This window comes from Protomyctophum parallelum (genome assembly GCF_964188405.1).
Source record: "Protomyctophum parallelum genome assembly, chromosome: 7".
Taxonomy (NCBI): Eukaryota; Metazoa; Chordata; class Actinopteri; order Myctophiformes; family Myctophidae; genus Protomyctophum; species Protomyctophum parallelum.
This window is the reverse complement of record NC_139705.1, coordinates 20,654,260-20,776,155: the sequence shown is the minus strand read 5'-3', so window position 1 is coordinate 20,776,155 and position 121,896 is coordinate 20,654,260. Positions and strand designations below refer to the sequence as shown.

Genomic DNA, 121,896 nt, shown 5'->3' with positions numbered 1-121,896 from the left:
TTATACATTTCAACAATGTGTCAATTGCAAGCAGGTTTAATGTTTATGTTTAATGTGTTAAACTGCATCTAAATAGCTCAGAGATAGACCTGTCATGTTTTTTCTTACATAAGCAACAAATCCTGCTGACACTGGCAATTCCATTTGCTTGGTTAGCAAATCTTTAATAATTGGGTCCACAACATAATGAGGCAGTGAGGCACATATAGCCTGGAGAAATACAATTTGCTGCCTAAAATGTCAGGCAAATTGTAAGATTTTTTCCCAGTAGGCCTATAGATATTCATCTATTATGTGCAGTGTATTAAGACTGACAGGCGCTACACAGTTTATAAGATCCATGCATGGCACCATTATTTGAAATTCAAAAATAGAAGAACTATATAGCCCACATGATCCCATTGAAATCCTCCCTGAGTCCTGACTATATGAAAAGTGTAGGTCTTGCATTATTTATTAACAAAGGGGTAATCCATCCTGGTATCTGTGTGCATGGCTTTGTGTACTAATCATTGATCATGTCATGAAACAAGAAACAAGACATTAGCTTAGTTGCAGCGGTTTCATCATACAAATAGCTATGCCTTGCCTCAGTTGCCTGGCTAAGCTTCAGATCTCTCCTATTCTGAAAATGTTTCGAGGAAGAGAGGTGCGCTGGCCATAGTTTGTGTCATCAAACTGTGGGTCCTTTTATCGAAGTTGGGCCAAGGTGACCGAGATTTCTGTAAATTACGGATGTCCCAAACGAATTCAAGCGTCTTTCTGCTTAACGAGGTTGGTGGTTCATTCTTGTTGTTTTTTGTTTGGGTGTTTGGGACGGCATGTGATGTTTTGATTGTGGCAACAGCCAACAGCACATTATGATTTATAGCCTAAAGACACAAAATAGAGCGGCGATACTCGTGGAGGTCCGTCGCTCGAGTCCTATAATTAATTTAGACAGGCTTTCACTTCGGCACACAGAAGCCTCGGAAGGCAGTGTAGTCTGCCAGCACACATTTCGGATAAATTAGGAGCCTGCCACAATGTCGCAACAGATGAAAAATCATGTAGGCTACGTCATTCGGTCTGATATGTCTGTTGCTTTATTGCTGCCCGCTCATCTTTTCTATTGGGCACTCCACACCTTACCCGCATGTGGTTACAGCATAGAAGCAGAAGAACCAATGACAAATAGCCCAAATAAAGGTGTAGCTACTTTATATCTAGGCTAGTTAATAATATTTTCTATCATACATGGATGATGGTCGGACACTCACTGCAAAACCAATAGGACACACCATAACCATAACTAAATGGAATATTACTCGATTTGAGATTTAATTACTTTTAGCCTGCTGATCAATCAGCAGAATGCAAAATCCAGAATAGATAGCCAGATACAGGTCTATCCTGCATGCAATTACTGTCTGGAACTGTTGCATTGATTAATTGATAATGTGACATCATGACACCTACCTTTTACATTCACATTTGTCTTTTATAGCAGCCTATAGCCTAATAGTATTGTTGTTAATAATAATAATAATAAAATCATTATAAACAGTAGAGAACCACATACATATAACAAAATATGATAGCTCAGAAATAGCTTTGTGGAAATAATTACACAAAACTCAACTCATCTGAACTGAATAATGCAACTAGAAATACATGGAAAAACACATCACTTACCTCTGTGAGAGGTATTTTTCATCCAGTTGTATGTAACCTATTTTGACTGGGTGGCGGTGGCTCAGGGGTAGAGTGGCTGGATGGTAACCACAAGGTTGCCAGTTCGAACCCAGGCTCCCCCAGAGTTAGTGGCAAAGTGTCCTTGAGCAAGACACTGAACGCCTAATTGCTGGTTGGTGCCTTGCATGGTTTCCTCTGCCATCGGTGTATGAATGTGTGGGTGAATGTAATGCACAATCTATGTAAAGCGCCTTGGATAAAGGTGCTATATAAATGCACCATTTACTATTTTGGCCATGCCCTTGAACATTTTCAGAAATGTTCATACATTTGTCCAAAATGTGACTCATTGTGAGCTTGTCATACAACAAAGTAGACTAGTATGTAGGACTTAAGTGGTTAATTATCTGAGGCAGTGCCAAGCAGATCCCTCCTTCCCTCCACTCCTCTCTCCATGTGCTCAGGCATTTGGGAGGGGGGGGGGCTGTGCAGGTAGGCCTACAACACAGGTTGCACCCACACACGCCTTGAAATTTGTTTGGCATCAGCAGCAACCAGGTGTCATCTCTCTCCCCTCATAAAATGTAAAGCTTTAATAGCTGATGGCTTAAAAAAATCCATAGTGCATCAACAGCAGCTCAGCCCACAGGGCCACTTCATATGGGACGGACGGACGGACGGACGGACGGACGGACGGACGGACGGACGGACGGACGGACAGACAGACAGACAGACAGACAGACAGACAGACAGACAGACAGACAGACAGACAGACAGACAGACAGACAGACAGACAGACAGACAGACAGACAGACAGACAGACAGACAGACAGACAGACAGACAGACAGACAGACAGACAGACAGACAGACAGACAGACAGACAGACAGACAGACAGGCAATGCTTGGGTACCATTCATAAGACGGTCAACTCATAGGTGGTAAACTGCAGGTTGAGCTCACAATCTCCATGTCTGTGTATTTCTCAACATCTTTCTCGATCTGCATCTCTGCGTGTCTCCATAATTATCTCTCCACTCAAGGAGTTCAGTTTTTAAGCCTTCTTTCATTCATGTTTTATTCACATCTACTGCTGCTCATACAGAATTCGAATTGATACTCACCCTCTCTCTCTTGCTCTCATTCTCTTACACTTGTGCTCTCCCTCCACCCCCCTATATTCTCTCTTTGTCCTCTTTCCCTGCAACCTTTACTATAAATTATGAATTTCAACCTTACTGGAAGAAGCTATAGTCATTGTTTTCTGATCGCAAACTGGACAATATGCATACTTCAGTTTCAGTACATTGTATATTGCTGCGTTCACTCTAATACAATGCACTGTATGCATACATTGCATGCATACACTGTACAAGTTGAAACACATACCTCTATGTCTTTGTGTCTTGTTTTATGACTTATTGAATGTATTTTTATTAGTGTGAAAGATCAGAAGGTGATCTCAGCTTGTAAATGTAAAACGTAAAAGTGCTACAGTATAAGGAGACACACAGGTCCCCTCACATGCTGCAAATGCATACATATGCGCATGCACACAATCATGCACACACTCATGCACACACACACACACACACACACACACACACACACACACACACACACACACACACACACACACACACACACACACACACACACACACACACACACACACACACACACACACACACACACACACACACACACACACACACACTCACACAGACAGAAGCTACGCAGCTGTCAGAGTACAGCCAGCCATGACAAACAGAGAACGCACTCCATGAACAGTGTCACACTTGGGACCAACATGTCGAACAGCGAGACACCTAACATGGCATCCGTATCCCATCACCATTTCAATATCCTCCTCTGTCTGCAAACTTTCAGCTTATTCTGACATGTTGAAATCCACAGTGGCTGATAAAGCTATGTGATCGGACTGACAACGGAGATTGTTTTTTGTTGGGGTTTTAGTGGCTATGTTTGTGAGTTATCTAGATATTAAAAGCATTTATTTTCTAACTCTCTTACAAACTAGCTGTTTAATGTATTGCCCTCATTATGGCCTCAAACAAGTAGGCCAGCAGCTGGATCCATCAAACTGGACAGCAAGTGTAAGTTTACTTTTTGAGTTGATTTTAACCACACATCCCTATTCTGGCGGCGAACATTTGGTGAAAATGGCAGAACTATATGCTATTATGCTTACAATATGTCGCAACGTGTTCTTCTCCAGCGAAGATGGAAACAGGAGGAAGCCTAGTATAGAGCCCTGTGGGACTCTGGTCAACTAAGCATAAATAGGAAGGAATTGTGTTATAGCCACCCAACACAACAACATTATGGTGATGACACCATCAGCATATAGACTTGAGCAAACTTAACATGCAGTTGTGGTACGGACTACGGACTAGTCCTGGTGGATTGTTGAGGTAAGGATGAGGGGAAGAGAGCGTGGAGGGTGGGGAGGATGAGATGAGTGCAGGGTAGAGACAGCCTCACTGACGTGGCAAAGGGTTTTGTGCTGGGAAGAGAGAGAGAGAGAGAGAGAGAGAGAGCGGAGGGGGTCGAGAGAGAGAGAGAGAGAGAGAGAGAGAGAGGGATAGACTGCTTACAAGCATGCTACAGTACACTTCAGTGTTACCCCAGAGAGAGAGCACATCATGACTGACTAGCCAAGAGAACAAGCGAGAGAGAGGGAGTGTACTCTCCTGCCTCCGACTGAGTGAGTATGCTACCATCCCTTTCTCTTCATAGCTAGCTCGCCGCATCTATTCTCCTTGCACCAACTGCAAATTGCATTTGTATTCACTTTAAACCACAAGAGCTCTTGAGTGCTATGGGTTGATTTAGCAAAAAGAGAGAAATCTCATCAACTTTCCCCCACAGCAGCTTGTGAAAGATCAAACTGCTGCTGTGATCATTTCAAGTTGAAGTTTTAACTGAGTCGATGTTATTTTTAGTTTTTACATTATAGAATGTACATGCACTGCCAAAAACATAATGTATGTCCCTATGATCAACATGATAATCTCCCTACTGATGACTGTTGACTGTTGACAATAATTGTGCTGAAATGTATTATTGTATTATAGCATAATATGACATTTAGAGCAATTGCGTGGCTATGGAGTAGTGGGGGGCTGTGGGCATATATGCAGGCATTCATGCCCTCTCTGTTCGTGGGGGGAAGGAGTACATTTGGGACCGCTAGGCTTCCTGTGTGGGGTCAATTAAATACTGCATGAGACAGAGCACTAAAAGCTTGTCCCGTGAGGAGCGAAGTGCTCTGTGTGTGTGTGTGTGTGTGTGTGTGTGTGTGTGTGTGTGTGTGTGTGTGTGTGTGTGTGTGTGTGTGTGTATGCGTGCGTGCTTGTGGCTGTGTGTATTAGTGCATCAGTGTGCAATGCTTTGATTAAATTTGATGAACCAGCACAGTTTGAGAAGGATAAAGACTCCAGTTCTAGCCTTTCTTTGAGCTTCCTTCTAGAAACATTGTTGATGTATGTTTTGAAAACATGCCTCAAACATTTTGCCTTCAACCATACAGTATAATATTGAAAACAGAAAAGAAAAAAAAAGGAAAAAAATCGATTAGCGTGTGTAAACCTCATATGTCGAATACTTTTCAGGATTCAAATAAAAAAAACAGCAAATGTAGCAGATCTACAAGCTCAAAAGGGAAGATCTTCTACTTTCAAACTTTTGTGCACGCTAGTATGATCAACTAGGGCGTTAATTTTCAAAAAACAAAAAGTAAAAATATGGAGGGTTTCTGCCCGACAGCGACAATATTGATAAGTGTGACATTCCCTCAGTTAGCTCAGCTCAGTAGCCTATAGAGCCTAGAACCTAGAGCCTAAAATCAGGTCATCTCTTAACAAACACGTCTTATTTAATGAAGGATGCAGCAGTGTGCCATTCTCTGCTGTTCTAGGTACATACAGCATTATGTGGGTTAGCTCCAGCCTCTCTGCACTTTGAAGCAGTTTGGTGAAGTCAGGTTGAGGGATCCCTGGGGGGATAAAAGCCTAAGTATGCACAGCGCAGCCGGCAAGGCCAAGTCGACAGCGTGGATGAAAGATAGAGATTCCTGGCCGAGCTCGGCGCGTGCCCTCCGCTCCCTCCATCTCTCCTGCTGCAGTCGTATGCCAATGTCAGTGCCAGTGCATCCTTGATGATTCATATCGCTACACTGTCCCCGTCACATCGGCAGCATTTGCTCCTCGCAGTAATGCAAGATGTCTCCCTATTTTTAAAACCGTGTATAAATGGGCGTCATTGGGAGAACTTGGTGTCCTTGCTTTGCGAGGAAGCGGTTTTCTGAAGGTATCGTTGTTGTGTGACGTGTGGTGGAATGACTCGGAAGGGCTTATTTTTAGGCTGCGGGGTCTGCCGAGGGCTCATTACAGCCAGCGAGTACGCATCCTGAGGAAACATTAGAGGAGGAGGAGGAAGGAGGAGTTGCTCAGGGCAGGAAGGAGTATCAATCTGTGTGGCTCTCCTATTGATCCACTCTGCCCTGCTCTGGTTGCACTGTCAGGGGACCATCTCTGGCTCTGATTGAACTATCTATGCTTGTAAAGTACATTTTGATAGCCTAAAGGTTAGAGATGGGGTCTTGCGACCAAAAGGTGTCCGATTGAAATGCTTGGACTGCCTGGAGAGGAGAGTCTGAGTGAGGAGAAGTGAATGAATACTGTACTTATACTGCACTTACTTTCCTCCCAAGTCTTGTTCATGTGACCCTTGTGCAAGGCACGAAAACTCTCACTTGCTTTGCTAGCTTCTAGTGTCCGACAACGTCAAACGCAGTCGTACTGAGTAGCTCTCAAGTGTTAATGTGTGTAACTGTGTGAATGTGAAGCAGGGCGTGCTGCTGAGAAGCCTGCATGCTCAGCAAAACTCTTCCTTGCACAAATAGAGGGTGTAAAAGAACATGATACTAAAAAGTGTCAGGCATATGTATTAGAGGTAGTCAGCATGTCTCTGGTACAGGAATGGGATGACACATAAATACACCTGAACTTCTCAGCAAGTTTGAAATTGAAATGGCCCTTGATCCAAAATGATTCCTTTACGTAAGAATGAAGGCCTAGAAGTAAAGGCATTTACAGACTGCTGACTCGAATTTCGGGTCTGTTGCTTTTTCCCGCCGTTTTTCCGAAAGAACGCATCAGTCTGCATGGCCTGCAGCGAAAAACGCAGCAGTGTGCAAACACCTTTAGTGTCAGTTTTAAAAGTGAAACGTGTGTCACTGTCACTACAGACAACAGATTCATGTCCTCCATTAATAATTTAAGCCCTATTTACTTTGTTTGTACAACTAACATAGTATATCATGTGCTCATCTGCTGCTATGCTCATGCACCTTTTTATCTCAGGTACTATGTGTAAATATAAATATGTAGCCTACTGTAGATCATTTGTTTTCTTTGATTGATAGCTCTTACCCCTTGCCCCCCCCCCCTTCTTCTTCTTCTTCCCTTTCTTCTTTCTATGGAAATAACAAAACTATAGAACTTGTACAAAAATGAAATTTGACTACGTATTTTTTTACTGTAAATCTGTGATGTGACAATAAAGCTGATTCTGATAATAGACAATTTACAAGCTCACTTGTTAAAATGTAAGGATGCTAGGTCGAGAGTAGTTTTTACAACAAAACAAAGTCTTGAATCTGCTTAATTCTTTCTGGTCGGAATCCGTCTAAACTCAGGGAACTTTGCCATATGGCCATTGACAGTAAACGGCCTGAGGCCTGTCACTGGTCCTCACTCAGATGTGTGGTGCGCAGCCTGATCACCAAGCAGAGCAGGAGAAGACAGAAGTGGAAGGGAGGGGCTGAGAATGGAGTGAGGGCTATATTTAGACCAACTCACAGCATGAAGAAAAAAATAGGAAAAAAAACATTTCGTTTTCAATCTCTCTATACTCCTAGAGCTGAGAAGTATTCTCTCTCTCTCTCTCTCTCTCTCTCTCCCCCTCTCCCCATCTCCCTCTCTTTCCTCTGCCTATCTCAATGTATCACTATCCCCCCTTCGATCTCTCTCTGTCTCAGCATTTAAATCAATACAGCTTTTAAATTTAACATTGGCAAAGCAGATGCACAAACAGGTTACAATAGCAAGGATTAACAATAACACAAATAAGTTAATAACTGAGGAGGAGCTATAATAGATAAACATTCAACAGAAATATGCTGTACCGCTTTTCACATCTTTGTGTCTTCAGAGACAGTACTGCTACAGTACATGTGTGTGTACATTGCAGGTATCCATCACAATCCTTCATTCGTGTAGTGCTTCTTTCCCCGTCTGTCTTCCTATCCCACTGTTTTGCAAGGGCGTGTGACTCAATAACTGGTACAGCTGAGCACAACACTAATGATGGAAACAGTTGCCCCATCTTCTCTGTTACAAAGAGCAGACATTTGAAAGAGCTAACTACAAGAATATTGTTTGTGTGTGTGTGTGTGTGTGTGTGTGTGTGTGTGTGTGTGTGTGTGCGTGCGTGCATGCACTCACATGCATTTGTGCATGCGTTTGTCTGCTTGCTTGCTTGCCTTTCATTAAAAAAAAATGAAATATAGCCCTAAGACATTTTTTGCTAAAAGTGCTGGTGGAGTGCACTTAATTCTGAAGCAGACAAAGTTGAATGAGGGAGTGAGAGGGAGAGAGAGGGCGCATGCTGCCAGCATAATGGACTCCAAAGTAGGGTCCTCAGTGCCTGGGGCAGCCGAGAGAGAAGAAGCATATAGCCCTGGCCTGCCTCTAATAGAGCCTAAGTCATGCCAGGAACAATGAAGATGTCTCCCACAATAGGAATGTCTCTACTGGCCTATTGAGACATAAGATGGACTAGAGATGGCTGCTTGCTGACTCACCCCTCCATTTCTATAGGCTCATACATCACCTATCTGTCAGGAAGATGGTGCAGGGCAGGCAGGCGGGCAGCAGGCACAGCCATACTCTCCTCGGTTCCTCAGTTCTCTTTCTATCCACCTCTCACGTCTTCATTCTTCTCCTCTTTCTCCATGTCCTCCTCTCTGACCCTATACAGTGTGTAATGTATCCCAGGGATTCGCTTTACAAACTATACAAAACAGTCACCAAGTTGGCACTGAGGCAGAATCGCCCATTCGGCACCATCTCCCATAGAGAAATCGTAACCCATGTCACTAATTGGCAGAGAAATGGCAATTACAGACACCCTCGTCTCTCAGCCTTCCCCAGCTTAGTTATTGTTATTATCACTTAGCATGGCTTACTTACATAACCACTCACTCTTTGTTCTGTCATATTTATAGAAATTCTATCTGCACCCAATGAATAATGATACTTTACAGTGTACAGCACATGGTTAAACGGTAACACCAGACCAACCAGCCACTATCAGCCCACTGGATCAGGTGGGTTTATAAGTCGCTTCTCAGACAGAAGACAGAACCGAATGTAAGATGGTGTTGGGATTTGTGGTTAAATACTATCGTCTTCTGTTATTGTAGCAGAGCAGAGGGATACGTAGCTGAAGCAAGAGAAGCGAGATGTCTCGTGTTGGGGGGAAGGAGAGAAGAGCAGAGGAGAGGGACTATCTTGTGTAACTGAAGGAGGGAGGGTTGCATGATGACAAAAAACAGAGGTGTTCTTCTTCTGCTTCCATAAAGGGAGAGGAGAGAGCTTGTTGTCTGAAGCTGGAGAAGAACATCGGACCAGTAGGAGGGCGTGTGCACACCAGTGCTGCAGTCAGGGCATCAATTTTGTATAGGAAATGGCTGTTGAGGCAGCGCGGCAACGTCAGCTGTGTGGAGCACTTAGGCCGAGCGCACTTCTCTCTCTCCCCCTTCTGTAACCACGGTCTGAGGGGAGGAGGGTTCTGCCTTCTCTGTGTGATGGGGGGGAAGAGAGTGCTGGCAGTAGAAGCATGTCTGCCTCCGACTCGAGCGCTACAGGACTCATCTGTAACAAGGTAGGCTGATGCGCCCCTTTTTTCTCGCCTCCCTCTGTGACTAAGCCTGTGGGTCTGTCTGTCTCTCCCCCCATCCGTCTGTCCATCCATCCTTCTATCCATCCTTCCACTCACTGTGCCTATTCTCCATCTGTTCTGAACTGGCTTCCCCTCTCTTTCTCGCCTTATTTCCTCAGCACCCTTCCACTTTCCCTCTCTTTCTCTCTCTCTCTCTCTGCCCTCTCCCTCTCTCTGTACTCCCTCTTTCTCTACCATATCATGTTTTCAAGCCCCCAGTCTTAAGATAAGTCTATTTGGGGTAATTTACTTTGTGCACATCGCACGGCACCACTCCCCTTTCCTCTTAATTTTCTTCGGACAGTTGGGGTCAGTTTGTTAAACCGTCGCTTGTTTTCTTAAACGTTTTAGCCTCATTGGGAGGCACATCTGTTGAATTCTCAATGAAGTTTGAGTTCAAAAGAATCTGGAAGACACAAGAAGGGTAGAAACACGGATACTATAACTTGCATGTTTGATTGTATAAGCTTCATCAGTTGAGTTCATGCCAGAGTTTTGATTTGCTTTGTAATATCCATTCAAAGCATCCATTCAAACAGGGAAAAGGATCAAATTGACAAGTGCTCAATAGTGATGAAAAACCTGACCCTAGATATAGTAATGGATGTTCAGGATCTTAAGCAGTTACATGCATGTTCTTAAGTGCAGTTACATGCCTTTAATAATCTTGCATAGTAAAGTTGTGTCAACCTTACTGGGATTTCCTTTGTCAAAAAAGCACAGGAAAGCATACTGTATTTGGGGGAAAATAAATAGATACACAGCTGTACACAAACAATACACATGATGGTTTGAAGACCATCATGTAAGAACGTCTTGTTTACTTTTGTATGGCTTACACAACAACATCAATCTCACACAGGGCTGTTACAGGGATGTAAATAAGGGGGGGGGGGGGGGGGGCAGAGAATGGAAACTAGATGTAGATCCAGGCCACCAATCACTGTGAATCATTCTTTGTGGAAGTGGGAAGTGTTGTTATTATCTAATGTGCTGGCAGTTGGAAAGGCAAGTTGACTCTAATGTGCATGCGCTTCCCCCTGCTGGTGAAAATCTGCAATCACTGACTCATGCTGCTCATGCTTGTGTAAACCTGATTGATTGATTGATTGATTGATTGATTGATTGATTGAAAGATGTATTAACAGATTGGAGAATTACAGTACATTTCAAGCACAACTCAATACAAAACTGTTAACTGTGGACGACACCATAACATAAAGCATTACACTTGTTTACAATAGGGTCCACCATGTTCAATTCATCATAACATTTAGAGACGTACAACAACGTACTGTATACACTTCTATATTGCCAAAAATAGGAAATCATCATTGTAAACCTCTTTGCAAAAAAAGTAAAACATTTGATTAATTCATCAATTACTGTACTTATCTTATCCTTAGTCTTAGTTACGACGTATGCGCTTGGGGAGTTCAGAGTTTGTTACGGACTTATCAACCAAATGCTGCATCAAGTAGAGTGCGTGTCTCTCTTATGATATTACTCTGTAGTCTGTGCTGATCTCAGTGAAGTGTGGTTAGCAATCGTGCATGGTTTTAGTTATTCCCCATGAGGCCCGTGTTGAAAGCTAATTCTTGTAGGGGATTGTGAAGCGAGATTTCTCCAATCTGGTGCTGTAAAATGTTACCATACAGCATGTTTACCATTAATAGAAGATGACCTTATCACATGTTTTGAAAAGAAGAAATTATACTGACCTACTGAGGTATTTGTTTGGTGAAAGGTCAAAGTTCAGGGAAATGTGTATGTGTTGATAATATTTTTTATCATAACACCAACACCACCAGATCACACTATCAATGTCACGCATGCATCCCATATAGAGGTCGAGAAGATTGCGTTTCCAAGGGGTAGGCCTGGAATCATTTATATAATCGTCTAATTGCAGTTATTTGAGATAATTGCTAATTCTTTTGCATAATCGTCATTCGTTGTTGATGGCATCAAAAATCTAAATAATACTTAAAGTACCAAAAGTAGAAGGTATGCAGAATGTCCAATTTCAAATATATAAAATGCATAAAAATCTTGTAGATCTGTTTTGGTCGAAATGTATACAATACCTCAAAATTGTACTTAAGTACAGTACTTGATTAAATGTACTTAGTTACTTTCCACCACTGCCTATAGCCCACTAGAGTCCCCAGGTGATGGTGACGCCGTTGACACAATGAGGGCGTAGCAGCTCCTTCTCCTGTATTATAGAGACATGAGCTGAGGTAGGACGTGATACACTGAACCACTGTACACTGTACAGTATCCTGAGTATTAATGTAGAAGAGTGTACAAAAGGTAGGATATGACAGCACACAGAGGGGTGCTCCTGTGTGTGGAGCAATCAATTGGACTAAATTGTGGAGAAAAATCACTTACGTGTGAAGTGTGTGGTGCAACTCCGTGTGGGGGTCCCCGGGGGGTCCGCGGAACTTCCAGACCCACAGGAACGCGGCCAGGGTGCTGGCCCGGTTCCGGCGAGCCACCCTGTGTCCGAAACGGTCGAGAAATGACAGTTACCGTGTGGGGGTCCCTGGGGGGTCCCTGGAACATCCAGATCCCCAGTAATGTGCCCAGGGGGCCGGGCCGGGCCTGGCTGTTTCTGGCAAGCCGCCCCACGTCCGAAACGGACTGAGCAGTGCGTAGTACTGTACTCTTACTGTATACTGACTTACTGTACCATACGCGTACTGTGCAGTACTACGATACTGTACACTCACACACAAAGTCTTACTGGTACTGTGCTACTTTACTCTGCTATATATACTAGACTGGCCACTGTAGGTGTTAAACTGTCCGTGCTCGGATAGGTCTTTGGGATATCTTTGGGACAAATGGACCCTGATGGGGTTAGTGTTAAATTAACGACTTTACAGTGTGATAGAGTTGCTGATCTCAAATGACTGTGAGTGTGAAGTTGACTCCACACACACTGGCTTTGTTACAAAGGAACAGGTTCTGTAATCTGTGCCCAAGTTTTTCCCTTATCTTTGTTTAATCTATAATTATTGTTATAATATTATGTCTTCATTACGCTTATAGGGTTGTACAACACATGTAAGACTCAGCCCTTACATCAGCATGGAATACACAGTACAGTATGTGCAGATTATATGAGGATATTACACTGTAAACATAACCCGATATTTCAGAGCATCAGCTCCTCTATCCATCTGCAGCACCCAGAGAAATGTGCTTTAATTATGCTTTATTACATCCTGTCTTTGGTTTTTTTTAGACTCCAGCCCCCCTCTGGCAGGCTTTGATATTTAAATGATAGCCACATACTGCACTGGATAAAGCAAACCCATTTTGTCAGTGTGAAAAAAAGATGGTGTAGAAGAGATTGAGGGAGAAAGGGAGAGAAAGAAAATAGACAAGGAGAAGGAGAGAGGTGCAAAAGAAGCAAAAGAAGGCTGCCGTTATGGAGTTATATTTTGCAGTTTTGTGTGGGTGTGTCCATCCAGCAAGTGTCAGCTTCACAGTCCAGTTGGGACAGAGCAGGGTCACAAGGGAAATTGAGGCTTCAGTGAGGGGGTTATAAGCCCATGCATGTACATATTATTACATGCTGTAACTCTCCAAAGTTGGGGGGCCTAGCTCCAAAGGTGAGCAGCCAAACTCCAAAGAGCAGATCGGAAGGGTTTCTGTAATATCATTGGCTGAAAGAAGGGCTTCGGAAATTGCACTGGCTGGCAGTTTAGTTCACGAGGACCAATGAAGGCTAGCATCTCTTTTTCATATCAAAACAGAGTAGCCTCTGTTCCACTTCAAATGGTTTAACAACACAACTGCACACAGAAACATGCTTGAGGTGCGCCCGAGTAAGGCGGTAGCCGAGAAAGTGCCCGTGCGAGTGTTAGCCACAATGTCCACTCAGCACTAACCGAGTTGTATACCGATAGATTGGGCTGCAGTTCATCTATTTTGAAAATGCTCATATAACTTGAGTTGACAATGTTACAAAGTAAATGAGAATATAAGTTGCATACCAATAGGGTGGGGATCAGTTAATACATGGAATTACATTTGGAATTGCACATAGTATACTTGACAATGAAGTTAAATGTAAGTTCTGTATAGAAATGGTAAAACATATTTCTGCTCCCAAATATTGTTAACAAACATTATCTATCTGTTGTAAAGAATCAATATTGAGCAACTGCATGGTGTATATCTCGCCTAAAAATGTATCAGAAACCATTTCGATTGTATTATATACTGTAGGTGTAATAGTAATTGAGATCAATAGACAACAAAGAACTGCCGATCTTTGGTTATCATCTTTTGGTTTATACTTTGCACTAAGCTAAAGCTACACCATTTGGAGCTAGGTCCCTCTCATTTGGACTGAGGCCCCTCCAATTTCAAGGTTCCCCATGCTGCCGTAATACCTTTAGAAACTTGGATTTAGGGGTGTGGTGAGCTCCAGGGATGAGGGATGTGCAGGTGGATTAAGTCGGAATGAGAAAAACGTCCAAAGAGTACCTTTAGCCTATATCTTCTGATATAAATCGACCATAAACATAATCACATTTTCCTTTTGGGGGGTGCCCAGTTAAAATATGATTATTTTGGGGTGTCCCCAGTTAAAATATGATTATTTTGGGGGGTCCCCAGTTAACCCTTCCTAATCTGAGGGATTACTATTATGTGTCTCAATTAAGACCTTTAATATGTTGGTGTGATGATGAATGCGAGGCAAAATGGAAAGCTTTGGAAATTAAATCAATCAACATCCCTATTTAGACTTTAATTGGGAATAAAGAACAGGCTAAGTCCTACTATGATATTTTAGACCCATTCACAATATTTACTTTAAATATCTGGTTCAAAGTCGAGAAACAGTTCAGAATGGAGAGGACAATCAGGGTGTTGAGGTGGCCTGCTTACGATCCTTAAGCCTGGTGTGTATGATCAAACTTTTAGGCGATGGGCTCGGTATGGCTTTTCCTCTTTCAGTACTGCCATGTTTTTATTTTTCTCCTTTTTCTTTTTTCGTATTGTCTTTTTTTGTTGCTGTCTGTCTTTTCATCAATAAAAATGAAGTGAATTTTTTTTACTATTAATACCGGTATATTAGGATTATTTTGAGGGGGGACAATGAGTTCATATAAGATTACTAGCATGCGACATGACAGGGTCCATCATTTTCAGGTGATGTTCTCTCTTCATTTTTGTCTCCACCAGGCCGAAGGCATGGGGGGAGAGTATGTTTTGCACTCCGTCCGTCCGTCCGTCCGTCCGTCCGTCCGTCCGTCCGTCCGTCCGTCCGTGTGTGTGTGTGTGTGTGTCCGTCCGTGTGTCCGTGAGCAGCTAATCTCGGCCACCGTTAACCCGGTCAATGCCAAATTTTGCACACACACTCCCTGGATGCCAACGATGAACCTCTGCCCCAAACTTTCCAGAACGGCCTGTTATAGCGCCACCAGGAGGCCGCTTTGTGCAAAACAAGTTTTTGCACAGTACACCTACAGATTTTGTCCAAACATCACGCAAATTGGTACACAGTCTCTCTAGAGCCATTCAACGAAACCAGTCTTTCAGATTTCTCACACTCCATCCTGATTGGTTAAGATTGGCTTCCAAAGTTCACAGGAGTGCTCAGTTTCAAACAAAATGCTGCAAATCATGAACACATCGCGTGATTTCCGTGAAATTGTGCACCCACATTCCCACTAGGCCGAGGACGAAATGCCACATGAACAATTTCAACTCAGCCTCAAGGTGGCGCTATAACTGGCCGAAAACTGTTTTTACCTCTAACTGCACGGATCTGTGGATAACTTTGTATGCCAACTCCCTAGAGGCCAAGGAAAAACCTTTGCCTGGAATTTATTTCCGTGAAATTGTGCACCCACATTCCCACTAGGCCGAGGACGAAATGCCACATGAACAATTTCAACTCAGCCTCAAGGTGGCGCTATAACTGGCCGAAAACTGTTTTTACCTCTAACTGCACGGATCTGTGGATAACTTTGTATGCCAACTCCCTAGAGGCCAAGGAAAAACCTTTGCCTGGAATTTTTCACATCTGCTCTTTATAGCGCCACCAGGAGGCCGACATACCTCTGCCCCAAACTTTCCAGAACGGCCTGTTATAGCGCCACCAGGAGGCCGCTTTGTGCAAAACAAGTTTTTGCACAGTACACCTACAGATTTTGTCCAAACATCACGCAAATTGGTACACAGTCTCTCTAGAGCCATTCAACGAAACCGGTCTTTCAGATTTCTCACACTCCATCCTGATTGGTTAAGATTGGCTTCCAAAGTTCACAGGAGTGCTCAGTTTCAAACAAAATGCTGCAAATCATGAACACATCGCGTGATTTCCGTGAAATTGTGCACCCACATTCCCACTAGGCCGAGGACGAAATGCCACATGAACAATTTCAACTCAGCCTCAAGGTGGCACTATAACTGGCCAAAAAGTGTTTTCACCTCTAACTGCACGGATCTGTGGATAACTTTGTATGCCAACTCCCTAGAGGCCAAGGAAAAACCTTTGCCTGGAATTCTTCACATCTGCTCATCCTGGTGGAGACCTGTGCCCAGAAGGGCACTTTTTCTAGTTGGGTGCTCTTCTCATTGCAGTTCCTTACCCAGTTTACCCTAATTTTCTCCAATCTACATGCTCTAGATGTCTAGCAGCTATTTTCGCTACATCATTTCTTTGTAAGCCATTTGGGGCTATGGCTATGTGGGGCTCCTTGGCATGGTAACATTTGGGAACCCCTGCACTATAACATGAATGCAACAGTACAGGGTGTGATTTCATTTCCTTTTCTGATCAATGTGTTGTCACCACTTGCGGCTGGCATTCTCAGGAGACCACCTGAACAATAATAAATAAAGACAACTGGGATGTGGTGATGCTGCCTGGTACTTGGTGTTGTTGCTGCACATGCTCCCCAGAGAGAAGGCTGCTTTGGAAAGGTTACAGAAACTATAGTAAAATACGCACATCACTTCGTGGAGGTGCTGGGTTCAAAAAGTAACATATGAAAAGAGAAGGGAACCGGCACACTCATATGCTCCAAAAGATAAATTTATTGACAACGTTTCGAGCCAAGGCTCTTCATCTGGTCACACTCAAGATGTCAGTGATCCACCCACTTAAATAGACACCCACGGGTCACGTTACTAGTCAGTGGGTGGAACCAACACAACATGGTCATTGTCTCCACCAGGCCGAAGGCATGGGGGGAGAGTATGTTTTGCACTCCGTCCGTCTGTCTGTGTGTCCGTCCGTCCGTGTGTGTGTCCGTGAGCAGCTAATCTCCGGCACCATTAACCCGGTCGATGCCAAATTTTGCACACACACTCCCTGGATGCAAACGATGAACCTCTGCCTCAAAATTTCCAGAACGGCCTGTTATAGCGCCACCAGGAGGCCTTTGTCCAAACATCACGCAAATTGGTACACAGTCTCTCTAGAGCCATTCAACGAAACCGGTCTTTCAGATTTCTCAGACTCCATCCTGATTGGTTAAGATTGGCTTCCAAAGTTCACAGGAGTGCTCAGTTTCAAACAAAATGCTGCAAATCATGAACACATCGCGTGATTTCCGTGAAATTGTGCACCCACATTCCCACTAGGCCGAGGACGAAATGCCACATGAACAATTTCAACTCAGCCTCAAGGTGGCGCTATAACTGGCCGAAAAGTGTTTTTACCTCTAACTGCACGGATCTGTGGATAACTTTGTATGCCAACTCCCTAGAGGCCAAGGAAAAACCTTTGCCTGGAATTTTTCACATCTGCTCTTTATAGCGCCACCAGGAGGCCGACATATGTAAAACACATTTTCTATTATTTACTTTTGTTGCCCTTTTATCCAACCACCAGATGAAGGCAAGCTGCAATGTCCTACATTCCTATCCTGGTGGAGACCTGTGCCCAGAAGGGCACTTTTTCTAGTTAGATCAATGCTTTGGAAAGGTTTACATGGTTATTAGCCCATTTTTAACTAAGCATTATGTTATACTTTAGCTATTGAAAAATAGCAGATCTACAAGCTCGTAGTGCGCCACTCGGTGGCACGCTATGAGCTTGTAGGTCTGCAATTTTTGAAAAATCGTGAAAATGTGGCACAAATCTTTGAATATAATATTCTTTCAGAAGACTTTTAATTTATTTCGACGTCAGGCCTAAATGGGTTAGTTGGCAGGTTTACATGGCTCCATTAAACCACTAACTACGCAGCAATATGATCTTCCATCAAGGCGGGTCATATTACAAGACAAATGCCATGGGTGGGTGACACCGAGGTCGGGCCCTCAATCCTGGATATTGACGCAATTTGTTTAGATCAACACAGCCACATTGTGAAGCCACTTTTCCCGACGATAAGCCAGTGTCAGTGCACTTTCCTTTTTTTATAAGGTGGTGGGCGGATACTCCATTATGGTTGATTGACTTTAATTTCTCCAGACGATAACAGATTTCCGTCTCCTCTGACCTCACCTCCTCGGCTGTCTCCTCTCGTTCTCTCGTCAGGGTTCAGCCGATTCCTACACTAGTCGACCCTCGGATTCCGACCTGTCCCTGGAGGAGGACCCAGAGGCGTCTCGGCGTGAAGCCGAGCGCCAGGCTCAACTGCAGCTGGAGAGAGCCAAGGTGAGAGGCCTGACACACTGTCCTTTACAGCAGTGGTTCTGAAACTGTGGACTGAGGCCCACTGCTGGGCCTTGAAGCAGTGGTGGAAAAAGTATCAAATATAAATACTCTGTTACAAGTAAAAGTCTGGAATTCAAAATATACTTGTACAAAATGTACAAAAGTATTGTCATAAAAAGTACTCAGTGTGCAGAATGTCCCATTTCATGTTTTCAAATGGCTTTTAGACTGCAGATCCTAGGCCAATCGTATATTAATAAAAAAAAGCCATCATTAGCCGTTAGCCTATAACGTAGCAGACATAGAAGACTTACAAGATTAGCCTCAGTGATTATGGCTTTTGCTCTTACGTTCCTTAGTTTAATAAAGAAAGAAAATACAGGTGCGCTTCCTCTGGAAACTGCCCTTTGTTTAAGGCAGTGGGTGCTCAGCTTTGAAAATAACTTAACTCATAAACCAACTAAATGGAAAAAGCGGCACTCCAAAATAAAAGATGCTGAGACTGGCTCAGATGCAATTTCTCATGTTTATTTGAGAACGCTGACGGAAAAAATACTTTTTTCAGTCTGCTCTGAAGAAGGCTAGGTTCTCAAATAAACAGAAATTTCATCTGAGCTAGTCTTGCATCTTTTATTTTGGAGTGCCGCTTGTTTCTTAGTTTGTGCTTTTTTCCTGTATCTTTCACCAGTCTAAAGCGGTAGCATTTGCAGTGAAAACCAATGTAAGTTACTGTGGGGCCCTTGATGAAGACTGTCCTGTCCAAGGGGCTGCAATCAACTTTGAAACCAAAGACTTTCTACACATCAAAGAGGTGAGCAGGGCTGCTTGTGATAACTGGCATGTCATTATAGGTACGTTTTGTGCATGACACCATTGTATGACGAAGTATAAAAGAGGGGTTAAGTAAGTGGCTAAACACAACAACTATACACAACCTTGAGTGCCTCCAAGTCAGTTAAGGGGCCTTACAGTATAGGCAACTACTCATACCTCTTACATTAAGAAATGACCCTGGTGGTGAGGGCGAGGTATTGTCTGAGATTAACAAGAACCTCACCACCACTTACATATAAACGTTTAGTATAGTGATACTAGTATAGTAGTATCTGTTCTATCAAATCAGTCAAGTCAGTCCACATAACTTCTTCTTTGGGGAAGCATCACAGCCAATGCAGGGGTTGCGTGGCACAGGCACCTGAAAGCCAGCTCTGACAGTTGGACGGGGGCATGTTAATGTGGCACCCCCAGGAGAGTGTGACCCAATTTAATGTGTTTTGAGTGTTTATTGTGTTTATGAAGGTTTACATGAAGGTTTACATTTAATTCTGTGATTTAAATGTACTGTAAGTGTAACATGCAATGAGGACGGAACGTTTGTTCTAGCCACGTTTCTCTGGGGTCTGAATATAAGGAGCGCAGCTTCCGGTTTTCCTCAGATACGTTCTGGAAAGAAAAGCAAACAGTCAAGACTTTTCATGGTTCCGTCTTTTCTCCTGTTTATTCAGGTCAGTACCATGTAAACAATGTAACGATCTACCTCATAAGAACAGACCTTATAAGTATTGTATTTTCGCTAAATATTATTGTGAAAAACGAATGTTTACGGTGACGTCTTTTGAGGAAGAAAAGATATAATGAGAAAGGAAACTGACGCCATTTTGTGCCAAAGCGTGGTGGGTCAGAACGGGGTTTTCAAGGGTCTGGGTGACGCCATTTGGTGCCTAAAACTCCCGCGGATTATGTTCTTTTGTCAACAGTGTGAAACACAAACATTACAAATTAACATGTCAATGCCTGTGAACAACACAGATATAATGTCACGTTTGGTAAACAGTAGCTTAAAGGAACAGTGCACCTTAAAAACTGCACTTTGATAATGCACTTTTATACAGTGTGTCAAACCAGTTATATACTGTGAGATTAAAGTATGCCTTTCTACTAAGGGGTCATTGTTGATTTAAGAGTCAAATAAGGTATTTACTGTGAATTAAGATGATTTGAATTTGTATTGAAGTGACTGGAATTCTTATTAATGTGGAAATGAGCCAAACTACTGTACCAAAGACTAAAACAGAAATGATGTGAATTGTATCGTGATTACATGATGGTTGATAATTTGGGGTTTAATAAAACCGACAGAGATACGTTCTGGAAAGAAAAGCAAACAGTCAAGACTTTTCATGGTTCCGTCTTTTCTCCTGTTTATTCAGGTTCAGTTTTGTACTGAGGTACTCAGCAGCCCTGGGACCCGTTACAAATCTTGGGGGCTCGTCCGGGATCGGCGCCACCTACTGGTCTGTCGCTGATCTTCAAATGACACCTGGAACCGACTGATGCAAGCAGAACACTGTCAGCTAAAGCAGAACACTGTCGGTTGAAACAGAGTTGTCGGTGAAGGCAGAACGTCGTCAGCTAGAGCAGAGAGCTGGTGAGTGAAGCAGAGTCACCGTCATCTGGAGCAGAGCCGTCAGCTAGAACAGAGCTGTCAGTGGAAGCAGAATCATCGTCAGTTGGAGTCGTTGTCGTCAGCTGGAGTCATTGCAGAACATTGGAGCTGTTGTCGTCAGCTGGAGTCGTTGCAGAACATTGGAGCTGTTGTCGTCAGCCGGAGTCGTTGCAGAACATTGGAGTCGTTGCAGTCAGCTGGAGCGGTTGTCGTCAGTTGGAGTCGTTGCAGAACATTGGTTGCTAGAGCAGAGCCTTGTCGGAGTCAGACCACAAGACGTTGTTGAATTGTGTGACACTCGGTGTGAAGGACAGGACTCAATACTCAATAACTGTAGCGTGAAATACAAGGAGCTACTGCCATGGCTGACAATGGAAGAAAGCGCCTTGTGTGGGACATTAGAAAAAAACTACTCACCCTGTCAGCAGAAGACCTCTTCGACATCGCCCAGGGCTTGGGTCCGGGGCTCGACCCGAAACTATCTGACCTTAAAGGAGACCATGAGGCCTGCTTCGACTATGTAAGTGCATTCCTGAACAGTAAGCACTTGACTGAATTAGAAGATAGTGGTATGACTGACTTGTTGATTTTGAATGATGGTATTGATAGAATGATCCAGACCTGCATTGTATTACGTTCATCAGATGACACAAGTGATTTACCGTTAGACAACACAGAGACAGTTATCCATACATCAGATAGTGCTCACAGTGCAGATGGCAGTGTCACCACACCACATCAAACTAGCCCTGCAGCCAACACAAACAATGCCATGAGCCAAATGTCCCAAGCCGCAGGCACAGTTACTGGTGCCACAAATATGGAGTTAATGAATATGCTCACTAGTTATGAAGAGCTTGGCAAGAGGCTTAGACAAAGCATTATGGTACCCACAATACAGTCCCCGTATTCTCCGCCCGTACCCTCACAGGGTAGCAAGTCTCATAGTGACTCATCGTCCCTCCACTCACCAAGCCCGTCTGCTGTCCAGCCTGTCCGTGACGGGATGATCTCTTTAAGAGAGCTCTCTTATCTTCAGAGGAGGGAGTTTAAAGTACAAGGGGGTCAGATTGGAGACCAGTCCTCAGACATAAGCTATAATACTGTCTGTAAGCAGATGGAGGAAGGGACCAGAGAAGGCTTCTCTGACACCGAGATTGTCCGTGGTGTGCTCAGAATGATAAAACCTGGAATGTTTAAAGACATGCTAATCAATAAAGATGACCTCACAGTGAGTGAACTCAGGGGGTTCCTTCAGGCCCATCTAAGAGAGAAAAACAGCACAGAGTTATTCCAAGAGTTAATGTGTGCCAAACAGGACGATAACGAGACACCACAACAGTTCCTCTACCGTGTGATAGGCTTGAAGCAGCGTGTCCTATTCACATCCAAACTGTCAGATGCAGGCATACAGTATAGTACAGCTACTGTTCAAGACGTCTTCCTACACACAGTCTATCAGGGGTTAGGTTACAAACACGGTGACATACGCAGAGAACTAAAGTCCCTCCTGTCAGATAATGATGTAAGTGATGAAACAATACTCCGTCATGTAATGAAAATCACTAGTGAGGAAAATGAGAGACAGAAGAGGATCGGTTCTTCCCGTCGGCAGACCACAAATGCACACAGTGCACAACTGGAGCTCAATGCTGTCCAAGAATCTAACACCAAACAAGAGAGCATAGCATTAGCAGTCAAAACGAAGCCAGACCAAATTAAAGAGCTTGCAGCTAAAGTGGATGAGCTCACAAGCATGATCGAGTCATTGAAACAACAGAGACAGCCACAACTCTCCGACCAGGGGAGTCGGTATTCTCAAAATAAGAAAGAGAGGCCTTACGGTTGTTCAAAATGTGTGGAGCAAAACCGACCAGACTGTAATCATTGCTTCTCTTGTGGGGAGGAAGGCCACAGGGCTGTGGGCTGTTTGAAGAAACAAAAGAACCAGGGAAACTGGAACCGGTCACTGGAGCGGGGCAACCAGTGATCGGATATGGACAAGAACCCAAAACTGAGCACCCTGGAGGGGTGAGAGTGAAAACCAAACGTAAGAGCAGAAACTCAGACCCTCCCTCACAGATTAACCTTAAAGCAGCTAGCACACAGGACAGTGACACCGGAAATAAATCCCCCACTCAATCGTCTCGTGAGCCACCATGTACTAAACGTGGAGCTATTGCCAACTTAATAGGAAAGAAAGCTCTGATACAGTGTAAGCTTAACGGCCTGGCAGTGACTGCATTACTTGATACAGGTGCACAAGTTAGTATGATAAGCAGTGCCTGGAAAGACAGCTATCTGCCGGATCTCCACGTTCGACCCATTTCTGAGATCATTGAGGAGATGGAAGAGCTAAAGGTTTATGCAGTTACTGGAGATCTTATCCCTTTTGAGGGCTGGGTGGCCATAATGATCAACCTACCAGGGAACGAGGACCCCAATTTGTCCATCAGTGTCCCATTCCTTATCAGTAAGCTGGCCATGGAGAAACCACTGATTGGCTTCAATGTCTTGGAGCAGATCATTGAAGAACAGCCAGAAAGATTGATACCCACTCTTGCGAAACTGCTTCATAATGCCATCTCTATTCCTAATGAGGAAGCAGAAGCAATTGTGAACTTTATTCAGACAGCAAGACAGAGCGTGCAGCACGGCCGCTTGAGAACAGGCGCATATGACATGGTCATTCCTGCTGGTCAAGTAGCCTGGGTGAGGTGCCGGGTTCCGCCAACCATAGATTCCTCTGACTGTCGGGTGTTGTTTGAGGCAGAGGAGGGCAGTCAGCCACTAGAACAGCTGGATGTAGGGGCAGGCCTGTTGGAGATACGTAACCCTACCAAACCGTACGTCGTGATTGCTGTTGGCAACAACACCAGGCATAATGTAACCCTACCACGAAAGACTGCCCTGGGCACCTTGCAGCACATTGAAAGGGTGGTGGATGCTAATCCTCCCAAAGAACTGACATCCACAGTAACAGTCAACGAGGTCACCGCTGCACCTACGGAACCAGCTCCACCCACGTGGCATCCACCCGTGAGCCTCAGCCACCTGGAGGAAGAACACCAAGAGATGGCCAAGAGGATGTTGTATGAAGAGTCAAAGGCCTTTGCAAGGGATGGGAACGACATTGGATGCAACCCTAGCCTGCAAATGGTAATTAACTTAAAAGACGACATTCCGGTGCAGAGGACATACACGTCCATTCCAAAACCGCTATTTAAAGAGGTCAAAGAGTATATCCAGGACCTTCTGGTGAAGGGATGGATAGTCAGATCTCAGTCCTCCTATTCTGCCCCGGTCGTATGCGTGCGAAAGAAGGACGGCACGCTACGTCTCTGCATAGACTACCGTCTCCTAAATCAGAAAACGATACCAGACAGACACCCGTTGCCTCGCATACGGGACCTGCTAGACACCTTGGGGGGGTACTCTTGGTTTAGCATCCTTGACCAAGGGAAAGCGTACCACCAGGGTTTTGTGGCTGAAGGTTCACGTCATCTTACTGCCTTCATCACACCCTGGGGGCTTTATGAGTGGATAAGGATCCCGTTTGGTCTGTCTAATGCACCTGCAGCCTTTCAGAGAAGCATGGAGGAGATGCTGTGTTCTCTGAGAGATGAGTGTTGCATACCATACCTTGATGACATTTTGTGCTACTCAAGATCTTTTGAAGACCACCTGGAAGTGGTCCGCAAGGTCCTCCAAGCTTTACAGCGCCGGGGAGTGAAACTCCGGCCTGAAAAGTGTGAACTGTTCAAGGGAGAAGTTCGTTATGTAGGGCGCCTGGTATCCGCTGAGGGTGTTCGAGTCGACCCCAAAGACCTAGAGGCTGTAATGGCTTTGAAAACCAAAACCCCACACACTGTAGGTGACATGAGAAGGATACTTGGTTTCTTAAGTTACTACCGTTCCTACATCCAAAACTTCTCAAAGATAGCAAAGCCACTGTATGAGTTACTGCAGATCAGATCCTCAACAATGCAAGCCCAAGCCCGTCAGGGTAAAACAAAGGGGCCACAACTGTCGTCAAAAGCGCCTATAGAGTGGACTGCTATGCACCAAAGTGTCCTTGAGGAACTGGTTGACATGTTAACTCACCCCCCCATCCTGGCGTATCCAGATTTCGACCTGCCTTTCGTCCTGCATACGGATGCCTCAGAACAAGGCCTCGGAGCCGTCCTATACCAGCAGCAGAACGGGAAGCTGCGTGTAATTGGATATGGGTCACGAACTCTAACTGCTGCAGAGAGAAACTATCATTTGCACAGTGGCAAATTAGAGTTTCTCGCGTTGAAGTGGGCAGTGTGTGAAAAGTTTAGGGACTATCTCTTTTACGCTCCACACTTCACCATATTTACGGACAACAACCCACTCACGTATGTCATGAACACATGCAAACTTAATGCAGTTGGTCACCGCTGGGTGGGAGAATTATCAGACTTCCGCTTTAACATCAGATACAGACCTGGGAGAGCTAACATTGATGCGGATACCCTGTCCCGAATCCCTCTTGATGTTGATGGCTACATGTCAGGGTGTACAGAGGAGTTGTCACAGGAGGTGGTGAATGCTACTTGGGAGGGAAGTCAAGTAGCTCAGAAAAAGGATGTCGCCTGGGTGGCTGCTCTCGTAGTCTCCTCTGGTGATGTGATTCCACAGCCCTGCACACCTCTAACTGGAATCCGTCATGATGAGTTGGGTCAAGCCCAGAAAGAAGACCCCACAATTGGGGAGATCTTAAGGCTCAAGGAGTCTAATGACAGAGTCACAGAGGATACTAGAAGGACCATAAAGGGAACTGCTCGCAAGCTACTCCACGAGTGGAACCGGCTGCACCTGGAGAACGGAGTCCTGTACCGGCGGACACCAGGGAGGAAACAGTTAGTTCTTCCGTCCAAGTACCAGTCCCTTGCACTGAGTCACCTGCACGATAACATGGGGCATGTGGGTACAGAGAGAGTGCTACACTTAGCCAGAGAAAGGTTCTATTGGCCGTACATGAAACGATGTATAGAAGATTATGTGACCAAGAAATGTTGTTGCATTGCACAGAAAAAACCCACGGTCCATGTGCGTGTCCCTATGAGCAGCCTGAAATCCAACTCACCTCTTGAACTAGTCTGCATCGATTACCTGCATCTCGAGAAGAGCAAAGGGGGTTATGAGTATATCCTAGTTGTAATCGACCACTTCACAAGGTTCGCACAGGCCTACCCAACCAAAAATAAATCAGGCCGGACGGCCGCAGAACGCATTTACAATGACTTTGTGCCTCGGTTCGGTTTTCCCAACAAACTGCATCATGACCAAGGACGCGAGTTCGAGAATGAACTATTCAGAACACTCGGACAGCTCTCTGGGGTAGGTCATTCCCGAACATCCCCTTACCACCCCCAGGGAAATCCAGCGGAGCGGTTCAACCGCACACTGTTACAAATGCTACGTACATTGACAGATAAAGAAAAGGAAAGATGGAAAGAACATCTGCCACAGGTTGTCCATGCCTATAATTGCACCCGGCATGAGTCCACGGGTCATTCCCCTCACTTCCTGCTCTACGGTCAACACCCTCGCCTCCCTGTTGACCTCCTGTTTGGTTTATCAGAGGAAATGGATCCAGTGACGCACAAAGAGTACGCCGAGAAATGGCGTAAGAGAATGACTGAAGCGTATTGCCAATAGTAATAGCCTGTCATCTAGTGCAAAGGGCAAGTCCTATTATGACCGGAAGGCCAGAGGAGTGGTCCTACAACAAGGGGACAGAGTGTTGGTAAGGAATCTGGGTGAGCGGGGTGGGCCTGGTAAATTGCGGAACTACTGGGAGAACAGGATCTATGTGGTGAAGGAACAGATTTCAGATAATCCAGTATATGTCGTCCACCCAGAGAGTGGTAACAAAGAGAGGACCAGAACCCTCCACAGAAACTTGCTCCTGCTTGTCAATGACTTGCCAGTGGAATTCCCACCACAGCCAAACAAACAAACTCATAGGCCACAACAAAGGCAAAGACACCATCAGACAAAAGTAAATGACGTGAGGGACCATGCCATAAGTGCTGAAACGTCTGACTCGGAAGAGGAGTCAGAAGGAGGATACTGGTTGAGGAGACCAGAAAGCTGGTCTGAGCCAAACGTCTCCCTGAGAGTACAAGCGCCAGCACTGGACACACGAGTATCACCCAAAAGAAAGACAGTTCAGACTCCTAGGAAACAGGTCGGAGTCCAACATGAACCTGCATTGCCAAAATCAGTCAGAGAAAATGATAATGTCCAGAGACAAATGGAGGTCCAAAGCTTACCTGAAACAGACTCAGAGTCATTGGAGGCTGAAATGGAGCTTGAAGAGGAACAGGTCATGCCTCATCAGACTGAACCAGAGGAGGATGGACAGGCAGGCTTTAATGTACCTCAGTCTGACGAGGAGCAGGAGTTGCCTCAAGATGTACAAGTCTCTGATTCAAACTCTTCTTCCCCTATCCCACTGAGACGGTCTGAAAGGGAAAGACGTCCAGGCCGTATGTTCACTTATTCATCCCTCGGCCACCCCACATACCAGCCCCACCCCTCAGTCAATGCTGTTGATACTTACCTCATGCCTTACACTCACCTGTTATACTCACAACCATACTTACCCTCAGCCCAATACGCCCCTCTTCTCCAGCTCCCTCTCCCCCAGTTCCCGTACAACTACCCAGTACATGATACCTACCCAATGCATGATTATTGAAAAGGTCCAGCACACACAGTCAGTTCTTAGGTACATACACTCAGGAACGGTGTGATGGTATTGTACTTTGATTTCTGTAAGAGTTGAAAGGTTTTTTTTATTTTAAGAAAGTGTCAGGAGCCACTTTTGTTGTCGGGAAGCGTGTGGCACCCCCAGGAGAGTGTGACCCAATTTAATGTGTTTTGAGTGTTTATTGTGTTTATGAAGGTTTACATGAAGGTTTACATTTAATTCTGTGATTTAAATGTACTGTAAGTGTAACATGCAATGAGGACGGAACGTTTGTTCTAGCCACGTTTCTCTGGGGTCTGAATATAAGGAGCGCAGCTTCCGGTTTTCCTCAGATACGTTCTGGAAAGAAAAGCAAACAGTCAAGACTTTTCATGGTTCCGTCTTTTCTCCTGTTTATTCAGGTCAGTACCATGTAAACAATGTAACGATCTACCTCATAAGAACAGACCTTATAAGTATTGTATTTTCGCTAAATATTATTGTGAAAAACGAATGTTTACGGTGACGTCTTTTGAGGAAGAAAAGATATAATGAGAAAGGAAACTGACGCCATTTTGTGCCAAAGCGTGGTGGGTCAGAACGGGGTTTTCAAGGGTCTGGGTGACGCCATTTGGTGCCTAAAACTCCCGCGGATTATGTTCTTTTGTCAACAGTGTGAAACACAAACATTACAAATTAACATGTCAATGCCTGTGAACAACACAGATATAATGTCACGTTTGGTAAACAGTAGCTTAAAGGAACAGTGCACCTTAAAAACTGCACTTTGATAATGCACTTTTATACAGTGTGTCAAACCAGTTATATACTGTGAGATTAAAGTATGCCTTTCTACTAAGGGGTCATTGTTGATTTAAGAGTCAAATAAGGTATTTACTGTGAATTAAGATGATTTGAATTTGTATTGAAGTGACTGGAATTCTTATTAATGTGGAAATGAGCCAAACTACTGTACCAAAGACTAAAACAGAAATGATGTGAATTGTATCGTGATTACATGATGGTTGATAATTTGGGGTTTAATAAAACCGACAGAGATACGTTCTGGAAAGAAAAGCAAACAGTCAAGACTTTTCATGGTTCCGTCTTTTCTCCTGTTTATTCAGGTTCAGTTTTGTACTGAGGTACTCAGCAGCCCTGGGACCCGTTACATTAACGTGACGTCGTGAACACACACGCTGTTCGAGACCACACAGTCCGCCCCCTCCTCTACCACCTCCTTCGCTGTGCCATACACATGGGCTACGTTACAGCCTACATGCACGCTGAAAGCCTGGACACTGAAAATGACAGGTTACAGCCCTGCGCGCACCCAGTGTGGCTGCGTGACCCACTGAACAGCAATATCACAACAGAATGCTTATTTGTCTTACTCAGGGTGGCCAAATGGAGACATTTTCTTAACCGCCTACCGTTAGCACGCAACAACAGGGTTTAAGTCCGCCCGGACGGGGATTTGCCGTGGCAACAAAAACACATACAGACAGATGGCTCAATAGCTCAGGAACGACACATTCCTAAATCACACAAAACATCTCATTCTTAACATGATAAAGAACAAACTACAACTTGCTTTGCAGCCCAAAAAGGCAACCTCTGCGTTCACCGTTTCTGCGTTTCATAGCTGTGAGCGGTTAGGGACCGTCTACAAAGTGCAACACCGAACGTGAAAATATAACTTCCATTTATAGGCAGAATATCACCACCAAATTTACATCACACATCAATGGTGTACTTATGATTGTACTACAGCATGTACTTGCACAAGAAACGTTTAATTAGCCTACTTTTGGGCCCAACCCAACTTCCCAAGACCATCTGTAAACAATTCCCCCCCGACCCCCGTATCAGTAATGTGATCTATTACATCACATTACCCACACTGAACATCATTTGCTGTTCATATATTCAGAACGGGTAAGGACTAGTGTAACCAAAAGGACTGGTCCATTTAGCACAACATCTGTGGTTTAGCATTAAGCCTTGAATCACGCTGATTTAATAGTGTTGTTTCCCGTGTTGTGCAGAAATTCAACAATGACTGGTGGATTGGGCGGCTGGTGAAGGAAGGCGCCGACATCACCTTCATTCCCAGCCCAGTCAAACTGGAGGCCATGAGGATAAAACAGGAACAGAAGCAAGCAGCACGGTCAGAGCTCAGACATACACAGTCAAATTCTCTGTACATTTTTTACCCAGAGAGTGTACGTACTGTATGTATGTATATGAAACCAAATGCATCCGTATTGGTCCTCTGGTTACGTGTAACGTGACCTTCTTCTTGCGTCACCATCACTGTAAAAAAAAACGGGAGAAGTTAAAGGGGCACATACAGTACAGTGTAAAATAGACAACTACCGGTACAGTATGTCACCCCCACACACTACACAGCATGCTCACACAGTCACACTCTGTCACTGTCCCATTGTCTCCGTACGGTACAGTATGTTGCTCAATCTCTCTTTCTCCACTCTGTCCCGATTCCACATAGTCTACTTGGAACACTTTCTGAAAAGACAAATGGGATATGGCTAGTTCTACTTCACGTGTTCCTTGCACCACTAAATTGCCCCCCCGTGGGGATTCCTGCATAATGAACCATTGTGCTGCCCTACAGGAAAGCAGGGAATGCTTCATCTGGAGGCTGGAGGTCAACTCCACCATCTGCAGGTACGTGGCTGCGGTGGAGAGTAGACCTGCATCTCTATCCATCCCATTTTTCCCCTACTGTATTAAAAGCCAGTCCTGGATTTTGAGCTGCAAGTATTGATTAATGTCTCTGCGATTATTCTATTGATTAATTTGACGATAAAATGAATAATCCAGAAACACGTTTTATTTTGTGTCAACTGTTTCAGTTGTTTGTTTTTCACGACAATTTAATCCCCCCCCCCCCCCATGTTTGACAGTCCCTGGCTGTCACTGCCAACCATAATACTAGAATTATTATTATATTCTAGAATGTATACAGTGCATGCTTATTCCATATACAGCCATAGAACACGCAATGCAATTTCATGGAGGGATTCAGGTTAAAATGTATTTCATATACATATATTAGCGCTAATCTTTATTGTACAGGTACATAGAAAGGCAGCCAATCAGAACTACAGAACTACGCGTCAGTATGACTAGCATGTCGATCTGTCGTGAACTTTTCATGGTTATTCATAGACCAGCGCTTTTCAAGCCGCTGGTAAAAAACATACTATCTTTGTTAGTCTCCTCACTCCTCAGACATTGTAGCAGCATTTTGTACTGCATTGATTACAATTAGCCTACCCCACACATAGCAGCTGTAATCAGTGGCGTGCACAGATAGACACTAGGGGGTGCTAGAGCACCTGCCCTTTTGAAGAAAATAAAATGTTTTTGTACAGTGCACACTGTAAAGTTCTCAACGGGCCTAAAGAATTATGGCCCGGCCCGACCCTACCCTAACTGGGTCGGCCCGAGGCTCGGCCCGACCCTAAAAATTACCATAATGTTAAGCCCGAAGCCCGACAAAAGCCCGAAAAAAAGCAGCACTAAATTGCGGCGCAGCGGCGCCGTGTTTCAGTGTGAAAGTGAGAACGGAGATCAACGGATTTATCGAAATAAAGGATGTATGTAACTCACGTTAGAATAGGCTATTAATGTTCCATAACTTCCATTTCCAATCATTCAAATGGATTCCATACAGTGGTGGTGGTGACTGGTGAGTAAACACGAATAGCTGCTGCAGCTCCCTCCCTTAGTTTCCTCTGAAGTGAAGTTGCTTTACGTGTAGAGTTTAAGTTATTTATTATATCATCATCATTTCATCGCAGCCAGCTGGGTTAACGAGACTCAGTGCAACATGACGAAAACCTGACGCTTCTTCAGCTGTGATAATCCGATTGATTTTATAAAATATTTAAGCATATGGCAACTTGGCAAGTTAACTGGTGGTTAGTAGCTCGTTTGGTGCGCAAACCAGAGGGAAACCAGCGGTAGCAAGGCAAGCAAGCAAATCTCACACCGTTCACTGTTCTCTCTACTGTACTGCCTGCGCGCAGTGCAGGACTGCGGGGCAGGCTGCATGGCTGTACAGTATGTGAACCATGGTGACATTGATCAATAAGGGCCTTTCTCTATAATCACTATTGTCAACAACAGAATATGGAGGGGTGTTGTCCATTTTTTTGACTGCTAGTTGTGTTTTGTTTGTTTGTTTTTTCTTGTCTTTTTCTTTTGTGTAAGTCATGTGAATTTTGTATGCTTTATTGTAAAATCATTAAAAAACGTTGATGACAAAAATAAACGTGTGTACACGTCCTAGCGCATCCTCAATGATATCAGGCGAGAGAAGAATATTCTGAATTTTTTCCTTTTTTAATTTTTGAGTCGGACAAGGTGCCCTATTTTCACTTGAGCACCTGCCCCTCTAAATGTCTGTGCACGCCACTGGCTGTAATGCACCCGGAATAAGTGCCCATTATGTATGCTCTCATTGAAGGAAGTTGTGTTTGGTGCTGCTGTGAATTCTGTCCCTATAAAGAGAATGTGGTCCATGTCAATCTCATGCTCATCTCAAGTGAATATATTTGACCAAATACACGTTTTCTGCCAGAACTACCAGATGACAAGAGCTGACCCCAAATAAATATTGGATGGGCGAGAGAGACTGTCACAGAGATTAATCCCACCATCAAAATGCATTGCATGTTCTATGGCCTTTAATATGGAAAGCATGCAAAGTATGCTACAGTATATCAGACTGCGTGTGTTTGTGGTGTGCGTGTGCGTGTGTGTGTGTGTGTGTGTGTGTGTGTATGTGTGTGTGTGTGTGTGTGCACGCGCGCGCGTGCAAGCGATGAGGCGGGAAAAAGTATTAAAATGTACTTTTTTTCTAGAGGACATTAATTGTGGGAATGGGTTCATCCTGAGAACATTGTGTAATTGGAACCAGTGATATAATATAAGTGCTTATCTCAGATGACTTTGCCATAGCAAATGCATGTTATGTGAGCTATAACCAGTGATTGAATATCATCAGTCCAATGCTTGTTATGCTGTGCATCACCTTTGTCTAAAATCAGCATGGCATGCATGCATTCTTTACTAATAATATCTTAAGGACTTAATCTAGATGCTCAAATTCTGTCTTCTGAATCTATGACTTCACCTAAATGCCATAGCTTTCCTGTTAGCTTTTTCTCCGCTTGTTAAATGATTGTCCTTCTTGTCTCTGAAAGCCAAACAGAAGCAGAAACAGGTATGTTTGTCACAGTGCCTCTTCTGCTGTGCATCAGAGCATTACAGTTTTACACTTTGCTCTAAACCACCATCAGATGTTCTTCACTTTTTATGACAAAAAAGAATATCAGAATGTTTTAACATTATGTTTTATTGTAATAGTTATTGTGCAAATGGTAATGTACATTGACACTGCAACTATCAATAATTAGATTAATTACTATTGTATAGTGTTTATTTTCTTTTTTTTGTGGGGTAGGGGAGGCTATGCAGGTTGAAGCCATAGAAATCATGTGAATGGGTATATGACTGTTGCTTCCTATTCTGAAGGAACATGATGTTTGAATGCCAAAATCCAAATAAATGTATCATATGATATGGCTAAAGTATATATACAAGTACAAGACGTCTTATTCTCCCTTACATTTACTTGTGTTTGCCTTTCCAGACGGAGCATGTTCCACCCTATGACGTGGTTCCCTCCATGAGGCCGGTGGTACTGGTGGGGCCCTCATTGAAAGGCTATGAGGTAAGAATCATTAAATGTCACGGTGTGGACACAGAGGTATAGGACTCAAATGTAGAACGACCAAGTGAATATTCATGAGGTTTTGTTCTCAAAACCCACACTGGGAAAATAACAAGGGACTTCAAATACTAGAAGACACAACTAGAACTGAGTAAACTGACCCAACGACGAACTGAGAAGGAACTGTCTACACTGGGACATATAGAGGTATATACACAAGGACTAACTAGACACAGGTGAACTGAAACAGACAACACTGGGATAGGCTAAAAGGCAAACAGAACACAGGTGACTGGGGCTACACTAATACAGGGAGGTGAGACAAGGCATGGAACGGCAGACAGGAAAGCACAGAACATTACTACAAAATAAGATGTACTTAGAAAACAAACGACCAGAATAAAAGACTGAAACAGAATACAAGAATACAAGTAAAAGTCCAAAAACTAAGTCTAATGGCAGAGGAGCGGAGAGTGACAATTACGCATCAGTGGTGGAAGAAGTACTGCAACTGCAGTTTTTCTCCTGCAGGTTTTCTCCCGTCAGATCAAGTGTGGGCAATCTGGAGTCATTTGTCCAGTTTAACCTGATCATGCGCTACCTTTTATTTTGTTCTCTGTTAGACTGGTTTCAGGCTGTCCTGTTTTTTTTTACTGGACTGGTCCGCTCTGGTTTGATCTAGAGGAGTCTGGTCTGATCGATAGGGAGAAAACTCCCTCTCTGTTATTCCATTAGCACTCTCATACCTAATGCCATATAACCTTTAGCCTGATGAAATTACAGCACATGCAATAGGACTCTCACACCCACTCTCAGAGATAAAGCACAGTACATAAACCTACAATACAGTATACAGGGCTGATGCCAGATGTTTGGGTCCAATGGCGATATTGGAGAGTCATAGACCACCAATGTTTTGAACGACTAGATTTTCAAGCCTTCAAATCCAGTCAGAGCAACGACAACGGACAACGAGTTATGGCCATTTTAAATGTTAGACACTGCTCTGCTGTAACACTGTGTGCAACTTTTGGGGGGTGTGACTCTTAAATGGTAAATGGTGCATTTACTGTATATAGCATATATATATTTATCCAAGGTGCTTTACATAGATTGTGCATCCATCCACACATTCATACACTGGAAACCATGCAAGGCACCAACCTGTTCATCAGGAGCAATTAGGAGTTCAGAGTTTTGTTCAAGGAGACTTCGACACTAACTCATGACTATTGTCATGGCAGACCCCTGAACAGCATGTGTTCCATGTTTGGGGAGGATGAGAGCAACGGTGTGCCTGAGGCTGCTGGGGGCCCCTGGCATGGCCCCTAGGGACCCCTGGGGGACACATGTGTCCCCAGGTGTGGCTATTCAGAATTTCTGATGGCAGACAAGTTTGGTGTGGATCAGAGCGATGCGCCTTGCAAGTCTGCATGTTCACCATCCACCCAAGGTCACTCAGTCGACCCTCTAGGCAATTTTAATTACATTTGAATAGCACAAGCTCTCATGATGCATTGCAACATGTAGATCCTGTAGATCTGCTATTTTAGAATTACAATTAAATGTTAAATTAAATGTTACATTTGTTAATATCATAACACATCGGCTTCATAATTGCTGATACTGATGATGAAAAGGCCTATGTGTCTTATATCAGTGGTTCCCAAACTTTTTCACATCAAGGACCCCCAAATTGACACTCATTAGCCCACGGACCCCCATTTGAAAAGATATGCCAAGGACGATTGGACGAAAAAGGAAGATTTTTACGTTTCTAGCAGTGATTTTCAACCATTTTCATTTCAAGAACCCCCGGTTTGACCTGAATTAAGCTACAGTCCCCCATTTCTATCTCTGGGACCCCAATGTAAATTGTAAAATCAAAGTTAATTTAACTCCTGAGAGTAAAGGGTCCATTTGGTTCAATTTGTACAGGGTGTGTGTGCGTGCGCTCGCCGCATTTTTTTTGTGTGAAATATTTATGCATTGCTATGGTGATGTGCTTTGAGGATGCTCCAGTGTTGTACACCAGCATCTCTCTCTCTCTCTCTCTGCCCTCCTCCCTCCCTCCTTTAGCTCTGTCTAGAAGGAGAAGAGGAGGCCCTGGTAGAGCAGAGGCACAACAGCTGGCACTATCCACCATTTCACAACACATCTATTTTTCAGGCCCGTTTGAATATAGATCTCATCTCACACAAGTACACACACATGCACGCACGCACGCACACACACACACGTGCACACACACACACGCGTGCGCGTGAGCGGATGTAGCTAAATGTAGTCTAGCGAAGGACTCTATCAACGGATTCGAGTGAAAATCAACCGATAATTCCCAGTAGGTTACTTATCAAGCCGATCTTATCGGTCTACTGCACATGCTGGGAGCCTACTGAAAATGACAAGCCTCCTCATACCCTAACCTAAACATAACCGCAAGCACGTAGCAGCGCGGTACCAACCTTAATCGTCCTTTTCGTTTTCATCAATGCCAATCGCAGCCAGTAGGCTCCCAGACTACTGCATGTAGGTCGATAAGATCGGCTTGATAAGTAACCTACTGGGAATTATTGGTTGATACCATTCGAAGCGGGTGCTGACTCTATCCATGTCATCCTCTGCCGTGCTCATTTCTATTTAGGTCCACTGTCAGATATAGTCATATCACCACATCATCACAATGAGGGGGAAGAGAGCACACACATCCTGCTGCTCCTGGAACAGAATTTCACACCAAATAACACCCTGCATTTCAGTGAAACTTAGACAATAAGATATAACGAAAGTATTTAAACTGTTCCTCATTTTGCTGGAGAGCCCCTGGAACTAGCTCAACTCAAATCACACTGTCGTGTTTGCCAACACTTTTCTTTTGCCAACGGCTGATTCGCATCTGGCTTATTAGCCAGGCTACCCTGGAACCTCCTCAAGGACCCCTCAGGAGTCCTCAACTGAGGGCCTACTGATATAAACGACACGAGGTGTGTGTGTGTGTGTGTGTGTGTGTGTGTGTGTGTGTGTGTGTGCGCGCGCATGCACGCTTATGTGCACATAGGTGTAGCCTGTGTGCACACACCTGTGATACCATTACTTGTCACTCGTAACGTGCTGTCATTCCTCCCATCTGTCTCCTAGGTAACAGACATGATGCAGAAAGCGCTCTTTGACTTCCTCAAGCACAGATTTGATGGCAGGTGGGTACTGCAGATTACCGGATACAGTGATCCTTCTCCAATGTATACGCCAATGTACTGCAGCCCGCACAATTGTTCCAGGAGGACACTCGTGTGCATTGTGTTCCGTATATATATCACATTTCATGGTCAAACAGGACACACATGACAGTGTATTTATAGACGCAAGAGAGCGTCCGTGAGTTCAGATCATCCTTTGAACTGGAGCAGTTGTGGAAGTGATGTGATAAGGCACCTCTTCTGCAGGATCTCCATCACACGGGTGACTGCCGATCTATCGCTGGCCAAGCGGTCTGTGCTCAACAAGAAGGCCATTATGGAGAGGTCCAACACACGGTCCAGTCTGGGTGAGTGAGTGGCGTGACATGTGTCCCAGCACGTCTGTCTTTGGGTGCCAAAGGTGAATATTTAGCATAGAGATATCCCTGATCATTTTGATTAAAGGTCTGGAATCAGATGAACACATAGGGACCTATAGCCCTTGTAAAAGCCCCCTAGAGTACATGCTTTTCCTTAGCCATAATTGTGTTACAGTTCCAATATTATTGTGATTTCCAATTCCAACTGATGAATTATGTATGTACTGTATATGTTACTGTCATTAGTTCTTTCGTCTTACACAAACATTAATTTCCCATTGACAATGAATGGAGAATTTACGTCATAAGTGTCTGAGCAAAATCGACATGTTACGTCATGATACTGATACGATGATAAGAGCGCCCCTCACTTCACACGGGTGTGATTTTTTGGGGGGAAATTTGTCTTTACTGTGTTATCTTCTGTGGGTTTATTGCATTTCAAACGAATCAAATCAATGTTATAAAATTAGAACCAACAAGTAAATTGTGACACATAGAAGTCTATTGTCAGCCATCAGCCATGACCATTCCTTGTAATCTGTCATTGTTGTATAGAAGCATGTTTCCTCATATGAGCATGAAGTAAAAGCAAAATGGACACTTTGTGATTAAGGTTTACCATATTCTTGCATACATAATATCACTAATCTACTGTATGCGTATGTTGTGTGTTTGCAGCTGAGGTCCAGAGTGAGATTGAGAGGATCTTTGAGCTGGCCAAGACCCTGCAGCTAGTAGTTCTGGATGCAGACACCATTAACCACCCAGCACAGCTTCTCAAGACCTCCCTGGCTCCCATCATTGTCTACGTCAAAGTCTCTTCACCAAAAGTAAAACTAGAACTTCATAATTAATAACCCAAAAAACTTTCACAAAGTCTGTTTAAAATCAGATTTATTTACTATACCCCATTTATTATGGTTGCTGTAGTTATTTGTCATGGAAGTACAGTGGAATTGCATACATTTTCATGCAGACTGGGTTTTAAAAGCCAAACTCATGATAGAAGTGTAAGTAGGTATTTATAATTTTTTGGGTATTTAGGGGCTTGCACGGGGAGGGGTTGTAAGAGTCTTCAAGATGTACCAACTTCACACAAGTAAAGGGCAATATCTTATGCAACACTTTTTGAGAAATGACGACGAACGCAATCTCCATTTTTATTTCATCATCATATGGCCTGATTTCTAAGGCTTGATTTATACGTGCATGCGAGTGTCACCGTCACGCACTAGAAATAGCATAGCTATAGATCAGCTTATTTTGGTGCGTGGCATTAAAGGGATATTTCACTTTCAAACATGTTTTTCAAACAGGTAATTTTAACATTTACTTGGGCGTTTGTGTGTGTTAACCACTCCCCCTTGAAAACAAAAGGTATGACACAAGCAACTTAAAAACATACCGTAATATCCCTTTAAGTATTATATAAGGCTACAGTGAAGGCTACAGTGAAGGTGTAACTGTATTGTAAGAGTGTTCTTTTTTTATCTCTGGCTAATCTCACAGGTTCTTCAGAGACTGATCAAATCTCGGGGGAAATCACAGAGCAAACACCTCAACGTCCAGATGATGGCGGGCGACAAGTTGTCACAGTGTCCACCTGTACGTCACTCTCTCCATAATCCAACCTGTATTTAATATTGACATTTGACAAGACCCAGAACAGAGCTGTATATTATAGGCTACATGCAAATCACATGGGAGCTAAGACTGCATGTGCTTACGTGCTTCTGTCTCCTTAATGCTAGGAGATGTTTGATGTCATACTGGATGAGAACCAACTGGAGGATGCGTGTGAACACCTGTCTGAGTATCTGGATATCTACTGGCGTGCCACACACCTTCCTGGAGCTGCTCCTCTCAACCCCTTATTGGACCAAAGTGTTGTCACCCCGCCCTCAGCCAACTCCAGCCAACAGGCAAGTTGAATACTTCATTGAACTCATTCCTATATAGAAAAGTGTATTCCCTATGCTGATACGCTGACTGCTTATGATTGTTATTAGGGGTCAAGCCCGAAGGGTCAGTTTTGGCAGTTCTGTCATGTCGTTTTCCACAAAATTCAGCAATTTCGGTCGTGAGATTTGCTCACAGTCACAGTCTCTGACCTTTAGATCTCCCAATGAATTATATGATCTGCTCTATCCACTTTTTTGGACGCCAAAAAAGCGACGTCAAAGATTTTTGTAGCCTGGTTGTGGTTAACCACTCCCCCTTGAAATCACATTTCTATTAATTTGTGTGGTGTGGAGTCTCTACCCTCCTAATGCATGGCTGCAGGACAGCAGGAGTACAGTGTTGACAGACAACCCCTGCAGCCAATCAGCATAACAAAAGAGGTTACGTCATCTCCAGTCTCCAACCAGTCTGTGAAGACAGGGGCTTTTATGGCTCGACCCCATCTTATCGCTGCAGCTATATTTACTATTATTATATGACTGTTGAACGAACAAAGACATTATTTTCTTTGATGACTGATTTCAAACTCCTGTGTTCATGTGTTTTGCAGTTCTCTGAGACTCAAGAGTTGATAGAATGATCACTACCACAGACAGACAGGTGAGACAGAAAACAATTCAACCTTAAATTCTCCCTCAATCACACAGCAGCGACGCCTCCTCCTGCTTGTGTTCCACTAAAATGTGTCCCCTGCTGCTCCCCCCTCAGCAGGAGCAGCCCGGGCTGGGGTCAGATTAGGAGGTCATAGTGCACAGGGACCAGGAGCCCACCAGGGGGCAGCAGCAGCACTACTTCCTCTCTGGATAGCCAGCCATCAACTCTGTTGTCCACACCCTCACCCCCATCTGGGGCTGAGAAGGAAACAGGGTGAGAGCATCCTCAAAGAGAAAGAACAGGAGGCTGATGTACTGGATGCAGAAGAGGGGGAAAATAGAAGAAGAGACAAAGAAAGAGCTGACCGCTACAGCTGCAGATGAAAGCCTCCCCCCACCCCCGCGCCCCACTGCTGCCCCCTCGGCGAGAGCTCCCTGTTTCCCGCCGCACACGCGACTCAGGGCCGCTTCCTCCCACTACACACATTATATTTATAGTAATCGGTGCAGAAACCTGCAGCCAGCCACACTGACCGACCACTAGCATGCCACCCTCTCTCAGCCTGACTCCACCCCTAAGCTTAACCCCCGGCGACCTCTCTGCCCTGAACATACTGTAGAAACCACACGCCCCAACTGCCGTCACATGTTTGCCCAGACACCACACCCAGGACTGGTCCAGCTCTCAAACACACACACGCACACACAAACGCACGCACACACCCACAACACTGTACTGTACTGTACTGTACTATGGCATAGCTTTCCTAATAGTAATGGGCCGATCAAAACACAAAGGTGAGTAACTCTCCCTTTGCAGAGCTCCCATAACTCCGTTCTCTCTCTGTCCCATCCCCCCCTCTCTAATATGAAACTGGCTTCTGTAAAGGGGACAGAAAATGACACATGTTCAGTACGTCTTCCATCACCGCACTTCTCTGTGAGCCGTCATTCCGGTCCAACAGAAATGTTCGCTGAAAGGCACACTAGGCTGTAGCAGAATCGACACCTGTGTCAGTTGTGTTGGGACACTCAAGGGAAATGTATGTTCTTTCACTTCCTTTATTGCTTGCTTTCTCTACTGCTTGTTGCACTAGCCTTTTATTTATTTTTAAAAACACATTCAACCTGGCGTCCCTATAGACGATCTACAAGCTTGTAGATCTGCTATTTTTGCCGTGCGACACCAATCGTACGACGAAGAATGAATCAGGTGAAAGTGTATAATTGTGATTTTGTTTTTTTTTATCGTACTGTATCTGTACTGAATTCATATCTAGGCTGTCAATTGCTATCCACATATCCATAGATATTGGTGATTCAAAACCCATGCATGAAAAGCACAAGCACATCAACAGCTATGGTTCATACTGTATGTACCTCAGTATCATAATTGTGAATGTATCAGTGCTTAGTCCGGTAGCTTAGAAAGCATATTAGTGATTATGTTCTGGGCACAACAACCCAGGACAAAACCCACAATCTGCTAATTGTTGCTCAGTACATGGTGGTTGATGGCAAGAATCCTATAATCCTAGCTATATTGAAGATTCAATATATTAACCAAATAATTTATTTTTTATAGTTTTGATTCCCTCAGACAAAATAGAATTTTTCAACAAATGACACCCAAAAGCAATACAATTAAATCATAGGCATATGTCACGTTTTGCCTCAAATAATAATGAAAGTTATGGGTTTGTTTGCATGGTTATAGAGTCATTCCACAGGTAAATACCCCCCACCCCATTTGTTTATCAGTGGGTGATTCATCTAGCTTTAGATGTTGTAGGTTGTGTAACCAGAACGTATCGAGATCTAGCACAATTAGGCTGATTATAAAATTTTATTTATGGCCAAAAAGAACAATTTATTATTACACATAACAATTAAATATTATTTATATATAAGTAGATTTCTAGAAGATGCCTAAAGTATATAACAAATAACATTATCATACCTTACACCATATCTTATCAGCACTGAACAAAACACTAAATACTACAGTCCAGAATGTATTGTTGCATGCCTTATCACCATATCAGCCTCCTGTCTGTGGAAATACACTTTACAATCAAGTACTGCTACAGCACTATAAACACTGGGGACTGTAAAGTCCCCAGTGTTCATTCATTTAACTATGAGTGTTGCAAATATTAATTTGTGTCAGGCAAGCACACAGTAAAATCCTCAGTTTAAAAATGCAACAATTGGTCGAACAAACTATTCTCAGTAAGATCAGACTGAGTCACAAAGGTACAAATGAGAAATGAACACTGAGGATTTTACTGTGTATTGTACACAATGTGCTACTCACATTTTTGTTTTTGTTATAACCCCAAATAAGCCTTGTTTATAGTTTCATAATAGATATTAGCAGAAGACTTAAAAGGTTTGAGCTGGTTTGAAGGGCAACGTTCCACTGCAAACTTAGAACTGTGAAGACGGCGACCTCTAGTGTTATATGAATGTCACCTTCAACTGAATTGAAATGAGATTCTCAGTTTCCTTCAGCCACAAGTCAACTGTTTCAATGTTCTCATTGTCTAGTCATTGTCAGGTCTTTCCACAGTTGTTGTTTTTTGCCTCCACCTTCTCAGCACATTGCAAAAAAGAAGGCATTAAGACACAATGAACAGAAATATATCAATTGAAAAGTTTCATTTAAAACTGTGCTCTAATTTCATGCCTTTGCATAAAAGCATACAACTAAATACATCTCAAACACTACAGAAAAAAGAGCCACTAATGTAACTAATTGTATTAATTCAGAAGTTAATACAGCACTTATAGATAACATTCGAGATCCAAGAGGGTTTATTTGTCACTTACTCTACAGGTAAAAGCAATGAAATGTTGTGGCATAAATAATGTGGTGATCTTATGTGCATAACATAGCCTAGTAGACAAACAGGAGAAGGGCGCACACCAGTGTTGGTGAGGTGCTGCTGGCATTGGAAAATAAATATAAAAGATAAAGAAAAAGGCTGCACACTCAAAAATCAAAAATTGTCTGTGAGTGTGCAGCATTTTCATGTGCATAACATGACATCATATTCATCTAACATCGGAAGGGCTTATCGGGACCATCCTCACATGAGCTTTTCACCTTTTATTTAATATTTATTTAACCAGGCAAGTCATTAAGAACAAAATTACTAGTTACAATGGTGGCCTGGCAAAAAGGCTAAGCCTCTTGGTTTGCTCATAAATAAATCAGAGTAAATCAGTATACTGTACGACTTGTATAGCCAATCACATGTATGCAGAGTTCAAACTTATTTGTATATATTGTATATTCAATTCTCAGTTCTTCCTTAGCAAGATCAAGTTGCACAAAAAAACAAATACTGGCAGTAAATTGAGAAGGTTTTGGCCACTGTACATGTTTCTGTCTTCAAAGAAAGCATGCGTTTGTACCTGTATGTATATGTAATTTTATCTGTTTTATTGGTATGATGCACTGCAATTATTTGGGACCATCATAAAGATTGCTTCCACTGACGCCGTCATGCAGCTCTGAAGGATATGGTTTAAGTTATAGTGAGCAAAGCACATCAGTGGGAACAGAATTTGCAAAGATAGCATAGCACACGCACACCGATTTATAGTTTTATAGACTTCTTTAGATCAAACAACAATTTGATCCATGGTGGATCTTTGTCTGTTCCGGAAGTCTTTAAACAATAGCTCTGTGTTCTAGCTTTGAGAATGAACACCATGAACCCCAGAGCATCCCTATTCTTGGGCATACATTCAGCGAAAGCAGCAGATCTACAAGCCCATGAGCATGTAGATGTGTTGTGTTTTGCTGGAGATTTGGTGTAGAGGTCAAAACTAGTGTCCCAGGTTTAAGTGGATACGTTACTTTAACTCACAACAACACAGTCAGCGTAGTAGGTCTATCTCATTAGTACCAAAGTCAGCTCCTATTTACAGATTAATTTCTCCTGCAGGAAATTTCTACAAGGGAATGGAAGTAACTTTGGACACCCAAAGCACAATTTTTTTAACATAATTTAACAATTGTTGATTTGGGTTCCACATGCCTACATTTTTATGTATGCAATATAAAGTCTAGCATCAATGGACACTAGCCGAGACTATCAAAGATATCTCCTCTGTTACGATGGGAGTACAATTGCACTACTTTAATTTGTATGTCTGCTTTGTAATGCAATAACTGCACTAAAAGTTATGCTGTACCCACCTCCTAGCCTGGCTAATAAGCCAGACTTAATATCACACTAAGCCAGACTAATATCACACTATCGTGTGGCAGGCTTTTTTTTTGCCAACGGCTGATTCATGTCTGGCTTATTAGCCAGGCTACCCACCTCCAACACTGATTATGGTGTCTGGTCTCATGGCAAAGATGATGTCCATAAATTCCATGGTTTCAGAAAGTCAGAAATTATATCCAAAAATGTCTAATAATGTTGTGTACAGGGTGCATCTGGTGTCTATAGCACATTTGAAAGGGGCAGTGGGTGAATAAATTGATAAACTATACATTTTACTAATGTTGTTCTGTGTTGTTTTTATTTTGTTGAGTGGATAAGCATCTCTCAATGACCACTCCAGGGCTCCAATGACCACTCCAGGGCTCCATATGATATTGATTGATTGATTGAAGTATTTATTAACAGATTGAAGAATTACAGTACATTTCAAGCACAACTCAATACAAAACTGTTAACTGTGGACGACACCATAAAGCATTACACTTGTTTACAATAGGGTCCACCATGTTCAATTCATCATAACATTTACAGAATACACCAAGAAGACAGTTTATGAATAGATTATGGGATTCTGGTTTCTTAAGCCCCATTTACATGGAAAGTATTATGATAATGTGGGGAGTGGGGACATCAGGTTATTTAGAAATTAGCCTCCGATGTCTGTGATTCTTGTGGCACATTCGCATTTACTTGAAATTCTAATTACAGACATTAAAGGTATAGCCGCGTAGTGAATAGGTAGTACCCCCCCAGAGAGGACGTATAGGGCCTTAGTCCTACTCCCAGCCCAAATCACACCTTGGAAAGCATGAGTGTCTATTTCAAACAAAGTGTTTTTTGACTGGGGGGTCATATTTTGACAGCAGGAATAGCCTGTCATTCATCAGCCAACACTCCCCACTCACAGGTAGTGCCCCCCACCCCTCCCAGAGAGGACGTATAGAGCGTCGCAGTCCCGCCCCCTTTCAGAACGACGAGTGGCCCAGGAAATTATTCTCCATTCATTTTCTCCATAGGCTTTTGAAAAAGTATTTATATAAAGACAGTTACGCCACGGACAAAGCCAACTCGGATCGTGACAAATCATGACAACAAACACAATATTTTGTGCTGTTCAAATAATTTGAAAGAAGAAAATAAAGGCAGGATAGGATTTGTTTTGTTTTTATTCTTACTAATTATCACAAACACATCTTGAGTCTGCTTGGGTCCATGCATTGAAGGACTATGCAATAGCCCACATAGCCCAGACCTAATTTGTATTTTTATTCACACATAAGTAAAACAGAAATAGAATTTGGCTTCTATCTCAACACCTCATCCTCAACAGATATGGCATTAGTATAAATCTGGTATAGGGCAACTCCGGCCTAGGCCTCGCCCTCTACAGTGCTATGCTTACTGATCTTCTACATAGTGTAACTTATTCTAAACTTAGCTATGACCGGCTCAATTGTAGGAAAGATCAAGGTTTTTTTTTTTTTTTAAGATTTTTTTTTGCGGCTTACGCCTTTTATTGATTTTTGAAGGGACAGACAGTAGGCTGACAGGAAACGGGAGAGAGATGGGGGGATGACATGCAGTAAAGGCCGTGTCGGGTCCGGGAGTCGAACCCGCGGCACACTGCGACTGGATTACCAGTCCGGTGCCCAGACCGTTACGCTACGGCCTGGGCCGGAAAGATCAAGGTTTTAATACTTTATTTGAATTGACTGGGACACTTTGACTGGGACAATTGACAGAGGGAGCGTGAGGACGCGCTTCAAAGACTGGGGGGGGGTGATTGTAGCCCCCAGCCAAGACCCAGCCCGCAACAGCCCTGCCAATCGGGCTCAGCCATATTGGCACGACAGGTTGCGCGTTGGTCTGGCGAGTGGGAGGCCCGGGTTCAATCCCCGCTTTCGCACAATGCTACACAGGGATGCTGGAGAAGGTCTGGGAGTATGCATATCCAGTGGTCATGCGTTTTGTGGATTTGGAGAAGGCATATGAGTCCCCTGGGAGGATCTGTGGGAGATGCTGCGGGAGTATGGGGTGAGGGGGACCGTGTTGAGGGCTATCCAATCTCTGTACACCCAAAGCGAGAGCTGTGTCCGTGTGCTCGGGAGTAAGTCGGATTTGTTTCCGGTGGGGGTTGGCCTCCACCAGGGCTGCGCATTGTCACCTATCCTGTTTGTTATTATCAGCTAAGGGTTGCTTCACTGCTTTTTGCAGATGATGTGTTTCACTCACACCTTTCGATCTAGCATACAACATTGATGCATGCTAGATGTAAGCAAAGGGTTTGTTTACATCTTGCCCCAATGCATTTCCAATGGGAGTCACATGGTTTGACACAACATTTGTGTTGTACGGCTTTCGGCTGTTTCGACTACCCCCCTCCCCCTCATACAACAAAAATGTTGTGTCAAACCATGTGACTCCCATTGGAAATTAATTGCGAGCTTGCATCAATAAGTCAATAAGTCTCATGCATCAGCTATACATCAATCTGTTGTGCACGTGTGAGTCAGGCCTTACAGTGTTTCCATTAAATACTTTGCAGACTCCACCCTTCCATTTCTAATCAACCAACCAACCACTGAACCACAGTACAATAACAATTCACCCAAGATGCACCCCATGTTCTAATAACTGATTGAGGGGATAACCCCATCAACCAATCAGATCTTCAGGCACCAAGCATTCACATCTGACTTCAACATGCCGCTTTTTTGATTGATTGAAATATTTATTAACAGTTTGCAGAATTACAGTACATTTCAAGCACAAACTCAATACAAAGACTGTTAACTGTTAGTGGACCAATTAAGCATTATACTTGTTAACAACAGGGTCCACCATGTTCAATTCATCAAAACATTTAGAGACGTACAAATAGACACTTCTATATAGTTAAAGAACTAACCCCATAGCAGAATCTGGGCCAGATAAAAATATATATATTAAAGCAATTCCAGTCACAACAGAATGTGCACCTTCTGTGTGAATGGGAATCTACAACTACAAGTTACAAACAGCATACATTTCCGTATCATGAGTGTGTATACTGCTGAAAACCTCTGGGAGGTAATTTGCCAACAAGAGGCTGTTCTATGACAGCTATGTAATGAATGTGTTTTAAGAACTCTACCAGCAGAGGGCAGAAGTGCTACAAGTACAAGTGCTTGAAGATTCAGATTCTATTTTGTAGTGAAAGCTCATCGCATTGTTTTTGAATGATGAGGCTGCTTAAGAATTATGCTTAAAATCATTCTCTCACTCATTCTCAGTGTTTTGAAAGAATGTTATGGAACCATTCTGGCTTTACTACTGTTCCCTATAACTGACGCTTTTAAACGCCAACCAGGGTAGATTGAATCAGTGACTCACTGACTCAACCTATTATTTTCTGTAGCTGTAATTTCGATACAGATATAAAGGGACACCTATTCTGTCAACTCTCAAGTGATGCTAAAAGTCATGCATGCATGGGAACAATATGTATTCAGTTGAGAGTGAAACAACATGAGTGGTGAGCGCTCTCATGTCTCGGTCTATAAAGTAACAGCTATAGAACTGCCCCAAATCAGTCCATATACAGTAGCAGTTAACAATCCAAGTACTGTTGTTGGTGTGGTGTGCTAGTAGTTCCTGCTGTCCCAAAGGTACATAGTCATCTCCATATGCCCCTCATTCAGATTCAGCTTATGCTCTATTTCCTATCAGAAGCAGAGGTCTACCATCCCTAGACCATTTCCTCATGATAATCATTGTGCATGCCCCATCTGTCATGTACTTGAGAGTGGCACTGCAGTCCTGCCATAATATGATGCCATTAAAGGCAATTCGTCTTTTTACTAGGTCTGAAGGAACTTCTCAAATGAAGCTCATGCAGGTCAAAATATTTTACACCAATGGGGATCAATATCCATTGATCGACTGACCGATCAAGCGACCGATTTTTGTTACATTTGTAAAATAACACTATATGAGAATTGTAATGTGTGTCGTAACTGTTTCCGTGTTACCGTTGCTGATTAATTCTTTGGCATGCGAATAACCTGTACATATCCTTTTTTTCATTTTTTTACTTTTTATGATTTTTCATATGTCATGATTATGAATTGAATACCCAGGACCTGAATGGAAACAGTGATCCCTTTGGATGTGTTTGACCGTACTCTGTACTGTTTACATTTCTGCCAATAAAATATTCAATCAATCAATCAATCAATCAATCAATGGAATAACATCCTGTAAAAATCCTGAGAATCCTGTAAAAAAACAAAAACTGACAACAGTATATAAAGTGTCCCAACAACTACCTCTATCACTTTCCTGAGCTCACTTGTGGAATAGTGTTGATAATTATTACAATCACTGTAACCAAATGATGTCAGGGTGTTAAAGGGTTAAGGTGTCAAGGCTCCATCCTGCCCGTAGTCACATCTCGGTGACACCCCGTTCCTTCGCCCCCTGCCCCATCCATCCACCTCCTCCTCCTGTTGTGTGTGTCAGCCATATTGGAAGGTGTCACTTTATGCCTGCTGATTATTCACAGCCACCTGTCCCTCTCTGTCCCATAACAGGGGGCACTGCAGTGGTTACGCAGGCATTCATCTCTGCACCACTGTGTTTCTGTTAAGGGTTAGCGAGAGTTCAGTTTATTTTCTTCTTGTTGAACAGTAGCCTACTATTGTTCCGGCCAAAACAATAGATTATTTTGGCCTGAACAATAGTGTTGTTGTTAGCGTATAGGTACAGAGAAACACATACCACCAACACATAAGTGATACAGTTACCAAATATGAGACATGGCTTCTATGTGGATCTTGGATGTCATGTTGATGATGTCATATTGACAACAGTGATTGACGAAAGTTAAATATTTCCCCTAGAATGATGCAAAGATTATTCAGGCAATTGTTTCATCTATTGTCAACACAAGACATTTGGGCTTTGATTGGGCCAGTGGTCTGCATTAGCGATGCACAGACACACAGACACAGACCCTGAGCCTCCTCTAGATGCCTTGCCCAGAAGCCTTGCTGTAAAAAGGGTGTTTATTTCACCCTGTATATTGCACCTTCAACTGGTTGCCTCTTGTCTCTCAGCAAGTATGGTAAACACTACATTGTAGTCAGAGTTCAGCATGCAGGGTGAATGATACGGGTTGTCGGTGAACAAAGGCAAATTGCTTTTGACCCCTCCAGGACAATAACTTTGCAAGTGCACTAATTGGCAAAGTTGGCTAATTTACGTAACTTTTGCCAATTTGTCTTTTAATTCTCCTCTATGTACAGTGAGGACCTCTTCACATACAGAAATAACCTTGAGGGTGTGAGTCTGTCTCACAGTGTGTCTGCAGTGTCAGGCTTGTACCAATGAGAGGCCTGACCTTGTGACCTCTGAATTGACCTGTGTGGCCACTCGGCAAGCTGTCCATCAGGGAGCCTGGCTCCTCCTGTGACCACACACCATCCCCCTGGATGTCAAAATGGAGAACTCCATTGGCTCCATTAGTAGGGTTTACCATAGATATTAATATATTGGCCGTTCGTTGGGGCCGTGTGTGTCGACGGGAGGGTGGAACAATTTACACTCTAGTGCAGAAGGCACGCTACGCCACGCTGCCACTCAAGTGACTACTGGCCAATCACAGCACATCTTTTCCAGGACTTGTCAGACCCGAAAATCTGTTCTGATGCACACGGAAGCTTCTGTAACGCACCAACGCGGAAGCTTGCCCTCTCTGGTCGCAGGGAGGGGAAATAGATGGTATGCACGTGACATCATCATCATACCCGGAAGTTATGCAGGAATGCCTACTGCAGTGGCAAAAAACTACTTTCTGGCCATGACAGACATATATCCAAACAAAAAAGTCCTATCCATTAAATGACGTTAAACCCACTTTGCCACTCTATTTGTCACTATATTTGCCACTCACTACTCACTTTATGCAATATGCATACATGTGCATACCCTCTATAGAAATAGACCTCTCATGAGAGGTTCATGATTGCCAAATACAGACAGCACAGCTTCAATGCAAATTTGGTTCATGGCAGACTTTAACTATAATATTTGACTATTACCTAAACAGTTCACAAGATATCTCTGACTGTTAAATGTTATCTTTCTGAGCTTGTCAAGAAAGGATCTATACATCCTAGTACTAACCATCACTAACAGAATAAAGTGAAACAAAGAAAGATACTGGTTGATTCGACAACAGGGAGAAAATGATAATGCAGTTGACTTGACCCTGTAGTGCAGATGAAAGCACACTAATTAGTCCACAGAGGAATAGCTTAACAGTCCCTTTGTCCCTATAGCCCTGGTATGCTATTGATTTAGGGAGCTACATCAATGAAATGGATTAAATTGTAGCAAGCTAAGCAACAATTAAATGCAAGGGCCAACAGGTGACTAAAGAGTAAAGACCAGTCTAAATTGATTAACTTTGTCTCTCTATTTTTCTCTCTAATATGGAAAACACTTTATATGTATATTATTGAGCGGCACTAGCCCCTCTACAGGTTGAATGTTTGTTTTTGCTTAAACATTAAAAACGCCATTGACAATGTTTGTTCTGTCTGTGTTTGTTTCGTCCTCGATGACGTTGTATAAGGTGATAAGAGCGCCCCTCACTTCACACGGGTGTGATTTTTCATCCTACTTCTTTGGCTAACAGATAAATAGCCTATTACAATTATACAAACCAAACTGGGTCTACTCTAGGTCTATGCTGCCACTAGCCTATTGCATAATCGGGTCCTGAAATGAAAAGACAATCTAGGCTAAATGACTCACGGACCGTCCACACAGGCCTACGTGTATTTCCCCGCAGGCATGGATACATTTGTTTTTTATAGTTATAATTTATAACTTGTTTTTAGACGATTGTGATTTGTGAACATGATTGTGAGCAGTTAAAAGTGATAAAAGCTCGTGGTGGAATGGAGCGCACCCATTGGTCGCTGCCGCCGTGTATAAAGAGCCGCAGTGGTAAATTCAATCAGATCATCTGCAGGGCGCAGGCATCCTCCGACGAAACACTGGAACGAACGCGTATTGTTCACACTGGGACAATTTGGAGCTTTTCTCTTTGTGGTATTTTAAATTCTAATTGTATTATTTTATGTAAAGCATTGGGGCATTTATTTATACAACAATGAAGGAAAGGAGAAATACGCAGCCGTTGGTGGTGAGATGTAAACTGGTTCTTGTGGGAGACGTTCAATGCGGAAAAACGGCGATGTTGCAAGTCCTGGCGAAGGACTGCTATCCAGAGGTATGCGAATGTTCCTCTTATCATGTGTGTGCACTGTGCATCATCTATGATATAATATTTACAAAAAAATCTAGCTAGGTTATATTGTTTTGTTTGCGCATGTGGGCAAAATGCTGATTTTCTTCGGTCAGAGCCTATGTAAAAAATGAAAAGACACCCAGTGTGATGCAGTTGCTTGCAGGCTGGCAATTTTGATGCGCAATTCTAAAATATTTAATTTATTCCGCATAGGCTATAGCTTTCCTAAAGGTTTTATTATTTTCGCGCCATTTAGAAATATGTTTTAGACCATATTCCTTTCGCAATGACGCTATAATAGCCTGCCCTATACGCATCATTGCCTGTAGCCTATTTATAGCTGTAGAAATATTATTGAACAGAAATCCAATGGATGAATCATAAATTGACTATGTTCATACCAGCTTCCCAGACGGCTATATTTGTCAGCTACTGCTACATTCTTTACCTGTGGCACTGTGTGTGGCAGCCAAGGAAGGATGCGGGCTGAGTGACGCCTCAGTCAGCACTAATGTAGTAGTGACACCATGTTGCTAATTGCCCCACCACAGACATACGTGCCAACGGTGTTTGAGAACTACACGGCCTGCCTGGAACTGGAGGAGCAGCGAGTCGAGCTCAGTCTGTGGGACACGTCAGGTAACTGACTGTCTGTCTGTCTGTCTGTCTGTCTGTCTGTCTGCCTGCCTGCCTGCCTGCCTGCCTGCCTGCCCCCTCCCTCCCTGCAGCATGGAATGTAGGCTATATGCACTTTGATCTGAGACGCATCTGTCTCCATCTCCAACTGAGCTATAGACAATTAGACATAGTAGACTATCTAGGGTTGATGATCCGGTCTGCTGGTCTATAGTAGGCCAGTGGTTCTCAACCTTTTCAGACCACGACCCCCCCAAAATAATCATTATGCCTATGTGAACTGAGTGAGTGAACCCCCCCAGTGGCCCCCACCCTGATAAGCACTTGGAATTATAGGAGTTGGCATTACGTATTCTTGTTTGACTCAGTTCCAGAGATAAATATTGTGAAAATAGCAGATCTACTGAGCTTGTAGATGTGCTATTTTCACCCTTTTTTGCCCCTTTCATTATTATCTACTTACTTTAGCCAATATTTGGCCAGTTTTTGAGGGCATATGTCCTGCTTTGAGTGTTTGTGTAAACACAAACATTGTGTAAACACAAACATTGAAGACGAAATGAGGACGGAAATTGTGATTGGCCGGAATGAGATGATGTATGATGATAAGAGCACCCCTCACTTCACATGGGTGTGATTTTTGAGTGGTGCAACCACTCTTATAGACAGCTGTGTGTGTCCCTAGATCCCGTGGCCGTTGTTTACGTTCGTTTCCGACGTTCTGTGTGTGGTTCAATGACTGTGTTTTGTTGTCGCTTTCCTGCTGTCCAGCTCATAACATTAGCAGCTGTTGCTTCGACTCGAGGCTGCCGCTGCGGTCGTACAGCTTGCTCGCTTCGGTGCGGAAATCAGCCCTTTTGCGGTGCGTGTGGCATAGCTTAGCAGGCAGGCAATCATACTACACTTCCATTGGCTTAGGCAGCGTGTGTGGAAGGCTAGGCCGTCGCCTGTCAGTATGACTAGGTGGTGACGATGTCGTCTACATTTCATGAGCTTTCATTAGTCAGGTTTCACGTGATAAAAAAAAACAAAAAAAAACGCTTCAACTGGAGTGAATGGCACCCAACAAAATTAAACATCACACATAGTAATTTTTTATCAACATGCAGGTTTCATAAAATGTCAAAACCTACTGTGTGTAATTGAGAGGAAGAAAAATAAAGAAGAACACTTTGACCCCAAATGGCAAAACATATTTGATAATTCTAGAATAGATGCATAAATGTCACAACATGTCTCAGGAGGAGTAGATCAGAACCGCCCCCCTCCATACACACACACACACACACAAAAATGGACAATTCTACCGTACAATTAACGTCTCATCAGTAAATAGTACAGGTAGTACAAAATCACCCACAACACCACCTCACCCCTTCTCAACCCACCCCATCTCACCCGTCATCCCATTGAGTGCCAATCATTCAAGCCAAGTTGAAGTGTTTTTTGCTAAAACTTTGCAATATTTCATGGTCTAAATTCATTCAATTACAAATAGTGTAAAAAAAAATCATTGAAAAAGTAGTGCCCAGATGTGGAAACAAAATTATAGAGAATGAGCGAGCTGATACACGTATGTGTGTGCGACTGCGTGAGTGAGGTGTGTGCACCTGTGTGTGTGTGTGTGTGTGTATATAAATGTGTGTGTGTGTGTGTGTGTGTGTGTGTGTGTGTGTGTGTGCGTGCGCGAGCGCAAATGGCCACATGCACAATGCACACAGACCTGTAAGGGTCTACTTGGCTCCTAATTATCAAACATTAGCTGGGTGACCCCCTGGAACTCCCCCAAGGACCCCTCTGGATGACCCAACTTTGTGAACCATTGCTCTAGTCTAGACCACACTGGTTAATTAAAACAGAAAAAAAGGCTTTCTGCAGAATGTTTGGTGATGCAAGGTTTCGATGATGTTGTTAGTCCTCTTGGTTTCGGCCGGGGCCTGTTATGATATCGCATGAGTTATCGTGTAATTGTAGGGTGATGTGTTCAGCTAAAGTTAAAAAGCATTGCTTCTTTTAGGTGAGATTCACACCAGAAAGCTTTGCTGCGATTAAAACGAATCCTGCTGCGCATTGTCAGAAAGTTCACTTTGTTTGGCAGGTGTGAAGGCTCATTAGAATCCTAATGCGTATCAAAGAACCGCATTCTACGCCGAGCAAAAACGGGGGTTTCGCTTCGCTTCCAATCGCACTTGATTACGATTCGGTGGAGGTGTGAATGCAATCCGCAGTAAATACAGGAAATGAAGCAAACAATGTGGCGGGTGAGGAGCTGAACACAGTTGGAGACGGAGAAGGCATATTTTACGCAGCGCAAAGATGTCCCGTTACCGGAGGGGACTGAAGCCCTGATTGAAATGAGGACGAGTACATTAATCAATTGCTTAAGGAAACACATAAAAACACAGTGTATTATAGCCTACAGAATATTCTGTCTGTCTTTCTGTCTGTGTGTGCCGTAAACATGGAGTGCTGTCACTGTGTGGGGACTGGGGAGTAGGGACTTTCATCTCGATAAACATTTTTGCGCTGCTGTCTGTTATATCAGTGCGCTCAGCGCTGTGCCTCCATGCCCAAAAGAACAGTGCGTGGCTGCGTGCGTATAGTGAGAGGGGGGGGGGGGGGGGGGGGGGTCCAGTCCCAGATGGCATGACACGTGCACGTTATGAGTATAATTTTATCACCATAGATTTCACTGTGTAGGCTAGTTTATGAATGGAACACATTGATAAAGGTCCCCCCTGCTGCGTTTCCAATTGCTGCAGATGACAGTGAGAAGGCAAACCGCAGCAAATTAAATATGCAAGAATCCCAACTTCTCCGCCCATTCGCATCGAGTCTACCGAAGTATTGGGAATGTGACCTTACTGTGCGTAACAATTAACAAAGACAGTAATGTATGGGCAGAGACCATGGACCTAAAGGCAGGACTCAATAGCAGATACTGACTGTTATTAACTGCTTAGGCCCCCCATTGTATGATTTTCCTTTAAATACCCTTGAAGAGAAACAGTTTACAATTGTATACAATACAAAGGATATTTTCAAATGTGCACACAAATGCAAGGTTTTGTGTATGATACGTCATTTTTTAAATGATGAAGATGCTCATAATCACCATGTCTCATGTGCTTTAAGATGGTGGGGACGCTATACTGTGTTAACCGTTTCCATCCGTAGGACGTAGCCACACGTCCTAGGGAATCCAATCGAGGGATGCATTGGACGTGTGTACACGTCCTAGCGCATCCTCAATGATATCAGGCGAGGGGAGAATATTCAGATTTATTTTCGTCATATTAGCTTACCGTTCACTTAGCTGTTAGCGCGGCAGAAAGAATGCCTCGTCTCTCCTAATCCAGGACACTTTCCGTGGTTTTGATCTGATGGATATACTAAGCACTTCATTTCTGACTTCAACATGCCTCTAGTTCAAAATAGGAACGCTTTTTGGATTATGTATCGTATAAATGAAAGCGTCAAGGTAAGCTAGCAAAAATATTTCTCAGTTTCTTTCCCGGATTGTTTCCAAAATACGCACGCACACTTCACTGCATTTGATAGCCCAACTCCTACATCACCATACATCGCATTTGAAATGGCTTGGAACATTGAATGGGGAATCTAAACTTTAAGCTTGAGACCCTAAAGAGAAATGTCATGTCTTCCCTGGACTCAAACTAGCGACAAACAAGCTTGCATCACGTCGCTATCCGTCACACGGAAAATACAATTTGTAACCACGATCATTGGTCGGTTAGTTATGGGCCATTGAATAAAGCTTATTTTGACCAAAAATGGGAAAAGCCATTCATTCTTTGGCAAAAAGAGCACAAACTAACGTAATAAAGGAAAACCCTGAATGGCAAATTAACTCGTCAATGGCAGTGAATGTTTTTAATGTAAAAGAAGGTCAGTGTGTCACGTCGGCTTGGCCCTGGGGGTTTCAATGGTGTGTGTGCGTAGTGTACTGACCTGGATACAGTAAACCTGGGTCTGCTCTGCAGCACCTGTCTGATTCCCTGCACATCACACCCGCATCCTGTTCAGCATGCATGCCTGTGTATTACACAGGCATGCATGCTGGATGCTGCAAGCATCTTCACTAGGTCACCATGGCTGAGTAAACATTGCCTGTGTACATTCACCATAGTCTCTCAAAATAGACATGTTCTCAAAGCTCTGAAAGTAGAAAATAAGGCAGACGCCACGTCATTCACGCACTTCAGTTTTGCCCTTCCGTCTACGCAGTCACATTAATACTACTGGAAACCAAATTAGTTGAGGCCTAGCTAGCTAGCTGCTTAGCGGCTGCTTATGCAATGCATATTCATGTATGTACTGTGAATATATGTGTACATGCATGCGTGGGCGTGTAAGACTGCCTGCTAACAGTGAAGCCCTTATGTAACACATGTCACTTGTATGTGATGATGCTGTTTACCATGCTCTCAGCATTTTCTCCATGACCTGAAAGTTGCAACCGTGGCAGTACAACTCATGTAATTCCCTGATCAGACCAAATCCCCCCCCCCCCCCCCTTTTTTTAATCCGAGACTGGACATTTGGTCTGTCTAGCATGAGCGGACTGGGTAACTTGGCATGCAGGGAAAGGCCCGGCAACGAGGCAGGTTTCTGGAGCAGACATCTAGTCAGGAGATTCGGAAATGATTGTGACCTGCATTCTCCTCCATATGCTGCCCTGGGTGAGCCGCACGAGCAGCACAATACAGGGGATTAGGATTGAAAATGGGAACGCTGTGCTGTATTGGTGGTGACTGAGTGTTAGGACTGCTTCATTTGCCCTTCTGTCTGTGCATGAACACGCGGCCCGAACCTCTAGTAGTTTAAAAGTCTCTGGCATCGTTTGTCATTCTTTTCTACAATCCCTCCCCCTCTTTTGTCATTGTTTTTCCCCCGTCCCCCCTTCACTTTCCCTGTTGCCCTCAACCAACCCCCTCTGCCTCTATCACTCTCTCGCCTGTCTGGTTGACCACGGGGACCATATTGCAACCCCCCCCCCCCCCCCCCCGGCTAGCACATCTCACGTCACTGTCCTGGTGATGAATGACGGGCAGTGAGGGCTAACGGATGGTCACACACCATGCAGTTTCACCTCCTTTACTGTAATCTGCTCTAATTGCACAGAGCTGTGCCGCTGTGGGGCCCCACCATGGCGAGCGGGTCTCCTCGTTATCCTGGTTCCTCTTCATTGATTGGACTGACCTCATCACTGCCCCTCCCCTCTCCTACCTCACGACCCGTGGATTTACTGACTAAAATCAATCCACTGGTTTTAATCAGCCCTTCCCAATCAGACATACGGAGGGAGAGAGGGGACAGAGAGCGGGGGGCACCTAAAGCCTGAGTTATACTAGTTGCGTGCAGGTGTTGCGCACTGAAATTATAAGATCTACAAGCTTGCAGTGCGTCGATCTGACTTTTTTGGTGCGCAACATCCACACGCAACCACGTAGAAGTCAGGGCCAGGCTTCTTCACACTGTCCAGTGGCTGCAACTCATGATGGTGAACAATGAATCTTGTTAGTGTTGTTAGGGAGTAATAAATACTAGTTTGAATGGACTTGCTGACACAGGGCTTTGTGTCTCAGCTCGTACACGTAATGATTACTTGCATGATACATGGATGAGATTGATTTGGAATGAGCCAATATCCAATTTAGCTGATGGAACAATCTGTTCCAATCTGTAAAACAGAGCCATCGTTAAAAGGATGATGAAAGGAGTCATGCTAATGGCCATATATCACATATTCGAATGGCCGCCTGGTTGTTATCACCAGGCGCAGTATACTATTTATGTTAGTTTTAGTAGCAGGGACTTTACAAAAGGGTAAGCCTCCCTAGAGGACAGTATTGTTATTAGAGAATAGAAACAGCCACAGTGTGAATTAATGTTCAATCAACCATGTGGCTATTTGCAGCGTTATGGGCAAGAGAAGGCAAGGTGAGCAGAGAGTTTGGAACAAAGAGGGCCCATAGTAATTGTCTCCACCAGGCCGAAGGCATGTGGGGAGAGTATGTTTTGCACTCCGTCCGTCCGTGTGTCCGTCCGTCCGTCCGTCCGTGTGTCCGTGTGTCCGTGAACAGCTAATCTCGGCCACCGTTAACCCGGTCGATGCCATATTTTGCACACACACTCCCTGGATGCCAACCATGAACCTCTGCCCCAAACTTTCCAGAACGGCCTGTTATAGCGCCACCAGGAGGCCGCTTTGTGCAAAACAAGTTTTTGCACAGTACACCTACAGATTTTGTCCAAACATCACGCAAATTGGTACACAGTCTCTCTAGAGCCATTCAACGAAACGGGTCTTTCAGATTTATCAGACTCCATCCTGATTGGTTAAGATTGGCTTCCAAAGTTCACAGGAGTGCTCAGTTTCAAACAAAATGCTGCAAATCATGAACACATCGCGTGATTTCCGTGAAATTGTGCACCCACATTCCCACTAGGCCGAGGACGAAATGCCACATGAACAATTTCAACTCAGCCTCAAGGTGGCGCTATAACTGGCCGAAAAGTGTTTTTACCTCTAACTGCACGGATCTATGGATAACCTGGTGGAGACCTGTGCCCGGAAGGGCACTTTTTCTAGTTAACATTTATTTTTCTCTTAGCACAGCACATTTCCTCATGTCACATTGGCTCTGTATGTGATGCACCCAGATCACTGTGAGATTGCATTAATATCTATTTCGTATGACTCCAAATTTGAGCAAGGTTTCCTTGCGATCCCATTCAATTCTATTATAAAATGAAAGTTAAAGGGATATTTAACTTTCAAATAAAACATTAAAAACAATATATATATAAAAAAAGAAACGCATTAGAACGAAAGATTTTTCGATAACTTTTTTCATTTCATCGTTTATTTTATTTGAAAGTGAAATATTCCTTTCAATATTTCAAAAAGTGTAGAAATCATGTAAAACATATTTGTATAAAGTGTACAAGTACAAATCATACTGTGGTTTGTTTGCTTTTGGAGGAAGCCAACCACATTGACCCTAACCTACCCATTCTGGGGTGAGCATTTCAAGCTCACAACACATCAAGGAGCAACATGTGAGCTTGTAGATCGGCTATTTTTGGCAAACGGATTTGGTGTATAGGGAAATATTTGGACCATAATAGAGCCCTGTCCTGGGGGACCCCGGTTAAATCCTGAATGTTGATTTCTTCATTTATCACAGAGAGTTTACAAATGATACCATATGGTTCTATGTGTACACTCTGAGTTTGCTATGCTATGTCTGTTTTCGTTCAATAAGTAAACTGACTGCTGGGTTTTGACTGCTGGCTGGGTAAATTTCTTTTTATCAAGATGTCTGTTTATGTTCAGATTATAGGTTAGACAGTGGATGGGATTATCGATTGATTATTGTTGATTCATAATTTGTTACAGCCTAGATGTAAAGCACTGCTTGTTCATAATTGAGCCATACCTGTAGACAACAAGGACACATCCTGGCTATTCTCCCTGCAATGCAATTCAGGTCTGATTCTATCTGTATCATGAAAAAACACTAAAGCCTTATTTATACTTTGTACGCCGGTGTCGTACTCTGAAAATAGCTTATGTACATGATGTGTAGTGACACGTCTTATAATAAGCTCAGCTTGTACATTTCTTGTGTGTGGCACACAAGATCCTTAAGGATCGGGAGGCCCCGTTCATGACGTCATAATTTTAATAATTAATCATTATTAAAAAAAAACATCAAAGCATGAACAGAATACAGCACAGCCAAGACAAGTAGAAAAATACACAAAAGCAGCTTGATTAAACAATTTTACTTTGTCTTGAAATTACTGTAAGGTATAACTTGGAGGCATATATACAATGATGCCATCGCAACTCTCAGCGCTGCTAGTGCAGTGAGTGCACTGGGAAGTGGGAACAATTACACACAAACAACACAGGTCAACGTGACATGACAGCGATAATTAGCTGCTACCAACTAGTGGTAAGTGGACATACAGTAAGGCTGCGATATTACTACTACTACTACTATTCAAAACGCCACTGAGCAACTTCCATTGAAATGAATAGCAGGAGGCGGGGCAGTCCGCCCTCTATCCTTCACAACTCTATGTCCTGGACAGGGGGATGTGGGCTGCAAAGCTACATAGTTAGCATCTACATCTGCAGCATTAGAGTAGCCCTACTGCTCCTGGACACAGTGGACAGGGGGATGTGGGCTGCCTGCAAACTACATACTGTCGTTAGTACAGTACGCTGGTACAAGCTCCTGGGCAGTGTTGATTCCGTCAAATAAAACTATGATCGACTACCTTTTTTCACTGACGAAAACTAAATAAAAGCTAAGCTATGATGACTAGAACTATAACAATATTGACAATTTTTACAAATAAAAACTAGTCAAGTGGAGAAGAGATTCAGTAGAACTAAAAAGAGTAAAAAGACAAGTAATTTTGTGTTCGGTTGTGCTCTGAAATCTACAAGCAAGTCTACAAGCTCAGAAGATGTTGCAGCGGCAGCGCAACATGCTGTGAGCTTGTAGATTGGCTAATTTCAGCATGCAACCAAGTGTAAAATTTGCCATTACGAAGGCATCAAGGCCTTCGTAATGGCCGACTAAAATACATTTTAGTCGTCAAAATCAACTGTAGATTTAGTTGACTAAAACTAGACTAACACTAAAACATTTCAGAGGACTATATCTGACTAAAACAAATTAATATTTTACTCAAAAGATGACAACACTGCCCCTGGGTACGGAGATGGGGTGCATGGCTCCTCTCATCCCTAAATCTGTGAGTCACCCCATTTAGATTATTAATCTGTCTGACCTCTGCTTTCTCTCCGCTGGAGATGAGTGTGCTAATGATGTGCCTAAAAAAAGCCTGATTTATACTTTGTAGCATGCCATAAATAGCCTAGGTAGGTCTGCTATTAGTGACACACACACACACACACACACACACACACACACACACACACACACACACACACACACACACACACACACACACACACACACACACACACACACACACACAAGGTATGAGGTAGACACGCTCACAGATATTTGCACACATACATTTATACAAATTGGCATAGGAATGCTCATGCACACATACTACAGATAAGGCACACAGAAGTTCATATGCATACAAACTAGCCTGGAAACAAGACACATCTGCCATTACAAATAAAAAACCTTATGCAGTGATATGAGTCTGCCCGTGCCAGGCGACACACAAAGAGGGATGCATGAGGGCACTACCAGGGGGGGAAGGGGGGGGAGCACAATCCCCCCCCCAACATGTGCGGTATGATGCATTCTGGTGCAATATAATGACCCACAAAGCTTGACATTATATAGCTTTAAAACAAACACATCCCCGCAACTGCGGGTCTTACAAGCCTCGGCTACTGCAGTTTCTCTCACACAAATTCTAACCATTTCAGAGTTAAGGGGACAGCACCACAGCGCACAGCGGACCCACTTAAACTAATTGAAGAATTAGTTTAAGTTTACTAAGAATTGGCACGGAGGCCAAACCGTTCCATGTACAAGCACTATAAGGGCATGATATAAGCAGGCTAAGTGAAATTCAAAGAATAACATCACATTCTTGCAGGCAGTGACAGTAACAGCACTGTAGCCTATACCTGTTTAATGTTATTTTGGGCAGCTGTTGATGATTTTACCAGCGTGAGCCAGCATGAGACATACTGTATACAATGAACTACTTACCTAATGCAGCGAAGGTGCATAATCCCATGTTTAACATACTTCCAAAGTGTGTACATTGTTTAAGTCACAAATGCATGGTTTTCATATTGTAAATCTATGAATTTTGGCAAAATTGGTTAGACTATAGCACTTGCCAGCATCATAACAACTGTCATGGCAGCTCGGCTACAACCGACTTCCTCTATAAGAGCCACTTGTAATAATTGAACACTAGTTCCTATTTCTTTTAACTTACAGGATGTAGATTTGTAGCGCCCTGAGATATAATGCTTTGAATGTGGTGATCATCTTACAGCTCTAAAGAGCACAGAGTAAGTTTCTGACTGGGCAGGAATTAGTTGACCGGCTAATAGGCTATCAATAATATTGACAGTCTCAAGATAAGAAAGAAACGTAATCTGTGCTAGCCTCTTTATACTGCATACCTCAATAAAACTATAGTGTTTGCACTGTGCACAGTCTGTGCACACAGAAAAAATTAGCAGGCAACAGACTACAGTGTAACACTATGGCCCTCATTTATCAACTCAGCGTACGCCAAAATATGGGTGCATGCCGGAATTACCGCAATAATACGGCATTTATCATTTCCGCAAAACCTTGAACTTGAACGTGAGCCAGGACAAAAATCACGCCAGGTCGGGAGCTGTCGTAGGCTTTGTCCTCACCTATTTTTCTGTCGTAGAAAAGCGGAGCAGCATTGTTTGACCAGCTGATCAGGCTGTCACAGGCATCTAAATATGTATTCACTCCTAAAATGTTTATATAAAACTATATAGGTATGTATATGGACTATGGAGTACATATTTACAAAAAAGTAAAGGAATACATCAACGATGTGTCTTTGTGTCATATGAAATTGGTAGGAGATTTCCAACTTTACAAGCAATTAAAAACAATGTTGCAAGTTAGATGCTTAAGCCATTTAAACAGTGTATCGGAGAGTCCCAACATGGGTAGCCTACTGTAGCCTAATCTACAGCAGGCAGATATCTTTCTGGAGTTATGGTATGTGCAATCTCCTCCTCGTTTAATAAACCCGTGCCAGCACAAGTGGGAACCAAGATAGGTAGGCTAACCCAGCCAGCCCACCACCACCAGTGCCACATGAGGCTACAGTTTTGGCTGCACATTCATATAATTGAAAGTTGACAGCCCAGCCACTGCAGCGACTATAGCAACTGCGAGGCAATCTAAATAGACTGTCGAACGTGCATGGTCAGTTGATCACGGTGTCACGGACGGACCACAGTGATAGAGACAGACAGATAGGACAGGAGGAGATGCATCTATTTGCAAAACAGCAGCGTGTGTGTGCCTATTTGTTTATTAACCCATTCTGAACGGGCACCCATTTTGGTGTCAGCATCATGTTATGCTTTAGCTATTTAAAAATAGCAGATCTACAAGCTCGTATCGCGCCACCGAGTGGCGCGATACGAGCTTGTAGGTCTGCTATTTTTGAAAAAAATCGAAGAACGACTGACATTTTTAGAATCTGATCTCAGGTCAGAATGGGTCAATCAGACCAGTGTGTGTCCGGTCGAAACCTTCGTATGAATCTGATCTCAGGTCAGAATGGGTTAATTCATGCAGGTTCTCAGGTTTTCGTTCACTAATATATCTTGTTGTATGTTAAATTAAAAAGACTTTAATAATTTAATATACAACTAACAACACAGTGACAGTTGCTTGCAAATTGCGATATGTGCTTACGTGCGCGGGGGGGGGGGGGTGGATGAGGCAGGCAGCAAGGCAAGCGAGGCGAGAGGAGAAACAGACAGGGTAGGCCTACAGCTTTATTTAATTAATGCAGGTGTTCGTTCTTTATTTATTTAAGAACACATCAGTTGGGCTTGCATTGCTGTTCCTTGGAGTGGTTGCACCACTCAAAAACACGAGAGCAGGAAACAATGTGTGATACGTCTTTGTTCATTTCCCTGAATCGATTATTTTAAGGGTCAAAATCATTCAAAAATTTTGTTTATTAATTTGCTTGTCTCTCATTGACCTCAATGCGTTCCATTGTTTGGCTACCAGTTTCCTACCAGTGTGACAGATTTGCCGGCTGTTGCTGGACCAAGAATGTGGAGTAGAAAACTCCAAATGTCTTTACGTGGCCTTGGCTGAGACCGGGAAGGAGGAGGAAGAGAATGGAAAGGCCTCTGTGTGATGCAACGTCAGACTGCACTGCAGGGAGGCTGACGGATTAATGACAGGGGAGGGCTCTTTTGGATCTGCCTCAGTAGAGTGCGCTCCTGCTTTCTCTCCCCCATGGCAGGAACAAGATATTTAAAAATATCTTTAAAAAAATATATCTTTGGCCCGGCAGCTGGCGTAGCCGCTTGGGCACCTAGGCTCGGGACTCGATCCCACAACACGCTATCGAGTCCCGATCCCGACGACCTTTGCGGCGTGTCACCTCCCATCTCTCTCCCCATTTCCTGTCAGTCTACTATTCATCTCTCAGGCAGAACCCCCCACAAAAATATTATATATTTATATATATCTTAACAAATCTTTAACTTAACAAACACAAATGGAATTTTCAATGTTTAAAAATGAAACACAGAAGACTTTGCTTACATGGTGTTGAGACAAGAGAAAAACAGCATTAAAGGTCTGAGATACCCAGACCCCCACCCATTCCCTCCACTCCTTGGCAGGGTGACCAATTTGTCAGCTTTAATTGAAATGGCCCCCTCTGGACCCCTGTGTGCCTGTCCATCGATTTGTGCATTTAGATCAGTGTCCATTTAATGCAGAATCACACCCGGTCAGCCAAGCTGGAGGGCACCACATCTGTCTGCATCTGTCTGTCCTCTTTCTACCCCTCTTTCCTTCATGTGGTGATAACATGGTCACATTTAAGCGCATGTCTCTTTCTCACCGACGAGACATGTGTTCAAGAGGTGATGGCGACCATTGCGCTCTTTCTCCCCCCTATAGTTGAAGGTGCAAACGTCGGTGGTCCTCTAAATTCTGCGAGACATTCAAAGGCTAGTGAATTCTGCTGTCTTTACGAGGGAATAAATGCGAGACGATTGGTCTTAAACACATTGTTTGGATAATTAATTCCGACAACAACAAACATTTTCTTTTCTCCCGGAGAGATGTGATGCAAATCATGCAACAAGCATAATACCTTTGTTCCTTCAGAAGCACTGTTAACTTCCTCCTGGACATTGAGCCTTGAGGAACCACAGCTTGTCATTAACGTTATTCCACTCACGGCTCCCCAGCAGCTGGCAAATTCAATTTTACCCTTTGATAATGTGGAAAATCATTAACTATTTATGGAACTGATCTATATGCACACATGGCCATGTTGTATGTTGCTCTTTTTTGAGGGTGGATGCCATATTCTTTTCTTTTCTTTTCTTTTTTCTTTTACACTGTAAATCAATTAGGCACCTTATGTAATATCTGACGAGTGATTACACCATGCAGTATCTATAGCCACATAGGGAAGATAAATCCCTACTGAGAATCATATGGAAACATGTTAATCCCCTTGAGACACTGTTACTCTTTCATGTATATTGTATTCATCTCTGGCTGGTGCTGAACTGAACCAGACGTAGCCTGGAAACTAGACCAATCTGCCACAATTTAGGGAAAATCCTTGGGGAGATCGGTCTGACACTCCTCAGTTTGACTTACATTTCGCTCACCCCAGAGTTGTGGGTGACCAATCAGAGCCCACTATTCAAAGTGAGACTATTTTGCTGTGACGTTTGAATCTGTTTGTAACTGCCCCTTGGAAATAAATCTTCCCCACCGAAGTTCCAGAATAATATCTACGCAGTAATAATAGTCTGGCTATGCCAGGCTAAACCAGACGGTGTGGTGCTGAATGGTGATGATTTGGCTGCACATCAACAGTCTCCGACCCTGTTGCTGAACAGAGGAATGTCCTCAGCAGTAGGTGGGCGGGCACTTTGCGGTGTAAAATGATTGATTGGCAGTTAAGGCAAGCCTTTATAGAGGGGTGGGAGGAATGCTTGATGCAGATGGTGGATTCCAAGGCTGTTGCTGTGGTAACAAAGGGACCGGAGGTATTGCGCGCGGAGGACTTTGGGGGGGGGGGGGGGGGGGGGGTGGCGGGGGGAGGGGCGTGGGCGGCTTACTTAAGGATTCTGAACATGAGTGGGAGCGTCTGCCCGCCCCGAGCCCCACTGTTCCACTTGCGTAATCCACTGCTAGAGACGATCAATGAGGATTTAGTGCTCGATTGTCATCTTCTTCCCCTTCCGAAATGCCAATAGAGGATAGAGGAGCCAGGAAAGGAGCCGTTTCAGGGATACCAAAGTGAGGCTCAGCATGAGAATTGATGCCTATCAAGCGTAATCCCCGCTTTTCTCTCCTCTGCTCCTCACGTCTCTCCGTTTCCACTTCCCAGGCACACGTGGTCACAGCAACCACGCAGCGCCAGATATAGTCTATTCTCTAAATGATTTAATTAATTTCTCAGCCCTGGAGCCAATTGGAGAAACTAATAGTCTCACCCAGGCTCATTAAAATAAACTGGTATGCTTGATGTACCCTGAGCCCACAGAGACGTCCACGACCCATTGCAGATCCCATCTTACAACTTATTTGTGTTTAGGCAAACACGAATACTTAATTTATACTCCATCGTGCTATGGTGTCACACACTGGAAATAGCAGATCTACAAGCTGCAATGCGTCACATGTCCACCCATTGTGGAAAATAGCATTTCGCTGCATGTCTGCCATCATGTGGAACCAGTGCGCAACAGTAGCATCTAATGAAATACAAATCAGGCTTAAATTGAACTGATCAGCTTCGAGACGATATAGCTTGAGATGTGTGCCTTCATTTGTGGTGTGCTGTTCCCACTGTTTCATCCCCGTGTCATCCACATTAAATATGTTCTCCCCTTCTTCCCCTTCAAGGTTCTCCCTACTATGACAATGTGAGGCCGCTGTGCTACAGTGACTCTGATGCAGTGTTGCTGTGTTTTGACATCAGCCGTCCAGACACAGTCGACAGTGTACTGAAGAAGGTAATAATGATAAATATAACAGAAGTGGGGGAGCGGGGGGATAACTCACATATCAACAAAAACATATTGGCATAAAAATCCACACAACAAATAGCTCCTATTACATTTTTTCATTTGCATCGACGGTAACGTTTTGAGCCACATAGGCTCGGAGATAACTTAAGGTTTAAATTACTTCACTGTCTCTGTCTCCAGCCCTCAGTTGAATATTAACCAGTTAAATACTTTTGGTATGGCAGACTTCATCCTAATTTATGATTCAGCGTAAAGCGTGCAAACGTGATATAACAACTTACTTTCAAATTCCCATGTTCCGATATTGTCTGTGACTTTTGACAGACATCCGCTCATTTCCACACGATTTACAGTGCGAACAGCTTAGTGAATGAGGCCCTATATGTCCACACAGTGGAAGACGGAGATCCTGGACTTCTGTCCCAGTACCCGCATCCTGCTCATTGGCTGTAAGACTGATCTACGCACAGACGTCTGCACGCTGATGGAGCTATCCAATCAGAAACAGACACCCATAACCCACGAGCAGGTGAGAGAGAGAAAGTCACGTTGTTGTTTTTTCCATGAATTCCTTGAACCACAGATCTACTGTCTCACGCAACGCATTGCCTCCGTGACACGTGGTGAGCTTGTAGGTCGGTTATTTTCTGTGAGACATGTCATAGACTCAAGTAAGCAAACGTTTTCCTCCCTCCCCTTCATGATCAGGGTTCTGCTATGGCCAAGCAGCTGGGTGCAGAGGCCTATCTGGAGTGCTCTGCGTTCACGTCAGAGAAGAGCATCCACAGTGTGTTCCGCACTGCCGCCATGGCCTGCATCAACAAGCTACAGTCTCTCCCCAAGCCCAGCCCCACCCGCCGTCTCTCCAAAAGACTCCTCCACCTGCCCAGCAAGTCAGATTTGCTGTCCACCACCTTCAAAAAGGAGAAGACCAAGAGCTGCTCAGTCATGTGAGTGGGGAGACACCTCCCGCCCCCTCTTCCCTCGGGGTGACGCTCCCCACGTGTGACTCCCAAGCCCCTTGCCTCTTTTGGTCTCGGGGAAGGGGGGGTGGGCACGATGGCTTTATCAGAGAAGGGCTCCCTGCTGAATCCTTCAGCTCACCCCCCCGGAAACCAAACTCCGCTCAGTAGAGGTGGACACCCTGCTGTCCACTTGCTCCTGAACTTATCAGCGCATATTGATTTTTTTCTCACTACTGTTCATCTTGCCTTCGAGCAAACGATATCAATCAAGGTTTGATCATTAAGCTCTCATTTTCTTTCTTCATGATCAGTTATTATGCAACCTTAATGGCGTGATATCGGCCCGATTTAGTTGATTTAGTCCAAATTGGAAATATGTGCAACGTTTGAAGTTTAATCTTGTGATGTAAAATGCCTCTCAGACAATTCAGTCAATATTTTTTCTAATTACAAAAATTAAGTCTAGCATGAAACTAACAGGCATTCGAAAAACTCTATATTCTATATCCCTCTTAATAAGGCCAGCGAGGTGTGAAACGGCACGTCGCTCCCTGTTTAGGCCTGCGGGGCAGACAGGAGTGGAAGGGAAGTGGTACAAAGTAAGAGCTGTAGCAACACGGTCGGAGAGCCTTCCTGTGTCTCATCATCGTCTCTGTGGCAATGAGAGCAGGGATAGAGGGAGAGAGGTGCTGTTAGTGTGGGCTAACACACACACACACACACACACACACACACACATCTACACTGTGTCAACCTGGACGGATGGTTGACGCCAGGTTGTGTACTTATGGAGAACCCCACTCCTCAGGCTACTTGTAGACTGAATGGAGGTTTGGGATAAAGAGGCGTGTATACTGTATGTACAAAAGCAAATTAAGATGAAACAAGGATAGAGCAAAGCTTTTATTTTTTTTGTAATTGGGGCTTCCAGTGTAGCAAAATGTCGTAGCTGGCCTCTCATTTGAATATAATGATGTAATGACGAGACAGACCTTTTTTGAAAGATGGGACAACAAGCTTTTGTTGTGAATGCTGAGCTGTCGCTTACTGTGGGTGGTGTCACTGGTTACACCAGTCTACTTCTCGTGATGTATTTCGTAAGGAATTCTACAGGTGTAGGATAATGCTTATAAAGAGTCAGGCCGATTTCCAGTTTTAAACAGATTTGTAGCATTACATTGTTGGTACTTGATCAGCAGTGCTGAAATGGTGCCTTTTTCATCATCATGTTCCCCAAGTTAATGTAAGACCTTTTTGACAAATATGCCTGTGGATTTCTCTCGTTGTCAACAATCCAATGTAGCACTCTTGATCTCTAACTTTACTCTTCCAAGATGACTCTAGTTTCTCTGTTGTACACTCTTAATCTCCTTACCTCCAATAAGCAGCACTTATAGTAGATTACAACAGACATGGAGGGCAAATCTGCCGTTTCCTTTTTAAGATAAAATCTTTGGCTTCATGGTAATGTGTGTGTGCGGCATTGATCTCTATGCTTTTAACCATGAAAGCAATAACGATTTAAGTGCTTGTGATGCAAAGTAACCTGTGTGGCAATAAAAATGCGGCTTTGTGATTATTGTCATGTTATGGCGCTCTGTGGACATCCATGTTATGGCAAAAATTAGCCAAAGTCATCTCTGCTGTACAAAGAAGCTGCTGATCTGTGTTTGTCTCCCGTCTTCCCTGTTAGTAGCCACTGGTATTGATCATATAACACGGTGAACGTTTTGCTCCTACGTCGCACTCTGTGTTTAGGTAAGAGAAAAATGGTTGATGTGTGAATAAGGATCAGTGTAGAGCAACCGATGACAAAGTTAACTAAATCTGAACATGTATGTGAAGGGTGAACAATACAAATTTGAAAATGTTATTTGGTATGAGTTTTACATAATAGTCATAGTAGGGTAGTGTTAGAGTAACACAATGTGTGTGGGGGGGGGGGGGGGGGTGGGGGTGATGATTGCCAGTGCAGGTAACTCACACAGAGTAGTAGACCATCATGCTCCTTGGAGCCGCGTGGATGTCACACATGTCTCTCCTCTCTCTGCCCAGCCCTTGGTTTCCTGTCTCTACACCCTCCTATATTAAGAATAAAATGTAAAAACGTTGGAAAACAACAACAACAAAAAAAGGCAGCAAGACATGTTGAATCAGTCTAAACTGCCTGAAACAAGTTGACCATGCAGTATTATGTCTTCATTGGCGAATTTACTTGTAAACATTAAAATGTCTAAAAATGAACTTGTGAAAAGGGCTAGTGTGTGGGTAGAAAAAGAAAGTCTTGCAGGTATTATGTGGAATAAGAAGTTCAAATGCACAGGCTGGCCCTGTCCAAAGAAAGCTATTTTTCCATTGCTCGTGTCTTGGTTTACTTGTTGTGTTTTTACTTTGGTATTTAAAAAAAAAAAGCTTGACGTGATCCTTGAGTGTTGTGTTTACGTGTATCTCCCTGGGATGACTGTAATCTAATTGAGGATCTGTGCACTGCCCTTGGTAGAGGGACTCCAAAGTGCTGATTTGCACAAAGGCCTATAGTCCTATACGGTCCATGGTCCACGCACACACCAAATTCCTGAGCCTTGCCTAGCAACAATTCATCATAGGATAAAGACACCAGGGTTCGATTTGTTTGGGGGCGGGCAGTGGGGGAATCCTGCTTTTGCTATCACCCCCTCTGGTCATTAATCTTTATCAGCGCCGGTGGGGATATGTTTTATGCCTGTTTCTGTTCAGACTGAAATACATGCATTTCCTTTTGGGAAATGTACTGTTAGACTGTCCGATATTTATGTTTGATAATAGCGCAACATTTAATTAGAAATGTATGCTAACAACATTAACCCTGGTGTCCCTATCTTGGGGACGCCAGGGTTTTGTTAATATTGACAAAATGTGTCAATATGATTTTCTTTTTTTTTTAACTAAAGAAACGGCAAGCTCACAACACGTTGCAATGTCAATACGTATAGGATTAAGTGGTTAAGAAAAGGTCCCCCCCCTCCCCCCATTTTCTTTATTTCTTTTAAACAAATCGAACCGTGCAGACACTAGATCTTGGGTTGGATGTGCAGATACAGAGGGTTGACTTACAAGCAGACAGACATCTACATCCATTATAGCTTCAGTTCTGTCTTTATCGCCGGGCCTGATCAGAACTGTCCTTAGTGTTTTCCCCTGGGTTAGGCAGCTCATTGGAGACTTTTAAAAGAAGGGTAGAAGCAGCTCATGGACCATGTCAGTTAACGCGCAGCCTTTGTGTAATTGTCAGTGTGTGGTGCAAATTGGTGCAGTCAACTCCTAAGCATGTCCTATTAAAGTTGTATGATTGTACATAACGTATCTTGTTTTATAATCTTTGTAAGAATGTCAAATGGTTCCAAAAAATGGAAAAGAAAATGTTATTGTTGTTGAATATTTAGCATTTATTTTGCCATTTGTTACATTGGTCCTAGCTCTCTCTCTCTCTCTCTCTCTCTCTCTCTCTCTCTGTGTTTAATAAAGCTTGCCTTGTCTGGCACCCTTGACAATTCTTTTGGCTTTTAATTTAAACATTCTGCCGATAAATCCATGCACTTTCTTTGTTGGATATAGTAATTCATAACTACTCAACCCACCATATTGAACTTTTTTTTATTTGTGAGGATTAATGAACTGTTAGCTGTAGTGTATGCAATAAAGTTCATCACTGGTGACTACAAATATTTGTGATGGATATATTTCATATTTGAATTCTTCCCAAATGCTGACATAGGATGCTGACTTTCACTTTTGTCACGTTAGATTTGCTGCTGACTGTAGGTAGCATATTGTGCAGTTTAAATCCCATTGGCTCACAACTACAAATTCACAGTATTTTCTCTGAAGTATGAAAGTCTGAAATATTTACTCTGTTTTCAGTATTTATTCTTGCCGAAATACAGATTTGGACTCAAATGTATTTGGTACATTGGTATTTGCCCCCCCTCATATATATCATGGCACCTTATTGTATGAATTGTAATTATGCATTAATGTTGCAACTGGTCATGCTGAGGCTCATTTGAATTACTTCATATGCTGCTGAGTGTTTAACCTATTATATCAATACTTGATCAGTTACTGTATGTATCTGCAAAGTAACTAGTAACTAAATGTGTATAAAGTGTCACAAAATTAAGTAATGTACCTTAAAATACTTGATTAAATGTACCTAGTCAGATTATTCCAAAACAAATTCCGGCTGGTTCAATATTGAATTTGAATTGAGAAAAGTATAAACAAAAGAATGTTCATGTCTCTCCTCATGGAATAACACTCCCACCTCCACCACCAGTCTTTATCTCTCAAGAACACGAGCAGCCTTCAAGGACAGATGGAGAGGCAGACAGGCTGTGTGCACTTGGCACACCTTGCTGATAGGAATCTTCACTGCTGTACTGTCACCGCTTTTAGTGGCGCGGGACCGCCGCTCTCGCACGTCTACCAAACACACTCCACATCTGGTGGGGTGGGCCTCTACAGAGCCAGATGCTTAGTGGGCAGCGGTGCCAGCAAACCAACCAGCCCACTTGCCCTGACATAGCCTCAGTTTAACAATGCTGCCATATAGGCTCCCTGCACTTACCCTAATTACCTCCTATGACAGTGGTTCTCAACCAGTGGTCCATGAAGGGATTCCAGGTGGTCCCCAGCTAAATGATGGAGAGTTGGTAACCAAATCGAGCCTGATAGATCTTGAACTCTTGAGAGCGTAAAATGAAACACGTAACTCAAGAGTAAAATTATTGTTTAATAAACATCTGCATTACTTAATTTACAAAAAGTCTACAAAATTAGAGAATGTAGAACAATTGTTCAACATTGCCTGTTATCTCTCCTACCACATCAATACAATACAGCATGGAATTGTGGACAAAATCTTATCCAAGAGGTTCAATCTCATCAAATGGTGGTCTGTGGCTCAAATGCCGAATAAATAAAGGACCTTGATATAAATGGTTGAAATACACTGTCCTGACAGTGCAGTGGGGGCTGTGGGGCACATCTGAAGGTAAAGCCATCCTAATGAAGGTAAAGGCAGCACTGTAGCAACATCTTTGTATATAATAATAATAATAAATTTTATTTATAAGGCGCCTTTCAGGGCACTCAAGGTCGCCGTACAGGTTAAAAACAGTACAAGAACACAGTTAAAAGCAGAACAAAACTAGGGCACAGCTTGCAGCAGAAGACACAGAGGTCACACAGAGTCATAGGCCTGCCTAAACAGGTGGGTTTTGAGGTGAGTTTGAAATATGGTGATAGAGTCCATGTTTCTGATGTCAGGGGGGAGGGAGTTCCATATGGTTTCATATTGTTGCAATCATCACAAGTGGCCCTATTTGTTGTGTGCTACAGTGGCACTCACTGAGTCCTTGTCATATGTACTGTACTGTACATACTGTTCTGAGAGAGTTTGTGTGTGGATTAATTCCCTTACCAAAGCATGATGCAAATCCCCCAATCTGCTACACATTTCAAGGGTGTATATAGTAGTAATATGCCACTCCACTTTACACTTTGTTCCTACAACCAGGGGATTTTGAGTAAAACATTAGTGAACACACTCTGTCCTGTCCCTGCACACATAAGGCTCTGTGCACAAAGATGCTAACGCACACCAAAGTCCTTGTAGCGGTGCCGGCCCACGGGAGAGAACTGCAGAGGGAATCTTGAAAAAACAAGAAAGTGGCCTCACACGCCAATAGCCAGAGTGCCAATACTTATACTTTTTTTTAATCATAATTTTTATCCCACGATTTTGCAACCCATTTTTTTCACCCAGTGTCAATTATCTAATGTAATCCTGGGCGCTACACTTCCTCTGCCAACCTGGGGGGGCAGCGGACTGACCTCATGCTTCCTTCTATGCACGAGGAGTCCAAGCTGCTTTTTTTCACTTGACAGGGGAGAGTTTACCCAGCCGAACGGAACACATTATTTCGACTAGTTCCCTTCAGGCGCCATCAGGCGCCCCGGCTGGCCAGGGGAGGTAGTTTAGAGACCAGGATTACTGCATGTTTTTTGTGAGGGTACCTACCCTAGGGGGCACGGGGAGAACATGCAAACTCCACACAGAAAGGCCCTTTCGCCAACCCCGCCTTGGGTATGGGCACTGATAACGTGGAGGAGAGAACACGCCCCAGTGCCCACAGCGTCCCCAGCGGGAAATCGAACCCAGGACCTTCTAGCTGTGAGGCGACAGCACTACCGACTGTGCCACCGCGCCAATACTTTAGGACGCAGCAGGTTTTGTCTTATTTGTCTTAACCTGCTGCATCCTAATAAAGTATTGGCACTCTAGTTATTGGCGTATGCGGCCACTTTCTCGTTTTTTCAAGATTCCCCCCACACATAATGTATGATGTCATCGTTTTTTGAATACTTTATTAGTCAGAAATGTAAACAGCATGCAGTACTGTTAAGGCATTAAGGTTAAAAGGACAACACAAAAGAACTTGAATACTTATGTATTTATATTACAGAAAATGGGCACAACAGACCTGACATATAACAGTAACTTGATAACACCTGAGGTAGGTTGATGGTAGATCATGCCAGCATCAATGTAGGCCCACTCAAACTGGGTGCCAGGGCATGTAAATGGGCCACATACGCTGCTAGTCGTAGCAAAATAGGCCAACATCTGGACAGACGCAGAGAGTTCAATTGCCCATTCAACCATGGCTTGTACCTCAGGGTTATAGTTGAGGAGAATTGGCATCATGAGACAGTCAACATTAGCCCTGCATTTGGTGTAAGTTATGCCCCTAATGCTTAATGTAAAGTCAGTCGGACAATGTAGCCAAAAGAGCAGATCTATCAAGATCACAACTGTGGAACATTATGAGCTTGTTTTTGGCCTGTTTTTGTTTTTTTACACAATGACTGTTGTACAATAAACTAACCAGGCTTCAACCACAACCTTCAAAGAGTTCCGTTTCCTATAGGCTGTGCACTGCCGCCAATGATTTGGCAGATATACCACAGAATACATTATGGGTATGTGATAAACATATTGTTGCCTAAGATTTTCCGTTGGCCTGGGTATCCAAACACAAGCCCATAATCTTGCAGAACAAGGAATGCCCGGGTGATATTTGTCAGTCAATGTGAATGGAGCCATGCACCCATTCTACTCCAACAATACAGCAATATGCTGCATGCTAACAGCATGATGGTGCTGTACAACAATACAGCAACATGCTGCAAGCTAGTAGCATGAGGTTACTTTATTCATGTGCGTTCTGTTTCTGCACAAGCAAGTACCTATTAAAGAGTTGTGTGTAGGCCTACATACACGCTACATTTGCATTAGGATTATGTGACTGAGGGATCGTGAATAGTATGTGCGTAAATCCGTCTACAGCACATGCACATCTGTACAGAAATGTGCTCATCTTTGATAACTGATGAGCTGTTGTCTGCAACCACAGCTCACGCTCACTGTGTTCTCACACACACCTAATTCTCTTCCTCTGCCGCAGTGCAGCGCCAGGCCAGCACATCCAAAAGGTATCAATTTTCAATTCAGCTTGTTCCTTTCATGAAAAGACACTATAACAGGGTACAACAGAGCATGACGGAAGAATCACTGCATGTCTTTTATCCTTACCCTTTCTATACAGTGCAAGCTCCATTATGGTACCAGTTGCAATGCGTTTTTCCACATACTTCTGGGAGAGTCGTGTATTAATGCCCTAACTGAAAAGAGTGTAAGGCACTCCAAATAGTCCTGTTATTTGGTATCATATTGGTGTCTACTATACTGTCCTACAAAGCCAAAGGTTCAGTATCTATGGGAAAACACTGGTCAGCGAAATGAGATATAAGTGATATTACACTAACATACTGCTATTTGAATTTTCTATAATTCTTTAATTTGTGACAACAGTAGTGCGTGTGTGTGCACACACATGTTTGCAATACTAGTTAGACATCAGCATTTTAGAAAAACGATTTTGTGAATAGCTTCTTGTGCCATATTTTTAGCTATAACCCTAAAGCCAGAAAGTGTATCTACAAGCTCACAACGCGTTGCACTGTGCACACTACATGAGCTTGAAGATCACACACACCCTCTCAGCCATCCTAGTATAAGGGGACGTTTGACCTCTGACCCGATGCACAGCTCCACCTATTCCGAACCGTGGAGCTCTTGACTCATTAGTGGAGCCTCCACCAATGAGCTCGGTCAACTCGTGACCAATTGTTCGGTGTACCTGGAAGGCCCTGTGGTGAGACGCACACAACAAAATCTTGGGCACGTTCGGAAATAGCGCACTGAGCGCACTGTGCAATGCAAACTAATAGGCGAGTGCGCTCCCGGTGCGCATTTCCTGAACGCACCTCTTGAGTTTTCAGTCAACCTCTTTCAACCTGCCGTCCCTAATTTGGGCATATTACAGGGCATGTCATTACAGGAGAAGATTTTCTCACTTTTTCAAACATTTTCACACATTATCACAAAAAGCTAAAGTACTCGGTTGATCTACAAGCTCACAATGCAAAACCATCGTACAAAAGGTATAAAAGGCTAAAGGGTATATAAATGTAAGCAAATTGACAGTCCGTGCATTTGTACTGTCTCTGAGTTAAGCCTAATCTAATAAATCTATGCATCCGCAGCAGGTTGTGAGCTTGTAGGTCAGCTATTTTCGGCACGTGGCACCATTGTATGTGTAGCAAGTTACACATGGATAACAGATAACCAGATGTGTATGGGAGCTCAGTGTACTGTATAAGTATGAGACAGAGGCAGCAGTTTGAATTTAAAGATATATTGAACTTTTCAAACAGAATAAACAGCATAATGACATTCAAAGAAAATAAACAATTGGGGGGGGGGTTTCCAGAATCCAGGTCAGCTCGCCATCAATCCAGAACCAGAAAAGCCTGACCGGGCCCTCAGATCAGTGAACCAATAGGATCTACAGGCCCCTCTAGACCAGAAATCACACAGGTTGGGCCAGGCTACAATAGTAGTGGTATAGGGCACCATTTTTTGAAGGGGCGTGGCCTAACCCATCTTGATGACGTCATCAGATTTTTCTGGGTTAGGGCACTTTCAGTTTTGATAGTTAGGGTCAGCATATTTCTAGTTCCGCTTGCAGCTTCCGCTGTCTCATTTCCTCTATGTGGTTTCCGCTTGTGTTGTACGGGAAACAGATGGTCAGACTGATAGACTATGTCTGGCCGGTTGTGTGCATGTGTACGTGTGTGCGAACATGATACTTTGTGAACTAGCAGCACTTGCTATTTTCAGTTCCTATTTTAGTTCCTCATTTTTGGGCTACTATTCTTATCTGTACCTCGCAGTCGAACTGTCAGATTGAATATGCATGTTTAATCCTTCAGCTTCCTCTTATGTGTTGGGGGCCATTTGTAGCCCACAAACAGTATGTATGGGGGTGTGTGTGAGTGAGTGAGTGGGTGTGTGTGTGTGGGGACAGGACTACGTCTGCAAGGGAAGCTTGCGTGCCTCCAGTCAGCTGAGCACTATGTGTCCCCCTCAATACTAAACTCATAGAAGTACATTTTCACAGTAAAGGCACACCTCCATGTGCCGACAACCAAACTGAACCTATCAATATGGTATCCCATTAATCATGACCCTCGCTGTCTGCCTTCATTGGTTTGCTTTTCGGCATGCCTGTATCAACTATGATCCTATGAGCTCTGTAAATCAGAGAGTTAAATCACTAAAAGACGATTGACACACACCCCCATACATACTGTTTGTGGGCTACAAATGGCCCCCAACACATAAGAGGAAGCTGAAGGATTAAACATGCATATTCAATCTGACAGTTCGACTGCGAGGTACAGATAAGAATAGTAGCCCAAAAATGAGGAACTAAAATAGGAACTGAAAATAGCAAGTGCTGCTAGTTCACAAAGTATCATGTTCGCACACACGTACACATGCACACAACCGGCCAGACATAGTCTATCAGTCTGACCATCTGTTTCCCGTACAACACAAGCGGAAACCACATAGAGGAAATGAGAAAGCGGAAGCTGCAAGCGGAACTAGAAATATGCTGACCCTAACTATCAAAACTGAAAGTGCCCTAACCCAGAAAAATCATATGACGTCATCAAGATGGGTTAGGCCACGCCCCTTCAAAAGGTGGTGCCCTATACCACTACTTACAATATGACTAAGTATAAATGAGTCTTTTATAAACCCATAAGTATGCGTGTCCATTTGGTTAGAACACCCTTAGAGTTAAATGAACACTCAGGATTTTACAGCGCAAGTTGCTCCCCTGAAAGCGCTTGATTTTACAGCAGACACTATCGTCGCTGTCGGGTGGAAACCTCACACTGTACCGTATGTCCAAAACCATATAAAAAAATACATTTATATAGTGCTTGAAGATCTGCTATTTTCCCAACGCTGTGCGACAGTCTTGTAATGATGAAGCAGTAGCTATAGGCATTGATTTACGGGAAAAAACGTTGAAATAGGGAGATACGAGGTTTCTGCCCGACAGCGACGCTATGCTGGTTTCTAGGACACACATCCCACTGCATTAGCCAGGACGAGGCCAAGAACAGAACAACGTCTGTAGAGCAGTCAAGCACACAGAGAGCTGCATGCAGGGCCAGGATGAGTAATCATCACTGGTTCGTTCTAATCCTGGAACAGTACAGCGCTGCATGCCTGCTGCATTTACACTACCTGCCTTTATTTGCCGGCGGAAGCAATTTCCGACAGTCTCATCTACTTTGAGAGGGTTATTTATTGTGTGAGTGTGAGTGTGTGTGTGCGCGTGTGTGTGTGTGTGTGCGCGTGTGTGTGTAATACTGTAAACACATGTAGGCTACACACTCAACAGTGCATCTAGAACACTGAGTGAGCATAACATGCACTCCGATGCACGCACGCACACACACAGGGCATTTCTTTGTAGTGATCAGCCATCCAAACACAAATGCAGAGGCGTGTTCGGTGTGCATAATGTGACACTGTCTGAACAGGAGGAGTGCGAATGCGCGCGTGCACACACACACACACACACACACACACACACACACGTGTGTGTGTGTGCGTGTGTGCTCCATCCTATCAGCTTCATCGGTGGAGACAGAAGCAGGATGTGCCTCTCTGACCTTCAAAGCAGCATGCAGCCTGCATGGAGATGATACATACAGCTTACAGCTCCACGTTGTTGTTGCTACGTTTCCCAGTTTCCACCGTGAGCCCCCCCCCCCACACACACACACACATACACACGTTTGTGTGTGTGTGTGTGTGTGTGTGTGTGTGTGTGTGTGTGTGTGTGTGTGTGTGTGTGTGTGTGTGTAGGCCTGTCACAATTATTACATGATCGTCTAATCACAATTATTTGAGATAATCGCGTGGTGATTTTGTAGATCAGCTACCGGTATTTCTGCTATTTTTGAGGGGCCTATATTCAGCTATTAGTGTAGATTTTCAGATAAATTCATTAAATTCCCATTGACAATGAATGGAGAATTTACGTCATATGTGTACGAGCAAATCGACTATTTTTGTCCAATACACAAAGATTACATTCCCATTGACAATGAATGGAGAATGAATGATGGTATACGATGATAAGCATGTCATCTCTTTCACATACCAGATACCAGTCCATCCGTGCTAGTAGCTCAAGATTGACAAACAGCTTTTTCCCCTACGCAGTCAGACTGCTAAACGATCGATCACTAAATGAGCATTGACTGTCCCCTCATATGCATCATGCACTCTGATTCTGGACTGTGATAACTTATTGGTTCCTTTTTCAACCATCATGCACTTTAAATATCACCATGCACTTTACTCTGTGTTGTATGTTACGTGTTATGTTAAGTGTTTTTATGTACTACGGTTATGTGGGAGCTCCCTAGAAATTTCGTTGTATGCTCAGTGTATGCTTTGTGTGTAATGACAAATAAAAGTCTATTCTATTCTAAGAGCGCCCCTCACTTCACATGGGTGTGATTTTTTAAATATAAAATGTATGAATATGGCAAACAGAAATGTAATCTTTATTCATACGTTCCTAAACACAATTCAATCGTTAATCGCAATTATTTGTGACACATTTAATTGTGAACTTAAATTTGTAATTGTGACAGCTATGTGTGTGTGTGTGTGTGTGTGTGTGCGTGCGTGCGTGCGTGCGCGAGTATGTAGTCAAGCTCCCTAGAGGCTTTGCAGAGCAGAGTACTAGTGGCAGAGGGGGTTGGGGGGAGAGACAAAGGGCGATGCAGGCAGCACTCCGTCTATCTTTGTCTCCGTTACTCCTCTGTAGGGAACCATGGCTACGGGCTGGAGCATGCCTTTGCGGTTCCAGGAGGGAGCATGCGATGTGTGTTTAGCATCTCTCCTCTCGGCCCAGGACACACAGTCCACTGTGTGGGCAGAGCCAGAGGGCTGACCAGTGAGTGACACCGTTATGGGCCATGGCCTGATCTGTCTTTGGAGGGTGGAACGTTAAATGACCAATTCTGCCCATTCTAAAGCAGTGATTCTCTATTATTATTTTATTTTTTTCATTTTCATTTGATTGTTTTAATGTACTGTAAAATCCTCAGTGTTCATTTGATCTCTGACAGTTTACTATGCTCATTTGTATACTCTTGGGAGTTACAGACCCATAAGGGTCCAGTTAGCTCCTAACTACTGTATCAAAACATATACAGTAGCTGCGATTACCCTGGAACCCCCATGGGTTGAGAACCACTGTTCTAAAACATTAATGTATTTCATCCTGAATTGGTCTGGACTGGATTCACATTGGAAGGGTTATGGAAAGCATGAGTGGCAGAGCATTGTATTCGCTGGGGTTTGTGACTGAAGTTGCAATTGATTGGAGAGAAACATATTTCAAATGGGTGTCTGCGGCCAAATTACATATCAACTTGAGGGCCCTTGACATAAAAATCTAAAATGTTTTGAGAATCACTGCCGTGAGAAATAGCACTCTAAATACAGACACACCAGAAGGATGTTCTTGAATGTACTGAAAAGGGTAAGTGAAGCATGGAGCCAATGACATTACATAAGAGCTGCATTAGGAAGAAGTCTCTGCTGCCAGGATCCCGCTCCACACAGGACACCGAGCACAGACGAGCTGCAGAAAGGATGAACGTATCAAACAGACTTTCCTGTGTTTTTAGCCGCCCTGTTTACTGCAGGCCAAATACACTCTTTGTTATTAATGTAATGACTTATTGATGGGGTGTTTGCTCCAGTGGTCTGCATTTGTTCTGCTGTAGGGGTTTGTTGTCATGACAACATCAGGTATAAATCTAAAAATGTGATAAAAAGCACTTTTTCTGTCCTTCATTTCTTCAAAGTAAAGGAGGAAATAGATACTGAATCCACGTGATGGACTGGAGGACACAGCAAAGGTGTGTGGATGTTCTTTGATATAAATGTTTCTTGTTCAATGATAGTTCTACACACACACACACACACACACACACACACACACACACACGTTTGTGCAATGTATAGATATATATCAATCTATTAATTTAAAGTTTTGATGAAATGCTATTAGCTTTGTGAATTAGTTTGTATGTGACAAACAAATGCACAGCTGGCATTAGTTGTTGCTCTTGGTTTGGATGTGCTCTATCAATGACAAATGAATGGGTTTAATTTATCTATATATTTCATACGTATACCCAGCATTAAATTGCCCTGGTTGAGAGGGTGATAAAAGGACCATGGAGGTGATAAGCTTGCCCTCTAATTAGGCTAGAGCTCATGCACCTTGCAATAGCCACTATTATATCCCTGTTTGGATGCATTGGCACTTTAATAAAAGGCACAGAGACTCAAGATGAAAGAAAAGTGCAGAGCATGTTACTATCCATGCCTAATCACATTGCCTAAGATACACATTACACACTCACAAAGTTTGGCACTAAATTAACTAGGTTTCACTTATTTTGTGAGGGAACCAGGGAGGGTGGGGTATATGTAGGGTTGTTTGTCTATCAAAATTGAAAATCCTATAAATAAAGTTATATACATAAAAATAAAAAGTTGCACAAACCACAGGTAACATAAGGCCCTGCAGTCTCACACTCTGCGACCTGTCTGTACTGTACCGTACAGTACAGCATTCCCAGTGATACTTTAAACCTAAGATCTGACCTGTCTGAATGGAGACTGGAGAGAGAAACGGGATAGGCTGCTGTTCAAGGAACACACAATGACTGCCTTCTTTGAACGATCACATACAGCAGAGGTGTTATCGGATACAGTTTTCCAATACAAAAGACCCCAGGCTCTAAAATTGGTCAATTGCAGTTCTCTGGAATACAGGTTTGTGTTACTGCTGGAGATAAAAGGTCCCCTCTCTTTTTAGCATGAGTATCCACTTTAGACACCATAGCATCTGCATTGGTTCTAAGATATGGGATTATTTTGACACCTAATGGTAATGGGTCCATCATAATAGTACAGTAGGTAAGGATGGAATATCACCTGATGAAGAATGCATGTCATGTATCAATGAAGCCTACTCTGATTTCCAAACCACACTAGAAGAGTGCATATCTCCGCCAGGCTGGGTTGCTTAACCAGGGCTGTGTAAATTGTGCGTTGCAGCTGTCTTGAGCAAGATGGGGGGGCAGGAAGGGGGAGGGCCAAGTACTCTTGCATTTGTGGCGATAGAGATTGGCCAAAAGCCCAAAATTCGAACAGTTTGCATGCAAGGTTTGAATCCGATCAATGCAGGATGTGCGAGATTAGCACACACTTACTCGACAAAACATAATCTCTGCCCCTCCTGTTCTTTCAGCCTGCCAGAGATGAAGTCCATTAAAATGAAAAAGAAAAAAGCAACTGAAAGTGGTTTGTTTTAGCTGTAAAGGAAGAGAGGCCCTTAGTTCGTATTCTGCAGGCAAAATGAAAGAAAGCTTGTATTAGTTGCCATGACAGCCAATAGAGAGTTGCTGTGATGTGTGGCAGGCTGGGATTAAAAGTGCTTGGGAAATATATTTACTGGACACCATTTTTACCTCTCCCTCAAAGAGGGAGAGGTAAAAATGTGTGGATGCGAATGTGTGGTTATTCTCATATTGTGGCGACACTGGCTGTCACTAATGAAGAACAGCTTGACTAGAGCCTCCAATCTCTCTTGCTGATAACCCAGCCAAAGCCTCTATAGTTGCCAGCTCCGCTCTTGTCTTGTGCCCCATTGGTGAAGTAAGTCGTTAAATCTGTCAGAAATACTAAGAAAAGCAAAGGGTCTGTTCTGCTAAATCAGGCAGACAAAAAGCCATGTAGCCCAGGCCATGAAGGTCAGAGAACAGAATGTGAGAAACAGTCTGGACATGCATATACACAAGGGTGCGTGTGTGTGTGTGTGTGTGTGTAGGCACGTGCGGATGCTTGTGCATTTCCATACATACTGTATGGACACAGATGCAGTCAAGGGCACACAGACAAAAGCCACAGGCACCCATACACCCACCTTCACTTTGCTTTTCTTAAGCAAACAGCCTGAGGCAGAGTGAATGAGCATGGTGGTGTTGTGGGCTGACACATTCTGTCGTATAAAGAGCTGGAGTATGGAGACAGATGCCTCCTCAGCCTCCACTTGTCCATTTACTAAACATGCAGTCTGAAATAGCCTATTCTTTGTCCCTCCGTAATTTAAAATATTAAAATAAAACATCAAAGTTATTTAAAAAAAAAAAAAGTAGGTCTGAGGGAATGATCCTCAGAGTGAAGGGGGGAGAAGAGACACCCAGATAGACAGTGATCCACTATTGGGTTGCTTTAGGAAGAGAAGATGGGAAGACAAAAGCAGACAGGCAGACAGACAGACAGGCAGGCTGTGTGCCAAGGCTCTCCCCGCAACCTGAAGCACTCTAATTAAGGAGCACAGCAGTGGGGAGTGTGGGCGAGAACTACTGTACAACATGCGCACACATGCACGCTCACATGCGCACACAAACCCAAAATCTCTTCCAAATGCAGAGAACACTACACCATAGCCTAGTAATGTTACATATGACAGGGTTTCTGTTGAGTGGCAAAGACATCCAGATTGTCATTCAATATTTGCTTGTCATCACTAGTGAGGGCAGCGGGAGGAGAGGAGGGCTTGGCATATACAATTCAATTTTGTTCATCTCTCAATGAACTCCTTAATCCACACTATTGCTCTGCATAATCATTCATATATACACATACTGTACATTACTATAATTTCATAGCTATATTCCCCACCAACCCAGATCCAGATGGAGAACAGAGGAGAGACAGGGACAGAGTAACACAAATGATCATGCTCTGCACAATACAATTAACACCAACACTAACTGGCCCGTTTGTCACACACACACACACACACACACACACACACACACACACACACCATACTAGGGGTGTAACAACAATTGTGCAGGCCTCACTAGCAGAGGATGCCAGCTATCCCAACAGCTAAACATCTCCCAACAAACTCCACAGAGAAGGCGTTGTCTTTATGAAGTTTTACTGGTCAATTTGTGAAACTGTAACAACAAAATAAAACATTTCCAAATTACTGTTACAATACAGTCAGAAAGCATGTGTCAAATAACAAGAAACAACATAAAATAACCTGCCATCATAAACGTATTACTCACAACATTGCTTTTAGCCCAAGAGGAGCCACAGACAGCAGTACACTGGAGCTGAAGAGATCTGACTGACTGCAGGCAGCGCAGCTGAAATATATAAGTCTAATTGCAAGCACATGGCAACCAGAAAATAAGAAACCCTGAGCTACCACAGGGTGGTGCTGTTTCACACAATAACAACTAAACATGACCACTACACAGTGGGGGCAGAACACTCCCCGCTTGGGGTCTTCAAAGATCCCACACTAATCAACAGAATCAGAGTCTCTTCCTTGTGCACCTGTGGTTGAGAAGAATGTGCAAGGGCGTGATAACTGGCTGTTATTAAGGTGAGGTACCAGCACCCCTGTCCTTGCTGTAAGGGTGGTGTCATCTCTGCATGCATTCCCTTGAGCATTTTCTCCGTGAACTCTAGAACATGGCGCTGTGGTCGTTTTCCCAGTGTCCGCCGGAGTGAGACAAGGCGGTGGTGAGCAGGTTTCCGGTTGTTAGGCAGCCGTTGTCTCGGTCTGATCCAGCTGTCGGAGCTGTCCTGCTGGAACTTAGCTTCCGTGGTCTGAAGAAATCTTGTGTCCTCCATCGAGGGTGCAAGTCTGTGAATGTCAGCAGTACGAGTGAAGATCTGGCCAAGGCTGTCTCCTACAAGCGCCATTGCTGGATGGTGTTGATGCTTAGGTGCTTGACTGAACATCTCTTTCCCTTCGATATGGCTGATGCACGGCTGTAGATGATCGTTCTCTCGGATGCTTGTTTTGTAGCTGCTCACTTGTAGCTGTCCATGGGCACCTCCAAGGCATACATCACCAACGACTACCCATCCTAGGTCGAGCCTTTGGGCGAATGGTGCGTTGTCCGGACCACTTATCTGCTCACGGACTTTGTGTACCCTCAGGATATCTCTGCCCAGTAGAAGGAGTATGTTAGCGTCCGGATCGAGCGGTGGTATTTCGTCGGCCATGTGCTTCAGGTGAGTATGATGGCGTGCTGCGTTCGGGGTAGGTATCTCGGAGCGATTGTTAGGGACTTGGTTGCACTCGAGGAGTGTAGGTAGAGGAAAGCTTAGGTTTTGGTCCGCTGACTCCACAGTGTAACCACAGGCTCTTCTCCCCGCAGTCTCTTTGAGTCCAGCACATGTCTTCAGCGTATATGGGTAAGAACACCCTGAGATCTTGAAGACATTGAAGAAATCGGACCGTGCAAGGGAGCGGTTGCTCTGCTCGTCCAATATAGCGTACATTCTCTTGGACTCCTCTCTGCGACCGGTAGGATACACACTAACAAGGCATATTTTGGAGCATGCGCTCGCACTGTGTCCTTCACCACATACTTGTGTGCACCTTGAAGTGACCTCCTGGGAATCTGCTTTGTCCTCCTCCCCGCCATGCTCTGAAGCGGGAGGGGACGACTTAGACTCCCAGGTGGCTGGTCCTGGGTGAAGCGCTGCTACATGGCTGGTGCTCCCACATTCCACACATTTCACCTCAGCTGAGCAGTTTCTGGCAATATGTTGAGTAGAGGAGCAGCATCTGAAGCAGATGGAGTGTTCTTTCAAAAGCTGTTTGCGTTCTTCTAAACTCTTTTCCCGAAAGCTTCTGCATTTCTTCAGGGGATGAGGTTTTCCATGTATGGGGCAGTGTTTGTTGGGTTCTGCAGATTTTTCAGCTTCTTCGGAATCAGGTTTTTCTGTCGATGACACTTGAGTCTTGTGAACGTGCACAGGCGTCTTTACAGGCCTCTCCCACGTGTTCTTTCTTTCTGTTGAAGCTTGAGTAAAGAAGTTGAAACTGGGATCTGTGCGAGCTTTTGCTTCTGTGCGAATGAAATCTACAAACACAGAAAACGGAGGGTAACTGACACAATGTTCACGCTTAAATCTTGACCCGAAACTAATCCACTTTTCTTGAATACTGTACGGGAGTTTCTCAATGATTGGATTAACACCTCTGGAAGTGTCAAGGTATGTCAGACCTGGCAGGTAGCCATCCAGCTTGGCTGCTTCCAGCTCTGACAGCAGGTCTGCTAGATCCCGGAGTCTCTGTGGATCTTTCATTGTAACCGTGGGGAAGTTCTCAAGCTTGCTGAAGAGAGCCTGCTCGACGGCCTCGGGTGCACCGTAAGTTTCGTCGAGCCGATCCCATGCCATCCCCAGTCCAATATCCGGATATCTGATGTTGACTGCTTTGATTCTCTTAACCTGTTCTTTAGAGTCTTTCCCTAGATACTTGGCTAGCAGGTCAAGTTCTTCTGCGGCAGATAAATCTAAACCAGCGATGGCACTGTGGAACGATGTTTTCCACGCCCGGTAGTTCATCGGCTGGTCGTCGTATGAGGTGAGCCCTGAGGTGACCAGGTTACTGCGGGCGAGGTATCTTGCAAGGTCGCTGGTTTGAGAGTGGCTGTAGCTTGCTCCACTGGGCATTCCGTGAACAGGCTGATAAGTAGGAGATAGGGACTGTTGATTGTAGCTCTGTGTTAGCGGTACCCAACTTTGCTGAGGAGCCTGAGAGGCATAACGAGGCGTAGTGGTGACAGGTGCAGCTGCTTGCACATCGTTATGTTGGCGAGCATGTTGTACGTGACGAGGCACAACATTGACAGAGGCAGCACCTTGCATCTGACTGTGCTGCGGAACATGTCGTACATGGCTAGGTGTAGTGTATGCAGGGGCAGCATACTGCATCTGGCTGTGCTGCGGGACATATCGTACATGGCTAGGTGTAGTGTATGCAGAGGCAGCATACTGCATCTGGCTGTGCTGTGGGACATGTTGTACATGGCCAGGTGTAGTGTACACGAAGGCAGCTCCCTGCATCTGGATGTGTTGAGCTTCTTGTTGTACATGTTGACGTGTAGTGTACGCAGAGGCAGAACCATGCGTCTGGCTGTGTTGAGCTTCTTGTTGTACATGTTGACGTGTAGTGTACGCAGAGGCAGAACCATGCATCTGGCTGTGTTGAGCTTCTTGTTGTACATGTTGACGTGTAGTGTACGCAGAGGCAGAACCATGCATCTGGCTGTGTTGAGCTTCTTGTTGTACATAGTGAGACATAGTGTGTATAGAGGCAGAGTCTTTCACTTGGATGGTGTGTGATTGTGATAATGTTTGCGTCACACCATCCTTCTTAGCTTGAACTGACACCTCGCTTGGAGGGGGGGCCTTTGGGACATCAAACTGTTCTGTGTCAGACGCACCACCTGTGATGTCAACATATTCTGTGTCGGACAAGTCACCTGTACTCATCCTGCTGGACTGCCTTTCCACATATGCAGCGGTGCGCTGGTATTGGCTATGTTTTAGAGACCTGGATCCCTTACTGCGTACCTCAAGATCCATTTCGATTAAATCAGCCTGCAATGACTTTGCCTCTGCTATGGCAGCATCCTTTTCCTTTTCGATATCTAATGCTTCGAGCATGGCTTGAATGCGTGCTGACTCAACCTTTAATGCAACAGTCCTTTCTGAGTGTGCTGCTCTGGCTAATGCAGCTTCGGCTCTTGCATTTGCCATTGCGATTTCTAGATTAGCTCTTGCACTGGATGTTGTGCGGCCTGATTGAGAGTTTACAGAGCGAACATCCTCTTTACTTTTGTTTGTGTTGGTTATTTTTTCCATAATGACGGTGATGGGTTTAATCACAGAAAGAGTTCAAGCTGGCCTTGTGTTAGCCACTTAGCTCTTGGGATTGTGTAGCTCTGTGTAATGGCTGTCCGGTTCTCCATCGCAGGCTGTAATGCTGTTTTTCACTGTGCAGGCCTCACTAGCAGAGGATGCCAGCTATCCCAACAGCTAAACATCTCCCAACAAACTCCACAGAGAAGGCGTTGTCTTTATGAAGTTTTACTGGTCAATTTGTGAAACTGTAACAACAAAATAAAACATTTCCAAATTACTGTTACAATACAGTCAGAAAGCATGTGTCAAATAACAAGAAACAACATAAAATAACCTGCCATCATAAACGTATTACTCACAACATTGCTTTTAGCCCAAGAGGAGCCACAGACAGCAGTACACTGGAGCTGAAGAGATCTGACTGACTGCAGGCAGCGCAGCTGAAATATATAAGTCTAATTGCAAGCACATGGCAACCAGAAAATAAGAAACCCTGAGCTACCACAGGGTGGTGCTGTTTCACACAATAACAACTAAACATGACCACTACACAGTGGGGGCAGAACAACAATACATTTTAACGGCGATATATGTATCACGATACATGGTTGACGATACGATACATGGAGAATATTGGTTCATTATAGCGATACAATTCAATGATTTGAAATCGATACAGTAACTATTTAGTAAATAAACTAAATATATTAAATTTGTGTGAATTATTATGGATATTAATAGGTAAACACAGTGATTCTCTGGCAAATAGATGGGCATTGTATTTGAATACATATGGACAAACCCACGCCTTGACATGAACAGAGAATACACACATTTATCGATAGACTATTTTTTCTTCTTAAAACGAGTACTTAAAACTTAAAAGTACTTAGTATTGATCAAATTGATTATTTCCATTGCAAAACGATTAAATGCCAATTATTTCCATTTTAAAACGATATGATACAAAGTAAAACGATACGATACTTGCTGTTTACATATCGATATACTTTTTAAATTAAAATCGATATTTCGATACCGTTACTATATCGTTCGCTACACCCCTAGTACATACATAGTTACATACATACACACTCGTATACTGTGTGGAGAGAGAGAGAGAGAGAAAGAGAGAGAGGGAGAGAGAGAGAGAGAGGGCATGATTAGATTTGTAGAAGTGCTGGATAAGCTATTACATTTGATTTATTAAAAACAGGGATGTGGATTTGCACTGAAACGTCAATGGATGAATGATGTGAGTCACATGGAAGGATAAATTATAGAATGTTCTTGGCATGGTGTAGTGTGGTTTCCATATACTCTTTATTGGGTATGATATGTGTGGCTTTGTATGGTAACAGGACAACTCTGCCCTTTTCCCTTTTACTCCCGGAATGTTCCCCAGTGAGGGGTGGGAGAGGCTGGACAGCAGACGGCTGGACTTCGAATTTCTCTAACTATAAACCTTCACGACAGCAGACAGCCTAAGTAAAAAATGCCCTATGATGTTTGAAAATATTCAAATAAAGCTAAAAAAAATGTACAAAATGTGCAGATAACACAAATACTATGGTGTTCCACTTTGTTTCGTATGTAGAACAACAGATGGAGAAGAAAGTGGGTTACTGACATAGATAAAAAATAATCTAATCCAATATGATAAAAGTGTGATGAATTGTGGGATGGATGGACTGATGAATTAAAAGTTAGGAGAGGCAGAAATGTCCAGATGGGTCCTGCCCTGCTCTGTGATGACAGCAGATGCCCGAAGATCCTGGACTACAGTAATGTCAAATGCCTCTGCCACCTCTGTGCCACCTCGGTGCCAAAGCACTGAAGAAGCCAAACAGAGCGTTGCCCTGTCACACTCCCCTTTCTGGGACCGAGAGGGATGACATAAATATACTATACTGTTTATATTAAAGAGAGAGATTAAAATACCCTTGATCACCACTGGTGAATACATAACATATAGCGTTTAGCAGTTACTCAAGGAGCAAGCACTCCAGTCAGGGTCAGTGAGCTTAGTCGATTTCAAAAACTAAACATGTTGCCTTACAGGTGGTGAGGTCACTAGTTACTTAATTACTGGGGACATATTTTGCTACAGGATGCGACGGCTTAAAGGCCCGACTTTTGATACTCTTCTTGACAGTCAGGGACAATATTGTAAGATATTTCAACTCTGTAAATACTGGCGTAGGCTATATGCACGTGCACATAACCAAATTCACTGAATAGATGAACAGATGTCTTGTCAACACTGGTCTTTATTCCATCTTTACCATTTTCAACCATGTCTGTCTATGCTCACAAATGTGCACAGCTCATTTTGCCTACATTACAGTGCTGACTTTACCACACACAAAAGCAATATGAAACTCAACTTCATAACATAAAATCTGTCTGTCATACACTGTGAAGACTTCCACAGATAAAGCTGTCCTGATCTCCATAGAAACATATGACTCATCCTCTATAGCAGATGCGCTACTCCTCTCACTGACTTCAGGCAATAAGGCTTGGGCGGTGCTGTAGGGAATGTGGGGTTGCACTGCCTCACTGATGATACAGCTGCATGCCAAACAGAGATACACCACCATACTGTAGCTTCATAGTTGTATTTTAGGGGAGCCTTCCCCCTAGTGGGCTATAAGAGAAACTACAAGATTGAAAAGTAAAAATATTTTCTTTCAGGTTACAATACTGATACGCTACATTTGGACTGGTACATATATTGTTGGACAGTGATTTGGACAGTAATTTTATTATATATAAGTTGAACTTAGGGTAAGAAAAAAAAAGATTCAAGCATCAATATTGTCCACTAATGCAGTAATAGCTCAACCAACGAGTCTTGCAAAAACAGCCTCAGACAATGGCTATGACTTGATGTCATATATAGCCTGAACTGAAAATCTCTGTGGGCCATCTAAGGCACTTTAATACACTCTCCAAAAGCTGTAGTGCTCTTTGGCTGCTTCCATGAGAATTAAATTAAATGTAGTTAGCTATCCTCTGTCTCACCTTTGAGGCAGAGCTCTTCTTGCACTCTGGACAGTAGCCCTCCAAGCAGAACCCAATGCTACTGAAGTTTCTGACATTTGTTCGACCCAGTGCATTGGGTCCTGTTGCATCACTACCATGCCACCTGGTACGCGGCCATTCATAAAACATAAACAACATGTTTAGCGCCTGTCTGCGCTCTTTGACGACATTCTTTCGTGTGAGCGTTTCTGAATATGTGAAGTATAAGTACCCATACATGCCGCTGCGAATATCTCCTGTGGCGCGGAAGCCGTTAAGTATTTTTAATCTTTGTTTGACCGATTTGGTCGCTTTGATTCTTCTCTTCCTTCCTTGTTTATTGACACCTCATTGTACCGCCTATCTGGCTAGCTAGTGGCGCTATAGCTATGACAGAGCAGATCAGAGGCAGGGACGTAGCCGCACAAGCCAACCGCACACCGGGAGGCGGTACAATAAACGGTAAACAAACAAGAAGAAATAAAGCGACCAAATCGGTCAAACAAAGATTAAAAATACTTAACGGCTTCCGCGCCACAGGAGATATTCGCAGCGGGATGTATAGGTACTTAAAGTTCCCGAATTCAGAATAACTCAAGCAAAAAAAGGCCGTCACACGCCGCAGATAGGATCTTAGAGAGCATGTTTACTTCCGCGTTCCGGAATTCCCATACGAAAATATAGTCATGACCAGGGACCCAACATAAAACTCATCTAAATGTCAGAAAAGCTTTATGTAGGGTTCCGAGAGGGGCTATCTGGACAGGTAATCTGGGTCTGGATACCCAAAACTGAAATAGAGAAGGAAATGCAGACATAAGAGAGATCATTGACCATCATGTTCTGTTTCACAAGTTTTCAAATGTACAAAGGTATTTTGATAATAGCATTGCCACGCATTGTGGTTAGGTTACTGTATATGTTGTATTAATAATCATCCAAATCTACAACTAGAAAAAGTGCCCTTCCGGGCACAGGTCTCCACCAGGTTATCCACAGATCCGTGCAGTTAGAGGTAAAAACACTTTTTGGCCAGTTATAGCGCCACCTTGAGGCTGAGTTGAAATTGTTCATGTGGCATTTCGTCCTGGGCCTAGTGGGAATGTGGGTGCACAATTTCACGGAAATCACGCGATGTGTTCATGATTTGCAGCATTTTGTTTGAAACTGAGCACTCCTGTGAACTTTGGAAGCCAATCTTAACCAATCAGGATGGAGTCTGATAAATCTGAAACACCCGTTTCGTTGAATGGCTCTAGAGAGACTGTGTACCAATTTGCGTGATGTTTGGACAAAATCTGTAGGTGTACTGTGCAAAAACTTGTTTTGCACAAAGCGGCCTCCTGGTGGCGCTATAACAGGCCGTTCTGGAAAGTTTGGGGCAGAGGTTCATGGTTGGCATCCAGGGAGTGTGTGTGCAAAATATGGCATGGAAAAACTTGTTTTGCACAAAGCGGCCTCCTGGTGGCGCTATAACAGGCCGTTCTGGAAAGTTTGGGGCAGAGGTTCATGGTTGGCATCCAGGGAGTGTGTGTGCAAAATATGGCATCGACCGGGTTAACGGTGGCCGAGATTAGCTGTTCACGGACACACGGACGGACACACAAACGGACACACAAACGGACGGACGGAGTGCAAAACATACTCTCCCCACATGCCTTCGGCCTGGTGGAGACAATAATTGTAGTGGAGTAAAAGTACAATATTTGCCTCTGATATGTAGTGAGGTAGAACTACTGAAATTTGTTAATACCATAACCTCACAATTGTACTTAAGTAATTGAGTAAATGTACTTAGTTACTTTAAACAACTTTGCACCCATATATTCAGGGTGGCACCAGTCCATTGAGTCTTGGGCAAATACTTGGCATCCAGACAAGGATTTTGGCAACTACATGAATATCTGTACCCCCCGCCTATGGGACGTTATACACCAGCTATGGATAAATCTGTACCCCCCCCTTTACACCATATATGAAGCGGTTAGGCCGAAAATCTGCTTTTAACATTGGTCCGATTGCTAGGCAACGCCTCTGTCACCCCCAACACCAGGGTCTTTGCACACGGCCCCCATTTACCTCTGTTCAAATTAGCATTTTCAAAGCCTTTGGAAATACGAGCGCTGTCCATGGTGATCGGCATCCATCCCAAGTTCGGATGTAATTTGTGATTTTGTACCGCATCGCTCTCGACATGTAAACGGTAAACAGCGTGAGCTAATGCTAATAATAGCCAGTCGTTACAATGGTGGTCTCCAGGCTGGGAAACAGGAAATTAGCAAAAATCCAAGAATCTCCCTGGCAAGGCTTAGCTACACTATGCTGTCACCTAGCGTGGCACAGAAAGATGGATAGTTTTGGATGCATTAGCGCTACTTTATCTGAAATATAAAATATAAATAGAGAATGATCCTACTGTTCTGGACCACCATTCATGCTGGTCTTGTGGTGAATGTCATTCCAGGTGACAGAGTTGTTGAGGCCTGTGGTGACAGATCGTCCAAGATGAGTCTCCTCTCGAAGGCTTTCCTCAGCAGCCTCAGGACCTTCTCTCCTTCCTCGCAAGCTGGCAGGAAGGCTGCACGTGATGTGCTGGCATACTTTACTCCAGGGTTAGGGTGCTCAGGCTGTCACGGGATAAATGAGAAGTGCAGGATAGTGAGACCATTTCTAGTGATTTACTTCGGTATTAAATAAAACCTCTTTGATTTTGTTTTGCAGGCCATCATGTTTGGTGGGGCAGTCAGGGCCGTGCCCATGTGTATATCCGGCCCTGGGAGTCGGGACATAGGCAATAAAGGCAGGATGAATCAGCAGTGTTAAGAGAGTTCTTAGGAAGAATAGGCACATATAATTAAAGGCAGTTCTGTTCTGTTCTGTTCTTTAGCTACATAGAAATGTCTATTTGTATGTCTCTAAATGTTTTGATGAATTGAACAATGTGGACCCTGTTGTAAACAAGTGTAATGCTTAATTGGGTCGTCCACTCACAGTTAACAGTCTTTGTATTGAGTTTGTGCTTGAAATGTACTGTAATTCTGCAAACTGTTAATAAATATTTCAATCAATCAATCAAAAGATAAACATGACTTGAGCTAAATTGCTTTTGTTTCCATTGATTGCCTAAGTCACTTTATTATGACTTGATTTTCATTTCTTCTTTCCTGAAACTGAAAACCTTAAAGGACAACTTTCGTTTTTTTCAACCAAGGTTCATGTTTTAGGTGGTTATTAGAGAAAGTAAAAGATGAGTCTTATTCTTTTTTTCATTTGCTGCTTTCTTTTGTTTTAGAGATTTTAGCTCTTTTTGACAGGGGGGCGGGGGCATTCGAGCATGGGGCTAAATATGTACTTTTTTACATAATTTTACGGTGATTTCTTTTTTCATGGTTTACTATAGTCCTAATAAACGCCAGGAAATTACATCTGGCAACAGCAGATCACAAGAACTACTGAATGTGAAGGTAGCCTACTGGGGGAAGGCTTATACTGTGTGTATAGGCTCAATATGTCAGTTTGTCACATTCAATAGATCCTGTGATCTTTTGTGGTCTAATGTAATTTCTTGGGGTTTAGTAGGACTATAGTAAATAACAAAATAATAAATCGCCATAATACTTTGTAAAAAAATAGTAAATACATATTTAGCCCCATGCTCGAATGCCCCCGCCCCCCTGTCAAAAACTGCTAAAATCCCCAAAACAAAAGAATGCAGCAAATGAAAGAAAAATAACACTCACCTTTTAGTTTCTCTAATAACAACCTAAAACATGAACCTTGGTTGAAAAAAACTAAAGTTGTCCTTTAAAAATATGACTACTAGGCCTATATAACTGGGAGGCTCTTAACATGACTTGTAGTGCCACCCAGTGGCCAAATTCAAACTTGTAAAAGTGTGTTAGCTCAACAAGCTTTTAACAGGCGGCACGCCGCGGCAGTCCTACGTTTTCACATCACAATATCTCTTTAAACTTCCAAAAATAGTATCACTTTCTTTACCCCTTGTATTCCTGCGGGAAAGCGATATTCAATAAGTATGGTTCTGCAGTTTTCAAAGCCAGGTAAACGCTGCCAGCCAAGTGCCAGGTATGCGCCACTGTCATCTTCCCTTCCGGTTGTGTTCCAATGTGGATTCCGTAGAAAGTATTGCATATTGGGCAAGCAGGCTTGTATTTAAAACTCGCCTCAATACATTCAGTGCAAAAGGAGTGGCGGCAATTTAAAGTTTTCCTATCTCGAATGTTGCTGAGGCATATGGCGCAAGCATCATCATCAAGGTGTATATTCTCCATTTATGTAGTGGCAGTAGCGCTGTTATTTGTATGAGCCTCCATTTCCCCAGTGTCTGTTCGGGTCGGGTGAATGGTGATGATGAGAATGCTGCCGTTTTTCAGTGTAGGAGCCGGCTAGAGACTAGAGGAACAACCCTTCTTTTTACAGTCTATGGTAACAACTGAGGTTGAATTGGGAAATCACTATGTGGGCCATGGGCCGACTGGGAGGAGGAAGCAGGTTACTTGTGTGTGGATGACTCACGCGGCGCCCCCGCCCCTGTAAAAACTCTTCGATATTTCGTTTGAGTGGTGTACAGTACATGTACACGTCCGAATGGTGTCTTCTGACAAACTTAGAATATATTAAACAAAATTGATCCAAAACACTACAGTAAAGTAAACCCTGACCACAGCAACCCATGCGCGAATTCAGTTCATCTGCTGCTATAGCCCTTAGAGTATTATAACTCTATGCTATAGCCCCATATGTGCCCTCTCCCTACGCTCATTCTGTAGCTCCGAGATGAGGTCACACACTGGGCCCCTCCCACCGCGTTTCAGAAACGGCGCAAGTTTCCACAATAAGTGTTTCTTATCCTTACCCACACCATTAATCCAAAACCTGTAGGGCCCATGCAGGTTTACACTAATTCAAATTTAGGATCGGCCCAGAAAATCCAACTCACCATTTGAACTGAGCCCTTACGTCCCATCTTTTGTCAGTCGCTTCCATGTTTATCAAGGAAGTGTGCGTGTGCGCGTGCATGTCGAGTGAACTGAAGTCAGTTGGAAATTTTCGACCAGGGGAGGCGCCGGGGAGGCGCTAAAGCTTTTCAACTTCCTTGATAAACATGGAAGCGATCAAGCGACTGACAAAAGACGGGACGTAAGGGCTCAGTTCAAATGGTGAGTTGGATTTTCTGGGCCGATCCTAAATTTGAATTAGTGTAAACCTGCATGGGCCCTACACGTTTTGGATTAATGGTGTGGTAAGGATAAGAAACACTTATTGTGGAAACTTGCGCCGTTTCTGAAACGCGGTGGGAGGGGCCCAGTGTGTGACCTCATCTCGGAGCTACAGAATGAGCGTAGGGAGAGGGCACATATGGGGCTACTGCTGCTACTGCTAGTCCCGTCAAACCAGACCCTAAAGTAGCCTCGGTCCCACTCGTCCCAGGCTTACTTATCTGCGACCTAAAGTCACATGGTGCCGTGACGGAGACGCACTCAGACAGTGGGGAATTTCTTTGAGGTAACACCACCGCAGGTGAAAGTGAAACACTGGTGAAACAGAACCTAGTTGAACAAAACCATGGCCAATCAGATCAGCCATCTGTGAAATAATGAGTAATATAACCAATAATAATGGTAGGCTACTGTAGGCCTTTGTATGTAAAAGTCTGCTCTGGTGCCCTTGTGCCAGAATTGATTACAAATACAATGGATTCTTCCTGTCACATTTTGTACAATGAATAGGACTTAATCTTATTAAGAATCCCAAAAATGTAATATTATTCAAACAACCAGCAACCTATAACATAACCTTTTTATTCAAGTATTAAAATGTAAAGCAATTATTTTGAATATCAACAGACTCATAAAATACAAATAAACACAATTAGAAAAAGCAAAACTCCAACTTTTCTTCAACAATCAAATTTGCAATGTGCAATCCCTTTGACAATTCCGTTTTCTGGCCCATTCTGATCATGTAACTTACTGCATAGAAATGTTTGCACGGTAGCTTTAGTAAACTACAATCCTGTGTCACAAGAAATTTTGAGTTGGTCCCTTAAAAAAGGAAAAAATAAAATATTTGTGAAAAAGAGGACAGGTTATTTTATGTATGGGTCACTGACTAATCAAATTAATTATAGGTTGTCACTAGTCAAGCATGTTACTGCACTAAGCAAGCACATTCACACATATTTACCATTTGTGAGGTTGTTTTTTTAAGCTTTTGGACTACCATAATGTATACAAATGAGAACTTAAATCATATACACATCAGTTTATACTATATATATTATCATGAACCATATGATAGCTTTACTGAAAGCCAGATAATATAGCTACAAACATAATGCTGTTAACCAATCAAATAACACCTAAAACGCCTGAACTGCTATCATTCATTAGTTAACATCATGCTTGATTTGTATCAAAATTGAATATAGGAAAGGCACAATAATATCAGACCAAATTTCCAAAACTCAAATGAACAGCAATATTTGTTTCTGTGAAATTTTCTTGAGTCAGGTAACGGGTTTTCATTCCATCTTCATAATCTATTTAGACAAATTTACAGCAGTTGTCTCATTTAAAATGAGCTAATTATCAGGCAAATCTGCCATTTGTACAGGGACAGTGGCATAGATAATTAAAGAGGTTTTGTGCCTTTGATTTGGTAAAGTCTGTATGCCCTTTGCATTTGACATCGTCATAAATCTGGTCATTAGAAATGAGCACACTGTACTACTAACAACTGAACTGACGAGGCTCAAAACCTGGTAGACATCTTGGAATAACAGGCTTGAGTAGAGTAATAGCAGGGAGCCTGTGGGACATAACAAAAGGTGCTGCCATGGAGACATCTAAGTAATAACATTCTTCCTAATCAAGTAAAAAATGAGGAAAATGAGGAATATGTAGAGCTTCAAGCTATTGACATCAACTTGTAGCCACCCAGCTAATAGCTTGTGGCCTTGCAGAGTACAGACTTGTTTCCCCGAGCACTCTCCCATCAAGAGGAGGTAAACACCATACTCCTACTTCATTGGAAAACTGACTCCATTACCAAAGTGCCTGTGAGTGCATTAGATTGCAATAACTTTAGATAACTATTTCTTTCTACTGAAGCAGTGCTCTTCTGCCACATAATCCAAGTACCAACCTTACAACAGGTAATTAGTAACGATCAAATAAGAGACTTACTTAACAAACACTACTGGGGGGGACAAAAGAATGTGTGCTTGTAACAAAGAAATTGTTCCCCAGCATAGAAACAAACATTAATAGAACATAATTAATAATTGTCCTTTTTCTTTACATTTCAAAATAATAAGTACCTCAAACTTCAACACGCCATGATTTATAAATGAGTGCATCAGATATTGGGTCCTATTGCCAACAGTGACAGGTAGAGGATTGTGTTATAGTAGAATGCACCACACTCATAATAATCTTTCTTCCATACCAAGCACTGGGATTAGTGAGATAGGTCAAACTCCCAAGAAAAACGGATGAACAGAAGGAGGACAAGGTGTAGTGTGGTAGGCTCTACCACAGCATTAGACTGGGTCTGTCGAGGGAGTCGTCTTCAGCTGTCCTTTTAGGACTGGACGCCGTCGGAACAGAACCTTCAGCCTAATGATTGTCTGATACAAGGAGGACAGACAGAAGAGTCTAGAAAGTTCCGGAATAGTCCGGCAATTTCACACAGTCAGTCTGCGGTGATGCCTTTCTCTCGGAGCTCCTCCGTCACTCGCACCAGGTAAGTAGGGTCTGGGTAGCCAAAGCTGTCAGGAAAAATAAACAGGCGTCAGTGCATCAGTGTAAATCTCAGCCTGGAGCTTCACATTATACCTGCGAGTGAATTAAATCTATTCATGCACTGGCCTTTTTGCAGACACCATAGCACAGCTATGTCTGAGGAATTGTGAGGCTATAATAAAATGCTATTGCCACTAGCCTACTCTACTGTGTAACAAAGAGTAACGACATACCAGCGGGCGCCTCCCCATATCGAGGTCTTGTGGTGAATGTCATTCCAGGTAATGACATTATGCATGCCTGTAGTCATGGAGGTACCAATGGTGAAGATAAGGCGCTGTTCGAAGGCCCGACGTAATAGGCCCAGCACACGGTTTCCTTCTGGGCTGTCTGGGAGGTAGGCCACGCGGTCTGTCCCTGGGTACCGCACACCTGGGTTTGGATGTTCTGGCTATTAGAACAAACACAAAACAAGATCAGGTTGTAGTGATGCTAAAAGGTTTTCAAAGAAATATTTTTTAAAGATGTTGTTGCAATCTTATACATCACTCCAAAGGTTAAATGCAAACATTCTCAGCTTCAAGGGCTAACATTGTTATTTTGTTCTACATAACATAGTCCATATGCTAATCATTTAATTGTACTCCATTTCATAATAATATATATATATATTTGAGCTATATTTCAACATACATATTGGGACATACAAAAATATACTTGTATGTAATAGTACAGTGTAATAATACAATTATTTTGTTTTAAATTTCACCGTGGTTTGAAGAATTGATAATAATTTAATCATGATAAGATAAAATATTCACAGAAGCATTTTTTTTTTAAAGTTGCTTTTGCTTAACTGGACAAATTGTTATCAGCAAACGAAATATGCTAGATAAAGTAAAGGAAAATGGAAAATGTGAAGGGAAAAAGAACTGGATGAACTTCCACAGGAAAACAAATACATAAAATTAATATAAAATAATTTCTATGCTAAACTAGTAAGTTTGTAAAGTAGCTTAGGTTAATCGAAAATGTAATATTTGGTCTATCAAGCAAAGTTATGAACGTTTGTAGTAGAATGTTTGTAGTAGAGAAGGTAACCGTATGACTATTGTGAACTCTATTCAAGTCTCTTACTCCAATAGAGAAGGTATTACAATGAAGGTCTTCATTTCCACTTGCCCTTGGTCTACTTACTGCCTGTAGTCCAGGAGGGAAGCTGTAAATGATGCAGATGCAACCATAGCCTTCATGCCCAGGCAGCTCCAAATCTGGGTCTCTCTCCACTATCATGCTACCACTGGCAGGCTGATTTCCAATCAACTGGCCATACACTAGCCGACACACGGGGCATGCCCTCTTCACTTTGAAAGCTTGATCCAAACAAGACCGACAAAAAGAGTGACCACATCTTTCCAGGGTTGTCTTCTCCACCATGTCCCCCATGCAAATGGAGCAGGAGGTGTTGTCCTCAGCCTCAGTGTGGGAGGCCATGCCAGGCTCCATTTCCTTCCTGTGAGCTGCTTCATGAAGCATCATGCAGGCCTCTTCGTCAGCAGGCTTCCTGAACCTCTGCTGCTGCCTCTGGGAGCGCCGAGGCTGGGGTGGTGGCGGCGGGAGCATGCTCCCCTCTCCGTTTGGTTGCAGGACACCGACACAAGGTAGCAGAGTCCGCTTCCTCTTGGGACCACCCTCAAGTTTGCTCATCTCTTTGCGGGCACAGCGGCATAAGTCAATGAAGGCTTTGCGGGTCTCATTGGAGATGGATCCATCCATTAGGCCAGCTCTCCGGGAGCCTTCCATGGGCTGCAGCCTCACAGCACAGCAGCCCCCCCTCTCTCCTCGCCTAATGATACCAACGCTCATCCCCTGCTTGTCCTGGAAGTCAATCAGCCAGGGACGCCCGGCTGCAACCAGGTAATCCCACACTGCCTGTGACACCAGCACCTCATCACTACCCTGGCCAGCACGCACACTCATTTCATCAGATGAAACTGCACAGAAATGCACACATTGGCATATGGTTAGACAGGTTTGAGAGCAGTATAGCATTCATGCAAGCGTGATTTGCACTTGAATGCAAATTTACTAGAAGTTACACACACAGTCACACTATATGATCCTATTCAGTACCCTATTTTTCATACTGATTATATTCTACTAAAGATACAAGGTTGTGATACTTTAGCATCTTGCAACGCACATATGTTATCGTTATTTGCTAAATATGAACCAATCGGAATAAAGTGTTTTAAATTCTGCCTGTAAAAGAAAAGGTATGTATTTATTTATGCTCCTGTGGCACTCGGCCTAAACTAAATGAGCTCGTGCAAAGCAGCGCTGCAAAGCAAAAACACTGAATTACACACAAGCGAGATTGAGACCAGTATTAATTGGTTTGATTGTTTAAAGTCGTAGTCAAATGTCAAACTAGGTAAAAACTATGTAGCGTATGTTCGTTATATATTTATTTTTGCTCATCTTGTGATGAACAACCCTGTTTGAGGAGCTAGTCGCAGTGGCCGCAGCACGTCAAACCTACACAACAGGCAGTATCGCGGCATTGCTGAGCTGAGGACATATCAGCTGTTCTGAAATGCAGACTGTAAACAAAGGAGACTGCACCCCATCAATACAGTTGTTCATTGTAAATATCATACGCGACTAACAGTCACATAAAACACCAATGCATAATTCGAGGGAAATAACATTACCTTGTGATCCCATAAATTCCCTTAATTCTGAATAAAGATTCCTGTTGAACAAAAAGAGAGAGAAGAAATACTGAGACTGTGTTGTATTTACATTAAACGTCAACAGCAGGTCGATTCAATTTTCGCAACAAGCCGATTGCAACATTTCGATCATGTTCCAACAAAAACATAGCCTACAAACGTTTCCTTTGATCATTTCGACAGCTCACCCTTTGCCGTGGCTCGATCGTCGCTGCTTTCTGGCCGGATTAAAAAAACACTATTTATTCTCCATCGGACGAGGCCTTATTCTCGCTCGCTGCAGTTTATCTGCGGATAAGAAGTCTTTTGTAGTCAAGGCATGATACCCAGTCACACGGCTCATCTGCTTAGGGTTTAAAACACCATTCCCTACCCTGTGGCAATGCCATCCAACCCGTCCAACACCACAGCTCGTCCCAGTAGTCTTGCCTCCTAGCTCGTACGTCCTTGGGGCTGATACGAGCCAAGCGAAAAACCCAGCTTGCTTTAGCTTCACTTATCTGACACGGGCCACACTAGCGATGTGACAGCTTAGCTGAGAGAGATAACTCCTTGTTTCATTATGTTCCCCTTTTTGCTTTCAACCCATGTCCCGGCTTAACCACGAACCAGAGAGTTATATCCGTGTCTGGTCTGTGTGAAAGCGAGCGTAAATATGGACCGAAACCTGCGTCAAGTATGGTCAAGTCGCACAAGCGTGAGCTTGCTCGACAGCGCTGCTCGCGGCTGCTGCTGTTAATAATAAAACATAGGGGAGACCTCAACTCTATGGGAGACCTACGGGAACGTGACCAGGAAGTTCGTCACATTTAAATAACATGATTGGTTTATTGTTTTCTTTTTCTTCTCCCAATCACACTTCAGGGCCTTGATTGATCATTATCAGTTATAATTTAAGTCACAGCCCAACCATCTGTGAATGTGGAGAAGATGTCCAGAGGACCATACGATGCAGCACTGCCTTGTCTGCTCTCTACTACTCAGGAATAGTAGGGTAACAAGAAGACTCACCCCGTTTCTGTTTTCCTCCCAGAATTTTCCCCAGTGAGGGGTGGGAGAGGCTGGACAGCAGACGGCTGGATTTTGAATTTCTCTAACTAAACTTTCATGACAGCAGACAGCCTAAGTACAAATATAATTTATGAAAAGCTACTACAGTGAAGTCTGTTCACAGAAGTTGTTGTAGGATATGTGAGGATTATCTGACGAGGTACCGTTTGAGGGGGCAAAACCTTACATATACTAAATAATACTAAATTGTTTATAGGGTCAATATAAGTAATATAATATAGCCTTTCCACAGGAGTATCTTTTTATATTTTTCCAAAAAGAATACAAACAGCCAATAGCATATTACAAAGTTATCCCCCTCACTGGGGAAAATTCCGGGAGGAAAACGGGCACGCACCGGGGTGAGTCTTCTTGTTACCCTACTCAGTACCCAACCCTTGCAGATTAAAAGAGCTCGCAGACAACAATAATGCAAAAGACTGTGTAAAGAAATGGAAAACTGTCATCTAACCCTGCTTCAAACAAAAACACTAAAAGAAGAATTTAAGTCAGGGGCAGGGCTACTTAATTTAAGATGGCTCAGGGGCCACTCAGCAAAAGTCCAAGGGCCACAAGCTAAAAATGTATTATTTTTTAACGTTTACAAATTCAGACTTCAGACAGACTACACGACTAGTAAAATGAAGGAAAGGACCCAGTAAAAAGCCACATTTCTATAAGGATGAACAAAAACATTGTTGCGGAAGTTACAAAATGAGGCTTCATTTACAAAATGTGAAGAGAACATTATAATGAACAGATTATCACAGGTGAATAAATAAGTAGGCCTTAATACTCAGCTCAGGTCAGGTGTTACACAAAATGTGGTGTCTTCAAATCACCAGTACCAAATTTCACAAGGTCAAGGTCCTAGGGGCCCTGGGTTTGCACCCAGGTAGTCTGACAGGCCTTTGTCAGTGTAGGAATATGCCTGGTTCCAGCCCACACACAGCTTGATAAGCCTATTTTATTTTATGGTGCTGTTACCCCACCCTGTAGCTCTATATTCATATTACTAATATAGTATTATAATTATAATACTATATTTAATGAATACCATACCCTTTCTTTTGCCGTTTTCATCCAATCATGGCTTGGGTGGAACTGTAGACATGGCATGTTCTTTGTGCCGGTAGCTATGATGAGGATTTACAACGAGAGACACACACACGTGGGGCGCTCTGTCAGGTCAACTATCATAAAACTGGAATAAAAGATGTACCAAGGACTATAAGCACTAATGACTTTGCTGTAGTTAGTAGATAGTTATTGTACTGATGGCACTGTGGACACCATCACCTTTCTTTGCATCTTTGCACTGATTGTACTGGTTGCACGGTTGGACACTTGACACTTTTTGTTGTGAGGACACTGTAACCTCGTGTTAGTTATTGTTGTTTTTCTGCCTATAGTACAGGGTAGTTGTATAGGTGTAAGGCATCGCTCACACAAAAGACAGCGTGCTCTCTCACTGTCCTTGGGGGAGAGCGGGGCAGAGCAGCTCGCAATTCATTTTCAATGGGAGTCACATGGTTTTTACGAGACAATTAAGCTTGCTCCATGGCTGTGGTGCATTTTATTTTTTACCGTACCTTTGTATTGCTGTATACATTCCTTACTCTGTATCTGTAACTCAACTCCCTGTGGCATATATATCTATCTATGCCCTAGGGTCCCTGTGATGTCATGTGGGTCAATACATCATTAGAATGCATCATCATCATACTGTATTTAACAAGGTAAGTCAGTGTACAGTCACACTTGCAATTTTCCCAGAAATGCACCTTTCTAGTTCTTAGATGTTGCCATCTGTCTGGAACCTCATTGTTGGTGAGGCATCCTCACGTCCACGTACATAATCAGGTGCAACAGCCTTCAACTTGCAGTGCCCACTACAGTGTCTTGGAGATGCAGTTGGCATTTAAGAGGGGTCAAATAAGGTTCCCAAGTCATTATTTTTATTTTCTTAAGTTTTATTAGATAGGACAGTAGGCTGACAGGAAATGGGGAGAGATGGGGAGTGACAAGCAGCAAAGGCCGTCGGGATCGGGACTCGACCCTGCGACACGCTGTCAGACTACATTCTGGCCTAGGTGCCCGGACCACTATGGTATTTCTTACAAGGGACTTGACTGGCTGCATCTCTACGCTGACTGCTGCAGCCACAGATCTTGCTGTACATAAAGTAAACCATATGCTCCATATCAGAGTTGATCTTCTCAGGCTCCAGATCCCAGTGCAGCCTGTGTCATCCTCCTCTGTTGCAGGATGTAGTGGGCGCTGCAAGTGTTGGCAAAAGATCCAAAAATGAAGATCTATATTCTATAACACTGATATGAGTCAGCCTATTTACTAGGGGTGCACGATTATGAAATAACCAATATCCAATTATTTGCAGGATCATACAGTATCTGCTGATACCTATTCTGACCGATTCCGATATATGGATTATGCTGCCTTCAAATATTAGAAATACACAAAACAAAAGTGAGTTATTGACGGTCACATTATTGAGTCATCAATATCAGTTTTTGGTTTAGACTAGTCATTGGTTAGACCAATGAGTGGCAATGACCAACCCATCTCAAACCCTCCAACTCTAAACTCCCACAGGGCAGCACACCTAAACCTAACCTTAACCCATGTCTAACCAATGACTAGTCTAAACTAAGTATGCACCGCATCTGTGGCAGATTTGGATATACTACCGATTATATCGTGCACCACTACTATTTACCATACATTAACGATCATTGGAACCTCAAGCCAACATATTTCCAATTCTACAGCATGGGACGTTCAGGAAAACATGTACCTTGTAGGATCAAGAAACTATTCTGCAATAATGAATGGTTAAATGTTAAGCTTTGATTTACTCTGTTGTGTTTAGATATAGCATTTTGTGATGGAAGTCGAACTCTACTACAATGCTGTCAACTCTAGGTCTAGGGTCTACAACTACACAATGCCTTTACACTGTTTTCCTGCTATAAAGTAGCTTAACATACGTATGTAAAGTAATTTCAGGTGTTCTCTCAATGGTCTTTCAAAAAACTGCTGTGGGGTATAAAAATAGTGTTCACAGAATAAGATTTCTGGAATGTCTTCTAGTATAAGTATACAATAGACCTGTAAAAATCAGCACTGTTTCTAAATTGTGATCAGACTGATTATTTATTGTATCATTATTCACAACACAGAACATTCTTCCAATTTTTGTGAAGCCTCAATGAGTAACATCTCAAAACTAAAACTATATTCAGGTGATCTGAAACAGTTTTATTAGAAATAGGGTGTCCAAAATTCCTGCACCATTTGACAAAATCAAAACGTTTTAACAAAGTTACCTAACAAGTTTGCAAAACTTGATGGGGGCGGGGAGGTTACCTGTACCATCAGTAAAAACAATCAATCTATTGGTATACTATACTGTAATAATTTCTGCACACATTTGTTTATGGAAGATTTTTTTTGTATATGTAACAATGTGCAAGAACAGCAAAAAACAAAAAATGAATTAGCCAAAAGTATGTTTGCCTCAGAATGTTCTGTACACTGGCATAAGAAACAAACACACCTATGTAAAGGTGCCTGCATGAGGTTTGTCACTCCACGATAACACAGGCTGTAAATTACACAGGCATAATTTTATTTGCATTTTAAATAAATGAACTTATCAAATATTTGCAGCCATTGTTGACATACATTGAGAAATGTATTTCAAGCTAATCTGCATTATAAATTAACAAGCAAAAAATTAACTGCAATTTACAGTACAAACATTAAGGGAGAATCTTTCATTAAAAAAAATCTACCTTTTTTGAAAATAGGAATTTTGAAACTAGTTTTCTATATTAGAAATAAAAATGTTCAGTATGTAATTACTTACATTGCAAATGACAAAAAGGGGGAAAAGGGTGTAAGACATCAGCACAACCCATTCCAGTCATAATTCAAAGGACAATGACATATCATTGCAACGGAATTGTCCATGCAAAACAGAACAGCAAAGGACCGCACTGTAAACCATTAAGGATCACTGTGCACGTCTGTATCCAACAGTCACTCCCTGCTTCGGAAGTTTGGCTTTGGAAACTGTAGAGTGGAGGCCTCCTTCTCCACATGCTTGCCACCTCATTTCTAGCCTCCCTCTTCTTCGAAATGTGACTCACTTTGTTCACTTGTCGGGTGGCATCAAAACATTTGTTACTCAAGGTCTGGCATCTCTGGCACGAGCAGGGAAATGTAAATAACATTAGAACTCAGCCAAATTAAATTTGAAAACAGAAGCTATTCTAAATTTCAAATATAATAGCAATCAAACAGAACAGTACTTACTTTCATCAACACTGTCTGCAGGCTCATGCTGTAAATAAACCCCCAAAAAAGACCACAAGTAAGAAATAGGTAAAGTTCCATAGATTAAACCAATGCATTATTTTCATACACCACTAATGAAATAAACCCCTGGGTCAATCTAAAAAATAATATGTATCATATAGGCCGGGCATAGCAGTGGTGGCCATTTTCTGGTTCCATCGTTCCAGACCCCACTATTTTTTCCCAGAGATTTCCAAAAATATTTATATAAATTATTTTAAGATTCATTTCAAGCCATCCAGGTGGAACGTGAATCATGACCATATAACATTGGGGGGGGGGGGGAAGAAAGAAAAAAGAACCCACTCCCCTAGCAAAACAAAGGGTACTTAAATATTGTATATCATTTTTCATCAGTTTTGACTCTATGTTGCTAGGAATCCGATAAAACAAAATAAGGTCTGCACTGAATTCATTAATTAGTTCATACCTGGCAGTCAATATATATACTGTACCTCAGCTTCTCCACCATCCAGGTCTGGTAAATCATCCCCTCCCATGGTGTTCATCATCTACAGAGAAATACAGGAGAAAGACTGATTTCTCAGAAACTGTCTGATTGGGACCATACCTTCTGCAGACATGTCTATGCTGTGCTGTACCTTACCTCAGAGAATTTGTCAAAACTTGACAAGTCCTCATCTGAGTCATCTTCCCAGTCTTTCCAATTGTTAAAGTCCACACTGAGCCAGTTGGACTATAAGGAGATATAATAAAGGATGAGTATGTAAATGAACACAATATGATGCTATTTTAACCACACACACACCTTATGTATACAACATGCACATGGTTCACAGGTTTATAGGTGTAACAAAATGGGTGAAATTAATTGCCATACAAGCTCCACCACAGCAGTTTCAAGAAAGGTGGAAAGAGATAAAGAAACTGAATAAAAACAGATCAGATAAACATTGCAGTTCTTTGCATTGCAGCACTTTGTCTAATGTGGATTAATAAAATATTTTATGAACAGAGATCACCTTTGCCTTATCTTTGGTTAGCCGTGGCCATGATTTCCCAGGCTCTGCTTTTCGTACACAACATAACACAGATCTGTCAGTACGTCTGTGCTTGCAATCCTGTTTCAAAGTGGGGAGGAGGAGGGGGGGGGGGTACATAAATGGTAAATGGTGCATTTATATAGCACCTTTATCCAAGGCGCTTTACACATTCACCCACACATTCATACACAGATGGCGACGAAGACCATGCAAGGAACCAACCAACACATCAGGAGCAATAAGGGGTTCAGTGTCTTGTTCAAGGACACTTTGACACTAACTCTGGGGGAGCCCGGGTTTGAACTGGCAAGTTTGGCAACCTTGCGGTTACCATCCAGCCACTCTACCCCTGAGTCTTAAATACTACTGCCATGGTTTAGAATCTAAACTTTACATGCATGTGAATAAGATAAGAGCATCAACACAACTGACACAGGTTCAACTTACTTTGGGTTCAATCGCTGCAAAAAGGTCCAATGCATTCTGATGTTTGAGGTTATCCGTCCCACTAACACAACTGAGATTTAAAGCAAGAAGTACAGTCATCTGGGAAACAACTCATTAGTCATTGAAAGGACTCATTAGTAGGATGCCATTGATGAGTAAACCTAGTGAAGTTGGTGTACCTGAAGGTGAATTTAGACTTCTCGAATTGTACTTTTACATCTTTGCTGTCCTCTACAGTGAAGTCAATGTACACAGCCTCCCGCCTGTCGTACCACTTAGCGCTTGCAGGCTGCCTGATGGGAAAGATAAGAGGGTTATATGCAAAGAAAGCAACATTAATACATACCCATTACTTAATTCTAACCTTACTGTAAAATAATTAATGTCATTTTCATAGTATGCACAGGCAAAGTAATATATAAACCATGATGCTGAAGCTGGCTCCCCTCTGCCAAATACAATTGTTTTTATTTTTAGTAATGTTTAGTATGTAAAAATGCATGCAGAATAAAACAAAACAAAATGTTTGCAGGAGAAGTGCTAAAGCCCAAGGACACTATTTCTCAATAATGCGAATATCCCTGGCTGGAGGTACATATCAAACTTAGATGCCACTAGTAATAAATTATTGTAAAATGACATGCAGGGTGTTAACTTGTGGTGATGATGGTGCAACTCACTCATGGCTGAGATTAGTTTGTGTTGTGGCCAGTCTATGGTTGTGGCCCAGGCCTGCATATTGTTCAGCTTAAGGTTTGCGTTTCTGGCTATGAATAACTAATAATGTCACATCATTGTCACCAATGAACAGCAGCTGTAAGTCCACATTTCAATTAACACAAGCATGACGCTGTCATTTTTCTGCTTGCTACCCTAGTATAGTAGCTCTGCTAGCGTTAGCAAGCTATGTATCGACTATACAGTAGGTCAAGTACAGTTAGCCAACTGAGCTAATGGTAATTGACCTAAGGAATCTATTTAAAAAGGACTCGCATTTCTTCATGCATGTTTTTTACTCAAAAAGAACAAATGCCGTGCATCGGCAGACGAGTCTCGTTGGAGAGACCATGCACGGCTGCACCACGGCACGCTAATGTCTGCTAGCTTGCTGGCTAATGTATCCCAATCACACACCCATGATATCATATCACTTGTGCCTTCACAGCCACAAGAAAGGAAACTTACACACTTACATCTTGTTCAGTACTTTATACCACTTGTGTTCCTCTCTTTATGGGCAACAATGTCTCTCGCAACGTTGCCTATTTTGTTTTACCGTCAAAGATTACGAAGGGACAAACAACTGCGGATATAAACTGGTAAGTAATAATATAAGTGCACCAACAGATGCGCCCGGTGTCACATCGCGTGCTTTCCTGGCTTTCGTGGTGGGTGTGACGTACCAAGCAGCACCACCAACCAGCAGGCAGGCACCGACGTGACCGATGAACGGAGATGGTTCTAGAATATACATGGGCAACTGGCGGCCCGGGGGCCACATGCGGCCCCCAACTTCAATCAATGTGGCCCGCAGGTTAATATCAGAATAAATTGATATATTATTGATTTCAGCTGTTACAATTCCAAACCGCTCGTGTTATCCTAATACTACTAGTATTAGGATTTTATTGTCTTTTTTTATCCATCCATCCATCTTCAACCGCTTATCCGTTGTCGGGTTGCGGGGGAAACAGCTCCACCAGAGAGCTCCAGAGTCCAGACTTCCCTCTCCAGAGCAACATCAGTGACTTCCTCCTGGGGGATCCTGAGACGTTCCAAGGCCAGTGAGTTGATGTAATCCCTTCATCTGCGCCTTGGTCTGCATCCCCCTCGTCAGGGGGCGCCTGATGGAGGGGGAAGGAACTGTTTGGAATAACGTGTTCCTTCCACTCTATGTCCAACCAGGGAAACTCCCCCCTGTCAGGTGTAAAGGAGCAACTTGGACATTCATGCATGAAGGAAGCACGAGTTCAAGTCCGTTGCTCTCCCCAGGTTGGCGGAGGGAGTGTGGAGCCCAGGATCACATTAGATAATTGACACAGGGGTGAAAAATGGGTTACAAAATCGTGAATGTTTTTTAATACTAATTCAGTATAATTGGATAATGAGAACTTATATAACCCCGAGAGAAAGTAAATAAATTTGATCCTAACATTCCTGATTTATGTTATAATTTAAAATGTAGTGAACATAAAGGTGAACTATTCCATTGCTTATGGGAATGTTAGGAGATTAAAACATTTTGGAGGTGACTGTGGTCCATTATGTCTCTCAGGTCCAGTTCCTCTCTGTCCTAAATTATGTCAGTATTTACCCAATTGTACAATAATGATTGACCTTTGCCTGTTACAGGCTTGCGCTATGTTGGAAAAATGTCAATGCCCCTATGATCGGCTTTTGGCTGAGGAATTTAACGACCATGCATCTTGGCACATGAGAAACGTAACGTACTGTATGTAATTAGGAAGAAACCTGCTGTATTCTATAAGATATGGGAGAGGTTCTTGGACTTCATTAAGCAAGGTAATATTGAAGAGGCTTTGGATGTATAATGGTTACAATTTACAATTTACAATTACAATTTACAATTTAGGCATTTAGCAGACGCTCTTAATCCAGAGCGATTTACATTAAGCAAGAACAAAAAAGCATGGGAATACATCACATAAAAACATTTATCATGAAACATGCGTAAGCTAAGAAAGTAACAGTGGAATATCTATATAATGAAACTATACATATACTACTATACTATACATATGTACATATGTACTATGACGTGCTATGACTACATACAATGCAATTATAGTGCTGTCTACATAACATGCTATAAGTCTGTATCAAATGCTATCTAAGTCTACAGAAATGCTATCTAAGGGGGTGGGGTAAGTGCTATGGGCCATGATGGAGTCTGAAAAGGTGGGTTTTCAGACTATGGCGGAAGATTGGGAGTGATGCTGCAGTTCTGACTGCAATGGGAAGTGCGTTCCACAGTTTTGGAGCCAGAAGGGAGAAGAGTTTGGGACGTGTGGAGTGTTGTCCCGGCCATGGTTAATTGGAGTATAGTCAGCTGTAGGTTGGGGGTAAGGAACTGTGATGGGCACATTGTGCATTTGTTTGTTTAACTGTATGTAATGTGTTTTTTGCTTGTATTTATGGACAAGATTTTGTTTAGGTTTGTGCTGCCATGTGGGTGTGGGGGGAAAATATATGTGAATAATTGCTTTGAAATTACTATGTTGTAAAGAAAAATGTAAAAATGTAAAAAAAAAAAAAAAAAACATGAAAGTCTGCTAAAGTCAGCTTCTAATTCATTTTGAAGCTGTGATTAATCAGATTAAAATGTGTAATCATTTGACAGCCCTAATTCAAACATTTATCCACCAAACTAAATTAAAGTTAGTTGATAAAACATGCATTTGTGTGCATGTGCTCTTGCTCCGGACAAGTGACTTTTGTGTCCGGACAAGTGAATGGGAAATGTACTCAAAAAGTTAATGTCAAGCCCTGCCTTTAGCATTATATTAAACTGTACTCTTGTGATTTTTTCTTTTTTCAAACAAAGTATTCAATGACAATCTTCTTAGGTGGCAGCGGTGGCCGAACGGTTTGCAGAGCGGTCTTGATGTCGGAAGGTCGCTAGTTCGTATCCCCGGACCGGCACGTTAAAATTACCACCGTTGAAGTGCCCTTGAACAAGGCATTGAACCCCTACCATGAAATGTTCTATGAGCAGGGCCTGGCTGTAAACAAGTTCTTGAGCTTAGTCCAGTTACCCTGGGTAAACATAGTAACTTTCTTTTTCTTCCACCTTGGTTGTGGAACTTGTGGATCTGGAGAATGAGAGGAATTAAGCCAGACACTGGTGAACCCCTCTCACCCCCTCTAGTGGGTATGAGGAGCACATTCAGTCGAACACCACAAAGTAACTACTAAACAAAACGGCTACTCAGACCAGGGCTGGACAGAGAAAAAAATTCGGCCCGGACATTTCGGGTTGAGGCCACTACAAATACTTGAAATACAAGCCCTTAACACCACCACATTTACAGTACAACATAAATTAATCAAATGATACACAACCAACAGACAAATAATTTAACATTTGGCCCAGACTGGCCCACCGGGCATATGCCTGGCTGGTACGTCCTGTGGCCAGTCCACAACCAAACCTGAACCCCACATGTTCCGTTTTGTTCTTCCTGCTTGAATCACATTTGCACACAGACTACTGGGATGTACAGTACAGCAGTGGATCATTTGGATTAAGAGCATCTGGTAAATGCCTAAATTGTAGCAGTGGTTCTCAAAGTGGGGTCTGGGGACCCTGCAGGAGTCCTCGAGAGGGTCCCCATCAAAATGAGTCTTAACCACTTTAATCCTATTTTATACTTTGGCCATTGAAAATAGATAATCTACAAACTCACCAATTCTAAAACTGTCCTTGCAAAGTTGCCACTAAAGAAATCTGGGGGAGAGCGGTGGTCAGAGTACTTGAAACATAGCTAAAGCTAGCCCATCCCAGTCAAATTTTGAAGATATTTTGGGATTCATCTTGTGGCATTTTGGTCATGTGACTAAAAGAGAGTTGAGCCAGAAGGCAAAGCTCTCTGTCTACCGAGCAATCTTCGTTCCTACTCTCACCTATGGTCATGAAGTGTGGGTCATGACCAAACGAATAAGGTCGTGAATACAATCGGCCGAAATGAGTTTTCTTCGACGGGTGGCTGGCATCTCCCATAGAGATAGGGTGAGAAGTTCAGTCACACGAGAGACTCGTAGAGAGTAGAACCACTGCTCCTTCGCCTGGAAAGGAGCCAGCTTAGGTGGTTCAGGCATCTGGTTAGGATGGCTCTCGGGTGTCTCCCTAGGGAGGTCCTCGACGCATGTCCTACTGGGAGGAGTCCCCGGGGCAGACCAAGGCGCAGTTGGAGGAAACACATCGACTCACTGGCCTTGGAACGTCTCAGGATCTCCCAGGAGGAAGTCACTAATGTTGCTCTGGAGAGGGAAGTCTGGAGCACTCTAGTGGAGCTGTTGCCCCCCGTGACCTGACTACGGATAAGCGGTTGAAGATGGATGGATGGATCATAACAGCAAACTCATCTGGATAATGGATATGCATCACGACTTCTGTATTGAGATAGGTATCGTATTGGGACTAAATGAAAAATGTCCAGTCATACAGAGTAGACTACGCAAAACAACGGAAACATGAAATAAGTATTTCCTGATATAATTTATGTTGGATCTTTTTATTCAACTGCTAGTGAGACATTAAATAAGATTATCACATTAATTATCCAAGCAAAATGTGTACAGAAAATAAATATAATAGCAGCAAAAGGAACCATACACAAATTAGGAACCAACATTCAATTGAATTAAATTAATTCCAGTGCAGGAAATTGTTAAATTGATGTCAATCTTCTCCAGGCAAACGAAGGTGAGACATTTTAAATACTGCATGATCTACATGGTTAACTCCTGTAATAAAATAAAATAAACATACCATTAGAGATTTTAGTACCTTTACCATTGGTACCACTGATATAACCGTTACAACATAAAATAAATGTTAATAGTATCCACGTGTAACTCAACATAAATCCATATTCTTACCATTATGGCATTTACAATGTCGTTATTGTTATTTTTGAGAGCACGAACAGCCTTTGCCCTGGACACATTAGCTTGCGACATCACCAGTTCAATGTCCTTTACCTCCACGCCAGCTTCATCAACCTACAAAGTAAGGATAGCAATAATTTTATGTACTGCATTTCTTTGGCTTCGGAAGTATCATACCCAGCAAAGCCAGGAAAGGTAAGAAGCGCACTGCAACGATAGACCCTGATGTTAGATAGGAGAGTGTGGAGGGCAGAGATTCAGGAGTCCCGAGTTGGTGTTGGCTAGACCACACTCTTGCATCGCATACCCACAGTAGGTGTTAGATGTGAGCGTAATGTTAAAATGGCGGTGTTTAGGCATTAAATTAGATTAAATTATTCAACTCAAAATTGAGCTTAGCTTGGAGCCAAATAATTGCCAAATCCGCATCTGGTTAAGGTAAGGATATTGGAACATGGTTAACCAATGAGATTGTGTGACCTAAAGATTCAGCTTCAGCTTGTAGAGACTGGGATCTACATCGATCGCGTCAACATTTCAGCTGTGAAATGTGTAAAGATCAGTGACGCAAATAGCCTGCATCCTGCAGACTCAGAAAGGACGCAATCATGTCACCCTCCGGGGGGGACCCATCTAAAAGACCACCCTGGATCCCGGGACCCATTACATTGAAAACCTATTTACATCACTGGAAGTGAATGAAGATAACTGATCCACATTGATAAAGAAGAAAAAGGGGGTTACCTCTTCTTCTTCACTCTCCTCTTGTACAATCTGTGTATGTGTGTTTTCCTGGATATTTGAGACAGCATCTCCTTGCATCTTGAACTTCTCTGCAGCTGCTAGCTGGGCTTGTTGAGAAAGATCCTCAATCTGGGACGAAACATATTATTCAACCATAAAATTAGGACCACGATAAAAACATTTTATAATTGCATTACCATATGGCATTCATTAACTACTAGTCAGAAGTGAAAATGCTTCTTACCTTGGCTTCTCCAAATACAATGTATGTGTCCGACGCTGGGCTCTTGTAGACATCTGGTTTGGGTATGACAAACAGAATGTTCTTGGATTTGCGAATGGTGACCCTTGTCACTCCCGTCACCTGGCGGAGGCCCAGCTTAGACATAGCCTAAAGACAGATATGAGAACACAAAATCACTTGAATTTCCCTCAGACACTGATCGAGGGAAATCACAGATAAACTCAAATTCTAGTAGCGGACCTTTCTCGCTTTCTTCTCACTTCTGCTTTGTTTTGCTTTGCTCACTGGCTCCTCATCAATCTCTGCTGCTGCAGCAAGCTGAGGAGGACAAGTGAGTACTAGTGACATGATTTAAAGTATTTTGTCCATCTATTTATAAAAACTGTCATTTTAACAGTGTTGTCATAGTGTCAAGTGGCTGAGGTCTGTACTGGACATACCTTAGCCTGCTGCGTCGGTTCCTGGCCTTCATCTGGCTCCTCCAACTCTGGTACCGACTCATCGCTCTCCGAATTAGTATCGGACCCTACAAATCATCACGCATTCAATTAATGAGATATACAGTGTGCCAAAGACATTGGTAGAGCTACTGAAAAATGTACGTGACAATCTGCTTATTCAAGCATCACTTTGAAAGACAGATCCATTCACTGGTTATAGAAATAAACTGCACACAAAACGCACTGCACTGAATAAGAAGTTAGGATAGTCTTGTTCTCACTGTAATCACTGCCAGCATTCAGGATATAGCTCCATGTAAACCAAAGTGTTAAGATTGTTACTGATAAATTAATAGTAAAGGCTATATGAATTATAAATCCTGCATTGACCTGAAAACTGACAAGGCAAAACACTTCACAAGTATACGTCTGAGCTTTAAAAAAACAAAAATGCTGTACAAGACAAGACCACTGTCAAACAATTCACACAAATTCATTTTAACACATGCATAGTAATATACTTTCCCACAAGGGAATTTGGGCTATAAATCTTGGGGATGAATACTGTAGAAACAATTGTCATTTAACTTTCCAGTTGACTGGTCATCCACTGTTAGCATCACACCATCCTGTTTAGTGTCATTATTTATTAAGCTAAAAATGTGATGCATGTAAAAATGTATTAAATGCCTCAAACATACAAATTATTAAAATGTGTATTTTTTTTAGTGCTTTGATTAATTGAAAAAGTAATCAATATAATAATAATTGAGAAAATAATCGATAGTTGCATCCATAATTTAAGTAGAAGACTTTCCAAGGCTTTCCATGTGGTGGTTACTGGTTAGTTCCACATCATATACTGTAGGCTAATGCCATGCAACACAGGCACAGCACCGATACAACAACAAAAAAGATACCCTTATTTGTCTGGATGACTGGTTCCATTGTGGAATCTTGTTCTGGAGGGGGCTCAGTGAGGAAGAAAGGTGTAGCAGGGCTGGGTGATGATGGGGCCTCCACTACAGGAGCTTGAGGGTCTATAAATGAGTCAACGCACTCCTGTGGTGGAATCAGCCGAGGCAGATTGTCAATCACTTCAGGGGATGAAAGAGGACCAGAATGGGAACTATCAGGGGCAGAGACTGAGCCATCAGTTTGAGAGGCTTCCGGAGAATGAGATCGGGTTGTGGAAACTGCCTCAATGGTACTGGACACAATTGCAGTAACTAAGGCTAGAGGGAAGACTGCAGTAGTGGTAGTCAAATCATCCACACTCTCTTGCTTTTCAGCCAGCTCATTATCAATAGATGCCTTAATAACAGCGTGGTCAACCCTGGTGTCAGGGTGTTGCTGGGTATCATCAACGAAAGGCCATGAAGGATTGCTTGATGTCCCATCCACCAGCTCCACTGGTGCTTCTTGCTCTTGTGATGGAATCAGCTTAGCCAGATCAATATCTTCAGGAGATGAAAGAGGAGAACCCCCTGGAGCAGACTGGGGAGAGACAACTTCCAAACTTGCAGGGGCAGAGTTACTGGACATTACTGCATCAGGTGGAGAGGCTTCTGGAAAAAGATATCGAGTTGTGGAAACTGCCTCAATGGTGCTGGACACAATTTCAGTAGCGAACACCACAGAGGAAATTGCAGTAGTGGTAGCCAAAACACCTTCTTGTTTTTCAGCCAGCTCATCATCAACAGATGCCTCTTTAACAGTGTGGTCAACCCTGGTGTCAAAGTGTTGCAGTGCATCATCAATGGAGGACCCAAAAGGATTGCCCGCATCCACCTGCTCCACTGGTACTTGACTTCTAGTGGCTCTTTTATTGGGCTGGATGGCTAAAGCAGCAGAAAATGACATTGGTGCTGGAGCAGCAGGTTGACATGTGACTTTAAAGGCTATGGGAGAGGCCCTCACTGGTGTAACTCTGGGAGCACTTCCAGGTGGTATAACTTGGACCAGATGCACAGGAGAGGAGACAGGTTGGACAGGCTGAGAGGTTGAATCCTCCATATGAACAGCCTCAGAGGCTGTTGATAGAGCAGGTGGAACATCAACCGAGTCTGGTGGAGAAGGGGCAGCTTCTTCGGCTGTGTGAGAGGCAGTAATGTTCACTGTGGACTGGGCAATATACATGGTAGAGCACAGAGAGGACAGCATAGGTATGGTGGGTGGTTTGTGAATGCGTGGAGCAACACTGGCGGTATCAGAAAGGGCAGGATTTGAAGGCACAGTAGCTGGCGTAGTGGTGTTAGATTCAGCAAGGAAGGGCATGTTGGCCATGCCTGGCACACAGGAGGGTTTAGTAGATTGCAATAAGTTAGTGGAAACCTGTGAGCCATTGGTCTCTCCGACTTTTATTACCTTTGGTTGATGGTTGGCCTGGTGTCCATGGCCAGGGGGTGAGCAAAAAATTGGGATGGCTGGAGGCGTGGAGGGAGGAGTGGAAAGTAGAAGGGAGGGAAAACACTTGGGATATGAGGTACAGGAGTTTGATGATGGAGACTGGTGCTGGTTGGCCACTGGTACAGCGTTAGGTGAGGCAGATACAGGTGCATACAACAGCTCAGTCTCAGATTTAGTGTCATTGTTTCTGGTAGGAATAGGGTGTCTAGTGGTAGTGGGGCAAGGAGTGGAGGAGAAGACCTCAAGATGAGAGGCTGAGGAAGAGACAAGGTTTCAGCTGGGATGCAAACCATCTCTAGGCTCAACGTTGATATGAATGTAATCTGTGGTATATTTTCAAACTCATCTAACCTTACCCAAATTTCCACCTTTAAATGAACACAAAGATGATTTATACACTTCCTACAGCCTTTACGTTTTGAGAGAAAAGCTAACCAACCTGAATCATCATGAGGCTGCTGAAGTTCCTGCTCCACAGTAGGGACAGTCTCTGTAGCTTCCCCTGGCATATCTGTGAACAAAGAAAAAAGAAAGAAAAAAGGTTTACAGAGTAATACAGAACCTTATTTCCAAAACGTTCTATGAACTTACAGCTGCACAAGTCTTGGAACACAATGGCACATTAGATCAATGAGTTCTGTCTATCATACATACATAATGCAAATAACCACGATCATTCAAATTCAATCGAGTATAAAGCCTCATCATAGGCCTACTGGTCAAGTTCACTGCGTTCCATCACCTGTTTTCTACAGTGGAAACATACTGTATAATATGTCATGCTGCCTAATCTAGACCTTCCTGTAACTTGATCAATTATATATAATATATAGATCATGTTAACCCACACAATGTGTCTGGTCACAATTAAGTGGCTGGTCTGTACAAAGACAACTATTATGTATTGTACATCATTTCCTAGTGTTTCTAACACTATTGAGCAACATTCCATGTTTAGCTGTGCCTGCAGTGCTGATAATAGCCTATTTATTAAGGAAACTAAAATATAGGTTTTCAGCAGAATAATTAAAAACAAAAGTCAAAACATGACTACAGCATACATTTCTCTTTAAATTAAAAACTTTATATTATTCTCGAGGGGACTGCTCTCTCCTCCTGCACTCTCATTCTGCAAGTCAAGGAGCAATAAAGCTAATGATGGGGCAAATTTGCCTTCTTGGCTGAAATGTGTGATCTGGAGTTGTCTTAGCAAAATGAGGTCGTCATGCAGGCCATTGAGTTACTTGGCAAAGTTTTAGTTTAATCTGCATATCAGTCAGTCATCCTCAAGGGCAATGTGACATACGTACAGGAAATTATGGGATCGTTTTTTTTAGACCGATAACGTTACCCAGATTATCGAACAAAATAACCCATGTTGGCAGACGACATTACACGATCTGTGTGCAGTGCACGCTTCTATGTTGCAGCATTTGACATTTGGAAACACTGTTGTCATGTCACTACGTTGGCCCAGCCCCGTATGTGCCCTCAGTCCCTCCCTACGCTCATTCTGTAGCTCCGAGCTACAGAATGAGCGTAGGGACTGAGGGCATATATGGGGCTACGTTAGCCCCGTCGGGAACGCACAACAACCGATGACCACAATAACGGTTCCATTATTATTTTTTCGCTGTCGCTAGTCATAGGAGATTATATCAAAATGTCTTGAATTCCTCAGCATTATCAGGCTACATTACCGTGTTAACGAATAACTTACTGTGAGGAAGGTTATTCCAGGATTGTTGTCTGTTGTGAAATATCTATGACTCTGCCTGCAACTTCCAGAATCCTTAGCGTGGATTCTTCTTCTTTTAAGGCAGACTGCAACCATTTAGGTGCATACTGCCAGCGCCACCTTCTGTACTGGAGTATGTAGTAACAGTAGTATGACCATAGTAAGACCCTGGTTTGATTGATTGATTGATTGATTGATTGATTGATTGATTGATTGATTGATTGATTGATTGATTTATTGATTGATTGATTGATTGATTGATTGATTGAGTACGTACAGTTTGCAGAAAAAGCACAGGGAAGTACAGTTCAATACAAGGTCTGCTAAAAGGATTTTAACCCAATAACCCATTTAACGCAAGAAAGCATATGGTTCTTTCCATTGGGGTCCTCATGTAGCCTACTCAGTTCATTGAAGTAGCCTGACACTCCGTTTCACTCCAAATATATATATTTTTAATGGCTGTGGCGGCGTGGCTTGTCTTGCCAACCCATAGAGCCCCATTGTGAACCTGGAAATATTGAGTACCCTAACGTTTGAGCAATACTAAGTTGCATGTTGAGCAATTTTCATAATTAGCATAATTAGCTTAATTAGAATAATCACCTCACTATATCACTATATGAATACCAATGAAGTTGCCCTTTTACCAACTCGTGCCGGGCGTACCTTATTCCTAACCTTAAACTCAGTAAAACGGTGCCAAAACCAGAAACCTAACCCTATTCCTAAACTTAACCCCAGTAAAACTACGCCTAACCCTAAACTTATTTCTAACCTTATTCTCAGTAAAACAAAATAAATATGCTACAAGAACCGCCGCACTGAGCGGTCGGCAAAAAAAAACGGGGGCGAGATGGATTATGGGCGAGGGTACCTGTTACCGTTTAGATACGGGGTGTGTGTGTGTAATGGGGGCCCTTGACAGACCCTTTGATGCCCTCCTAAAGTATGTTGGATGTTTTAGGGGGCCCAAAATAATCTGAACGCTAAACACCCCTCTGCCCCCCACACTAGTGATGCGTGGGCCGGCCCGTTGCCCGCAGGATACCGGAGCAATTCATCAAAACATTTAGAGACGTACAAATAGACACTTCTATATAGTCAAAGAACAGAAAAGGAATTCATCATAAAGGAGGTAAAAGGGAAAAGAAGTGAGGGGAAAAAGGGGTGGGGGGGGATTCAGATTTTACGGGGGCCAGTTTTGAATTGCAGCCGTCGGTAGGTGGAGGGAATATTGTCATGGCCAGTGGCCTTGTGGGGTTGGAGGGCACTCCATTTCTTAAGTAGGCCTACCTCATCAGTTGTTACCATAACTAGTTTAAAATCGTCTTTATAAACACCTAGGTTTCTGTAGAAGGTTTTAATGTGCTCTACACCAAAGAGCCCAGAGTGGGAGAGCAGTTTGTTAACCAGAGTTGTTGCTATGTTTGTAAAGAAGATGTTCAAGTAGTTGTGTCGTTTGATTTAGTGTGTCGTTCGATTTAATGTTTGAAAACCTGGTTTTCTAGTTTCTGACTAGTTTCTGTCTAGGCAGACTAGTTTCTGCCTAGTTGATTGTTAGCTTCCAGAGCTCAAGAGGATTGTTTTTGTTTTCCTCTGCTTTATCATTGATGAAGTTACTTTTAGCTGATTTAGTCATGGTATTTACACTGTTTCTTAACTTGTTTCGTTGGGTTTTTAGGATGCCCAGTTGGGTTTGGAGATCACTGTCGAAGCGCTTGGCTAGCTTGGACTTGTATTTAAGAAGTTCAGAGCTGAGAGAGATGAGCTACAAATGCAAACTTGGTGTCTATTTAATGTTTTTGGACCATTACAAACATGTTTGCTTATCGTATGAAATTGGGTGTGTCTGTAACCCTACATTGCAGCTGTTAAGCTATGGGAAAATGAGTTATAACTTAACTTTTGACATTTTTGGCAAACCTTTTTAGCGGAGCTAACCGCTCCAACATGTGACTTTGTGTGTATGGGTGTCTATTAGTCGGTAGCAGCACGGTTACTGTGGTTACTGCGTCATCACCATCATAGATCATCACCATGATAAAAGGCACTGCTCACTTCACACAAGAGTGATTCATTTTAAGCATTAGAAACATTGGAATGCTCTGAAGGATTAAATCTATCTAGAGCACTGTAATTATAGCTTATTTACGATTACCAATATGACCACTATCATCCAAAACACAGTGTAGAGATGCAGGAACAACCTAAAAAAGAGCAATCTTACACAATCAAATAATATATATAGCCTATTTTATTATTTATTATTTTACTCAATATAACAAAGGAGTAGTAGAACACATTCCTGTTGATGCAGATACTAGCCAGTAGACTACTAGAGTAGCCTATATTATAAACAATTCTCTCATACCCCATATATTACACAAAGCAACAATCCACGTAAAATGGTGCATCTCTAGTCGGGGCTCCATGACAACGTTTTTTGAGAACCACTATTCAGGCATGTGTGAAAATGGCTTTTCTGTTGACTGCAATAAATGTTTCCACCACTATGTGGTGATTGCAGGCCAATTTCTGTTGTGATGTTTAGGGACCAGATTGTGTGCGTGTCAGCAGTCTGGACCAAGGAAAAGAAAAACCCCGGTGCAAGCATCTTTCAAACACCCAACTCTGTAAAACAGGCTTACACCCACAAAAGGTGGCTTACCAGTGATAGGGGGCAGACATGAGATGGACATAA

The 121,896-nt window shown here is 43.1% G+C and overlaps 5 protein-coding genes across 7 annotated transcripts; 2 read left to right on the top strand and 3 right to left on the bottom strand.

Moving 5' to 3' along the window:
* The first annotated feature begins 644 nt into the window (after positions 1-644).
* On the top strand, positions 645-43,878 carry LOC310861019 (voltage-dependent L-type calcium channel subunit beta-4-like). The gene is given in 14 exon segments (XM_083768271.1): positions 645-774; positions 18,220-18,339; positions 19,028-19,150; positions 29,558-29,671; positions 29,673-29,679; positions 30,148-30,200; positions 33,196-33,276; positions 36,415-36,473; positions 36,720-36,820; positions 37,514-37,665; positions 38,345-38,440; positions 38,587-38,757; positions 39,348-39,397; positions 39,506-43,878. Coding segments are annotated over 13 exon segments (1,146 nt in total). The 5' UTR covers positions 645-735; the 3' UTR covers positions 39,378-39,397; positions 39,506-43,878.
* Positions 43,879-50,704: 6,826 nt separating this feature from the next.
* Positions 50,705-67,528, top strand: rnd1b (Rho family GTPase 1b). The gene is made up of 5 exons (XM_083770347.1): positions 50,705-50,913; positions 51,483-51,570; positions 66,234-66,343; positions 66,753-66,887; positions 67,067-67,528. Exons 1-5 carry the CDS (start codon positions 50,794-50,796, stop codon positions 67,310-67,312), a joined length of 699 nt encoding a protein of 232 aa, XP_083626473.1. The 5' UTR covers positions 50,705-50,793; the 3' UTR covers positions 67,313-67,528.
* Positions 67,529-96,410: 28,882 nt separating this feature from the next.
* dtx3 (deltex E3 ubiquitin ligase 3) lies at positions 96,411-101,822 on the bottom strand. 3 transcript variants are annotated; one of them, XM_083770295.1, is made up of 6 exons: positions 101,479-101,822; positions 101,294-101,393; positions 101,085-101,125; positions 99,508-100,364; positions 98,604-98,821; positions 96,411-98,396 (listed from the first exon to the last, which is right to left on the bottom strand). In XM_083770295.1, the coding sequence occupies exons 3-6, from the start codon at positions 101,095-101,097 to the stop codon at positions 98,321-98,323; spliced, it is 1,164 nt and encodes a 387-aa protein (XP_083626421.1). In that variant the 5' UTR covers positions 101,098-101,125; positions 101,294-101,393; positions 101,479-101,822; the 3' UTR covers positions 96,411-98,320. The 3 variants fall into 3 exon arrangements, with proteins under 3 accessions (XP_083626421.1, XP_083626420.1, XP_083626422.1); XM_083770294.1 differs by having other exon boundaries at positions 101,294-101,822; XM_083770296.1 differs by having other exon boundaries at positions 99,568-100,364; positions 101,294-101,822.
* Positions 101,823-105,302: 3,480 nt separating this feature from the next.
* ptges3a (prostaglandin E synthase 3a (cytosolic)) lies at positions 105,303-109,487 on the bottom strand (the record flags this gene model as incomplete). Its single annotated transcript, XM_083769715.1, has 9 exons — positions 105,303-106,381; positions 106,494-106,521; positions 106,991-107,047; positions 107,143-107,232; positions 107,519-107,617; positions 107,987-108,056; positions 108,166-108,279; positions 109,172-109,192; positions 109,390-109,487. 9 exons carry the CDS (start codon positions 109,485-109,487, stop codon positions 106,362-106,364), a joined length of 597 nt encoding a protein of 198 aa, XP_083625841.1. The 3' UTR covers positions 105,303-106,361.
* A 3,750-nt stretch (positions 109,488-113,237) lies between these two features.
* LOC310862418 (nascent polypeptide-associated complex subunit alpha-like) lies at positions 113,238-119,263 on the bottom strand. The gene is made up of 8 exons (XM_083770319.1): positions 119,175-119,263; positions 117,894-117,965; positions 115,046-115,131; positions 114,846-114,923; positions 114,606-114,752; positions 114,362-114,490; positions 113,609-113,731; positions 113,238-113,473 (listed from the first exon to the last, which is right to left on the bottom strand). Exons 2-8 carry the CDS (start codon positions 117,961-117,963, stop codon positions 113,459-113,461), a joined length of 648 nt encoding a protein of 215 aa, XP_083626445.1. The 5' UTR covers positions 117,964-117,965; positions 119,175-119,263; the 3' UTR covers positions 113,238-113,458.
* Positions 119,264-121,896: the final 2,633 nt, after the last annotated feature.

What these genes read in the sequence shown, in the direction of transcription:
- dtx3 (XM_083770294.1), bottom strand. An exon ending in GTAATACCTTCTCTATTGGA is followed by an intron (nt 98,822 to 99,507) that starts GTAAGAGACTTG and finishes TTGTTCTAATAG; the next exon opens with CCAGAACATCCAAACCCAGG. An exon ending in ATATGGGGAGGCGCCCGCTG is followed by an intron (nt 98,397 to 98,603) that starts GTATGTCGTTAC and finishes TTTTCCTGACAG; the next exon opens with CTTTGGCTACCCAGACCCTA.
- LOC310862418 (XM_083770319.1), bottom strand. Translation starts at nt 117,963, where the DNA reads ATGCCAGGGGAAGCTACAGAGACTGTCCCTACTGTGGAGCAGGAACTT. An exon ending in GTGAGAAGAAAGCGAGAAAG is followed by an intron (nt 114,753 to 114,845) that starts GTCCGCTACTAG and finishes ATCTGTCTTTAG; the next exon opens with GCTATGTCTAAGCTGGGCCT. An exon ending in TTGTATTTGGAGAAGCCAAG is followed by an intron (nt 114,491 to 114,605) that starts GTAAGAAGCATT and finishes GTTTCGTCCCAG; the next exon opens with ATTGAGGATCTTTCTCAACA.
- rnd1b (XM_083770347.1), top strand. Translation starts at nt 50,794, where the DNA reads ATGAAGGAAAGGAGAAATACGCAGCCGTTGGTGGTGAGATGTAAACTG. An exon ending in CGAAGGACTGCTATCCAGAG is followed by an intron (nt 50,914 to 51,482) that starts GTATGCGAATGT and finishes GCCCCACCACAG; the next exon opens with ACATACGTGCCAACGGTGTT. An exon ending in TCGACAGTGTACTGAAGAAG is followed by an intron (nt 66,344 to 66,752) that starts GTAATAATGATA and finishes ATGTCCACACAG; the next exon opens with TGGAAGACGGAGATCCTGGA.